Source organism: Oncorhynchus tshawytscha, linkage group LG14, assembly GCF_018296145.1.
Source record: "Oncorhynchus tshawytscha isolate Ot180627B linkage group LG14, Otsh_v2.0, whole genome shotgun sequence".
NCBI lineage: Eukaryota > Metazoa > Chordata > Actinopteri > Salmoniformes > Salmonidae > Oncorhynchus > Oncorhynchus tshawytscha.
The window spans coordinates 21,285,103-21,429,281 of record NC_056442.1 but is presented as its reverse complement, the minus strand read 5'-3'; the positions used below and the strand labels follow the sequence as shown (position 1 = coordinate 21,429,281).

Genomic DNA, 144,179 nt, shown 5'->3' with positions numbered 1-144,179 from the left:
TGAGCAATTTGAATGAATGTTCCAAAATGTTATGGTGAAACTTTGTGTAAAGGATTACTGTGTCTTTTTAGTGTAAATAGTCAAACTGGAAAAAGACTTAGCTATACCTAAATATAGTAGAAAGTCTACATGGCCACTTGATTATTTTCAGAGGTAGTTTAGACCCGAAACAGACACTTATGTTCATTGCGCACTACCTTCTCAGACTGTTAACTAATGTTAGCGAACGGTCACGGCTAACACAAAACAAATGGAGTATATTATCAAACGTTAGCGAGCGTTCACAAACAATTTCCCTTGTTGAACGCACCTCTGGTGCACCTCTTAGTGTCTGAGGACTGAAGGGAGGGTCCTTCAGCTGTTAACGGCACAATTGGCCGTCTAGTTTACTCATTATAGAAGTTCCACCTGACCTCCTATGAGAAGTGGCTGATAAAGACATGGTCAGTGGGAGTGTGAACTTCAATTGTAGTACCAGCATCCATTCTGAACATGCCAACCGAAGAGGGAGAATTGAATGAGGTCAACCTTGAGCACGCTTTCAGCAATCCTGCTACCCTTTCTGCAAACTTTCTGCAAACAAGCTGAAAATAATCTTAGACCAAATATTTTGGAAGAACTTTCCAATATCATGCAGGATAAACTTTGTGGTCATGATGCACATTAAAGCAATCAGACAATGAGAGACTGTAAAATATCCCTACACCATTATGGTCCATCAATTTCAACTGAACCTATTAGCTGTAACATGGTAGATTTAAGTGTCAAAGCTATTGGCATCCCTAAAGATTCTTACAAAAAAAAACAAATCTGCATTCAAATTCAACTTTTTAAAGTTCCTCTCAGTTTAAGGAACTGTATTGTGGCCTTCAATTGCTTCCTGTTTCATCGGGGTATAAAAATGAGGTAACACACGTAAAGTCCATTTGTCATCCATCGCCATGGGGAATGGCAAAGAATAACAGCCATTGTTCAGGGAGGTTGATGATGAATTTTCCCTGAGAGTCGGAGGGAAACATTTTAGGAACTACGGTATGATTTATCTGCAGTGTCTGTGTGATTTGAATGTTTAATTAAACATGTTCCTTTCAAATTACAGTCTGGATTAACAATAACATGTTTCTAACTAGCTAACCAGGTTCCATTGTATCCGTCGCTCCTATGGGATTCAATGAATGAATGGCTTTATCACAGACACATCTATAATTAAGTAGAGGTGTGTGCTATGCATTGATATGACAGACACTTTATATTCTGTGTGGATATATTGCGGACAGTATGAACTCCTTAATACCTTATCACCTGTGGTTTGTGTTGGTGACCTGCTTCATGACACAAGAACATTAATCTATGACCTCTTTTTGAGCGTCTTCAATAAGGGTTTGGGGCCAGTCACAGCACGGAAACGGCTCTGGTCAAAGTCGTCAATGATCTCCTACTAGCGAATGGAGAGGACAATGGGAATCACCTGAACAGCCCAGGCCTGGTTCAGGTCCTACCCGTCGGACAGGCATCAGTTTGTGACCCTGGGGGCACTTCCAATCCTGAAGCTGTGCATCAGAAGAGAAAATAACTCATCCCGGCCATGAAAGCTGCAAGAGGGCGTGGAGACATTGCTTACATCCGCTTCGACAGGCTCATTGTCCACCCTCCCTCCCCAAACCGTAGAAAGGATTAAAGAGCCAAGTCTATGGGTTCATAGCTTCAACCTCGCAGCAGACACACACACTTACACACACCCATTTATTAATAGACTGCTGAATGGTTCTTTTCTTCTTCTAGCTTTATTATTTCAAAAAATAATATATTATGTTTATCTTTGAGACGCTACCCAGGAAACGGCTGAAAATAGCCCATCAGATAACATTCATGATAGAGACATACCCCAAGCGACTTACAGCTGTAATCGCAGCAAAAGGTGGCGCTACAAAGTATTAACTTAAGGGGGCTGAATAATTTTGCACGCCCAATTTTTCAGTTTTTGATTTGTTAAAAAAGTTTGAAATATCCAATAAATGTCGTTCCACTTCATGATTGTGTCCCCACTTGTTGTTGATTCTTCACAAAAAAAATACAGTTTTATATCTTTATGTTTGAAGCCTGAAATGTGGCAAAAGGTCGCAAAGTTCAAGGGGGCCGAATACTTTCGCAAGGCACTGTATATTTATATCCCTGTAATTGTTTTTGAGAATATATAATGTTAAGTGTTATTGAAGTGCTGTGGTTCATCTAAAGCCTATTATTTTGGGGTGTTGCTATAGACCACCAAGTGCTAACAGTCAGTATCAGAATAATGTGTGTGAAATGCCTGATAGTGTACATTATGTGATGTAAACAGATAGATCTACTTGGGGACCTGAATATTGACTGGTTTGCATCAAGCTGTCCAGTCAAGAGGAAGCTTCTCACTGTAATCCAGTTTGGGTTATTAATCCACCTACCGGGGTGTTTGCAAACTACAAGAACAAGAGAATCCGCATGTATTGATCACATTTTTACTAATACTTTTAAACTGTGTTCTGAAGCTGTATGCATAACCATTGGATGCAGTGATCACAATATAGTGGCTCTATCCAGGAAAGACAAAGTTGCAAAACGGGTTCATAAAATAGTGGATAAGAGATCATACTAAAGGTTTTGCTGGGACTCTAATGTGGATGAGGTTAAACATGTTTTTTTAATCTGATGAGATTAATAAAGAGCATCCAGATGCTGCACAGACATTGCTAGTTCCAATAATTGATCAACATTCACCTGTTCATAAACTGACTGCTAGAACTATTAAAGCTCCATGGATTTATGAGGAATTGAAAAACTGTATGGTTGAAAGAGATGGGGCGAAAGGAGTGGCTAATAAGTCTGGCTGCACATCTGACTGGCTGACTTATTGCAAATTGAGGAATGACGTGAGTAAATCCCACAGAAATAATAAGACACAGTGTTATGAAGCCAAGATCAATGACATAAAGAATGATGTACGGGCAGAAAGACAAATTCGTTGAATTTGGTGGCTATCACAAAACCATTTGATGTTGCCAATTATTTGAATGATTACTTCATTGGTAAAGTGGGCAAAATTAGGCAGGAAATGCCAACAACGAACAGTGAGGCATTGAAAAAAAATTACGTGTAATTTGGAATTATTGTTATGCTCAATAATGACAATTCTCCTGGCACTGACAACTTAGATGGAAAGCTATTGAGGATGGTAGCTGATTCTATGACCACTCTAATCTGTCATATCTTTAATCTGAGTCTAGAGGAAGGTGTTTGTCCTCAGGCCTGGAGGGAATCCAAAGTAATTCCGCTACCCAAGAGTGATAAAGCGGCCTTTACTGGTTCTAACAGCAGACCTATCAGCTTGCTGCCAGCTCTTAGCAAACTGTTGGGAAAAATTGTGTTTGACCAAGTACAATGCAGTTTATCTGTAAACAAATTGACAACAGGCTTTCAGAATGCTTATAGAGAAGGGCACTCAACATGTACTGCCATGACAAAAATGACTGATGATTGGTTGAAATACATTGATCATAAGAAGATTGTGGGATCTGTTCTGTTCGATTTCAGCTCGGCCTTTCAGTGCATGCAAGGCGCTGATACGCGCACCTTTGGACCATCTACATTTTTTTTTAAAGTCTAATAAATACATTTAATTTACACCATCACAATGAATCCATTATTTATTTTAGTCAGGTATGAAGAAGATATGTTTCAGAAGAACAGAATAGGAGTTGGCCTACATTGTCTGACTACGCTCCATGCCATAGGCTGTAGGCTTGTTCATTTAGTTGACAAGATATGCGTATAAATCCTGTGCCATTATTTATAGTAAGAAGAATATAATGAATGAAATAGAAAGGATATTTTTTCCCATTACAGAGCGACTGCGCATATGAAGTGGCTATGTTGAGCATAAAAGGGATCATTTTAAATAGGTCCTGTGCTAAATGTTGGAATGTCTTAGAAATCAAAACATGTATGGAATGCATGAGGCAACTATACGGTCTGTTGAGGAGTTGAGAAAGTAGAAGGTAAAAAAATGCCTGCGCTCTGTTCCTTCCCTCAGGCTGCACAGCTGTTCTCTCATCAAGTGATCATGTTTTCACCCATCAGACAATTCTCAACTTAATCTCGACTTTACTAATATTTCGATTTAGAATGGCCAGTTATCGAATCGGCAGGAACAGGGACACGGGAAGAGATACATGTCAACTGTATGTACTCGAACAGCGAATGGAAGCCACGTGCTTTCCCACTGGTCCAATTTGTAGGCCACCGCGGATTTATAGCGGAGGAGCATGTGCTTAATATGAGTAGATGAGAAATAAATATAAGAAAACTTATTTCACTCCACTCGTCAACCACCGTTTGAGGAGCATGCTCTCGCTGCCCCCGACAGGTGATATTCCGCCCAAACTCCGTATGCCATGGCCTCTCCAACCTTGTTCCTGCTGCTACCCAGGGATTATTTGGGGAAACCAAGTAAAGTGTGTTCGGAAACATCGCCAGTAACATGTTTTTGCAACAAAACATATTTCACTGTTGAAAGGAATAGGAGAGGAGAGAGAGGAGGAGATGGAAACGCAGTCCACACTCAAAGGCGATTACTCAAATTTGTTTAATTTTGGAGTACAGACTAGACCAATTATGTACCAAAACATCTTAAATCAGTTTTGGTGTATGATTTATGCCATGCGGTAAGCTATGTATTGTATAATGTATACTTCTCTTGTTTTTTTCAGGTTTTGGGCTCATAAACCTATGCATATGCATAAGGTCTAATATCCATCTGGTGTTTCTAATTAATCATCACCTTTGAAAGCGATGTCCATTTCATTGTGTTAGGCTTTGAAACATCATCCTCAACAACCATGTTTTACACTGTTTCATCCTGCTGCTGAACTTCTTTCTTCAAGTAGATCAGCACAGCGAGGTGAGTTTTAAAAGTACTATAGGCCTACAGATTTGATGATACTGAATATGTTTGATGTGATTTTGAAAGTGTTTGCATTGACGTCAGTGGGACAATAGAGCCCCAAATTCCAGGTCTTTAGGACCTGATGGTCGTTAGTAAGTTGGGTACTACCAAAGCACGTCCAGAGTGCATAAAAGGAGATTTCTGTGACTCGACGGTCATGTGGAAGATTGCTGCTGTCATGACTCATGATTGCCAGTGTGGTGGTAACACAGTCACTGCAAAAGCTCTAATCATAACCTGTTGTTGAGAAAACATATGTTTTATGGTTTTTCAACCTCTGCAAAATTGGGGATTCAGAGCTGTTTATATAATAGAACTGAGTTTTTTTTTTATATGGAAGTCACTCTAATGTCAAACATGTAGGGTGTGGTGTACCGCATGACATCTCTCTAGGCTCTCTTTTCTATTTTTACCAATGACCTGTCACTGGCATTAAACAACGCCTGTGCGTCTATGACTCAACCATATACAGTGGGGAAAACAAGTATTTGATTACACTGCCGATTTTGCAGGTTTTCCTACTTACAAAGCATGTAGAGGTCTGTAATTTGTATCTTAGGTACACTTCAACTGTGAGAGACGGAATCTAAAACAAAAATCCAGAAAATCACATTGTATGATTTTTAAGTAATTAGAGAGAGGGGAGAGGTATATCCATAAAAAAAGAGATGCTCTGCTTTTTTGACACCACAATCCAAAAAGCAGGTTCTGCAAGCTATAGTTTTGTCTTGTATAGATTATTGTCCCGCCATTTGGTCAAGTGCTGCAAAGAACGTCCTTGTTCAGCTTTACCTGGCTCAGAACAGAGCGGCACATCTTGCTCTTCATTGTAATCAGAGAGCCAATATAAATACTATTCATGCCAGTCTCTCTTGGCTAAGAGTTGAGGAGAGACTGACTGCATCACTTCTTGTTTTTATAAGAAACATTGTGTTGAAAATTCCAAATTATTTGCATAATCAATTTACACACACACTTGCTTCACCAAGCATGCCACCAGGGGTCTTTTTACAGTCTCAAAATCCAGTACAAAACCATGAAGCGTACAATATTACATAGAGCCGTTATTGCGTGGAACTCCCTTTCATCTCATATTGCTCAAATTAACAGCAGACCCGGTTTCAAAAAAGCAGATAAAGCAACATCTCATGGCACAATGCTTCTCCCATATTTGACCTAGATAGTTTGTATGTGTGTATTGATATGTAGTCAATGTGTGCCGTTTTTAAATGTATGTAGTTCTGTCCTTGAGCTGTTCTTGTTTAGTCATGTTTTATGTTTTGTGTGGACCACATGAAGAGCAGCTGTTGCTTTCGAAACAGTTAATGGGGATCCTAATGAATACCAAAATACAAAATCCGCCCATGCTCCTGTCCGCCAGGGGGTCCCCCGAGGCTCAGTCCTAGTGCCTCTCCTTTTCATTATCTATAATCCGACCCCTCGGTCAAATCATCCATCAAAACAGTCTCCAATTCCACTGTTACACTGATGAAACACAAATCTATGTTCACCCCTAACCATCTCTGAGACACTTGAACAACAATAAACTCTCTAAAATAAATACAATCATGGATGAGCTCAAACTTTCTGAAGCGCAACGGCTATAAAACAGAGGCCATGTCGATGGCCCCTAGATCGCTCCTGAAGAAGGTGGAGGAGTTTGGCCTTAACATTGACGGCTCCTCTATCAGTCATCCTGCCCCTCAGGGGAAGAACCTGGGGGTCATCCTTGATTCCACATTCTCCTTTGATGTCCACATCAAAGCCATCACAAAATCTGCCTTCTTCCGTCTTAAGAACATCGCCAGTCTCCGCCCCTCACTCAGCGACTCAGCTGCTGAAACCCTTACACATGCCTTCATTTCATTATGCCTGGTCTGTTGCTCTCCTGTATGGACTCCCTGCCAGCTCCCTCATCAAACTTCAATATATTCAAAACTCAGCCATGAGACTCCTCACCCACACCAAACCCTGGGAACACACCACACCCTTCACTGGCTTCCAATAAAGCTCCTAACCTACAAATCGCTGCATAGCTTGTCTCCCTCCTATCTCTCCAACATGCTACACATCTACACCCACAGTCTTCTGACTCTGGCATACTGGTCACCCCCCTCACCAAAATCCACCTTTTCAGACTAGCATTCAACCTCTGTGGGACAACAAATCCAAGTCAGCCCGTGCTAATGGTTCTCACAGGGGAAGTGAAATGATAGGCTACAATGACTTTGCTCATGATGCATGTCGCAAATGACATGTAACAAGACCCTGAGCGCATCGGACACAAAACACTGATACAAATGTAACAACAGTACAACAAAATAGGTACCTGTTAATTACAGGATAGACACTTGTGGTTTAGCTGCACCAATCCAAGCAGCGAAACATGCAGTGAATCAAGGCTTAAATGGTCAAAACCATTCATCTTGAGGCTTTGGGGGGGGGGGCTCAAAATAAGTGAAAATGTACAAATTATCCAATGGATTATGTTCATAAGCATAAGTTTAAACAACCTATTTCAATTTGCTCCATGGCTCAGGTAGCCAAGTCTAGGCTATGGAAAAATTTTATTTGACTCAGCTCATTCGTGACTCGCGAAGAGGAAAAACTTGCAGGTGATTCTGATTAATTAATCAAAAATGCCATGCTGGTGGGTGGCAACATTCAAATAGAATTAATGTTAACTGAAAAGTATTGGCACGTGATGTCATTGGGGAAACACACGGCACGGATTCCCCCCAAAAAATGTTAAGTCCCCACTTCAGATTTCCCACTTCAAGCACAAATACATTTACACGTTTGTCATTCATCAGACACTCTTGTCCAGAGCGACTCACGGTAGTGAGTTCATACTTTTTTTCATAATTGTCCCCCATGGGAATCGAACCCTGGCGTTGGACGCGCCGCGACGCGCCGCGCCGTTACCAACTGAGCCCCAAGGGAGACCATATATATCAGACTTTGACTAAAACGATATGAATTCAACTGTTGTACAACATCAGGGGGTAAGCTCTAGGCATCGTATTTCACCTGAGAACAAGTGCATTTCCATTTACTTTAAAGTAGCCTCAGAATTTGAACTGCCTTGATAACCTCTCCTCTGTTGTTGTTGTTTTTCCCCCAGGTATTATTGATATTTTTGGTGCCATGTGCCTTTTTTTGTAATGCACTTTGCTTTTGGTATTGTCATGTTTATATTAGCCATTTTCAGTTTTACTCTGTAAGTGTCCTTGGGTACCTTGAAAGGTGCACATAAAATGTATTAGTATTTTACTGTTATTATTTTGTATTACTATTACTTTCATTATTATTATTGTCTCATCTCTGGATGCGTTGGCTGATACTGTATCCCCCACTAAGAATGTTATAACACAATACTCAAATGTAATCCACATGAGTGATTTTCATTTCAAGAGGTGTAATCCTTTTCCTCCACCTCTCTGTTGATTTCAACAGGCACAGTCAATCCCTCCCAGGTGGTGAAGACAAAGTTAAACATCCATAAATCACAATGCTTTGGGGGGGGGTCAGCATTTTTTTTTTATTGGAGAGGATGGCTTGTCGTCAGTGTTATGATGAATTTGGAAATGTGGGGGATTTAAAAACGAGGGTTTGAATCCGTCTTTGGGAGACTTGTGTAACCGATTTCCGCACAGCTCTGTAATTTAGAATTGCCCGTTTGTATTAATGTAATAGCTTTCTTCTTGTCTTTCTTACCCTCTCCTGACCCTCCTCCCTCATCGACCTGTGTCCCCCCTGGCCTGCGCGACAACCTTTTGCCATAGCTTTTGATCCGAGAGTGACGGGCCGTGAAATTAAGAGTCACAGTAATGTAGCTGAAAGGTGCCCTGCTCTGAAATGTCTAAAAGAGATGAGTGTTGGACGATTCATAATTCATAGCATTCCTTTGTGTCTGTCCTCTTTTATAATGGGTCTTTAAACAATGTTTATGGCTTTGAGTGAACACAACAGGAATATCAGAATGCTTATAGAAAAGTGACAAAAACAGAGCAGGATTGACATACTGCCAGTTTCCTCAGCCGGTCAGAAACACGGTTAAGGAGTAATCTGGCATGGGTCATTGACGCAATGATTGATTGTGTTCAGTTCTAATTGTTTTGTCATATGGATAATGGAAGACATTTTTTATTTAGTAAACATTGAATAATGTTCGACACATAGAAATAGAATGACCCTCCTCCTATGCTGCTTGGTGATGCCGATGCCGATTCTCACCCTTCTCTGCATTTGCTGAATTTGCATGTCCCCAGCACTAACCCAGACTCTGTCAGAGCTGATAAATCACAAAAAAGGTCAGCATAGGGAATCTCCCTGGGCACAGCAGTAAGTGCCCGCTGACTTTCCCTGGAATGCAAAACACTGCCAACAATAACCCAGGAAGCCTGAGAGTTACACTAAGACTGCCTTTCTCTGCCATCTAGGCTGCTGACAGCATCGCGACATTGCCCTGCAGGCCCCGAAGGAGACGACTCAGGGAATCCCATTATAAACGTAAATAAAAACAACTCGGGTCCTGATTCAGTTAACCCCTGTGACAGATTCAAATGTTCCTCATGAACCTTCCCTGCATGACTGGTTTTTACCATCTGTGGCATTATTCTAAATACTATTTGGGATAAGAGATCATTTCAGATGTGCAGTCAAAGTTGCATTGCTAGGCCTTTGTTCATTTTCTCTGCTCTTACCTCCTATTTGGGAGCCAGTCTTTTGTTTTAGGTGATAGCACTGACTTACCCCAACAGACACTAAACCGTAATTACAAATTCCTCCATTTGTTATGGGATTAGGTGTTTGAGCAGTGCAGTTCTCAATTAGCTGGAGTAGAGGTGTAGATGAAGCTAAGACAAAGTGTAATCCACTATGGCTGTGTGCATCCCACGTTTGCCTCAGTCTCCTAACTTCCACCCAGGATTCTTCAAGTTCAACTCATTTCAAATGTGAACCACGGCGTCACATACCAATGACTGGATGGGAATACTCCTACAGGTAACAGAACGTTTTAGAACTGACATGGCTAAAGATTGCACTGGAGTAAATAGAGAATAGGCTACTGTATGAAGTCCAACGTCACAATTTTCAGAACCTACTGAATTGTAAATAAAGTGATGTGTGTGTGTGTGTGTGTGTGTGTGTGTGTGTTGTCCTCTCACAGCAGAGTAAACAAGACAAAGGCCTTCAGAAGTCCGACCGGAGCAGTATGCATAACTGAACAGGCTCCCAAAGCACTCAAAGGGGCACTCAACAAAGCTTTCCTTATTTGGTCTTAGCATAACAAACATTTTATGTGTACATACAGTAGTTCATATGTAAATTAACTGCATTCATATGGAAATGTATGAGCTGTTATCAAAGAATATGTTTCAAATGTGATCCTAGTTTGAGATTACGTAGTATGCTGTTGACGATGGCACGTTGACTAATTAGCATGGTTAAAGCCATAACACATACACATTGTCACGTTAACACAACACATACGGGGAGGGTTTAAGGTAAACCTTTGGGTATACCTTGAACCCTCCCCGTGACAGAACTCCCTCGGGTCTTCCTGTTAGAGAAATTATTTAGCCTAATATACCCAACCCCTATTTACCTACATTAACTTCGCTAACCAGCCTATGGTTATTCCTCAACGTGGCCCATGAAGTACAACAGTCATATATATATATATATATATATATATATATTTTTATATATTTTAGGGCTTTTGCATCTTGTGCTCACGCACAATAAATCACCAGGGAGGTAGACGACCCTTAAATAGTAATTCCCACGATCATATTACTGTGAAGCCCCAAGGGATTGATCTGGTACAATGTTCCTGCTTACATTTCCTGAGATCTTGTCAGCTGTGAGTCGTCTGTGAACAAAATTGGTATGATGCTATGTCTGGGAGTGGATATGATCACTGGATTTGTTTTTCCATACTAGCTGATACCCATAACCATTGATTGTGGTGATGCAACCTCCAATAATGATACCTACTGGAAGAGAAAGTACATTTAGCCAGTGCTACCCCTTTGTCTCTTGCTTCAACCTTTAGTCTGAACCTTTGAGATTCCCACATTGAACCATATGGAGGCCAGTGTGGCCAGCAGATATTTTTGGTATCAGAATGTTCTGGCATTTCCACAATAGAAACTTCAGGAGGATGTTTGATATGTTTTTTTATTTTATTTTTTTACATTTGTACGGTATCACAAACCATTTGTGAAGAAAAAATATAAACGTGACTGTTTTAAGCTCCTTTTAGACCTGTACATGCCTCCTGTAAGACCCCATGATCCGTGAACCTTTGATCTTAGCGCATTGATCTTTTGATAGCTAGGTGGGACAACCACATATCACAGGCATAGCAAGTACATTTTTCCTCAATAATGTAGCTATCAGTAGAGTCAGAGCTAGAAGGGGGGGGGGTCAAGTGCTGCTTAATTCATTTGTATTATTTTTGGAGGGGGAGAGGCGGATTATTTAAGATACTGTTTGATACTGGTTTCAGATGTTTTCGGAAGATGGGCAGGGACGCGTCTGTCCCAGCTTCAGGGGGAAGCTGGTTCCACCATTCGGGTGCCAGGACAGAGAAGAGCTTGGACTGGGCTGAGCTGCACTCCCATAGGGGTAGGAGGGCCATGAGACCTTAGGTTGCAGAATGGAGTGCTCAGGTTTGAGCATAGCCTTAAGGTAGGTAGGGGCAGTACCTCTTGCCGCTCCGTAATGTAGGCACCATGGTCATGTAGTGGCTGCGAGCTTCAACTGGAAGCCAGTGGAGTGTGGGGAGGAGTGGGGGGACATGAGAGAACTTGGGAAGGTGGAAAACCAGGTGGGCTGCTGCATTCTGGATCATTTGCAGGGGTTTGATGGCACAAGCGGGGAGCACAACCAACAGAGAGTTGCAGATGTCCAGATAAGAGAAGACAAGTGCCTGAATGAAATAGTACATACACAATTTTGGTATCATTATACTCCATAGTCTGCTCTAAAATATGGAGTAGATTCTGAAGTAAGTAACGTCGCGAACCAGCTTGAAGTTTGTAACAAAAAGGGAGACAACGTGGAGATAAATATATTTTGTTTTTCCTTAACTAAAAGTACAAATACGACTAACAATGGTGTGTAGTCAGTGGTTGCGCGCATAAATGTGATAATGAGGGGTGTTGAAAGGTGCCAACGCAAACAAACAAAACAGCCACAAAAACGACAACCAAAATCTATCGGTGTGTCTGCATGGAGAGAGTCTCCTCAATGAACGGCGAAGACGTTTATTTATCCTTGAACACACCCGGGCCCAGGTGTGTCCCATGTCGCTGACAACCCTCCCAATTCCTCCCGCAGATATCCTAATAAGGAAAACAAGAGCACAGAGAAAGAATACAGCAGACAGAGTGGAAGGGTCGCCACGTAATGGTCAGTCACGTAAACATTCAGAAACGGGGCACATGTTAGCTACAAGCACCAACAAAAAGAACTCAGGGTCTTTCTCATTAAATGTTGGCCACATCAACAAAATACTTAAAAAAACAAACATTTATCACTAATTTCAAACTTAACGTTCAGCAATCTTCAACAGCTGTTCTTTAGTACATAATTCTAACAGTTCCTCGGATGGTAAACAAATTAACTGGTCGACGTAAGACACCATAGTCAGAAGTAGATACTAAAAAAAGAATCTCGCCCTTCCCCTCTAATGAGCACACCAGACCACAACAAGATAAATGACATTCACACTGGGCACCACAGAGAGATATATATGGAGCTTCCCCGAAACCTACAATACCTCAATGCTAGTCTTCGTGCGGATTTGCGGTGGGTAATTACGCACCGTAGCCCGCTGGCAAGGAAATAAACCATCCATCACGCTGGCAGATTCCCCCAAGCCATGGATGTGCCCCCAAGACAACTGCTCAGTCCACAGACACCACACAAAAATAACAAACAAAATAATCATGCCCAACGTATTCCAAATTGAAACACGTCACTAAGCCTAACATGGGAAAAAGGCTATAGCTCCGGGTAGTAAGTATCACTACCCTACCCAAATCTCCCACTGAGGTACACAGCCAATTCTACTCACCTCAGACCAATGTCCCAACAGCAAGTAGAGCAAGAGTCTCCAGCCTGGGCAGGGGCCTGGAAACTAACCAATATACTCTCTCCAATGCAGCACACAACCAACTATCCACCGCAGTGGAAAGTTTACCAAAGAAAGGCAACCAAAACTGGGCACCAAACATTACAACTCAAAACAAAGCACCGACAGAGTTTTCAAACATTAACTCCACGTTTTCTCCCAAACACAATACATTCAAGATCCCGGACGAGCCCCCACTTGTCACGAACCGGCTCAAAGTTTGTAACAAAAAGGGAGACAACGAATAACATAATATATTAATTAACTAAAGTAAACTAAATACAATTAACAATGGTGTGTGTAGTCAGTAATCAGTAGTGTAAGTGAGTGGTTGCGTGCAGAAATGTGATAATGAGGGGTGTTGAAAGGTGCCAACGCAAATGAACAAAACAGCCACAAAAAATTGCCACAACCAAAACCTATCAGCGTGTCTGCATGGAGAGAGTCTCCTCAATGAATGGGGAAGAGGTGTATTCATCCCGGGACAAACCCGGGCCCAGGTATGTCCCAAGTCGCTGACGACCCTCCCGGCTCCGCCCACCGACATCCTAATAAGGAAAGCAAGAGCAAAGAGAGAGAATACGGCAGACAGAGTGGGAGGGTCGTCACAGCGATGTCTAGATTCTGAAATACACATTCTGACGTTAATTTATTCAACATTACAAATATTACAATTATCTCAAAAGTACCATTTTCGATATTACACATATTGTTTTAAACAAAAGTATATCGCATTTCCAGAGGGAGTACTCTGCTACTTTTGAAGTAAATATCAATGATATGAGCACCACCAACACAGTGAAAGGTAAAATGGATTTGCTGAATGTGCAATCCTAAAGGAGGGATGTGATTGGTTAATGACCTATAATGTCAATTTTTATGTATAAAATGTCTCCATATTTTAAAAAGTACCAGCTCTGGAAATGTGATGTGTTTGAGGAGTATATTGTTCCAAACACTAATGTCTAAAAACAGAATCACTTTGAGATACGCATAGTAATATGTTTAATGTTGGATAAATGTTCGTATTTACAGATGTTGTCTGTATGAAGTACGGTTTACGGGTAATAGGTTCTTAAATGATGCATGTATAGGTCTAAAAAGAAATTGTGATACGAATGTAAAAAGCATGTCAAACATCTTTCATCACAATGAAGTTTACTATGTGAGAATTGCCAGAACGATCTGAGATACCAAAAATATTTCAGGGCCACGCTGGTATGGAATCGCCCATACATACGCCCATCATGCTCAAGCAGATGTTTGGCGACAATACAGTACATTGTAGTTTTCCACGTGTACATGGTGAATGACTTGACTTATAGATTGCAATTTGGCTTTCAAACCTTTACGCTCACTAGTTAGCTTTCTGGTGCTGAACCATAAAAGGTATTTCTTCTCTGTACTTTGTCCTTAAGTTTTTTCCTCCTCAGACTGTTGCTGTGACACAAGCTTGGGAAAGGGAAAGGTTTCACACCTCAGGCTATGTCCTCTTATTGTGAGCTTCAAACATCACCAAGTATACAAACACTCTCTTTTAAAGGCTTTAGGACATTCTCACTTAACATGTATATTTAATTGTTTCAGAATTGTTTTAGCTTAGCTCTTGAGCAGAACATATGGTGCTTGCCAGTTTATTGTTTCATTAGAGTATACTTGTTGGCAAACCAAGACATTATACTAGTGTTATTCTATAGTCATTCCTGGAATGTCTTTCTGTACCTCAGTCAATGTGGCCTTTTACTTTGGGATCATAGTTTGTTCAATTATACAAATGTACAACTATCATTGTACATGACCAGAAGCACTGCAGCACTTGCAGCTACCCAGAGAATATGAACCGTATTTTCAGGAAAAACAACACAGATGGTACTTGACAGGGATTGTGGCACTTTCTTAGCATGCCTGACAAGTGTTATGGACATTGCTGTAATCAGGCGGCAAACCTTGTGCAGGATACAAAAAGGCAAGCACGCTAATTATTGACGCAGATCCTGTTGGACTTGGGCAACTGCGATATGACTTGAGAACGTTGGCATCGAGAGAAAGCAAGGCAACAAGCCTCCACAAACTTGTTCCGTTTAATGCATTTGTCCTTCTGGCTCAAATCAAACACTCATCCCCCATGTCTCTAAACAATTGTTTGGAGCCTATGCACCCTTTCCGCAAAGTTCTGCCCTCAGGAAATCTTCTCTGGATGCCTCGATAGCTGCGAAAGTGCCTCTCTATAAATTGAGTAAATTGGCAAAGCTGGGAGATAAGATCAACAATGCCGCTTGCCTTTAAATTGCTCAGTTGAAAAATCAAGAGCCTTGAGCTGAAAAACAACGACGAAAATCTACTTTGAAGCTAAAGTCTAACACCGGATGAGACTGAAAGGCCAATGCTGTGAAGACATTACACTTGTGCACAATTACATTTGGTTAACCAGATATCAACTAACTGGCGCCAGGGTTGGTGCTTTACCTGTCTTATATCAGCTCGCTTGTGCTGAGGTGGGAGGGGTGGAAGTATTTGAGGTGTGTCCTTAAAAACGCGTGCCAATGTGCCAATTTCATGCAGCGCTACTGGTGACTCACCAAAAGCTGGTCTTAGCAGTAGCGCAAATGGTTTTGGCATCGATTTTCCCAGCAGAGGGGCACAGTAGCGTATAACCAATGTTTTATGAATATATCAAGAGCAGCATTTGATAGGAGTGTGAAGGTGAACGGAAAGGCACTGGAGCAACGAACCACCCTTGCTGTCTCTGTCTGGCCGGATCCCCTCTCTCCACTGGGATCCTCTGCCTCTAACCCTGTTACAGGGGCTGAGTCACTGGCTTACTGGTGCTCTTCCATGCCGTTCCTAGGAGGGGTGCGTCACTTGAGTGGGTTGAGTCACTGACGTGGTCTTCCTGCCTGGGTTGGCGCCTCCCCCCCCTGGTTTGTGCTGTGTCTGAGATATTTGTGGGCTATACTCGGCCTTGTCTCAGGATGGTAAGTTGGAGGTTGAAGGTATCCTTCTAGTGGCGTGGGGGCTGTGCTTTGGCGAAGTGGGTGGGGTTATATCCTGCCTGTTTGGCCCTGTCCGGGGGTATCATCGGATGGGGCCACAGTGTCTCCTGACCCCTCCTGTCTCAGCCTCCAGTATTTATGCTGCAGTAGTTTGTGTCGGGGGTCTAGGGTCAGTCTGTTAAACCTGGAGTATTTCTCCTGTCTTATCTGGTGTCCTGTGTGACTTTAAGGATGCTCTCTCTAATTCTCTCTTTCTCTCTTTCTTTCTTTCTCTCTTTCGGAGGACCTGAGCCCTAGGACCATGCCCCAGCACTACCTGGCATGATGACTCCTTGCTGTCCCCAGTCCACCTGGCCGTGCTGCTGCTCCAATTTCAACTGTCCTGCCTGCAGCTATGGAACCCTGACCTGTTCACCGGACATGCTACCTTTCCCAGACCTGCTGTTTTCCACTCTCTAGAGACAGCAGGAGAGGTAGAGATTCTCTCAATGATCGGCTATGAAAAGCCAACTGACATTTACTCCTGAGGTGCTGACCTGTTGCACCCTCGACAACTACTGTGATTATTATTACTTGACCATGCTGGTCATTTATGAACATTTGAACATCTTGGCCATGTTCTGTTATAATCTCCACCCGGCACAGCCAGAAGAGGACTGGCCACCCCTCATAAACCTGGTTCCTCTTCAGGTTTCTTCATAGGTTTTGGCCTTTCTAGGGAGTTTTTCTTAGCCACGGTGCTTCTACACCTGCATTGCTTGCTGTTTGGGGTTTTAGGCTGGGCTTCTGTACAGCACTTTGAGATATCAGTTGATTTAAGAAGGGCTATATAAATGCATTTGATTTGATTCGATTTTTGTCGATGCAGCTTCTAGGAAGAGTTTGGACTCATTATGCCCACTGTGCATTCAGAAAGTATACAGACCCCTTCCCTTTTCCCACATTTTGTTACGTTCCAGCCTTATTCTACAATGGATTAAATGAATGTTTTTCCTCATCAATCTACACACAATACCCCATAATTAAAAAGTGAAAAGAGAAATGTTTGCACCTTTATTAAAAATTAAAAAACAGAAATACCTTATTTACATAAGTATTCAGACCCTTTGCTATGACACTGGAAATTGAGCTCAGGTATATCCTGTTCCCATTGATAATCCTTCAGATGTTTCTAAAACTTCACTAGAGTCCACATGTGGTAAATTCAATTGATTGGACATGATTTGGAAAGGCATACACATATGTACAGTGGCTTGCAAAAGTATTCACCCCCTTGGCATTTTTCCTATTTTGTTGCCTCACAACCTGGAATTAAAATGGATTCTTTGGGGAGTTTGTATCATTTGATTTTACACAACATGCCTTCCACTTTGAAGATGCAAAATATATTTTTTTTGTGAAACAAACAAGAAGTAAGACCAAAAAAAAGAACTTGAGAGTGCAGGACTAAGATTCTCTGGTCTGATGAAACCAAGATTGAACTCTTTGACCTGAATGCCAAGAATCATGTCTGGAGGAAACCTGGCACCATCCCTACGATGAAGCATGGTGATGGTAGCATGTTTTTCAGCATCAGGGACTGGGAGACTAGTCGGGATAGAGGGAAAGATGAACAGAGCAAAGTACACAGAGATCATTGATGAAACCCTGCTCCAAAACGCTCAGAACCTCAGACTAGGGCAAAGGTTCACCTTCCAACGGGACAACGACCCTAAGCACACAGCCAAGACAACGCAGGAGTGAATGTCCTTGCGTGGCCCAGCCAGAGCACAGACTTGAACCCAATCAAACATCTCTGGAGAGATCTGAAAATAGCTATGCAGCAACACTCCCCATCCAACCTGACAGAGCTTGAAATGATCTGCAGAGAAGAATGGGAGAAACTTCCCAAATACAGGTATGCCAAGCGTGTAGCATCTTACCCAAGAAGACTCAGGGCTGTAATCGCTGCCAAAAGTGAGTCAACAAAGTACTGAGTAAAGGGTCTGAATGTTATGTAAATGTAATATTGACGTTTTCTATTTTTTAATACATTTGCAATAATGTCGTTGTCATTATGGGGTATTGTTTGTAGATTCATGAGGGGATTTTTTTTTTTTAGAATGAGGCTGTAACTTAACAAAATGTGACTTTAGGAAGTCTATTTAGGAAGATCAAGTTATTACAATATACTACTTATTGTTTTTCCTTTCTCGTTTTGTAAAAAAAAATGCATCTTTCGGCTTTAATTTGTGGGACCTAACTGTCAAATTGCAGTAATTCCAATCTCTGAACTTGTACCCTAGGCTATTTGCCTATTTGTTTGTTTACCTTTCACGTGGCAAAGTCACTAACAGGCCATATCAACGGCGATGGAAGGCTAATCTTATTATAACGTTAGGTCAATGTCAAATTTTATGATTTTTTGTTTGAACCTTTTTATTTAACCCGGATGGGATAATTCAGATTTGAAATACATTTTTCAAGAGCACCCTGGCCAGGATAGGCAGCACCTAGTCATTACATGAAAAACTACAAGTAATAGACATCAACACAGGAGTATAACGGTGCTTTACTGTTGCATTAGGGTTGTTTAATATAGAGCACGCCATATTTTGGTAATGAAAGCAATAATTGCAGTTGGTGAAACGCCCCATTCACAATAGCTAGAACTTGCTTGCTATTTATTCATGTGGGTAATCTGCCTTGGAACAGGTCCCTAAATATATGTAATCTAGCCCCTAACCAGAGATTCAGCCAGTCCTCTAACAATATCTGAATGCAGATCCTTCCAGGCATTCAATTAAAAGCAGCTGATGATTTGAAGAGTGTTGTCTGTTGGTCTCATGAGGAAACCAAAAGAAACAGAAAACAGGCCAAAGGGCTGATGGTGTTACAACTGATGAATAACACTGCAATGAGCCTCTCCAACACACCTGCCCCTCCCTGCCTAGCTGCTGACTCAATAGTAATCTAGTCTGTCTCTGCCCTAAGGCTCCTCTCATGACCGATGATCGTCATATAACAGACTCTTTCTCAGTGACCATTCCGGGTCCCTGTCTTGATTTTAATCAAGGAATCAACCCAGGAGAAAAAAACTATTGCTGGTCTCCTAGACATTGTCTGAATTTTATGCAAGGTAAACATGGCAAATTCTCGGAATGAAGCTCCCAAGACGCTCGGAAGATATTAGCATAATGTTCTTTATGAAAAACTCTTTCTGGACAAAAAAACAAACATTTACCAAGCGCAGCATTGTATTGCTGTTGTGCACTGTAATGTAGTAAGCACAGAAATCGCTGCAACTTACAAGCTTCACATTTGTACTATGCATATAATGAAGTTAGGTTTGACTGTTACCCTTTAACAAAATCACCTGAGCTCTGTAAAGGCACAATTCCTGTGCAACATTAGCACCACTGTTTGTCTTGCTCATAGAGTTTATATGCTCTGCGTAGTTATTGATGGACTGTAGGCTGTGAAGCTGGTTTGATTACCACTGGTGCAAACTTCAGCACGTTGCCATTCTGGAAAGCCAATTTCAGCGTGCTGTGGATGATTAGTATTTCACTGCAGCGAGTTCATCATTAACTATGATCCATTCCTCAGTTCCTCTCCAGCATGGAAACGCAGGCCGTAGCTCTCACAGAAGAGATGCATCTAGATGTGTGTGTGTGTGTGTCTATGTAATTATGTACGGGCTGCATCCATGTTCATCACTCAGCCTACACTGCATGTAAGGGGAGTTCACCTGGTACCTCACGGCCGGGTATGCATTGAGGTAGCTGTTAACGCACCTTGCCTTGCACTCTGCACGCATACGTTCATGAATCTAAATCAATTTCCGCTCCCCGGAATCTGTTGCATGATCAACATAAACATAGTAATATTAATTTTGCTGCGAGTAATATTTGAAAAACAGCACTGTACTATACAGTAGCCATTCATCACTGAAGTGTAATTAGGCTATTGGCTTGGCTTAGGCTTTCCTGGCTGGCACACACCCTAGAGCTCAGAGCATGCAGGGCATCGCAATGGATTATGCGTCAAACGCGGACAAAATCCACCATTAACTGGCATGAATTGAAAAGAATAAATGGATATATGAAAAAGCACCTATGAAAGGCACCTGATCCATGGAATGACCACATTCTCCTAACCCTGTGAGTGTTTCAATTATCAATTTGCCAGGAGGTAGCCATCAATCATCTATTACACTATGGATTAGCTAACACGTCTGGCACAACTGATTGACACAATTATATTTTCAGTTTTTAGACATGGCACACCCATTACATTGAACAACATTTACAATTATAACCTTCCCTTGACTTGATCAAACAGCAGCTGCACCTACAAGACTGTATGATACAGCACATTTGTGTAAGTATCACATTAGACATGCCAACATATAACGAAAATATGTACAGTGTATACAATGAATTCTACAATGATGTCAATGTTTTCTTTCGTATTGAAAAATAATAGTTGATCTTCTTTTTCCCCTCATACAAAATGCATTATCAATCACCCCACTTCGTTTAAAGTCTGTTCCTTCCTTCTGTCTGTGACGTTCACCGGAGTGAAAAGCCCTTTGCGTCTTTTGGAGCTGAGGACTAGGTTGAGAAAATGTTTCGAGACCAGGTTGGAAAATGTTCCACAGCCTGTTCTGTTGTGTGAGTTAGTGTTAGTTTACCTTCACAATCTAACTACTAACACAAATATATGACACGGGTATATCTGAAGGAGACTTTCCCAATGCTGATTTGGTAGCTTCAATTTGATAAACTCAGGTAACCTTTAGAGAACTGTTCTCACTCCTCAGTATCTGCACTTGAAACAAATATGTTGTGACTTTTGATGTGCTTTACCTTATCAGGTACAGTACTCTACTACACACAACCTTGTCTGGTTCTTGGGAATGTTTCACCGTTATCTTTGTAATTCCAGGTTTCACCGTATCTTCCATGTTCTCCTGGGACAGTACATACTTCAGTTAGTCTACTCTTCCTTTATCTTACTCTGGTACAGAAACAATAGTGCAGTTTATTTTTGCCCTTGTCCTGACTCTGTCAGGGGAAACCTTAAAACCTTGTTCCAACTTCCTGATCTCAAATCCAGTATTGACTTTTCCTCACCTCCTTATCTTCAATCAATCACTCTTTCATTGCCCTCTCTGAGATAGACATCCGCTGGCAGAATATCTCTTCCATCTCTTCGTCTTCCATTTTCGGATCTCGATTTTTCACTCTGTCTCTGTTCCTCTCCATCGGACTCATTCCCAGTTTCCCAGGGGTAGAATGAATGACCTACCTGGTGAGATATCGAAAGGTCTGCTGAGTTCAATCTATGTGTCACTGAAGGACACCTTTAAAACAGCTATTGGCTTTCCAAAGTTGTCTGATATTCTCAACATGCCCGAAGAACAAAGTTGAACATTATGGTCAAGGTATTTTACTCACCACAGACAATTCCTTAAAATGTGTTTGTATAAACAAATCAGCTAGTAATTCAGGAAATTGGCATCCATTCGGAAGGATGTCGGCCTCAACAACTGTGTTGACGCTACAGTATTTTGTTGGAATCTATTTGGGTATGTTGCTTTCACTCCATACCATCCACCGACTAGGCAGAAACTCTCTGAAACTCATGCAGACTCCTGTGGAAATCAACGTGGTTAAAACTAAACAAGGCTAATAATAAATTGAGGGCTTGAGAAGGGATTGATTGATTTATGGCTCAATTGATTGGCATAGAACCTGATGGAGTATGCCAGAGACAATATGCCTGCTACTAGAGACAGATAGTTTAGAGTTAAGTATTTTTTCCCCCATAAGTCCAACTGGGACTCGAACCCATGCCCCTCTGGTTTTTCCCATAAGTCCAACTGGGACTCGAACCCATGTCCCTCTGGTTTTTCCCATAAGTCCAACTGGGACTCGAACCCATGTCCCTCTGGTTTTCCCCATAAGTCCAACTGGGACTCGAACCCATGCCCCTCTGGTTTTTCCCATACGTCCAACTGGGACTCGAACCCATGCCCCTCTGGTTTTTCCCAAGCAGACATGTTCTCCACAAGAGTGGACTCCCTTGGGGAAGCTGGTAATGCACTTATAGAGGATGTCTATATTATTAATCCCTCTTTCTGTTACTCACTCATATCTTCCCACAAGTCACATGTCCTGATAGCCTCATGCCACTTTTGACACCAATGTAGCAAATCCAGGGAAAACCAGATAGGGACTCAAGCCCAGTCAAGGACACTAATCATAAGCTGAAGAAAGTGAATTCCATTGGAGGATATTGGAGCTCACCAATAACGGAGTGATTGTATGCTTTAGCTATAGCTTATGCTATAGCCACGCTTCAAACTACACTACACGTGAACATATTTATGTCTTGTGACCAACAATTTAGTCAAATTTCCTAAACAAAACAATCTGATTAATTATACAGTCCTTATGAACTTTGGTCCTTGCTCTGACTCAGTGGGTGAAGTTATCGTCGTATCTCCCACTGACGGTGGTTCAATTTCTGAATCATCATTGTATCAGTGTCTGGCGCAGAGTACCTAAAAGCAGTCTTCCCTAAAATGAGATCAAAATGGAGAAGAGCCGCTCTGTCACAGAGGTAGCAGAGGAGAAACGTGTCTGAGTGAGTGAGAGACGTGACCTGATCAGAAAAGATTTTCAGACCTAAATCGTGCTGCTGTCCATGCTACTTTGTGAGAAAACGGTGCTGAATTTCTATGCATGCTCGGCGCTGTCCATGGTGCTGAACTGACTAACGATACAGCGCTTCTGGACCCTGAAATCATGTTTTTTTACCGGTGTGGTATACTTTCTTAATCAATACTAACTTAACCCTCCTGCTGTGTTCCGGTCAAATTGGACCGAATTACAAGTTTACTTTGAAAAATGTTGGTAGTTTAATCTAATTGTCATGAGATTCCATGATTTTGTCCACACAGGGCATCTGAACCCACAAAACACATTTTGATGATTTTCATAACATTTGGGTGTTTTATTTAAGTTTTGTACACCTGTCGTATTCCCGGTCAAAAAGTTGTTAGAAATGAGTGGGTGAGACTACAATTAGTGTATAAAATGTAGTTCAGGCACATGCCCATTCATCAGATGGACACACTTCCTCTCCCAAACCTCCCACATGCATGTGTGTTTGAGCACACACACACAAACCTCACTCCCCTTTTTGGCTTCCATAGCAACCCCCTCAGGAACCTTTCCCCAATAGAATCTTTCTCCCAAATTAACCACACCTGTTGGCATTCTCACAAAAAAACGCAACATTGTTTCAATAATATATAGATCTTTTCTCTGAGCTCTGGTATATCAAGCTTTTTTGAGGCCTTGCTCACAATCCATTCTGTGGCAGAACAATGACCAAACAACATACTGTATGTGAGGCTCATGATCATAACTGTGATCATGACACTGATGAGGAGGAGAAAGTCCTTGTTAAACTTTGACTCAAAGTAGTCTGTGATAAATAGCACAATACGTTTCCTCTGATTATTGTTATAGTCATAATAAGCCATACATTACACTTTTGTTTACTTAAAAAACGAGTTTTATGAGCTCAGGACACTGAGACCTACAGTCCATAAATAACAACTAGAAGTTAAAAACTTGTAATATTCACAAGAACTTAAGTTGATAAAAAAAGATCTAACACAACATTAGGTGATAATACTTGTATTATTATGGATTTATAATCGGCTATAATGGGGTGGTCATTTTGGACCAGGAACACAGAATTAATTAACATGAAACGAACACAACAGGGGGGATAAATATATTAGGCTATATTACATTTAAAATCTACATGTGTCAGAAAGGATACACATTCCGACCACACATTTTAGCTAATTTCTGAAACATCGCCTACATATGGCTCTTATAGCGGTTTGCATGTAGAACATTTCCTCAGATTAATCCTATAATTGCGCACATTCAAATAATCCTATAAAACATGTAAATTGAGCACAGTAATCCACTCCCTGCTGTGGGTTGGTTAAAGTAGACGCTTCGTCAAAGCGCACGCATCATCATCATCATAAATGTTGTGCTGTTTTTTTTTTGTATTTGAGGAGTCCTCTGTTTCGTGATCAAGGCTTCACTGTCAGTACAACGTGATCTTTGACAGCAGTCAATACACTGTCTCTTAAAGCAAATCACCACGCTCGATGGCATGATTTGAATGACCGATTTGTAATCCCATAAAGGCAGTACCATTTTGACAATAGAAGTCGGAGCTGTACAGAGTTTGTTTGCCGGCTGCGGCATGTAGCTGTGGAGAGAATTTGCCTGGCTATCCAGACTCTTAGCTCCGGCCAAAAGGTACGCCACGCCCACGGACGTTAGTTTCTTCTCCGCGAACTACAGAGCAGCGGAATGTAGTGTGAGTCGTCCGGTTAGCACCAGACACTATCGACTGAACTTCCAGGTCTTCGCTCAAAGGATGTATACCTGATACGGATATTCCTGCCTCAACAAGGCTACTAACGATCGAAGTCGGGGCTCGGATAGGATGGACTCAGCAGATTAATTTACAATCACTGCCACTATTTAGAATGTCCGTTGTGTTCTGCAGAAAGCATTGGGAAACAGGGCTATTCCGTCTGGGTCGGCTCATTTGAAGCTAAAAAAGTAAGACATGTCAGACTTGGAAATCGCACGCACAGATGCTACTCATTTGGGTGATAATATATGTGGGAACTAATTGCAACGCAACTGCCCTCCTCGGTGCAAGTGAGTGTTCTTTGCGCACCAAGTCCAGAAATCTTGGCTGGTTGTGTTGCTTCTTCACTCTGTTACTGGGGAAGCAGACCGGCGGCAAATCGATGCATTTATTGTTAAAATCTACTCGGGCTATTTACCTCGTGGCATAGCCTCCTGGAGATTGACATATAACGGAGAGGCAACATCAGGAATATCGGGAATAGAGGTAACCATCTATCATCATGATTTCATTGTTTTCTCATATGCATGATTTTCAATCCGGACAAAACATAGTAAGAAAAAAAGTGAGAATTGTTTCTACATATTGTCACATTGAGCTGTTACGTTATAGTAGAGTTCCCTGTGTAATTTCCTTTTTCATGGTAGGCTATTACGAGGTGTGGATCAGGTGTGGTTTGTTTGACTTGGTGGGAGTCTAAAACAGAATGCGGCGTAATAGTCTATGGATAGGCAATTGCGCCATTCGTTGGGAGAAAGGTGACTATTCTAGTCTTCTTTGACTGTCTCACGACACAAACAACCACAGGAAATGTAGATATGGTCATTATCAAGTTTGTTCCCCTATCCAGATATTTACCACTTACATTCTTTCATCCAATCATCATCCTTCTCTGTGTTGATTTGTGACAAATACAAAATACGTGACAAATACGACATGCACTCTTACAGCACACCAAACTGCTTGGCGACTTTGTGAAATAAGCTTCTTACGATTCGTTATAGCCATTGCATTTTCTAAATCGATTCGATTGTGTGTCAAGTCCACTGTGGCCAATTGAGATGGTAGCCTAGAATGTGAAGAAAGTGTTAATTATGACGAATGCATTGGAAGTTATTTTAAACAACGTTGACTGAACGGAACCTAGCCAACGTCTTTATTTGTGTTGATCCATTTAAAAAAGACAGAAAAAGGGCGAGACCGTGTCTGTAAAATCGATCTCCAATCACCTTGCAATTCCACAAGGCTACACAACATTTATGCTGGGACACTGATGTTCCCCACAACGTCAAGGAGGAAGTTTAAGAAATGCCTCTGCGTATGAGTAATGTGATGACTAATGTGATGAGCAGTAACACAATTTCGTCTCGTCTACTCACAACGTCTGGTCTAGCCTTTTTTTTTTGTATTGCACCGTGGTGGATCTATGTTTCTTCAATAATTCAAAATGACTTTTAATCATTCGCCTCCCTTGGCATTACATAACACAGGACCACTTTTAATGAATATGTTCCACCTGAGCTACTTGGCTGTTAGCCTAATGCACGTCGTTGAGCTTGTGCAATTCGGCTTTTGGCCGCCGCCCGAGGTCTCTCCTCTTGCCCACTCATGGCTGTGCATTTTTTTTCTCCCACTGATGCAGCACCTAGCTGTATATCCTTTCTACACCTAGCTGTATATCCTTTCTACCGTAAATCCAGCGAGGAGTGTTCTGAATGTCAAGCTGCAGTGCCAGATAATGTCTTATTTTATACTGCAGGTAGGGGGCCACGGAGCACCAGCGCTTTGCAGCTCCCTCCTCACATGAGCTAAAGTCAGTTATGCTTCACATGGCAATGTCCTTATGTCTGTGGAAACAAAGTGAATATGCTACTAAACCATCCAGGTCAGATAGCACGTGCATGTTTGTCTGGTTAGATACAGGTAACTGCCAAAAATAATGGAAACACTTGAACAAATGAAGGATGCAAAGTGTGTTGAGAAGCAGGGGTGTAAGGCCCTGCTACACTACAGCCACCGCACCGGGCATCCGGCGTTGCCACCGGGCATCCGGCGTTGCCACCGGGCATCCGGCGTTGCCACCGGGCATCCGGCGTTGCCATCAGCCGTCAGCAATTGAGGGAATGCCTTCCTTTGAAGTCAATCGAAGCTGCTGTACTGCCCATGTTGCGCTCGCGTTGCAGCGTCCAAGCTCAAGAATGGCCAAGGTTCAATTCTCGATGGCTGAAGCGACAGCTCATCCTGTCATTGCTTAAAGAAATAAGGAGAAATAAAGTTGATTATTGCATGGCCTCGAGTAGGCGCCACTGGTTGTTTTTACTAAGATTTATGAAGTCAAGCCACCTTGACTATGTTCACAATGTAAACAAAATCAACTTGTGTAATTAGAAGATAATTTAGTACAACCATTAGCAACAACTGAATTAAAACTTGCGAATAACTGGACAAAAGCTATTGCACTTATACATAACGGAACAGTACAATAGGGGAAATAGAATATAGTCGCTCTTTGTTTCTGCTCCTCTTCTCTCTCAAAACAACGCATTCCGGTGTAGCAGGCAGAACGTCACATTGTCCTGACGCTGATGGCAAGGCAACGCAATGCGTATAGTGGAGCTGAGGTGTTAGGGTCATGCATAAACAAGCAGGGCAGGCCATTATTTTAGCGACCATGGCTAGGCCCCTATGCACAGGGTTACGTGTGGTCACTGAATGGTTTGATGAGCATGAAAACAATGTAAACCATATACCATGGTCATCGGAGTCGCCAGATCTCAACCCAGTTGAACACTTATTGAGGTTCTCAAGTTTCAAGTTTTACGAGTCATATGTGCTGCGTGGTATACACTGTCCAATGAAATGCTAAGTTGCAGGTTACTTCTCAATGCAACAACAATAAGAAAACATATTAGCATAATTATAATACAGGAAGCCACCATTTATAGTCCAAAATGTACATGTGTTTCAGGGAAGGGGGGATTGGGGCGCAAGTGTTTAAATGATGCAGTATTTAGGCAATCATTATAAGTCTGGTAGCAGCAGTTGTATGTGTACAATTGATTCAGTTAAATATCGGGATATTATTTTGGACGAATATCGTATTGTTTTGACTATATCGCAATATCATTGCTCCGCTAGTTGCCTGTACCTTCACTGAACCACAGATTGTTCTCCATCTTCTTTTAAAATAAGGAGCTAGTATCTTTTCAGCACTTATATTTCCAGGACTGATCAAGACTCGTTATGTCGTGGCTCTCTCTTGTCCCTCTGCGGCAGACAATATGGTGAGAAATATGTTTTTAACATGGAATCGCAATAAAATTACAGTATCAAATAGTAATACATATTGTATCGACAACTAAGTGTTGTGATAATCGTATTGTAAGGTCCCTGGCAATTCCCAGCTCTATGTCGCATGAATATATACAGTGGGGCAAAAAAGTATTTAGTCAGCCACCAATTGTGCAAGTTCTCCCACTTAAAAATATGAGAGAAGCCTGTCATTTTCATCATAGGTACACTTCAACTATGACAGACAAAATGAGAAAAAAAATCCTGAAAATCACATTGTAGGATTTTTAATTAATATTTGCAAAATATGGTGGAAAATAAGTAATTGGTCAATAACAAAAGTTTCTCAATACTTTGTTATATACACTTTGTTGGCAATGACAGAGGTCAAACGTTTTCTGTGAGGTTTTCACACACTGTTGCTGGTATTTTGGCCCATTCCTCCATGCAGATCTCCTCTAGAGCAGTGATGTTTTGGGGCTGTTGCTGGGCAACACAGACTTTCAACTCCCTCCAAAGATTTTCTATGGGGTTGAGATCTGGAGACTGGCTAGGCCACTCCAGGACCTTGAAATGCTTCTTACGAAGCCACTCCTTCGTTGCCCGGGCGGTGTGTTTGGGATCATTGTCATGCTGAAAGACCCAGCCACGTTTCATCTTCAATGCCCTTGTTGATGGAAGGAGGTTTTCACTCAAAATCTCATGATACATGGCCCCATTCATTCTTTCCTTTACACGGATTAGTCGTCCTGGTCCCTTTGCAGAAAAACAGCCCCAAAGCATGATGTTTCCACCCCCATGCTTCACAGTAGGTATGGTGTTCTTTGGATGCAACTCAGCATTCTTTGTCCTCCAAACACGACGAGTTGAGTTTTTACCAAAAAGTTATATTTTGGTTTCATCTGACCATATGACATTCTCCAAATCTTCTTCTGGATCATCCAAATGCTCTCTAGCAAACTTCAGACGGGCCTGGACATGTACCGCCTTGATCAGAAATACAGTGTAGACATTGTTAGTGTTAATGACTATTGTAGCTAGAATTGGCAGATTTTTTATGGAATATCTACAGAGGCACATTAACAGCAACCATCACTCCTGTGTTTCAATGGCACGTTGTGTTAGCTAATCCAAGTTTATCATTTTAAAAGGCTAAATGATCATTAGAAACCATTTTGCAATTATGTTAGTACAACTGAAAACTGTTGCTGATTTAAAGAAGCAATAAAACTTGCCTTCTTTAGACGAGTTGAGTATCTGGAGCATCAGCATTTGTGGGTTCGATTACAGGCTCAAAATGGCCAGAAACAAAGAACTTTCTTCTGAAATTCATCAGTCTATTCTTGTTCTGAGAAATGAAGGCTATTCCATGCGAGAAACTTGAACTGAAGATCTCGTACAACGCTGTGTACTACTCCCTTCACAGAACAGCCAAACTGACTCTAACCAGAATAGAAAGAGGAGTGGGAGGCCCCAGTGCACAACTGAGCAAGAGGACAAGTACATTAGAGTGTCTAATTTGAGAAACAGACGACTCACAAGTCTTCAACCGGCAGCTTCATTAAATAGTACCAGCAAAACACCAATCTCAACGTCAACAGTGAAGAGGCGACTCCGGGATGCTGGCCTTCTAGGGAGAGTTCCTCTGTCCAGTGTCTGTGTTCTTTTGCCCATCTTCATCTTTTCTTTTTATTGGCCAGTCTGAGATATGGCTTTTTCTTTGCAACTCTGCCTAGAAGGCCAGCATCCTGAGGGTTGCCTCTTCATTGTTGACGTTGAGACCGGTGTTTTGTGGGTACTATTTAATGAAGCTGCCAGTTGAGGCCTTGTGAGGTGTCTGTTTATAAGTGACCCCAACCTTTTGAACGGTAGCATATATACAGTGCATTCAGAAAGTATTCAGACCCCTTGACTTCTTCCACATTTTGTTACGTTACAGCCTTATTCTAAAATCGATTACATTTCATTTTTCCTCATCAATCTACACACAATACCCCATAATGACAAAGTGAAAACAGTTTTTTTTAAACATTTTTGCAAATGTATAAAAAATTTTTTTTTTTAAATACCTTAAGTATTCAGACCCTTTGCTATGAGACTCGAAATTGAGCTCAGGTGCACCCTTGAGATGTTTCTACAACTTGACTGCGGTATATTCAATTGATTGGACATGATTTGGAAAGGCACACACCTGTCTTTATAAGGTCCCACAGTTGACAGTGCATATCAGAGCAAAAACCAAGCCATGATGTTGAAGGAATTGTCGTAGAGCTCCGAGACATGATTGTGTCGAGGCACAGATCTGGGGAAGGGTACCAAAACATTTCTGCAGCATTGAAGGTCCCCAAGAACACATCGGCCTCCATCACTCTTAAATGGAAGAAGTTTGGAACCACCAATTCTCTTCCTAGAGCTGGCCACCCGGCCAAACTAAGAAATCAGAGGAAAAGGGCCCTGGTCAGGGAGGTGACCAAGAACTTGATGGTCACTCTGACAGAGCTCCAGAGTTCCTCTGTGGAGATGGGGGGACCATCTCTGCAGCACTCCACCAATCAGGTGTTTCTGGTAGAGTGGTCAGACGGAAGCCACTCCTCAGTAAAAGGCATATGACAGCCCACTTGGAGTTTGCCAAAAGGCACGTAAAGACTCTCAGATCATGAGAAACAAGATTCTCTGGTCTGATGAAGCCAAGCATCACATCTGGAATCATCCCTATGGTGAAGCATTTTTATTTACCTTTATTGAACTAGGCAAGTCAGTTGAGAAGAAATTCTTATTTTCAATGACAGCCTTGGAACAGTGGGTTAACTGGTCTAGGAACAGGGGGTTAAGTGGCTGTTCAGGGGCAGAACGACAGATTTGTACTTTGTCAGCTTGGGGATTATGAACTTTCAACCTTCTGTTTACTAGTCCAACGCTCTAACCACTAGGCTACTCTGCCGCCCCAAAAGCATGGTGGTGGCAGCATAATGCTGTTGAGATGTTTATCAGCGGCAAGGACTGGAAGACTAGTTATGATCAAGGGAAAGATGAATGGAGCAGAGAGATCCTTGATGAACACCTGCTCCAGAGCACTCAGGACCTTGACCCTAAGCCAAAACAACACCGGACTGGCTTCGGGGCAAGTCTCTGAATATCCTCGAGTGTCCCAGCCAGAGCCCGGACTTGAACACGATTGAACATCTCTGGAGAGACCTGAAAATAGCTGTGCAGCGAAGCTCCCCATCCAACCTAACAGAGCTTGAGAGGATCTGCTGAGAAGAATGAATGAAACTCCCCAAATACACTTGTGCCAAGCTTGTAGTGTCATACCCAAGAAGACAAGGCTGTAATCGCTGCCAAAGGTGCTTTAAAAAAGTTCTATGTAAATGGTCTGAATGTAACACTTCAGTTTTTAAATGTAATACATTTGCAAAAAATTCGAATGAACTGTTTTTGGTTTGCCATTATAGGGTATTGTGTGTAGATTGATGATGAACAAAAGGATTTATTCAATTCAGAATAACGCTGTAAAGTAACAAAAGTTGGTAAAAATCAAGGGTTGTGAATACTTTCCGATTGCACTGTGTGTGTGTGTGTGTGTTTTTCTGTGTATGTGTGTGTCTGTATATATATACACACAGTTGAAGTCAGAAGTTTACAGACACCTTAGCCAAATACATTTTCCCTCAGTTTTTCACAATCCTTCTCATGATGCCATCTATTTTGTGAAGTGCACCAGTCCCTCCTGCAGCAAAGCACCCCCTCAACATGATGCTGTCACCCCCACAACATGATGCTGTCACCCCCATGCTTCACGGTTGGTGATGGTGTTCTTCGGCTTGTAAGCCTCCCCCTCCACCTTCCAAACATAACGATGGTCATTATGCCCAAACACTTCTATTTTTGTTTCATCAGACCAGAGGACATTTCTCCAAAAAGTACGATCTTTGTCCCCATGTGCAGTTGCAAACCATACTTTTTTATGGTGGTTTCGGAGCAGTGGCTTCTTCCTTGCTGAGTGGCCTTTCAGGTTATGTTGATGTAGGACTTGTTTTACTGTGGATATAGATACTTTTGAACCTGTTTCCTCCAGCATCTTCACAAGGTCCTTTGCTGTTGTTCTGGGATTGATTTGCACTTTTCACACCAAAGTATGTTAATCTCTAGGAGACAGAACGTGTCTCCTTCCTGAGCGGAATGACGGCTGCGTGGTCCCATGGCGTTTATACTTCCATACTATTGTTTGTACAGATGAACGTGGTACCTTTGGGCGTTTGGAAATTGGTCCCAAGGATCAACCAGACTTGTGGTCTACAAGTTATTTTCTGAGGTATTGGCTGATTTCTTTTGATTTCCCCATGATGTCAAGCAAAGAGGCACTGAGTTTGAATGTAGGCCTTGAAATACATCCACAGTTACACCTCCAATTGACTCAAATGATGTCAATTAGCCAATCAGAAGCTTTTAAAGCCATGACATCATTTTATGGAATTCTCCAAGCTGTTTAAAGGCACAGTCAATTTAGTGTATGTAAACTTCTGACCCACTGGAATTGTGATGCAGTGAAATAATCTGTCTCCAAACAATTGTTGGAAAAATTAATGGTGTCATGCACAGAGTAGATGTCCTAACCGACTTGCCAAAACCATAGTTTGTTAACAAGAAATTTGTTGAGTGTTTGAAAAACAAGTTTTAATGACTCCAACCTAAGTGTATGTAAACGTCCGACTTCAACTGTATAAATATATATGTGTGTGTGTGTGTGTGTGTGTGTGTGCGCTAGGGTGCAGAGAGTCAGTGAAGGTGGTCACTCCAGTTCAAGTGTTCAGCAGTCTGATGGCTTGTAGATCGAGACGGTCTCTGATCCTGTTGTTATCAGACCTCGTGCTCCGATTATCGTCTGCCTGACGGTGAGGGAATGAGCAGCTCATGCCTGGTGTGTGTGGGGTCCTTGATGAGGATGCTTCAGGCCTTCCTCAGGCACTGTTTCGAATAGATGTCCTTGATGGGTGGGAGCACGGTCCCAGTGGTAGTTCTGGAGCGGCGCCTGAGACTGTGTTTTACACCACTATCAACAAAACACCAAACGATGGAATTTCTTGCGGGAGAAGGTTGTCACATTCCTCCAACATTCCTCCAGACACTTGTACAATCTATGCCAACTTGCATTGAAGCTGTTCTGGCTCACGGTGGCTCGACGCCCTTTTACGACACTTTATGTTGGTGTGTTCTTTATTTTGGCAGTAACCTGTTGCCCTCTGCATTCTTGCATTGATCCACTCCCTGTGTGTGTTAATGGGTAGGCTGACGTTGGCTCTGTTGTTCAACAGCTGCCAAGGATCTGTGTGCATGTCTGGACTGTTATCTCCCTCCTTTTATCATTCTGCTTTGTGCCCGGAGGTGACAAAAAAACACATGAAATCTTGAGATACACTCTTTGTTAATTTGAGGACAGCGTATGTGCTCCCGAGGTATTGTATCTCGAGATCTATTAGTGCTGTCTAGCGTTCTTTGTCCCGCGATGATGAATGCCAGATTCTCCCCCCCCCCATCCCTTCTCCCACCCTCTACCCTTCTGTCTCAATGACAGGCGACACATGAAATGACAGTGCCCTCCGCCCATGTAGTTTCCATGCTGCGGGTGAGGACATCATACCTCCAGCCTGTGGCTGTCAGTGCCAGCATGACTCTATAATACGGCACATGGCTGCCCCATCTGCTCCTGGGTTCACCATTTAAATGTGAGAATAGGCCTGGTGGAGCATCCTGGACTCGGAAGGGTTTGTAAGGATTTTCCGGAAATCAGTTGGATCTTCCAGAAATATGATTTACAGCTAAAACTGTATTTTCTACTCGGAGACCGTAAAACATGTAGCGCAAAGCATGGCAAGTCGAAAAGGAACTGTTGGATTTAGTTCCTGAAATGTTCCTCCCAAAATGGAGGAGTTCCTCCCAAAATGGAGGAGTTCCTCCCGGAATGAATGTGTCTAAAATGAACACAGTTGGAACAACATTTCACCATGATCGCAGATCAACTTAACGGCGAGAGGTGCATGCGTATTACATGGTGCGTTTTGAAATGAATGGTAAAGCGCGATATCGCTTCTGGCGTGTTGTGTTGAAAATGAGCTCCGTCGCCATTAGTAATCGCCTGTCGGAGGGTCTCGTTAACGGTTTTGGGGAAATAATGGTCAGAGTTGTTCTCGGTTGAGCAGTGTCTGTAGGCTACAGTAACCACGTCCACCAAATCACCTGATCTGTTGATAATGCAAGTGTCGGTTCCCGCTTAGTAAGCACTTATTAAACGGGTGTTCTTCCATCCAGTCCTTCAGGCCACGAATCCTTTCAAGTCTAGCTCGTAGGCCTGGGCTTATCAACCAGGATGGTGTGTTAGCCGAACACTTCAGCGGGGTAATTAAGTCTCTTCACCCCCAAGGATCCCGGTGTCAGGAAAAACCCAACAATGCTCCAAGATAGAGAAGGGGGGAGACAGAACTTCAGGAATAGCTGTATACCAATGTGAAAACTTGGTGAAGTGATGTGATCCTCAAAATGTGCGAGGTGTTTTCATCACACGTGAAAGCGTGCTGAGATGGATGTGTCAGACACGTATTGATACCCTTTTCCTGTGTTCCTGTTTTTGTACCTTGATGTAGCTGGCGTCTTTGACGAGGCTTCCTGCCAGCTACGCCAGGAAGCCTGGCCTCCATTAGCCGCTCTCATGTTGATCGTTTCACAATGGCTACGCGCTTACTTGCGTCGACAGTCAATAATGTGTTGTTGATTCTGTCCCTGCATCGGTTAAATGAGTCTTTTGGACAAGGCTTTTCCAAATGTGTGTTAGGGTTGGGCCTTCTCCAAAAGAAGAGGGCACAGCACCAAATGTGTTTCTTTGATGACATTTTTTGATGCATTTCTCCCTGGGATTGAGGCAGATATTTCTGCACCGGAGTAGGCCTTGTCGTGAGCGCGGTGCTGCATGATGACGACAGGAAGTCCTAATCCCCGGCGAGCATAGGGAGCGGGATTTACAGGAAGTGTGTTTTATGCATGTATAATTATGTTCTACAAAGACTAACATCACAGCCAGCTACCAGATCCCTTACTTAATGACACCGCTTTCCCTGCTCATCAGGTATGTCAGCTCCACAGTGCTCATAACCCCACTCCCATCACTAGTGCCACCCCTTAACCCCTCAACCCCCTACCCCCCACCCCCCGCCCCATCCACTCCGTCCAGTACTTAACACCACTAAGTGTAGCTCTATTGCATCACAATGGTCCTTTTTAGCTATGGGTCCACAATTAGCCCAGCATGTCATTTACTAATTGATCCTTATCAAATCACAAGTCATATTATTATTATTAGTCATTATTAGACATCAGCCCCCCTGTTACCACCCACTGTGATGGAACAGATTTGCATACCAGGCTTATGACTAAAGTGGGGGTCCATCGCTCCCCCATCTCACGCCAGAAGCCATTCTTCAAGATGGAACCTTGGGCTCTATGGCTATTGTTGGACCTGGGGACTGTAGCCTTCTGCATCTCATGTTGGTTGTTACTGTGGCTATGCAAGAAAAAGAGGGAGACTGTGGCATCTGACAATGTATAATTTTCAAATTTCCCCAAAACTTTTCTATTAGCAAATTCGTATTCCGTCTATTGTACAACTATTATTATCTCGCAAATTACGCCAGTTGTCGATTTGACCTTTCTTATTCGTTTGGGTGACATCAAAGCGAGAGGATGACACATCGATGGCACCTCACTGTTAAAATGTAAGATTGTAATTGCAATAATTTGCTTGCAACGTTTAGGAAGGATCTCATTTGAATTCCGAATTACTAGGTCGGCAAACGAGGGTCTTTCAGTTCCTTTGTGTTTGCCATTTTACACTAAGGTAGAGGTTAAGTATGGGATAATGGGTTAGGGGTTAGGGTTACCCTAACCCTATCTTATCTGACTAGGTTGGCTACAGAAGATTCAACGCCATTCGCTGATGGATTATGGGGGTTCAAAAAGTCCCACGGCCTGTTATTACACAAGTCAACCTTAAATTCCTACGCCTCGTTTATTTTATCTCAACAGTTGGCCTTCCTTTGACTTCATATCCTGGCCTGTATTCTGTGCTCTATATGCTCTATTCTGTGCCCCACCACCTGTCCCCCCTCTCTCTCTGCTGTAACCACTGCCACAGACTGAACTAATCCCTTTCCGAATCCCCTCTGGGGAACAGATCTGGCTCTGTGGGGCTGTTCCTCCTCCTCCCCGGCTGCCGCATTCCGAGGTGACTCAATCCCACTGCATCCTGCCTAGTGAGCGGCCAGAATCTCAATCAGCCTGCTTCTGACCTCTGCTGCCAAGCAGCTGGATTGGTGCCACTCACTGCCTGATTAGATGGGGGGGTATTAATGGATAGCTACTGCACTGTGCCCGGGGCTGGGACAGGCCTCACTGCCAGGTCAGCTCCTGTGTTGTACACGTCCAAAGTCACATATTTCTGTCTGGACTTTTTATATTAGCCCTAGTGGGCGCAGCACATGGCCAGCAACTCAAACATGACACACAGCAATGCCCTGCGAATATCAGTGTCCTCCCAGTCCCCCTCCCAGCCTAGTGCAGCCTGCCGGGCGGATGATATAAATAACAATGTTCTCTGTCACCATCTGCATCCTCTCCTATCAGACGGTGGGATCTATGCAGACCTATCCCGCTCAGTGTCACCAGGCCATGACGCCACATCTGGGCCTGCGTACATCCATCCATCCACATTAGCGTTAGTGTGCCGGTCGAGAGGATTCCTGAGCTAAGACTTTACTGACACACATCAGGTTGGGATAAGGGGCGGAAAAAGCAGACGGGGGGGGGGTTTATGATCAGAATTATGCAGGGAGAATCACATTCCCCGAACTCATTCACCTCAAAGATCCTCAAGTAGATTGGTCCAGATCTAAATATAACACATATAAATAACCCAAAAAGCAGAGGATCTATTCATGAGATGAGGGATGGGCAGAAACAGGGAGAGAGGGAGGAATATAGTAAACATGTGAGACAGAGATTGAGAGAGAGTTATAGAGGCCAGAGAGAGAGAGTTATAGAGGCCAGAGAGAGAGAGTTATAGAGGACAGAGAGAGAGAGAGAGAGAGAGTTATAGAGGACAGAGAGAGAGAGTTATAGAGGCCAGAGAGAGAGAGACTTATAGAGGACAGAGAGAGAGTTATAGAGGACAGAGAGAGAGTTATAGAGGCAAGAGAGACAGAGTTATAGAGGAGAGAGAGAGAGAGTTATAGAGGACAGAGAGAGAGAGAGTTATAGAGGACAGAGAGAGAGAGAGAGTTATAGAGGACAGAGAGAGAGAGAGAGTTATAGAGGACAGAGAGAGAGAGACTTATAGAGGACAGAGAGAGAGAGAGAGGTATAGAGGACAGAGAGAGAGAGAGTTATAGAGGACAGAGAGAGAGAGAGAGTTATAGAGGCAAGAGAGAGAGAGTTATAGAGGCCAGAGAGAGAGTTATAGAGGACAGAGAGAGAGTTATAGAGGACAGAGAGAGGGAGAGAGTTATAGAGGACAGAGAGAGAGAGTTATAGAGGACAGAGAGAGAGAGAGTTATAGAGGACAGAGAGAGAGAGAGTTATAGAGGACAGAGAGAGAGAGTTATAGAGGACAGAGAGAGAGAGAGTTATAGAGGACAGAGAGATAGAGAGCGTTATAGAGGACAGAGAGAGAGAGAGAGTTATAGAGGACAGAGAGAGAGAGAGTTATAGAGGAAAGAGTTATAGAGGACAGAGAGAGAGAGAGGACAGAGAGAGAGAGAGGACAGAGAGATAGAGAGCGTTATAGAGGACAGAGAGAGAGAGGAGGACAGAGAGAGAGAGAGCATTATAGAGGACAGAGAGAGAGAGTTATAGAGGACACAGATAGAGAGAGAGTTATAGAGGACAGAGAGAGAGGACAGAGAGAGAGAGTTATTGAGGACAGAGAGAGAGAGGACAGAGGAGAGAGTTATAGGACAGAGACAGAGAGAGAGAGTTATAGAGGACAGAGAGAGAGAGAGAGTTATAGAGGACAGAGAGAGAGAGACAGAGAGAGAGAGAGTTATAGAGGACAGAGAGAGATATAGTTATAGAGGACAGAGGGAGAGATATAGTTATAGAGGACAGAGAGAGAGAGTTAGATGACAGAGAGAGAGAGCGTTAGAGGACAGGAGAAGAGTTATAGAGGACAGAGAGAAAGAGTTATAGAGGACAGAGAGAGAGAGAGTTATAGAGGTCAGAGAGAGATAGAGGACAGAGAGAGAGAGAGTTATAGAGGACAGAGAGAGGAGAGAGAGAGTATAGAGGACAGAGAGAGGGAGTTATAGAAGACACAGAGAGAGAGAGAGTTATAGAGGACAGAGAGAGAGAGATTTATAGAGGACAGAGAGAGAGAGATTTATAGAGGACAGAGAGAGAGAGAGTTATAGAAGACACAGAGAGAGAGAGAGATAGAGGACAGAGAGAGAGAGAGATTTATAGAGGACAGAGAGAGAGAGATTTATAGAGGACAGAGAGAGAGAGAGTTATAGAGGACAGAGAGAGAGAGAGAGTTATAGAGTCAGAGAGAGAGAGCGTTATAGAGGACAGAGAGAGAGTTATAGAGGACAGAGAGAGAGAGAGAGTTTATAGAGGACAGAGAGAGAGAGAGAGTTATAGAAGACACAGAGAGAGATAGTTATAGAGGACAGAGAGATAGAGAGCGTTATAGAGGACAGAGAGAGAGAGAGAGTTATAGAGGACAGAGAGAGAGAGAGTTATAGAGGAAAGAGTTATAGAGGACAGAGAGAGAGAGAGGACAGATAGAGAGACAGACAGAGAGAGAGAGCGTTATAGAGGACAGAGAGGACAGAGAGAGAGAGAGCATTATAGAGGACAGAGAGAGAGAGAGCATTATAGAGGACAGAGAGAGAGAGAGTTATAGAGGACACAGATAGAGAGATATAGTTATAGAGGACAGAGAGAGAGAGGACAGAGAGAGAGTTATTGAGGACAGAGAGAGAGAGGACAGAGAGAGAGTTATTGAGGACAGAGAGAGAGAGAGAGAGTTATAGAGGACAGAGAGAGAGAGAGAGTTATAGAGGACAGAGAGAGAGAGAGAGAGAGAGTTATAGAGGACAGAGAGAGAGATATAGTTATAGAGGACAGAGAGAGAGATATAGTTATAGAGGACAGAGAGAGAGAGTTAGATGACAGAGAGAGAGAGAGTTAGAGGACAGAGAGAGAGAGTTATAGAGGACAGAGAGAAAGAGTTATAGAGGACAGAGAGAGAGAGAGTTATAGAGGTCAGAGAGAGAGTTATAGAGGACAGAGAGAGTTATAGAGGACAGAGAGAGAGGACAGAGAGAGAGAGTTATAGAGGACAGAGAGAGGGAGTTATAGAAGACACAGAGAGAGAGAGAGTTATAGAGGACAGAGAGAGAGAGATTTATAGAGGACAGAGAGAGAGAGAGATTTATAGAGGACACAGAGAGAGAGAGTTATAGAAGACACAGAGAGAGAGAGAGTTATAGAGGACAGAGAGAGAGAGAGATTTATAGAGGACAGAGAGAGAGAGAGATTTATAGAGGACAGAGAGAGAGAGAGTTATAGAGGACAGAGAGAGAGAGAGAGTTATAGAGTCCAGAGAGAGAGAGCGTTATAGAGGTCAGAGAGAGAGTTATAGAGGACAGAGAGAGTTATAGAGGACAGAGAGAGAGAGATTTAGAGGACAGAGAGAGAGAGAGAGAGAGGCCGGACAGAGAGAGTTATAGAGGTCAGAGAGAGAGAGAGTTATAGAGGTCAGAGAGAGAGTTATAGAGGACAGAGAGAGTTATAGAGGACAGAGAGAGAGGACAGAGAGAGAGAGTTATAGAGGACAGAGAGAGGGAGTTATAGAAGACAGAGAGAGAGAGAGAGTTATAGAGGACAGAGAGAGAGAGATTTATAGAGGACAGAGAGAGAGAGAGTTATAGAAGACACAGAGAGAGAGAGAGTTATAGAGGACATAGAGAGAGAGAGATTTATAGAGGACAGAGAGAGAGTTTATAGAGGACAGAGAGAGAGAGAGTTATAGAGGACAGAGAGAGAGAGAGAGTTATAGAGTCCAGAGAGAGAGAGCGTTAGAGGCCAGAGAGAGAGAGAGTTATAGAGGCCAGCGAGAGAGCGTTATAGAGGCCAGAGAGAGAGCGTTATAGGAGGCCAGAGAGAGAGCGTTATAGGAGGCCAGAGAGAGAGCGTTATAGGAGGCCAGAGAGAGAGCGTTATAGGAGGCCAGAGAGAGAGAGTTATAGAGGCCAGAGAGAGAGATGGGGTAGGGGAGGGGACTGTTGCCAGCTGCTCCTCTATCATATCCTTTCTGGCCTTGTCACTTGATAACTTGTTCAATTATTTAGTGCTCGACTAAGAATGAGAGCTGCTGCTGTGGAAACTTCCCCTCAAATCAAATTGTATTGGTCACATACACATGGTTAGCAGTTGGTATTGCGAGTGTAGCGAAATGCTTGTGCTTCTAGTTCCGACAGTGCAGCAACATCTAACATCCAGTAGCTAAGTAATATCTAACAATTCCACAACAAATGCCTAACAAGCACAAATCTAAGTAAAGTAATGGAATAAGAATAAATACATACAGTGGCAAGAAAAAGTATGTGAACCCTTTGGATTTACCTGGATTTCTGCATAAATTGGTAGTAAAATTTAATCTGATCTTCATCTAAATCACAACAATAGACAAACACAGTGTGCTTAAACTAATAACACAGGCAATTATACGTTTGAATGTCTTTATTTAACACACCATGCACTCATTCACAGTGCAGGGTGGGAAAAGTATGTGAACCCTTGGATTTAGTAACTGGTTGACCATCCTTTGGCAGCAATAACCTCAACCAAACTTTTTCTGTAGTTGCGGATCAGACCTGCACAAAGGTCAGGAGGGATTTTGGACCATTCCTCTTTAGAAAACTGTTTCAGTTCAGCAATTTTCTTGGGATGTCTGGTGTGAACTGTTCTCTTGAGGTCATGCCACAGCATCTCAGTCGGGTTGAGGTCAGGACTCTGACTGGGCCACTCCAGAAGGCGTATTTTCTTCTGTTGAAGCCATTCTGTTGTTGATTTACTTCTGTGTTTTGGGTCGTTGTCCTGTTGGATCACCCAATTTCTGATGAGCTTCAATTCTTCTGAACCTCATTGAGCATTCTGCGCTGTGCTCTTGGGCCACTCCTAGGGAGAGTAGCAACAGTGCTGAACTTTCTCCATTTATAGACATTTTGTCTTACCGTGGACTGATGAACATCAATGCTTTTAGAGATACCTTTGTAACCTTTTCCAGCTTTATGCAAGTCAACAATTCTTAATGTTAGGTCTTCTGAGATCTCTTTTGTTCGAGGCATGGTTCAAATCAGGCAATACTTCTTGTGAATAGCAAACTCAAATTTTGTGAGTGTTTTTTATTGGGCAAGGCAGCGCTAACTGACATCTCCAATCTCGTCTCATTGATTAGACTCCAGGTTAGCTGACTCCTGACTCCAATTAGCTTTTGGAGAAGTCATTAGCCTAGGGGTTCACATACTTTTCCCAACCTACAATGTGAATGTTTAAATGATCTATTCAACATGGACAAGAAAAATACAATAATTTGTGTGTTTTTAGTTTAAGCACACTATGTTTGTCTATTGTTGTGACTTAGATGAAGATAAGACAAATTTATGCAGAAATCCAGGTAATTCCAAAGGCTTCACATACTTTTTCTTTCCATTGTATAATATAGGGATGAGCAATGACAGAGCGGCATAGGCTAAGATATTATAGATAGTATAGAATACAGTATATACATATGAGATGAGTAATGCAAGATATGTAAACGTTATTAAAGTGACATTATTAAAGTGACTAGTGTTCTATTTATTAAGGTGACCAATGATTTCAAGTCTGTATGTAGGCAGCAGCCTCTCTGTGTTAGTGACGGCTGTTTAACAGTCGGATGGCCTTGAGATAGAAGCTGTTTTTCAGTCTCTCGGTCCCAGCTTTGATGCACCTGTACTGACCTCGCCTTCTGGATGGTAGTGGGGTGAACAGGCCGTGCCTCGGGTGGTTGTTGTCGGCCTTCCTGTGACATCCGGTGCTATAGGTTTCCTGGAGGGCAGGTAGTTTGCCCCTGGGGATGCATTGTGCAGACCGCACCACTCTCTGGAGAACACTGCGGTCGTGGGTAGTTTTGAGGGTTTTAGGTGACAAGCAACATTTCTTTAGCCTCCTGAGGTTGAAGAGGCACTTTTGCGCCTTCTTCACCACACTGTCTGTGTGGGTGGACCATTTCAGTTTGTCAGTGATGTGTACGCCGAGGAACTTAAAACGTTCCACCTTCTCCACTGTGGTCCCATCGTTGTGGATAGGGGGGTGTGCCCTCTGCTGTTTCCTGGAGTCCACGATCATCTCCCTGTTTTGTTGACGTTGAGTGAGAGGCTATTTCCCTGACACCACACTCCGAGAGCCCTCACCTCCTCCCTGTAGGCTGTCTCGTCGTTGTTGTTAATCAAGCCTACAACTGTTGTGTCGTCTGTAAACTTGGTGATTGAGTTGGAGGCGTGCATTGCCATGCAGGGAGTACAGGAGGGGGCTGAGCACTCACCTTTGTGGGGCCCCAGTCTTGAGGATCAGCAAAGTGAGGTGGTGTTTCCTGCCTTCACCACCTGGGGGCGGCCCGTCAGGAAGTCTAGGACGCATAGGGCGGGGTTCAGAACCAGGTCCTCAAGCTTCATGATGAGCTTGGAGGGTACTATGGTGTTGAATGCTGAGCTATCGTCAACGAGCAGCATTCAATGAGCAGCAAACAGTCTACCCGACCACTCGGAAGCCTCGGCATGGTCCTAAAGCACACGACGCCTCGTTCTGTATCACATTCCAATGATAAAACTGGGGGGGGACAAACTCAGCTTACCCCCGGCCCCAGTGAAAGTTGTGCACGTGGTACTCTCTGTATCCCGCTTAACCCCTCCCCCCACAGTGCAACGCTCCAGGACGCGCCACTCTCTCTTTGTTCTACCCCCGGCTTTACATCCAAACAGCTGCTACATAAACAAAGCGCCTCCTGATTGACAGAGTATTTATGGAACAAGATGCTGCTTGCTGAGAGGCTCTTATCATGACAGTCTTTTAACCCTGGCCCCAGTGAGAAATTACGCATGCTGTGTTAGCACACAAGCTTGCACACTCGTACAACAGGTTAAACAATTACACAACCCGCTCCTCAAGCAGCGGCATTGTCTTTGTTGCCCGTTTTCTGTCTGTTTATGCAGATCTATGTGAGGAGGTGGATGCTGCGCTGGCACATTTCCCTGAGTCAGCGGTTCAATGTTCTCCATAGTGTCTCTGCCCCATCATCACGTTGCCCAAGCGTCCTGCATATGATCCCTGCAACAGCTGTGTGGCTCGGCGTGTGTGTGGGCAGAGGGTGGGTAGACGCTAGCCAGAGGTCAACCTGAGTGCTGCACATATTGAGGACAACTGCTGTGAGTTATTCCGAGCTGATCCATTATACAGTAGCTGACGTGGAGTGTGGTGATTCTACTGGGTGCTGTAAATTGCATGTCTGTAATTAGGTCCCTTATGGGCCTTGACTATCAGGCAGCAGAGGAGATTACTTGCTTGGGGCCACTGTGTCTAGCTAGTTGGAGAAATTCTTTGTCAGCATCTTTTCGTAATTCAAGTCAGTTGAAATCAATAGCATTCTCTTGTTTTTCTTCTTACAATTTGGAAATTAGAGAAAAGATCCAGTCCAGAGCCCTGAGTTGAGTTAGGATAGTATAGGTTAGGCCAGGGCAACAGAGGTAAGGAGGTTAGTAGTGTTCTTGATGGCTTTCACGGAGAGTTGTGAGGTCATGCTGATCCAGAGTATGAGCATAACTAAGTTGTACTATATATAGTACTGAATATATAGAGCATTTCTATCCATAGTTGTACCATTAGACATTCAGAGTACATTACAGTCAATCACAGATAGTGTCTGCTAGCCAAGCATAATTCTAGGTTTCCCCCTGCAAGCAAAGGTGTGAAGTTTGGAGACACCCAGTTGTGGAAAAAGTACTCATTTCTCATACTTGAGTAAAAGTAAAAGTGAAAGTCACCCAGTAAAAGACGACCTGAGTAAAAGTCTAAATGTATTTGGTTTTAAATATGCTTAAGTATCAAAGTAAATGTAGTTGCCAAAATATACTTAAGTATCAAAGTAAATGTAGTTGCCAAAATATACTTAAGTATCAAAGTAAATGTAGTTGCCAAATTATACTTAAGTATCAAAGTAATTGTAGTTGCCAAAATATGCTTAAGTATCAAAGTAAATGTAGTTGCCAAAATATACTTAAGTATCAAAGTAAATGTAGTTGCCAAAATATACTTAAGTATCAAAGTAAATGTAGTTGCCAAATTATACTTAAGTATCAAAGTAAAAGTACAAATGATTAAACATTCCTTATATTAAGCAAACTAGACGGCACAAATTATTATAATATTTTTTTTTTGTTGTTGCCGACAGCCAGGGTCACACTCCAACAGACACAATTTAAAAACAAAGAATTTGTGTTTAGTGAGTCCCCCTGATCAGGGGCAGTAGGGATGACCAGTGATGTTCTCTTGAGAAGTGTGCGAATTGAACCATTTCCTGTCCTGTTAAGCATTGAAAATGTAACGAGTACTTTTGGGTGCCAGGGAAAATGTATGGAGTCAATTTTCTTTAGGAATGTAGTGAAGTAAAAATAAAAGTAGTCAAAAATATATAAATAGTCAAGTAACAGAGACCCCCAAAAAACGACTTAAGTCGTACTTTCAAGTATTTTTTACTTAAGTACTTTACACCACTGGAGTTACCAGCTCCAGGACACATCACTTCTCTATAGTGGCATTGGCATTTACAGCTCCCATTGAGTTAGTGTACTGTCAAAGTGACAAAGATCTGTTGGTAGATATCGCTCCGCACATCGATATGGGTAATGGGGGCGCATGGTTAAACAGGCTGATTTTCATACGACTTTCATGGCCAGCCTGAATGGAGAAGCCACATTCCTTCTCCTCTTGATGTGTGACAGGATGTCACATTTCATACCAGTTCTCTTATTTATGTGCCCACGGATGCTCGTGTTCTTGTTGCAGTGTGAGATGTGTTTAAAATAACATTAGCATTTAACAGACTGAAAGCAAATACATCTTTTTTTACACTTTAGTCTTATAAGCCCTATTTTTTGTAAGGCAAAATGTTATTTCACTGGGACCGTATTTCACACGTTCAGTTTTTATTATGGTTCCCTCGGCTCAAGTTCGCTATGATAATGTTGATGCTTCGTTTAAACCGGTTCGCCAAGTGCACCCTATCAGGTCTCATAGAGTGGAGGCTGGAATGGCGTCAGACACACGGAAGCCACGTTTGATACCATTCCACTGATTCCGCTCCAGCCGTTACCACGAGCCCGCTTTCCCCCCCAATTAAGGTGCCACCGACCTCCTGCGGAGTCATACAATTTGAAACTCAACACCTTCACATCTCCACTGTAAAAGATTCCCGCTAACTCTGGGTGGTTGTCTACCGAGGGTAATGTATGTTCATGGGAACGTGTTGCATATTTAACAAGGGCCGTGATTTATTTATAGGGCCCTTAGATATGCATGGTTCCTGAGCGATAGGAGTTCACTTCCCCACTTGTTCTTCCTAACCCATACGTACACCCTTAGAAATAATTGTTTTTTTTTTGCTTGTCTTGTCTAACTAAAAAATGATAAAAACTTTAAATAGTAGGTGCTATCTAGAACCTGAACGGGTTCTTCAGCTGTCCCCATAACCATTTGAATAACCCTTAATGTTTCTAAGTATAACCTTTCCACGGACAGGTCTACATCAAAATCAAATCAAACGTCATTTGTCACCTGCCCCGAATACAACAAGTGTAGACTTTACCCTGAAATGCTTACGTACAAGCCCTTTAACCGACAGTGCAGTTCAAAGAAGAAGAACATATTTACCAAGTGGAACCCAAAAAGGGGTTCACCTGGAACCTAAAAGGGTTCTCCTTTGGGGGAAAGCTGAAGAACCCCTTTGGAACCCTTTTTTTCTTAGAGTGTATAGTTTGTTTGCTTGGACCTAAAGTAGTTTAACCAACAACATCCGCTCCACTCTCGCTGGCTTAACTCGGCTTAGACACAGGTCTAATGCTGTTAACACCGTGGATATCCAGGATTCCCTATGTTGGCCTCACTTCCCTTCTGAAATGGCTCTCACAAACAAACTGAAATGATACACCTAAATACGTCATAAATAGTGTCACCTGATCATATAGCCAATGCAGCCAAAGACCAAAGCCATTTCCTGCACTGCACTCCCATTACATGTGACCTGTAGATCACATTGCATCACTCCTCATGTCACGCCCAAACCACATACTTGTTTTTCTCTTCATTTCATCTGACGTCTACTGTTTCATGGCCATAAGTGGTTGGGCTGTCACTGGATCTGTCTGAGCCTTTTCACCTTTTGAACTCTACCCTAAGTGCATGGCAACGTAAGGTCTATAAAATGCGTTTGTGAGTGTGATCCAATGGGTCCTAACGGCTGTTATGTAAGAGTGTGTGTGTGTGTGTGTGTGTGTGTGTGTGTGTGTGTGTGTGTGTGTGTGTGTGTGTGTGTGTGTGTGTACATGACAGGCTCGCACCTTGATGTATTCTGTTGCCTGGCTCCCAGTCCTGCTTTCCGATGGGCTTGGCACTAACTCAACTGACCTGAGTCTGTGTGTAGCGGTCACATGACAGGTCTAGTTGTGCTGCTAGACTAGCAGAGATGTGATTCGTTCAGAGGGTGACATCTGTCTGCTTTGCTCCCCAGTGGGAGAGAGGGAGAGGCCGTGGTGAGCGATGAGAAGAGATGAGAAATTTACACTGTGATTTATTTCTGTTTGGCGATATCGCACAGGTTGTATTATTCTGTTTAATGCCCTGCCCTTTTTTTCACAGAAGTAAAGCTTGAGAAAGGGTTGTTGGAATGTATGTGTTCATGGGTAGATGAATAGGCGGTGTTGAGACCCTCCACTGAGTTGTCAGATGACTGTTTGATCATTGTCTCCAATGCAGTGGCCTAGAAATGCTTTACTACCGTCAAATGTATAATTTAAGGAGTTTGAGCATAACAAAGGTTGTGATTAGTGGTAGCAATTCCCATACCAAAAATACAATAATTACCAATGCATGTAGATACATTGAGTGTGCCAAACGTTATGAAAACATGCTCTTTCCATAGCATAGACTGACCAGGTGAATCTAGGTGAAAGCTATGATCCCTTATTGATCTCACTTGCTATATTCAATCAGAGACAATTGAGACATGGATTGTACTATATGGGTGCAACTGAATATTAGGAAGGTGTTCTTAATGTTTTGTACACTCAGTGGATTTGCAAATATGAAATATGCAAACGTGCACCAGAATTGGTTTAATTCCGTGTGTGCTTTGTGGATTATACTTTTGAAACGATTAGTCAGTTTCGCATATGGCTCTATTTTTATACTTATTTTACTATTCGTATTATAAATCAAGGTTCTTTTTTTTTGCATTGGATATTTTCACGTTATCCGCTCACTAACCCATGATATTAGTGAATGACATCAACGCGAGGTCCATTATTAAATGGTGGAGCCTTCTCACTTGTTTTGTTTTCAGACGCCATTATGGTTTGGTCAGACATTCATTAGCTGGCTCAATGTCACCGTTGAGGGACTGGGAGACGGCTCTAAGGCAGAGACAGCACAATGTTGTTATCCCTGTAAAATCTGAAGAATACACAAATGGGCACATCGTGTGATATGATATTCAGAGGAGGTTATTGCTGTTGCATCTGAAATTGCATCTGTCGCATCTGAAATTGCTCCTAAACAATAGACATAAAACAACGTATCTTGTATCGTGAGCTATTTTCCCCTTTAATAGAATAAGTGTTTGTCTTTGAAACTAACCGGTGGGTTGAGGAAGGTTCGTATCCACATCAATGGGTTTATTGAAGGACTAGCGAACACTACATAATTCATTGTCACGTTGAAATTACACCTCTTAGTACAGTATTTCTATTAGAAGGAGGGCCACATTTGGATTTTGGATATCCCTCAATTTTATCCCTCATTTATATTGACTTTGTGAGATCCATTTCGTCTGACATGTAAGTCATCTATTTTTGGGGGGAGGAAGGATGGTTCACATATATTTGAAATGTGTATCTGAAAGCATCTTGATCAATAATTGATTGAAGTTGGCATATTTCCCCAGGCCTCCTTTAAGACTCAATAACGGTTCATCTGTAGGTGCTACAAAGACAATGTTTATTTGAAATATATAAAGCTCTACTGCTTGCTCTGTAATATATATGAGTGGTATTTAGATTTTAAAAAATATATATATCAACTTATGAATATTTAACATTGTAAATATGAAAATATCTATTTTTAAAATGTCAATATATTGTTGAACATAATATGGCCATGTATACTTTCCAGAGTAGGATCTCTCATACTTTTAGGGTTATGATGGAATTTGTAAGCATCACCAACAAGAGTGAATGTGAAAATGGATTCACAATGGTCTCCCTCTGCTGGTGATATGCAGGATTGGTTACATTGCCACCTATGCCAATTTCTCTGTACAAAATGTGATATAACTTTAAAACTAGCAGATTGCACTCTGGAACGTTGAGAGGCCTGTAGAGTAGATTATATTTAACAATATATTTAGAAAATGCCAAATATACAGTACTAGTCAAAAGTTTGAACACAACTACTCATTCAAGGGTTTTTCTTAATGTTTTACTATTTTTCGCATTGCAGAATAATAGTGAAGACATCACAACTGTGAAATATGACATATTGAATCATGTTGAAACCAAAAAAGTGTTTAAACAAATCAAAATATATTTTATATTCTTCAAAGTAGCCACTATTTGCTTTGATGTCAGTTTTGCACACGCTTGGCATTCTCTCAACCAGCTTCATGAGGTAGTCACTTGGAATGCTTTTCCAACAGTGTTGAAGGAGTTCCCACATATGCTGAGCACTTGTTGGCTGCTTTTCCTTCACTCTGCGGTCCAACTCATCCCAAACCATCTCAATTCAGTCATCTGATGCAGCAGTCCATCCCTCTCCTTCTTGGTCAAATAGCCCTTGCACAGCCTGGAGGTGTGTTGGGTCATTTTTCTGTTGAAAAACAAACGATAACAAACTAAGCACAAACCAGATGGCATGGCGTATCTGATATAGAAATGTTTATGATGTATATGTTTAAGGTAATGACTAAGCACATTCCACCCTGTTACTGTATAATGGAGAGAAATGTATTTGAATCATAGGACAAGATAAGGCTTTACTATTTAGCAATATAGGCGAGACAGTATGTGCATAGCAAAATATGAACTGTCAACAGACAGCTTGTGACAGACAACTTGTGACCACTGTGAAACTGATAACAGTAAGGAGGGTTCCCCACCCAGGAAGGGGGGAAACTGTTCGATTTGCAGTAGATTGTGTAAGATATTGCAGTATATGATAAGCAATGTGTGTGTGTCGGAGAAGACTGGTAAATAGTATTGACAATGTTAGGAGAAGAGGAGGGGCATTTATGACCAAATGTGAGGTATATAACCCAATGTGCATTGTATGATTGTTAGAGCTCTCGTGAATACACTTTTTGGCTATTGTCTGTTATATTCAACCAGAATCTTACAACCTCTGGGTTGCAGACTGAGTAGTTTAATTGAAGTTCAGTTTTAGAACCTTGAGAACAAAATTCTTATAATAGTATCGCTGCAGAATACTATGGTAGCCATGCTGGTTAAGTATGCCTTGAATTCTATACTTATCACTGGCAGTGTCACCAGCGAAGCACCCCCACACCATCACACCTCATCCTCCATGCTTCACGGTGGGAACCACACATGCAGAGATCATCCGTTCACCTACTTTGCTTCTCACAAAGACACGGCGGTTGGAACCAAAAATCCTAAATATGGACTCATCTGACCAAAGGACAGATTTCCACCGGTCTAATGTCAATTTCTTGTATTTCTTGGCCTAAGCTAGTCTCTTCTTATTATTGGTGTCCTTTAGTAGTGGTTTCTTTGCAGCAATTCAACCATGAATGCCTGATTCATGCAGTATCCTCTGAACAGTTGAGGTTTTCTGAGGCTGGTAATTCTAATGAACTTATCATCTGCAGCAGAGGTAACTCTGGGTCTTCCTTTCCTGTGGCGGTCCTCATGGGAGCCAGTTTCATCATAGCGCTTGATGGTTTTTGAGACTGCACTTGAAGAAACTTTCAAAATTATTGACATTTTCCACATTGACTATCATTCATGTCTTAAAGTAATGATGGACTGTCATTTCTCTTTGCTTATTTGAGCTGTTCTTGCCATAATATGGACTTGGTATTTTACCAAATAGGGGTGGTATACAGAAGATAGCCCTATCTTGTCACAACACAACTGATTAGCTCAAAAGCATTAAGCTGGTTGAGAGAATGTATACAGTAAACAGTGTACAAAGCTGTCATCAAGGCAAAGGGTGGCTGATTTGAGGAACACTTTTTTGACTGGTATAATATGTATGTGTGTGTGTGTATATATATATATATATATATATATATATATATATATATATATATATATTCAGTTGAAGTCGGAAGTTTACATACACCTTACCCAAATACATTTAAACTCAGTTTTTCACAATTCCTGATATTTAATCCTAGTAAAAATTCCCTGTCTTAGGTCAGTTAGGATCACCACTTTTTTTAAGAATGTGAAATGTCAGAATAATAGCAGAGAGAATTATTTATTTCAGCTTTTATTTATTTCATCACATTCCCAGTGGGTCAGAAGTTTACATACACTCAAATAGTATTTGGTAGCATTGCCTTTAAATTGTTTCACTTGGGTCAAACTTTTGGGTAGCCTTCCACAAGCTTCTGACAATAAGTTGGGTGAATTTTGTCCCAATCCTCCTGACAGACCTGGTGTAACTGAGTCAGGCCTCCTTGCTCACACACAGTTTTTCAGTTCTGCTCACAAGTTTTCCATAGGATTGAGGTCAGTGCTTTGTGATTGCCACTCCAATACCTTGACTTTGTAGTCCTTAAGCCATTTTGCCACAACTTTGGAAGTACAGTGCCTTGCGAAAGTATTCGGCCCCCTTGAACTTTGCGACCTTTTGCCACATTTCAGGCTTCAAACATAAAGATATAAAACTGTATTTTTTTGTGAAGAATCAACAACAAGTGGGACACAATCATGAAGTGGAACGACATTTTTTGGATATTTCAAACTTTTTTAACAAATCAAAAACTGAAAAATTGGGCGTGCACAATTATTCAGCCCCTTTACTTTCAGTGCAAGACATCATCATTGTGAGATTTTGCTTTAATATATCCACATAATTTTCCTACCTCATGATGGCATCTATTTTCTGAAGTTTCACCAGTCCCTCCTGCAGCAAAGCACCCCCACAACATGATGCTGCCACCCCCGTGTTTCACTTTTGGGATGGTGTTCGTCGGCTTGCAGGCCTCCCCCTTTTTCCTCCAAACATAACAATGGTCATAATGACCAAACAGTTCTATTTTTGTAGGTAGGCCTTGAAATACATTCACAGGTACACCTCCAATTGACTGAAATGATGTCAATTAGACTATCAGAAGCTTCTAAAGCCATGACATCATTTATGGAATTTTCCAAGCTGTTTAAAGGCACAGTCAACTTAGTGTATGTAAACTTCTGACCCACTGGAATTGTGATACAGTGAATTATAAGTGAAATAATCTGTCTGTAAACAATTGTTGGAAAAATTACTTGTGTCACGCACAAAGTAGATGTCCTATCTGACTTGACAAAACTATAGTTTGTTAACAAGAAATGTGTGGAGTGGTTTAAAAACTAGTTTAATGCCTCCAACCTAAGTGTATGTAAACTTCCGACTCCAACTGTATACATATATATATTATTATTTAAAAAATGTTTCAATATTCATGTAGATTTTTTTCAATATTAATCAATTAACCTTTTCACGTGTGAGTTCCAAATATCTCTAACGGTCTCCCCGGTGTGAGGTTTTTTTATGCACGTGATGTCAGAATTCACTCACTGTTCCAAAATGTGATTGTTACGCAACAGGACAGTTACCCATGCTGCACTCAAACCAAGGCATGCTCCCTGCAAATTATCTATAGGCTGTGTTTCAACGTGTCAATTTCTAATTATTTTTAACAAGATTGGTTTTCTAACAAGAATTTGAATTGAGGTGTGTTTTGCCTCCTCATTAATTCACATAGACATTTCACTTTTGCGGACAATTTATGTTTGAGTCTTCACTGAGCTGGACAAACTTCTCTCTTCAACAGGAGCCCAAGCACTTCCCCATTGTTTCCCCAGATCAAGTATGCAGACATTTGTGCATCCTGAGTCAGAACAGGCCTTGCTCAAACTTTTCCCCCTGGCACATTTTCTGGCTGGCACCCGCATTGCCTTCATTATTGTATACCTTAAAAAAATAACTTTGGACATGTGTGCGTAGTCATAGTGCCTTGTTTTCTGTATATTGTTTTGTCATTTCTACTTTAGCATACTGTATGTATGTAGCTTAATGTATGTACTGTTTTATTCATATGTTTTCAAGTACTGGTGACAAATCATCATGTATTGCAATTCTTGCATAGATTGTAATGGACACATATAATGTTTTTTTGATGGTTGTACCGATTTTGATGAGCTAATGCTCAGCTATTTGCCAGCGGCGTGTGGCGGCATGTTTGTTGACATCAAACAATGCATTCTGGTTGTCATGTAAGCTTCTGTCAGACCAAAGATGTTATAACAAAGCAAGGTGAAGGGATAGTTCCCTCGACTGACTTATGGTACTTTCAAGACAACTGGGAACTCGGAGCAATATGAGGTAAAATAATGCCGTCACTTCCGGTCATGACGTCACTTCCGGTCGGAAAGTCGTAGCTCTAGAAAGAGGCCAGAGTTCCCAAGTTGGAAATCAGTTGGATGACCGCTCAAAACTATTTTTCCCAGTCGTGGGCTAGTTTTTTTTTACGAGGTCCCAGTTGTCTTGAACGCGGTATCAGATTGTAAGTATGGTACCTCAGGGTTGCCAGCTCAGACCACCTTTCCAGCTGTTTTATTTTCATTTAGCTTTTAAACTTCTCCTGTGTTTGCCTTATTTGTTGTTAAATTCCCCATCATGCTAATATTTCCTGCGTCATATCCCCCCATGTTATCTTCTCCCATTTCTACCCCCCATGGACTTGAGAACTCACCACAAATTAAATGACCCACCCCCCCTAAAATTGTTTCATCCATATCTGGCAACCCTGTTTAACTTTCAAACTACGTTTAGGCTAGGCAGTAGGCTTGTACTTCGGGTGATGTGATAACATTTGATTTGCTTTGTGATTTGTCAAAACTGTAAACGACTTGTCAAGTGATGTGCTCCGGTTCTTGTATATACTGTGACAAGTACCCGGAACATTTGTAATATGCTGAAAAGTGGCCAAAGTAAGTTCATATTTTTCAGGCAATGGGCGTAGCCATCTTTGACTTTTTTATTTGCATCTTATAATGAATGGCATTCTGGGATTGGGGAGTTTTCGCTTGTCAAACGTAAACAAACATGGCTGCCATCATAAGCAATTTAGCTGTTGTTAGCTTAGCTGACACGCATCTCTTTTCTAAACAATATTACATTTTTCCCTTGTGCTCACCAGAGATGTGGTACATTGTAAACAAGTCTAGCTGTTAGGTCTCTAACTTATGTTTTGTTTTTTGTCAGAGCATCCTGTTATTTAGACTGGTTAATGGAATGGGCTGTGGATGTGTTCCGTGTGATGCATGGATGATGAAATCCGCATGTATCTTTTAAAATAAAAGGTGAAATTGAGGAATAAAGTTGTGAAGTCCTTTATTTCCCATCAGTACAAAACATTGTTTTGAGGCTTTCTCAGACAACAATGCTGTTTAGATGCATTTGTTGTATCATACGTTCTGTTTCTACTGTTCCAATCACATATTTGCGATGGCAAGCTGCAGGGACCATTCAACAATGATCATAAATATGTGATTGTACACGTCAAAGGGTATACTCTTTTTGTATTTTTATTTATTTTCACAAAATACTACTCATATTACAGAGCAAGCGGCTAAGCTTCACACGAAACAAATGTTTGCTTTGTAGCACCTACAGCAACATTATGGAGTCTTAAATGAGGCCTGAGTAAGGCCAACATGTCATAAATAAGCACACTTTAATTCAGTATTTCTCAATGCTACTTTTAGATGCAAATGTCAAACGTATGTCAACAATCCTTCCTCCAAAGGACTATTCTATGGATTATATTTCGTGAAAATCATGTTGTCCTGGTTTCATGATGAATCACTCACGTATAAAGCTTCATCTGTCTGATTCAACCTTTTTATGTGGACATTTAAAGGAGGAACTCTGAAAAAAGGGGAGCTTTGTAACTTCTGTAGCCTCTACTAATTTACTCCAGATGCATGTCTAGCAATGGATGCTGACACGGAAGTTTGATGTGCCAATTTACGTGGCCTTTTTAAAAAAGAAAACAAATAATGATGCACTTGATGTGGATTTAGGGTTTAGGCTGTACTTATGATTCTGAGAAACAGAATAAGCTCTGGCTATCTCTAGTTCTGTGATGGTGTGAGAAAATTCACATGAAAAGGACAACTCTGGTATCATCTAGATGCTGAGGTTGACAGACAGGTCCGAAGCCTGTGGCAGTCATCCGATGTTTTCTTTTGCTAGGGCTGACCCCATTTTGTTGACTAGTCGATTGTTTGGTCGATAGGCGGTTGGTCGAAAGAGATTTTTTTTCGAAAGAGATTTTTTTGTTGTTGAGCAGTGGCAAATATGTAACAAAAAATGTATGGCACACGAGACACCTGTAGGATTGTTTTATGAGAGTTATTTTCTGTTTCACTGTTGGTTTGTTAAGAATAATGTGGAATCAGTTATTTGGAATGGTAATTTATTATTGAGTTATTGAGTGTTTACCTCAGTAAAAAAAAAGAAAAAAAAGGAGAGAACAGGAAGTACTTGATGGTTTTTGTGACTGCACTTGAAGAAACGTTCAAAGTTCTTGAAATTGTCCGGATTGACTGACCTTCATGTCTTGATGTAATGATGGACAGTCGTTTCCCTTTGGACTTTCATGTCTCGATGTAATGACGGACAGTCGTTTTCCTTTGCTTATTTGAGCTGTTCTTGGCATGATATGGATTTGGTCTTTTACCAAATAGGGCTATCTTCTGTTTACCACCCCTACCTTATCTCAACACAACCGATTGGCTCAAACACATTAAGGTAAGAAATTCCACAAATGAACTTTTAACAAGGCACACCTGTTAATTGAAATGCATTCCAGGTGACTACCTCATGAAGCTGGTTGAGAGAATGCCAAGAGTGGACAAAGCTGTCATCAAGGCAAAGGGTGGCTACTTTGAAGAACCTCAAATATAAAATGTATTATGTTATTTCATAGTTTTGATGTCTTTGCTATTATTCTACAATGTAGAAAATAGTAAAAAATAAAGGAAAAACCCTTGAATGGAGTAGGTGTGTCCAAACTTTTGACTGGAACTGTATATATTTAAGTCCTAGCCTGTATTGCCCTACAGTTGGTTCTGCAATGTGGACTAACATTCAGCCTGAGGCCGAGCAGAGCCAAGCAGTCTCTTTCTATTAGTGACAGGAAACTAGCTCTGCACATTGACACGACTTCTCTGGTGACTTCATCACACTTCTGTACTGTACTAAAACTGAGTAAAACTGGTCTCGAAACTACTCTCTTTTCTGGGTTTTTTCCTCTCGAATTAATGGGCATCACCCAGTGACAGGTGAAAGAGACTAAGAAAAGCATCAAATGAAAATCGTTCAGCTACAAAGTCTACACACTGCAAACAAAGTGTTTGACGTGTTTGTTTTCTAGGTTATTTTCACACGGCAAACTTTGCAGAGTTCTTACGTTTTCTCGCTGTCACAGCCTTAGTCATTGATTTCATGTGATTTCAAAGGGTCCCGGGCGTTGGTGGTTGGGTGGGGGATGGGTGGAGAATGCTTCCACAGGCTGATCAAAGGGGAGGTGTGTCGTGACGGGGCGTCTGTTAGGAACCTGATCTGTTCCTGGATCATAGGGCTAGGAACGGGCTCTGCCTCCCCAGGAGCCACACGTGTGATGGGGCTAGCGGCTTACATTGCCGTGACAGCAGCGTCTGACTTGAGGCTCCCAGGGAAGGGGTCCGTGTTTTTTCTCATACCCCCTCCGCAGCCTGAAAATCTCTGCATTTTAGTGGTTTACTACTCCGAGAAGCGGCCTGGGAAAGTGAATAACTGTCACTCGCTTTCATGCTGCTTTGCAAAGCATCAGGGGCGCACGTGCCTTGGTCCATATAACATGTTAATAACAGTGTTGTGTGTTGATATTGTATGTGGCTTTACCTTTAGCCTATCTTCTCATTTTATCTAGCTCAACCAAGAAAAATGAAAAACTGTGGACTGTCCTCGTTCCTTCCCTCTCCCCGTCTCCAGCCGAGTGGAATTTGATTGACGATTCAGATGCTTTTCCTCTGTCTAGTTCTTCTCCTTACTACTTCCAGCCTAAACCACTCACGGTTATCTACCAATGGCCCCTTTTAGAGTAGTACGGTTGGAGGAGAGGAGAGCCTACAATAGCAGTAGATATGGAAGCTATTCTCTGGTAATATTACCATTATGAGGCTTTAGCTTTATTGCTAAAGCTTGTATGAAGACAGCCTGGCTGTGTCAAAATGACGGGCAGTGCTGAGCCGAGGAGATGTCGAGATGCCCGGTTCGATTTTTCACCAATACACAATTACACCGAAAAGAAAAACATTTGTGGCCTTGGAAATGTGTGAACCGAGCATCATGGCGCAAACGTACCGAATCCTCTGTTGGGCATGTCACAATGAAGCCAATAAGTAGAGGAGCGATTGTTGATATAAGAAATGAAAAAGTGTGTTCTCTCTGACTTGACAGTCTGATGACAGAGTCCTTAGGGACAACTGGGAATGAAAGGCCCACGTCCCTTTGGAAAGGAGAGATACTGGGATGTGTTGCGTGCCTCAACTCACTCATTACCCCCGGCAGCCCTTTGAGGCATGGCAGAGAGAGGTTGCAATACAGTACGAATGCAGTGTGTGATACGAAATGATAAGGAGAGGAACAACAATGAAATGACATGACTTCATCCCCTAGTGGGCCTATGAAGCAGGACATGGAAGAAGGGCCTTCTGGTGTCTTCCTGTATCATTATTGCCATCAGGAGAACCTACAAGAGCTTGAACACAAAGGCAATGAGAAACCAATGTTTTTTTTTTTTTTTTCATGAACCACTGACAGGGTAGCAGATTGCTCAGCAGATTGCTCAGAATGGCCGAGATGGTATTTCAAGCACATTCTCCAATTCAAACAAACTCAAAGGCCGCATCTAACATTTCTGACTCTTTGGACTGTCATGCTTATGTCTGTGTTGTCCGATGGAGCCTGTGCATACGTAGCCTTGTGTGGTGTGTGGACTAGAGGTCGGTATGGGAACAGGACTCTCGCAGGTTCTTGCCGGTCCCTTGTGATTCCATCAGGAAAGGGAGTCAAGTTTGGGATAGGACTAGACAGTCCACAGAAACGGAGGGGGAAGGGGGGGGGGAATAAATGGTCATTCTTCCCTTCCCTTTCCGTCAGCTCACTCGAGTTGTAGACACTGCCGGTGCCTACTTTACCTCAGATGCCAACATGCGGTCAGTGAATTATAAAACTTTCAACATAAGAATTGCGACGTCTCATTGCAGCCGAGGACCCATCACTAACATTAGAGCCATTAAAAGGACAGAAATAGTTGTCTTTTAAAGTGCAGCGGTACATGGCTTGTAAAACAAAATGCAGCAGTTTAATCAAATACCAACCGGAGAGCAGGACAAGCGGCCTGAAGCAGCATAGCTGCTCTACTACCAACAACAATACCAGTCAAGACCAATTTGTGTATTTAACTGCCATCTAAGGTGAAGAGTAGGGTGGCAGATGCAGTGCATTTGGAAAGTATTCAGACCCCTTCACTTTATCCACATTGTGTTACGTTACAGCCTTATTCTAAAATGGATTAAATTAATTGTTTTCCTCATCAATCTACACACAATACCCCATAATGACAAAGTGAAATAAGAATTTTTAGATTTTTGTTCAAATTGATAAAAAAGAAACAAATACCTTATTTATAAGCATTCCGACCGTTCGATGCTATGAGACGTGACATTGAGCTCAGGTGCATTCTGTTTACATTGGTCATCCTTGAGATGTTTCAACAACTTGATTGGAGTCCACCTGTGGTGTATTAAATTGATTGGACATGATTTGGAAAGGTACACACCTGTTTATATAAGGTCCCACAGTTGACAATGCATATAAGATCAAATTCAAAGCCACGAGCTCAAAGGAATTGTCCGTAGAGCTCCGAGACAGGATTGTGTCGAGGCACAGATCTGGGGAAGGGTACCAAACTGAGCAATCGGGGGAGAAGGGCCTTGGTCAGGGAGGTGACCAAGAAACCGATGGTCACGCTGACAGAGCTCTAGAATTCCTCTGTGGAGATGGGGGAACCTTCCAGAAGGACAAACATATCTGCATCACTCCACCAATCAGGCCTTTATAGTAGAGTGGACAGATGGAAACCAATCCTCAGTAAAAGGCACATGACAGCCCGCTTGGAGTTTGCCAAAAGTCACTTAAAGACTCTCAGACCATGTGAAACAAGATTATCTGGTCTGATGGAACCAAGATTGAACTCTTTGGCCATCTGGAGGAAACCTGGCACTCTCCCTACAGTGAAGCATGGTGGTGGCAGCATCATGCTGTGGGGATGTTTTTCAGCGGCAGGGACTGGGAGACTTGTCAGGATCGAGGGAAAGATGAACGGAGCAAAGTACAGAGAGACCTTCGATGAAAACCTGCTCCAGTGCTCGCAGGACCTCATTTGGGGAGAAGATTCACCTTACAACAGGGAAATTACCCTCAGCACACAGCCAAGACAAATGAGGAGTGGCTTCGTGACAAGTCTCTGAATTTCCTTGAGCGGTCCAGCCAGAGCCCGGACTTGAACCCGATCGAACATCTCTGGAGAGACCTGAAAATAGCTGTGCAGTGACTCTCACCATCCAATGTGACAGAGCTTGATAGGACATACAGAGAAGGATGGGTTAAATTCTCTAAATACAGGTGTGCCAAGCTTGTAGTGTCATACCCAAGAATACTCGAGGCTGTAATCGCTGCCAAAGGTGCTTCAACAAAGTACTGAGTAAAGGGTCTGAATACTTATGTAAATGTGATATTTGATTATTTATTTTTATACATTTGCCAACATTTCTAAAAACCTGTTTTTGCTTTGTCATCATGTGGTATTGTGTGTAGATTGATGATGGGGGGAAAAAAACAATTCAATCCATTTCAGAATAAGGCTATAATGTAACAAAAGTGGAAAAATTCAAGGGGTCTGAATACTTTCCGAATGCACTGTATGAGTGCCAAATACTGTGGAGGAATGGTATGAACTATGAATGTTTGTTTTTAGCCTATCCTAGTGTGTTTGTTTAGTTTTTATGCTAAACATGTCCTCCATGTTGTTGAATAATAACTATATGCATCGATTGGACATATTTGGCATATGTTAGGTCATTAGGGATAGTGCAGGATTTTGTCAATGATGCCCTTTCAATGATGCCCTTATCCAGAGTCAGATGAACTCACATATACCATTTTTATTTCTCAGTTTGGAGGAAGCTGCTAACTAGCGTCAGCGCAATAACTAGAAGCCTATAGGATCAGCTAGCATGCTAGCTCATCTCGAAGGTCTCCAGTCATTGAGCTAACGCTAGTTAGCAAACACTCACGAAACTACGCTAAATTTCCCTCCAAAATGTACACTGAGACATACACAATTACACATCTCCATATCTATGAGTTTATCCGACTTTGGGTAAGTAGGTAGTAGGTCATTGACAAAATCTCCTAATGTGTGTGCAGGCAATTTGTCTCATGAGCTCTGAGCAGCAGGCAAACGGAGCAGTTGCTATGGCTACTCACACGCAAAGCGGATGACAGGCAGATGAGTGTCTTACTGAGGAAGTTATTTCTGGTATCTGCGTGTAAAAATGAGTACAGGATGGGACTGCAGGTAGCTTAGCATTGGGTCAGTGACCGAAAGGTTGCTGGTTCGAATCCCCAAGCCAACTAGGTGAAAAGTAATCTGTTGATGTGCCCTTGAGCAAGGCACTTAACCCTAATTGCTTATGTATAATGAAAAAAATATATAAATGCAACATGCAACAATTTCAACTATTTTACTGAGTTACAGTTAATATAAGGAAAATCAGTCAATTGAAATCCATTCATTAGGCCCTAATTTATGGATTTCACATGACTGGGCAGGGGCTTAGCTATGGGTGGGCCTGGGAGGGCATAGGCCCACCAACTGGGGAGCCAATCTTAGTCAATCAGAATGAGTTTTCCCCCACAAGAGGGCTTCATTACAGACATAAATACTCCTCAGTGTCATGTAAAGTAGCTGGAAGTGGAGGTCCTGGGCTGGCGTGGTTACACTTGATCTACGGTTGTGAGGCTGGTTGGACGTACTGCTAAATTTTCTAAAATGACGTTGGAAGTGGCATATGGTAGAGAAATTAACATAAAATGGTGGACTTTCCTGCAGTCAGCATGCCAATTGCACGCTCCCTCAAAACTTGAGACATCTATGGTGTTGTGTTGTGTGACAAAACTGCACATTTTAGAGAGGCCATTTATTACACCAAGCACAAGGTGCACCTGTGTAATGATCATGCTGTTTAATCTGCTTCTTGATATGCCACACCTGTACGGTGGATGCATTATCTTTGCAAAGGACAAATGCTCACTAACAGGGATGTAATCAAATTTATGCACAAAATATGAGCGAAATGAGCTTTTTTTTTATGGAACATTTCTGGGATCTTTTATTTCAGCTCATGAAACATGGGACCAACACTTTACTAGTTGCATTTATATTTTTGTTCAGTGTAAGTCATTCTGGATAAGAATGTCTGCTAAGTTACTAAAATGCAAAATGACTGGAGTGTTTTTTATAGGGACAGGAAAGTTCCAGGGTTATATCAGTGTTGGTGATCAGGACACTACGGGAAAACAGGAGAAAACGGAACAGGAATTCATTTTCACATAGAAAAGGGGGGGGGGGAGTGGTTCGGCTGTCCCCGTAGGAGAGGTCTTTTTTGGTTCCATTTAGAACTATTTTCGGATCAATGTAGAACCCTCTGTGTAAAGGGCTCTACATGGAACTAAACAGGGTTCTACCTGGAACCAAAAAGGTCAACCAAAGGGTTATCTTGTGGGGACAGGCCGAAGAACCCTTTTCGGTTTAAGATAGCACCTTTTTTTCTAATACTGTAGTGTGAACTAAATCCACCTGTACTGATGGCAATCAGCTCAGTGGGGTTTTGTATGTTTGCAATGGGTAGCTACTATTAGCCTCATTTGTCAAAGCATTATGTTGTTTGCCGAGACAACATGTCTTCCATGCTGCCTCACCAGCCTATAGCTGTCCCTTCGTGGCAATGCGTTAATCCATGTCAACATCATCTATGTACATCCTTCCATCACCAAACACACAAGCCTGCACACACATTCCCATGCTATTATATACACACGTACACACACATGCAGGCACAGTGTATGCACACATACACACTGACACTGAGTGTACAAAACATTAGGAGCATTCTTTCTATGACAGATTGACAAGGTGAATCCATATTGCTGTCACCTGTTAAATCCACTTTCAATCAGTGTAGATGAAGGGGAGGAAACAGGTTAAAGAAGGATTTTTAAGCCTCGAGACAATTGAGACATGGATTATACTATATGGGTGCAACTCAATATTAGGAAAGTGGTCTTAATTTTTTTTACACTCAGTGTCTATGCATTTATGAAATATGCAAACATTCATAAGAAATTGTTAAATTCACTGTGTACTTTGGGATTATACTTTTGAAGCAATTAGTCAGTTTCACATAATAGGGTTCTATTTTATACTGCTCCTGGGTTTTTCCACGCTCAACAGTTTCCTGTGGATATCAAGAATGGTCCACCACTCAAGGAACACCCAGCTAGCTTGACAAAACAGTGGGATTGGAGTCAACATGGGCCAGCATCGCTGTGGATTGCTTATAGAGTCTATACCCTGACGAATTGTGGCTGTTTTGAGGGGAAAGGGGGTTAGTAGGAAGGTTTTCCTAATGTTTTGTACACTCAGTGTATTTACGGAAGCAGACTTGCAGAGAAGACCTGCCATCAACACAAGAGAATTGTCATCTGCTCATGCTAACACCCCAGTCGTATCAAGGTGGTTGTTACTCCCTCAGTACCACAGAGACAAGCAACAAAAGCTTAAATAAATAGCTAGCTAGAGGCTATAACTTGTTGTCGAAGACTCAAATTATGTCAAAGCGTTCCTGTTGGACACAGCATCAACCTAACAGGTAGAATGGTAGAACACATAGCCTAGTACGGTCGGATTTTCACTATCTACCCTATTTTTCTATGACCCGTTTCTCTCTCTTCCCAACCATTCACACCTCTGTAGCAGAGCATGCCTAGTAGGACGAGAGGGGACGGCTGGTCGGAGGCAAGGGGGATCGAGGAGGGACATAGATGGAGCAGGAACACTGCTGTTGTCTCGAAAACATTGTATAATGTCCAAGGCCCTTGTCGCCTACCGGCACTTTGTGTACATCGATCTGTCATGCGTCCCTTTAATCCTTGCGTCTCCTCATCTCCCCTCCCTCCCCTCTCTGTCCCCCCTTCTCCCCACTGTCTCAGAGCCAGAATACCATTAACCTTTCACTAATAGTGCTCCTCCAGAACCTGGAACACATGGTCAATCCACAGTTCTTGTGTCTGAAGCACATTTCCACAGCACTCTGTTGTCGGGCGGTGGAGTGAACCTTGGGACCTCGCTAAAACACTGTAGCACGCCGCTTCTCCTGTGGGAGAGCACGCCATGGCAAATTTAGCGAGTGGAACTTGCACGTGTGTGGACACGGAGCGTTGAAGTCTTATTTTCAGGGCTTATGTTGCTCATGTTGCACATGCACACTACGTGTGTGTGTGTGTATGTGCGTGCGTGTGTGCGTGCGTGCGTGTGCGAGTGTGTGTGTGTGCAAGGAGGGAGATGATAATCTTTGAAATCAGAATGCATGCAATATCTAATGAGCAGGGAATTTGCATGAAGCTGGCAGAAAAGAGGAATACATCACCTCGACAGGCTTTAGTATCCCCAACATGTTTCTGATGAGATATTTATTTTTCTATGAGAAAGATAAACACATTATATCAAGGGTTTGATTCGAATCTTACATTTTGCCTGCAGTTTAGATAGCACCACGGATGGTTTTCATGACAGCTAGACACAGAGACCTCTGGATTGCATCCCTTTTGTAGGAGTTGGAGTGCCTCACCTTTCCCCTTTCTTCTGAGTCAGACACAAAGAAACAAAAGCCAGGGGTCCAATTAATCAATCATAGAGGACAAGAGATTGCTAGTATTGTTGTTTTGCCGTGGTCTTGCCGCGGTTGCTCTCTGCATCACCACACCTTTGGTAGCAATCAAACACTTCAAATGTGATTGATCACACCTTCTCCCACAAGCCCAGAGCTGGAGCCGGAAATATCAAAGAGAAGGAGCTCTCTGCTTCACACCACATGGTCTCCTCCTTTCTTTGTTCAAGGGCATCTGTTGGACATGTGGTTTTTGAAGTATCTTGTGTGAATTTAGAGCAAAAACAAAGGTGATTAAACATGCAACACTTATTTGGGGACAATGAAGAGGTCTTTCTATTCGAAAGTAAACGTTAGAAAATGAAAACCAAAGGGAGATATTTATTCCGGCTTAACCTGCACTCAGTTTTTCAACTCCCAAATAATGGTAATTATCAGCCTATTATATACACCTAGGGAAATGTTAGAGTAGTATTTCACCATGGTCGCTTTTTAATACTTAAAAGGTACATTTAATATGTTTAAAAAAAATGTAAACGCTCTACGGTTTGGAGTGCAGAATCTAGCTTCAAAGAAGAAGACCTTCCATCTTCCAGAGGTGTAAAAGATGGTGGCAGTAATAACACTGCAGTTCCTCCTAGATTACCTGTCACCTCACTGATCAGTCCCAGCGATCCGATTGGCTGGAAGAAGAGCAGGTGAGAACTCTCATTTCCACGAGGCTCCTGTGGCTGACAGATGGGGGGGAGGAAGAGAGTAGGTAAGAGCTCGCAAACACAGTGTAGGTGTTAACAACAGGAGTCCACTGCTTCATGGATGGGAGAGACAGCCTCTTAATATCTCCTATGGAAAACATCCTTCACAGGAGGGTATCCCTTAAACAGTAAGCTTGCTCTGAATCATATCAAACTACCAGCTCAGTTCCTACGAAAGGCAGACGATGGACGACTGATCAAGATTCCATACGACGCGCATCGACGTACGCGCTCAGTTTTGCATTTTACATGTCAAGAAGTTGTGCTCAAGGAGAGTTTGAAGCGGCCCGGCCGATATCGAGTGTGAAGTGTTATTTCTCTTCAGAGGTCACATCGTACATGCTGTTGGTAATTTTGGTGGTAGGAGGTGGCGATAGGGTATCCACAGGAAAGTGTTGTTTACCCAACTTTTTGTGGGTCCGGTTGGTTCTGTCAATATGTACAGTGGGGCAAAAAAGTATTTAGTCAGCCACCAGTTGTGCAAGTTCTCCCACTTAAAACGATGAGAGAGGCCTGTAATTTTCATCATAGGTACACTTCAACTATGACAGACAAAATGAGGGGGAAAAAATCCAGAAAATCACATTGTAGGATTTTTAATGAATTTATTTGCAAATTATGGTGGAAAATAAGTATTTGGTCACCTACAAACAAGCAAGATTTCTGGCTCTCACAGACCTGTAACTTCTTCTTTAAGAGGCACCTCTGTCCTCCACTCGTTACCTGTATTAATGGCACCTGTTTGAACTTGTTATCAGTATAAAAGACACCTGTCCACAACCTCAAACAGTCACACTCCAAACTCCATTATGGCCAAGACCAAAGAGCTGTCAAAGGACACCAGAAACAAAATTGTAGACCTGCACCAGGCTGGGAAGACTGAAGTTGCAATAGGTAAGCAGCTTGGTTTGAAGCAATCAACTGTGGGAGAAGTTATTAGGAAATGGAAGACATACAAGACCACTGATAATCTCCCTCGATCTGGGGCTCCACGCAAGATCTCACCCCGTGGGGTCAAAATGATCACAAGAACGGTGAGAAAAAATCCCAGAACCACACGGGGGGACCTAGTGAATGACCTGCAGAGAGCTGGGACCAAAGTAACAAAGCCTACCATCAGTAACACACTATGCTGCCAGGGACTCAAATCCTGCAGTGCCAGATGTGTCCCCCTGCTTAAGGAGGCTGCGAATTTTCGCAGCTTTTTGTTAAAAATCGCGCAACATTTCAGCGCCCTGCTACTCATGTCAGGAATATAGTATATGCATATGATTAGTATGTGTGGATAGAAAACACTCAGACGTTTCTAAAACTGGTTAAATCACAGCTGTGACTATAACAGAACGTCTGTTTCATCGAAAAGCGCAGGAAAATCTGATCACTGAAAGTGGAAATAAATATCCATGCGCCACTTCCATGAATTGTTAAAGGTGAACCGTATTAAATGAGGCCCGAGCTTGCAGTACCTACAGCTTCCACAGGATGTATAGAGTCTCCTCATTTGATTCGGATTTGATTCTTGGTCGAACCAACCCAAGGGAACCGATTCCCTCCGACCTGAAACAGGATGTTTTGGTCGAGGTTTTTCCGGTCATTTTTTCCAGACGATTGCCTATAGCATTTACATCGCCTCCTGATGAATTTTATCGCTTATTAACGTGTACTAATACCTAAAGTTGCATTACAAAAGTATTTTGAAGTGTTTTGTGAAAGTTTATCGTCGACTTTTTAACTTTTAAAAAATGACGTTACGTTATGAAACGCTATTTTTTCCCCGTTTATCACACAGTCTTCATAGATCGATATCTAGGCTATATATGGACCGATTTAATCGAAAAAAAAGACCCAATATTGATTATGGGACATCAAGGAGTGCCAACAAAGAAGATGGTCAAAGGTAATGAATGTTTTATATTTTATTTATGCGTTTTGGGTAGCGCCGTCTACCGCAAAATCTGTCTGTTTAGGTGACGTTGTATTTTGGGGGTACATGCTATCAGATAATAGCTTCTCATGCTTTCGCCGAAAAGCATTTTCCAAATCTGACTTGGTGGCTAGATTCACAACGAGTGTAGCTTTAATTCACTACCTTGAATGTGTATTTTAATGAAAGTTTCGTGAAATTATGAGTTTTATCAAAAACTATAGGTGGCGCTCTGAAATCCGCTGAGTGCTGTTCCTTCGTGGGAACAGTATTTTGCATAATCCTTAAGAAGTTAAGCCAGTACATGTCCAGGCCCGTCTGAAGTTTGCTAGAGAGCATTTGGATGATCCAGAAGAAGATTGGGAGAATGTCATATGGTCAGATGAAACCAAAATACAACTTTTTGGTAAAAACTCAACTCGTCGTGTTTGGAGGACAAAGAATGCTGAGTTGCATCCAAAGAACACCATATCTACTGTGAAGCATGGGGGTGGAAACATCATGCTTTCAGACTGTTTTTCTGCAAAGGGACCAGGATGACTGATCCGTGTAAAGTAAAGAATGAATGGGGCCATGTATCGTGAGATTTTGAGTGAAAACCTTCCATCAGCAAGGGCATTGAAGATAAAACGTGGCTGGGTCTTTCAGCATGACAATGATCCCAAACACACCGCCCGGGCAATGGAGGAATGGCTTCGTAAGAAGCATTTCAAGGTCCTGGAGTGGCCTAGCCAGTCTTCAGATCTCAACCCCATAGAAAATCTTTGGAGGGAGTTGAAAGTCCGTGTTGCCCAGTAACCGCCACAAAACATCACTGCTCCAGAGGAGATCTGCATGGAGGAATGGTCCAAAATACCAGCAACAGTGTGTGAAAACCTTGTGAAGACTTACAGAAAACATTTGACCTCTGTCATTGCCAACAAAGTGTATATAACAAAGTATTGAGATAAACTTTTGTTATTGACCAAATACTTATTTTCCACCATATTTTGCAAATAAATTCATAAAAAATCCTACAATGTGATTTTCTGGATTTTTTAAAATCATTTTGTTTGTCATAGTTGAAGTGTACCTATGATGAAAATTACAGGCCTCTTTCATATTTTTAAGTGGGAGAACTTGCACAATTGGTGGCTGACTAAATACTTTTTTGCCCCACTGTATGTTCAATCTGTTGAATCATTGCACGTGGTGCACAATATGTCAACACTAACCGAATTTAACCAAATGTAGTCGACCGAATCCCATTTCCTCGCAGTCAGCTGGAGCTGTTTGCCTTTCGGTTAGGCTCGGCCATATTGTGCAAGTGTTTGTCACGTGCGAATTGCATCAGTATTGGGAAAGAAAAAACGGAAATACAAAACGATATACAGACCGGCCCACTGAAGGTTGAGCTGATGACACAACTCTGTGGATATTTTGTCTCACATTCCTACCTGCAAAGGACCGACCACATGGACAACTGGCAAAGTGTAATTTTATTCAGCATTCTGCCTGGTTGAGGTTGTGAGAGCAAACTTTCCTGATCCAAATGCTTATTTTTTGCCCGACGTAGAATTCTATGCAATTCAATGTCAGGTCTTCGGGCTAGAGGATCAAGGTGTGGATTGTACTGTTATGAAGGTGATGCTCGGTAGGTGCGGTTGGTGTAGTGTGCAACGGTGAGAGAGAGGAGGATTTTTGTGGTGTGAAGGGGAGAGTGCTCGTCAGTGTATGGAGTGTGAAGGTGAGACCGAACTGGTGACTTAACTTGGAATGCATAATGTGAGGGCTGCTATAAGCCAGGAGGAGGGTCGATTGGGTGAGGGAGAGGAGTCTGAGAAATACTGTGAAGCTATAGGGCAGGGGTGACATGTATGAGAGGAGCGGGGGGGTTGTTGCATGTGTGAGGTGAGGGAGAGGAGCTTGGGCAAGGATATGTGCTGCATTGCAGTGAGGACACACATGAAGGAAGACAAACACACACACACACACATAGGCAGAGGAGAGGCTCACTCTCTGACTAATGATTCTCAAATCACATGTGAATCCAGCCCGTTTGAAAGGAGCTCCTCTCCCCTTCCCCCATCTCTCTCTCTCTCTCTCTCTCTCTCTCTCAATTCAATAAAATGTATATTTAAGGGCTTTGTTGGCATGGGAAACATTATGTTAACATTGCCAAAGCAAGTGAAGTAGATAATAAGCAAAAGTTAAATAAACTATAAAAATGTGCAGTAAACATTACACTCACAAAAGTTCCAAAATAATAAAGACATTTCAAATGTCATATGTGCAAATAGTTAAAGTACAAAAGGGAAAATAAATATGGGCTGTATTTACAATGCTGTTTGTTCTTCACTGGTTGCCCTTTTCTTGTGGGAACAGCTCACACATCTTGCTGCTGTGATGGCACACTGTGGTATTTCACCCAGTAGATATGGGAGTTTATATAAAGTGGGTTTGTTTTCGAATTCATTGTGGGTCTGTGTAATCTGATGGAAATTTGTGTCTCTTATATGGTCTCTCTCTCTCTCACTCACGCTCATGCTCTGCTCCTCTATCATTGTGCCATAGAGGCATGCTGTGCAAACTGGTCTAGATGAGCATTTATGACATCTCCCAAAAGAGATTGCCACTTTAGTGATTTTGAATAATTGATCCATTGGTGATTACCATAATCACATATCAGTGACATTGACATTGCTTGGTATCAATAGACGGGACCAGAGTAAAAGAGGATAAGATCAGACTGATTAACTACTGACATATCCACTAATAGATTACGGATCAGTCATTTACTGTACAGACCTGATGGTATTGCAGGGGCCAAATTCCGATGTACAAATTAAGTGTTTGGAAGACATTGTGAGGCAGGAAATTGAAGTGCTTGGAAGACATTGTGAGGCAGGAAATTGAAGTGTTTGGAAGACATTGTGAGGCAGGAAATTGAAGTGCTTGGAAGACATTGTGAGGCAGGAAATTGAAGTGCTTGGAAGACATTGTGAGGCAGGAAATTGAAGTGCTTGGAAGACATTGTGAGGCAGGAAATTGACGTGCTTGGAAGACATGCGGAGCAGCGGATTAGGTAAGCATATTGAAAGTTCTAGTTGGACTTCAGTCAGTAGACAGACCCAAATCTGCCTCGCCTGCCACAAATGTCATGTCTGCCAAACTGTTGACAAGTGGTCCAAGGATTAGCTCAGCAAGCTGAAGTCCCGGAGCAGCAAATCATTTAGAGGAGAAAACAGAAACAAACCCAGTGTTTTTTTTCTTGTTTTGATCCATTTTGTCCTCCTCTCAGGGGGAAGACAACCTGTCTGGAAGTAGCCTATAGCATCAATTGACCACGGAGATGTTTTACTTCCTGACAGTCAAAATACTCATCTTTACAACGCACAGTTGGGCCTTGGAAGTATACACATAATGCACCCAGGTGTGAGTCATGTCATAGATCCACAACTCATAGTCATGACCGCAGGTGCCACTGTGTAAGTTGCCACAGGCTATGTGCCAGATACACGTGCCTGAGTGATTGATTGCTTCATTACATGTCATGGATGGATTGGCCCAGGAAAACCCATTGTGCACATGTCGTTATTGGTCATATTGCAGTAAAGGAGTTGCTGGATCGTAGCAGGTACCTAATGCTAGCTAGTGAGTCAGGCAGGGGATAACTGCTAATCAATGGCCTAAATTAAAACATCTGTGCCTGCAGCCATCTGTATCTTTAAAGGGAAAATGGTTAACCAATTAGCTCATGGGGATTACACTGCAACTCTTTTTAAAAATGGCTCACAGGGTGAAGCTGCAGTCAGAAACCAATCATGTACAGTCAATTCACACAGGGATGGATGGTATGGGAATGGGGTGGTGAGTCAGATGACTCAAAAGATAAACTGCGGCCAATGAGCAATGAGGGATGGATGGTATGGGAATGGGGTGGTGAGTCAGATGACTCAAAAGATAAACTGCGGCCAATGAGCAATGAGGGATGGATGGTATGGGAATGGGGTGGTGAGTCAGATGACTCAAAAGATAAACTGCGGCCAATGAGCAATGAGGGATGGATGGTATGGGAATGGGGTGGTGAGTCAGATGACTCAAAAGATAAACTTCGGCCAATGAGCAATGAGGGATGGATGGTATGGGAATGGGGTGGTGAGTCAGATGACTCAAAAGATAAACTGCGGCCAATGAGCAATGAGGGATGGATGGTATGGGAATGGGGTGGTGAGTCAGATGACTCAAAAGATAAACTGCGGCCAATGAGCAATGAGGGATGGATGGTGTGGGAATGGGGTGGTGAGTCAGATGACTCAAAAGATAAACTGCGGCCAATGAGCAATGAGGGATGCAGCGTGCCATATGAACTCCTGTATTCCCTTCGGAATTGCTCTGTCATCGATGTCTATTGATTCGTGTGGTGTCGACTCCCAGCAGGGTTTATATCTGTAGTGCAGCAATGCCCCAAGGACTGCATTGAGGAAGCTGGTGTGAAGGGAAAGGAGGCAGATGTTTGTTTCGTTTATAACAGTCCATTGGAGGCTGGAGTGCTGCTGTTCTGGTTTCAGGCATGAATAAAAGAACATGGAGTCGTTTTACAGTAACTTGTCTGTCTTTCCATGTTTTTCCATGTGTTTTTTTTCTTCTACAATAATCTGGTGGAAATTCGATCATCAGTGAAGGATGATGTCGTCTTCAACATGCGAGCCTGAGTGCACAAGACATGACTGTAATTATCGTGTTAATTACGTAAATGATTGTGCTAATCATCTATCACAGTCGACCAATGTTTACTTAATATGATGTGACCGTATACTGTGGGGTCCGAAGTTATTGACACCCTTGATAAAGATGAGCAGAAATTACTGTATGAAATAAATCATTCAAATACTGAGCTATATTGTATGCTCCTAAAAAGAAAATGGGGAAATGATATGATTTTACACTAATACATTTGCTCAGAGAAAGATTTTCTTCTCAAAAAAGTTTTTTTTTTTTTTCTCAAAAAAGATAGGGGTCAAAATGATTGACACCCCTGTTTACAATACCCATCAATACTTCACACTGCGAGGATTACGGCACTGAGCCTTTTTCTAAAGTGTTTTATGAGTTGAGGAACCCATTGGGAGGGATCTTAGCCGTTACTTCAATACAGAATCGGAGAGATGGAGATTTTTTGTTTTTAAATTCCAATGAACCATTTCTTTGTGGATTATTGATGTGTGCTTGGGGTTATTGTCATGCTGGAAGCAACCAGGCGTTTGACTAAATCCTGGTACTGGGTGAAGTTCATAATGCCGTTGACCTTAAACAAGGGCCTCAGGAAGTGATCAGGAAAAAGCAAAAGCCCCCGTAACATCAAGGATCCGCCACCATACTACAGTAGGTGTGGGGTTATCTTCTTCTCATTGGTGTGCGTGGTTGAAACAACTCTGTTTTTATGTCATCGGACCAAAGCACCGGTTCCAATCCAAGTCCCCGATGCCTTTCCGCAAAATCTAAGTGTTTACATTTCTTGGATAACATGGAAATAGAGCTCTTTGGCCAGGCACACCAGTGGGAGAATGCATGAGCAGAAAATAACCACTTTCCTACTATAATATATGGTGGTGGACCGTTGATATTACGGGGCTATTTTTATGCTATGGGGCAACATCTACAAAAGAAATGTATAAGCATGCGGGTGTCATCTCCAAATGTCAGTGAGAGGAAAGCCATGCAAACACATCTTTCCTCTCCCTGAAAAGTTCCACTGTCATGCAAATGAAGTGGTGAAAGGCGGATACATATCATATCAGCCAGAGGCCAGTCCCACAGAGGCGCCACTCATCCTGGAAGCATGCGTTCCTTTGCCCAAGCATTCCCTCCCTCCTTCCCCCTCCGCTCTCACTGTCACTCGTTTGGAAGTGAGTAGCAGAGTTGCAGACTGTCACGGGGATGGGTAGTCTCCATTGGGAGCGATCACTCGAGTGGAACACGTTCCCACTACATCTGATTTATCTCTATATTCACCCTCCACCCTCCCCTCCCAACCTCTCCTTGTACTTCTTCACCTCCCCAGAAGAAAAAGAGGAGTAAAAAAAAAAAAAAAACGTTATTAGTTCCGTGGCAGGAAGCTAACGGGAAGAATACATAATGCAGCAAGCCCGGAGTTTGCCAGAGAGCATAACAAGGCGAGACGGCCAGGGCTGCAGTCAGACTAATGACATTTTAAACTAGCTGGCTGCTGAGAGAGATAGAGAGAGAAAGCGAGAGCCTGGCTGCTGACAGATGAAACCTTAACTTGGCCCTTCAGATGCTCTGCATGGGCCTCAGAGCACCTACTGTTAGCGATGGGGACCAGCAGTTTTTTTCGTTTTTGAGCTTTTGACCGAGCTGTATATGAAATTATAAAAGTTGCAAGGGAATAACTATTTCTTCCCAGTGAAAGGTTTGAAACACCACAGGTGGATAACGTCGATGCTCAGAGGTTTTAGTTTTGCCCCATCTGATGCAGTTGCATGTACTGTGTAATGTCTGTCTTCCGAGGAAGCCTGACCACGAGTTGAAGGTTGAACACACCAGCTACGATCTAGCACAAGACTCACACAGCCTCGACCCCCCCCCAAGCCATCCCAGCTGATATGCGAATACGTCCTTCCAGAATGGTAGAACGCTTCAGTCCGTTCAAAGTGAACTTGCAGCCTGCAGCCTAGCTGTCTGTGATGTGCAAGCCTGCAGTCATAATCAAAGTCCAGGGGGGGTGGTTTCTGGTTGTGGATTGTTTCAATCTCCGTCGGGGTCCCTTGGAGAAACAGGTGGTTCTATCTCTGTCTGCTTCACCAATCCCACGGAGAGGAATAGTCTGTCACCCCAGTCATTTTCACACACAATATTGACTTTTTTGTCATTGGAGCATTTCCTTTGTCCCCGACAGCAGACAATTCTGTGATATATATATATATACAGTGGGGGAAAAAGTATTTAGTCAGCCACCAATTGTGCAAGTTCTCCCACTTAAAAAGATGAGAGAGGCCTGTAATTTTCATCATAGGTACACTTCAACTATGACAGACAATGAATATTTTACAATAGTGATCTTTTGTTTGTTTTTAGTGCCATCCTTCAGCTCCACTCAACCCCTCCCATCCAGTTTTGATTTCTATTTGCCAATATATTTCTATGTGCTGTTTCACAAAAGCTCTGAACCTTTCTATTCTTGTAAATGCTACATATTGTAAATACAAAATATACAGTTTTGCTAAGAGTATTATTATATTATTGATCAATTGACTGACTTTATTTTATTAGACAGAAGGGATATTTGCAGTTCTTCAGCCAATCCTGAACCTCCTGCAAAAAATAAAAGCTACAGTAATAAAATACATGATCTAATGATTGTCTCTTCGCAGCAAAATCTACAGAGCTGGCATGGTTGTATCCCCCTTATATATATTTTTTTTAAATCAATTAGTGTATTTGAGTTTAACCATAATATTTGTTGGTGGATTAAACTGAAATTCAAACCAACTTTCTTTGGCTTGTTTTGAAAATAGTGATATCTTGGAGATTATTTCATTTTCAAATAACCAAAAGTGAGAGGTTGAAATCTGAAAAGGGGAAAAGGCCATTCTTGAACATGGGGTGAGGATTCTTACTAATTTATTAGAGAACCAGTTTGGATTTAAGTTTAAGATTTAACTTTTGTATGACTGAAGTCTTTAGTGAGAGGTCTAATGCTATTTTTTGCCCTCTGAATTTATATGAATTATATAAATAGGCCCATTTAATTTTGGGTGGCTTGCCCTTTCAAATAAAATGTAATATTTTTTGCTCATATAATTTCAAAACAAGTCGCTAGATATAGGCAAGGCCATAAGCAAATAGATCAACTGCGATATGACTAAATTGTTAATCAGATTTTTCCCACAAATAGGCATGTACCATTCCATGGTAGCAAGATCTTATCTATTTTTGCTAACTTTCTATTCAAATGTATTGTAATGAGATCATTTCTTTCTTTCGGTATATGAATACAGAGTATGTCCAGTTCACCGTCAGATCATTTTATTGGTAAACTACACAGTAATGTAAAAGTATTTTTATTTTGTGATCCAATACGCAATATAGTACACTTATCATAGTTTGCTTTTAATCCAGAGAGGATAGAAAAATATTTCTAGATCCTCAAGAAAACATGAATCATCAGTGTACAATGACACATCTGTTTGTCTGTTTTTAAGCTCTGGATTTCTTGGCACTTGATATTATTGTTGGATAGTTTGCTCCACTTGACAGCTTAAGGCTTTCTGAGAAGTGGCCATTATTTACTATTTTACACCTATGGTTATTGTATACAACTTAACCCATTGTATAAAAGATTGATTTTAATTCTAAGTGCTATGCACTTTGCAAAATGTTTTGCATCACAACACTGAAGTGTAAGGGGCCTCCATTTTTTTTTCGTGGACTTTATATTTACCACTTGGTTCCTGTTTCAGTAATACTTCAATCGGACCTTCTTGTTGAGTATCTGTTAATCTACCATTTTTATCGGAGTGGTTATAACATGCCAGTAACGGTCCTCTGAGTACATCAGTAACGTTTTGGTTTACTTCCACTGGTATGCCATTCAGCCCTGGAGTTTTCCCAGACGTAAAGCTTTAATTGCATCAAGCAGTTCCTCCTCTGTAATTTGGCCTTCACATGAGACTTTCTACACAGCTGTTAATTTGACTTTATTAATAAGGGAAAAAAATCCTTACAATTAACTTTGGTTAGTGGAGATGGAGGAGACTGATACGAAAACATGTGCTTAAAGTACTTTGCTTCCTCTTTCAACATATTGTTTGGTGAATCATGGGTGACTCATTCATTTGTAACAAGTTTCTGTAAATAATGTTTTGGTAGCATTGAATATAAAATAAAAAAACACGGCACATTTTTCCCCATATTCCATCCAGTTTGCATTCTTTTTAAAAATAATTTATTACACTGAGCAAAGCTTGTCGTTTTCTAGACATCAGTGTAAAACTGCCACTGTCACTTGTGGGCAACAAGAGCAGACGACCAGCGCAGACCTCATTGCACCTATACACATTTTTGCGTCTTTAAAAATGTCTATATTTTCCACCTCTTAAACGTATTCTTGGGCAGTCTGCTAGATTTTGCTGGGCCAACAGTGCCATTGGGCGTGTTGTTGTGATCTGTTCAAATAGTGGTTGTATGTGGGGGTCGTAAGCAGATCTTTATTTTTGCTTGATTGCAGGTAGGTGGGGTTATAAAAAAAAAAAAGACCCTCCTGTAACTGCTTCCCATTACTCTACTGTTGGATGAGATGTCGTAGTTTTCATGGGTGTTATTGACATAGCTTGTGGGCATAAAAACTGCCTAAATTGTGTGTGATCCCTTACAGACATTTTCTTAGGTGGTGGTGCTCGTGTCAACTAGGTCCCCTGAACTCGCCTGAAGTGTCATCCCCAAGGAGGTGGAGTATAAGCTGTGTGTGTATAAGGTAATTGGCCATCTTGCAGCGATACTGGATGTAGACACTTAAAAAAAAAAAAGTTTTTCTTTTATCTTTATTTAACCAGGCAAGTCAGTTAAGAACAAATTCTTATTTTCAATGACGGCCTAGGAACAGTGGGTTAACTGCCTGTTCAGGGGCAGAACGACAGATTTGTACTTTGTCAGCTCAGGGGTTTGAACTTGCAACCTTCTGGTTACTAGTCCAACGCTCTAACCACTAGGCTACCCTGCCGCCCCACTTTAGTGGTTGGCATGTTGATAAAGGGCTTTTAAGATGTGACATGGTTGGAGGGCTTTGGAAGACTGTGCAATGTTGAACGGCATGTCCTGTAATGGAGGTTTCAGAGAATGTAAATAGCATGTGCTCTAATGCCTGTTTTTATGTCTGTTCCAACACCGCAGCCCATTGGCGTGTCTGCTCACGTTGCCGGTCAGTAATGATAGGGGTGCTCACCAGGGTTCCCTGTCCTCTGCCCGTCAAAGTCCCTATTAGTGGAGCTGATTCTGACGTACGTGAGGCAGAGGACACAGCGCCAGGAGTTAGAGGCGTAGGGGTGTTCGTCAAGCAACCACTCACGTTACATCACGATGGCCATTCAGGCGGAGAGGATAGCCGGTTGTCACAAAATAAAGAAATGGATAAATTAATGAGTACAAGATGCAGCCGGAGGGGAGGGGAGGCTGAGGCGAGGGATGGAGCGGGGGAGGGAGGGCCAGGACATCTCAAGGTCAAGCCGTTTGCTGAAGTGAGAGACTGGGGCCCAGGAGGAGAGTGAGACAGACAAATAGATATAGAGAGATGGGGGACATGGTAAAAGCAGGAACAACATTGTTGTGTTGTGCCAACATTGAGATGAAGGGGTTTCAGTCCCAATCAGCCTGAGGATCCCGGCTAGCTTAACTCTTCCACCCTGGTGCACTCAGTCTTGGAGGGAGAGAGTGAGGCTAAGTGGCTGGCATCCAGCGGACACAGAGCTCCCAAAAGGTCATGAGGATTTGCTCTTAAATATAGCCCACGCTGGAGGACCTTGTGCCGAGCCTGATCGAATTAAGTCAATTTAGTGGAAAAATATCACAACACGATGGCAAAGCACCTCCACAATTTCAGGGCAGAGGGAGTCAATGAAGAAAAATAGTCCTACTTTCAAGTGCCCGAACAATACATCAGATAAAGGGTTTCAAGAAGTAAAAGGAAGCTAGAATTGTTTACAATCTCTGGGCTGTATTGTACAGATCGACTGAGGTCCATGTGCCTGGTCAAAGTAAAACCTTAATTTGAGACGACCCTGAAGGATATAGTCATTTATCAGTATATTAACAGGGGTGTTAATACACACACACACACACACACACACACACACACACACTCAAACACCTGTCAACGACACAACTGTTCAACTGTTCACACACCTCTTGTTGGCAGAGAGGCAGTGTTGCAGTTTTAATGCTTATTTCCTGCAATTCTACATTTTTTTGCCATGTCTTTTGTGCATTCTAATGATGTCTGCACGACTCAAACATTACAACAAAATCAAATGGGGGGACCCCCTCGGAAGTCTAGGCCGCTTGACACGTAATCTTGCCATCATAACTACAAGGTTTAGATAGCTGGATAGCCTCACTTAACTACTTAGCTAAATCTATTTAGCTGACATGGGCTAGTTGATTTTGAAATTGGGACCTGGTTCATTCTACTATTGCAACCACTGGAGGTTGGTGGCACCTTAATTGGGGAGGACGGGCTCGTGGCAATGGCTGGAGTGGATTGAGTGGAATGGTATCAAACACATCATATACACATGGTTTGATGCCCTTCCATTCAGCAGCCTCCACTGATTACGACCTAGGCTAGTCTCAACAGTAGGTTGAAAGAAAACGACGGGAACAGAGACCGTCTATTTACCATGGCAGCCTTAAAAAAAATCTGGAGTTAAAGAGGGACTGCCTTTACAAAGCAACACCTCCCTTACAAAACGGCCAATGTGGCATCGATATTACTCAGAAACAGTTCATCGAGTGGCACAATTGACTGCAAAGTGTGAAAGGATCATTTAGGCCATAAAGTCAGTCTCGTCTAAAACAGAGTTTGGAAAATCCCTGTGTCACATTAAGGGTAAGGGTAAATGAAGGTTGAGTTTTGATTTGACAATGTCCTTTTGCCCACTAACATGGGGTGAACAGCTGCAGTGATTGCTCTCGATCCAATCGCATAGACAGTCAAATCAAATCAAATTGTATTGGTCACATACACATGGTTAGCAGATGTTAATATGACTGTTTATGTAGCGATCACCGTATGTTGTGGAATTTCAGCCCGCTAGCGGGTTCCGTGCGCAGAGAGGTTAATGCGAGTGTAGCGAAATGCTTGTGCTTCTAGTTCCGACTATTCAGTAATATCTAACAAGTAATATAAGAAATTCACAACAACTACCTTATACACCCAAATGCACACAAATGTAAAGGGATGAATAGAATATGTACATGTGAATATATGGATGAGCGATGGCCGTGCGGCATAGGCAAGATGCAGTAGATGGTATAGAATACAGTACATACATATGAGATGCGTAATGTAGGATATGTAAACATTATTAAAGTGGCATTATTTAAGGTGACTGATGATCCCTTTATTAAGTCCATTTATTCAAGTGGCCAGAGATTTGAGTCTGTATGTTGGCAGTGATGGCTGTTTAACAGTCTGATGGCCTTGAGATAGAAGTTGTTTTTCAGTCTCTCGGGTCCCAGCTTTGTCGCCTTCTGGATGATAGCGGGGTGAATAGGCAGTGGCTCGGATGGTTGTTGTCCTTGATGATCTTTTTGGCCTTCCTGTGACATCGGGAGCTGTAGGTGTCCAGGAGGGCAGGTAATTTGTCCCCAGTGAGACAGACCTGCCCAGCAGAGCCAACTGTTTACATAGAACGACACCTCACACATTTTTTTTACTTGAGAAACACTGCACTAAACACCTTAGTTAGATGTAAAATTTAGCAACTGAAACATCATCGACCAACACGTCAACGTTTATTACAGATTTCTTGAGTTATCTTATCATTCTGGGGATTTTGAGGAAATGAAAGAGGCTTTCCCCATCCACAGTGTCTCATGGGGGACAAATCCAGAATCGGTCAGGAAACACACCTCAAAGACTGAAATCTTGTTTTGATAATGAGGAACAGAAAATAACGTGTGCGTTTTCAGTGGTTCTTTAAGGCTGGTTTATACTTGGTCTAACAACATGTCCGTAGGCAATTAGAATACGACAAGTGCCGCTGGTCAAAACAACATTTAATTTAATTCCACGGTGGAATGTCTGTAGACCGCCCTGCGACTGTTGGTTTTCCATGTCTCAAATGAAAAAGTCTGACCCTGTAGCAGCGTCCGTTGTCATGGTTACCAGCAACGAGACAGTGCACACCCATAGAGAACGATAGAGGCCTCTAGTTACCAGAAGGCTGTTTTAGCATTGACAGCGCCATTGAGGGCTTCCGCCATTTTAAAGTAGTCAACTGGGTGAAGATTCCTAAGGATTGTAGCCTAAATGCTTGTATTTTTTAGCTCCAACAGTGCAGTAATACCTACCAATAATAATAAGTTATTAAGGATGAGCCATGACCAGAATACAGTATATACTGTACCTATAAAGTGGGTAAAACAGTATGTAAACACTATTAAAGTGACCAGTGTTCAATGAATCTATGCAATTAGGGCAGCAGGGTAGAGTACCGAATGGTAGTGGGTTAGAACATTGACTAAGGTTCATGGCAAGGTACTGGGTGGAGACTGGCTAGTGGTGACTGTTTGATTGATAGTCTTTCGCTCCTAGCTTTGATGCACCTCCACCGTCTTCGTCTTCTAGATGGTAGCGCGGTGAACAGGCCGTGGCTCGGGTGGTTGAGGTACTTGATGATCTTCTTGACCTTCCTGTGACACCGGGTGCTGTAGATGTCCTGGAGGGCAGGCAGGGCGCCACCAGTATTGCGTTGGGCTGACCGCACCACCCTCTGGAAAGCCCTGCGGTTGCTAACAGTGCAATTACCGTACCAGGCAGTGAAACCGCCCGGCAGGATGCTCTCAATGATGCATCTGAGATTTTTGTGAGGGTCTTAGGGGCCAAGCCGAATTTCTTCAGCCTCCTGAGGTTCAATATGTGCTGTTGCGACGTCTTCACCACACTGTCTGTGTGAAGAGACCATTTCAGGTCATTATCTATCATTATCATTCTGCTAAATATGTGTTTGCAATCAATAACATTTGATTTTATTTGATTATCTATCATTACCTTGTAAATAATGACCTTGTTCTGATTTATCTTCCTGTAATAATGAACACAAATTGGCTAAAGTTAAGATGTTGTCAGCTATGCTTTGGTCATTATTTGAACTGGCTAACAGGAGATTCCCTAAAAACACGCCACTTCAAAACAGCTACGAATGGAAGGGATTATTTTTAGCAGGTTAGGAGAACTTAGGTTAAGTTTAGGAAAAGGGTTGGGGTTAGGGTTAGCAAAAACGCTTTCCTAACCTGCTACCCTAACCTGCTACGAAAAACCACTTCCGGTCGTAGCTGCATGGAAGTGGCAAACGGACCAAAAAAAGAAAGTTGCTTTTAGTTGCCTGGCTTGCTACACTGACATATACCAAATGACATATTTAAACAGATGTGTTTATCGGTGTTAAAATACAGCAGTTGTGTTATTTGGGCCACCATGCCGTTGATGTCATTTTGTCTTTATACTTTTACATAACGGCAATGACACGTTTGATGTTGGAAGGCAATCGAATGTTCACGATGTCACTGCGCCGAGGACTGTCTACAAGCCGAGATGGGAACGGCGTTGACGTGAACACGCTGGTGTTCAGAAGATTACATCCGTCTCCGCCAGACATTCTGGATTGACTGCAGTAAGACACAGAGCCCTCGGCGCTATCTGGCAGAAGAACAGGCATGTCTCTCTCTCTCCCCCTCGTTCACCGCACCTCATGTGCTCACATTTGCCGTTTTCTTCTTTCATCTTTGCCACAACCGTCAGAAACTAGCAACCAGCAAATATTGAGCCTTTCACTCAAACTGTGCCGTTCTTTATCCACACCAACGGGAGCTGTTGTGGTACCCGCTGTGGAGTTTTAATGGAAATGGGGTTTAGATGCATGGGTCTGGTGCAAGGCTAGAGCATGAGATGAGAAAAGGAGGGAAACGCAAACAGATGGGGGGGTTATATATAGACTAAATCGTTAGCGGTTGCAGTCAGAGAGAGAGAGGGGAGGCGAGCTGGGCCTTGCTACAGCCGCTGTCGAGACAGACAGAGGATAGGCTGAGGAGAGAGACGCTCGACTGCATCGTCTGCAAACAGGCCCGTACCCCAGAGGTGTCAGAAACACATCCACACCAGCATTTGGCAAATGACAGCCACAAGGAGGGAGGACATTAACTTGGGAGATAATCAGACCAATTATAGAGGCCAATAAGCCTAACACTAGGTCCACTGGACGCTTGGATTCTGGGGAGTGAGGGTGTGTCGAGATTCGTTTGCGTACTCGTAATGAGGAGCAAATGTGATGCCTTTGCTAAAAACCTAGTTGAATTGTCCCCCTGCTTGCAAAGCAGATTAGTATCTGTTGGCAGTAATGCAGAGAAATGTTCCCTTGGGATTTCGCTAGGCTCACATCTGCCGGTCAGTTATCAGTAGTCTTGCATCTGTCGCCTTGGTACCAAAGCTGGAGAGAAGAAGATAAGATTGGACCATTTGCATCGCATGCGTTCAGAGACTTTTTAAGCGTGATTTATTGTAATGTATCGTGGTGAGCGCTAACCCATCAGTTTCACACGAGGTGCCGCACTCCTTCGGTTGGTTTTGCAGTAGAGGCGACAGGGGTGTGTGACTGCTGCTGTATTACGAGTGACTGGATTCAAACCACGCCGAGGCCGTCGCTCTCCACCCTGCAGATCGCGAGAGTGGGCTCCAATTATAAAGCGTTCGCTCTGCTCAATGCAAAGTGACATCTCGGCATCTATCCACCCACAGTGCTTCACAGTGCTTCGCAGTGCTTCGCCCACTGTTCTGGAATAAGCCACTGGACTGGCTAGAGCCCTCTCCAATCTCCAGACACGGTGACGCACTCAGAATCACAAGCGTCTCACTGACTGCCAATATGAGTACCGACGTGGTTTATCTTTGATGTATTTAAGTGTGTACTATGCATGGACACCGGGAATGACTTTCCAGTAGTATTTATGTGGCTGACCGATTCCTTTGTATGTTTTTTATTTTTTTAATATTTTTTTTTTACCTTTATTTAACCAGGCAAGTCAGTTAAGAACACATTCTTATTTTCGATGACGGCCTGGGAACAGTGGGTTAACTGCCTGTTCAGGGGCAGAACGACAGATTTGTACCTTGCCAGCTCGGAGGTTTGAACTCACAACCTTCCGGTTACTAGTCCAATGCTCTAACCACTAGGCTACCCTGCCGCCCCAGGCTACCCTGCCGTGTAATCCTCTCCTCGTGAACAGCTGTGCGAGGTCAGACATCGCTGCATGTCCCCTATGGACAGATTGGTTATTCACGGCTAGGAGACGTGTCAGTGAGATGCGCACACGTATGTGTACTTTGTACACATTCCCCAGTCATGCACTCACACACACATGCACTCACACATCAGTTTTCACACACAAACACACACTTAAAAAAAATAATAATAATAATCTTAATGCATTCTCTATTTATTCAGGGTTCTTGTGCCTAAGTGGATATTTCAGACTGTCTCGCAGACACAACAGGCACGTTTACCCGACACTATGCACACACGCCCCTCATCCACATACAGCAGCTGCCAGTGTTTCCTGTCTGATGTTTGTGTTGTGGTTTGGAAAATGAACGTCTTTTCCGTCTGATCAAAGTAACCCACTGGTGTTGTTTTTCTGCTGGTTGACAGGGTTGTTGAGCTGACGGTTACATCTGATCACTCAGCTCCCCCATATTGTTTTGTTTGTTGTTGTATTTATTTAACCTTTACTTGACTAGGCAAGACATGACGCTGTGCTCATCTGGGTCAGGTGAACGGTCAGAGATTCCTGTGTGTGACGCGTCCCAGAGTTGGGTTCAGGTCTGTTCAAACACACAGAGCATGTGGGTACTGAGGGCACACGCCACAGACAAAGGGCCAGCCTGTGCATTTCAGTTCAGGTGACACATCGAGCGGTTTTCAACTCCAACTTTCAGCTCAGTACATGGAGGATCAAAAATGCAGGAAATGGTAGATCAGGGAAACGTGAGCTACCCCTTTACACATGACTACACTGATGAATTGTTATCAATAATACCATAGGTAGTGTCTTCTCCCTTCCTCTCCTAATTTGAATGTATTTCTGTAAATGATGGCAATGCTTTTTCGTGGCAACACTATGCCACCACCAAGCCTCTCGCTAGATCATGAAACCAATGGGAGCATATGGGGTTTCGTTATGCAGGCGCTAATGAGGGGTTGTCCAATTACGATCATATTGCTGAGCGAGGGAGAGAGGAGAGAAGAAAGATGGATGGGAAGGCGGGAATGTGTTTGTAGGTAAATACATGAATACATGGATGAAATAAAAACCCAATTCCTTCCCGCCTAGTTTGAAAGCAGGTCAACAATGTACATAACCCCAGAGTTAACCATCAGTCTCTTTGTTTGGGTTGTGTGTGAGCGAGTCTGTTATTTTCCTCTCCCTTTGTTAGGAAGGACTTGACAGTGCATCAGTGTGTTGTTATCATGCACTGTTTTTCCTCTCTGCAAAATGCAAATATGCTCTGCTACTCTGGGGGCATATTTCCCGACAGCGTGTGCACAAAGTTCTAAGCCGGAGTGTGAGGCGGCGAGTTGGGCTGATTTGGAGTCGCTGCAGAGTTTAACTCGGCTCTCCCACTGAGAGGTCACCCGGAGAAGGGACCGTTTTTAGAGGGGAATAGATCTGTCACGAACTCTCAGATTAGAACACATAGAATAGAATCATGATGAGGATATTATAGTTAAGTTGAGCAGCGCATATATCAGTTGATAGAATAAATCTTGGATCGAATCCAGTCAGGAATGGGGTAGAATCAATTGTGGAATGTGTTTCGTCGTACCACATAACTGCTCTCTGATTTTGATTTCGTTGTTGGTAGATTGTTCTACAACCTACCCGATGTTAGTGCATCCCACAATTGTTTCTTCTTCAAACACATCAAGCATGTACACTGAGTGTACAAAACGTTACGCCTGCTCTTTCCGTGACAAAGACTGACCGGGTGAATCCATGTGAAAGCTATGATACCTTATGGATGTCACTTGTTAAATCAACTTCAATCAGTGTGGATGAAGGGGAGGATACAGGTTAAAGAAGGATTTTTAAGCTTTGAGACAATTGAGACATGAATTGTATGTATGTGTGCCATTCAGAGGGTGAATGGGCAAGGCAAAAGACTGAAGTGCCCTTGAACGGGGTATGGTAGTAAGTGCCCGGCGCACCGGTTTGTGTCCTGAACTGCTGCAATGCTGCTGGGTTTTTCACGCTCAACAGTTTCCCTTGTGTATCAAGAATGGTCCACCACCCAAAGGACATCCAGCCAACTTGACACAACTGTGGGGACTGTGGAGTCAACATCAAATCAAATCCAATTTTATTTGTCTCATACACATGGTTAGCAGATGTTAATGCGAGTGTAGCGAAATGCTTGTGCTTCTAGTTCCGACAATGCAGATATAACCAACGAGTAGTCTAACCTAACAATTTCACAACAGCTACCTTATACAGACAAGTGTAAAGGGATGAAGAATATGTACATAAAGATATATGAATGAGTGATGATGCAGTAGATGGTATGGAGTACAGTATATACATATGAGATGAGTAATGTAGGGTATGTAAACATTATATGAAGTGGCATTGTTTACAGTGGCTAGTGATACATGTATTACATAAAGATGGCAAGATGCAGTAGGTAGTATAGAGTACAGTATATACATATGAGATGAGTAATGTAGGGTATGTAAACATTATATGAAGTGGCATTGTGGAGCGCTGCCATGCCCTGACGAATTTCAACTCAATATTGGTAAGGTGTTCTTAATGTTTTGTACAGTCAGTGTATATCATGTTGTGTGTCTCTCTCTCTCTCACCCACAGGTCAATGGATATCCTCCACAAGGGACCCAGTTGTTTCCTTTAGTTCCCAGTACCGACACCCAGATGCTGCTTGGGTAGTCAACCTTACCGCCTGCTCGCCGGCACCCTGACCACATAGCTGCCCATGTCTGCCCTCCTCTGCTAGGCCAACACAGCCCACACAGTCTTCATGAGGATCACGACCCTGCCAGACCACACCAGATAGAGGTATGTATGTCAGTGCGGCGTGCCTCGATACATCTCGTATTGAGCAGCACTGTGTGCATAATGGACAGACTCTCCATTGAATATTATAATGAGGCAGCAGTGGCTTGATGGCGGACAGCTGTCTTGGACTTGCTCTTGATTTCAGAGGCACGAAGGGGGAACGTTGACATATCCAAGACGAGAGACAGCTCCCGCACAATTTCCAATCTGCTGGCCATCTGGCCCATCAATAATGGTGATTTTGATGAGTCCAAATCCCAACCCTAAACCACCAGTTGGGTTTGTGGGATCTCATTTCCAAGAACTGAATTGACAGAATTTAAAGGAAGCCTTTCCCATTCCTATTCGTCTTGGCTGAGGTTTAAGGGCCGGTTTAACTTTTCACAACCGGTTGCCATGGCGTCACCTGCTACAACGTCCCTCTGGGAGAGCTGCCCTTAGTGTGTGGAGGTTTAAGGTCAAAGGTCAGTGTCACAGTGTCCCCTGAGGCAGCGGCCCCTGTCTGGCCTGGGGTCACAAGTAAACTGTACCTTAACACAAAGTGACTGGCCCCTTAATGGGGCAGAACCTACCACAACATTATACATAAGTCAAATCTGCTTGTACATTAGCACAAACTCAACTACTACTTGTGAAGTTGAAAAGAATACTGTAGCTGTGCCTATGTGCACGCAGGGTTGTCTTGTGTGCCAGTCTTAATTTATTCAGGCACTTTCGATGTTGCTTTAAAAGCCAGTAACATTGATGTGCATCCTACATTTAGCGGTGAATTGATCACTGAACGAGCTGTAACAGAAAAGAGAAATGGGGATAATGCTTGAAGATAACACAGCGTGCAGTCTGAGTGAGTCATTTTGTCATTTGCCTGGATAGGTCTTGCAGTATTTCTCAGCTATTCTGAGACCTTGACATTTCCGTAGAAACACGTAACGGACCCTAAAGTGCCCTTTTTCTATTTGCATGTTGTTAAGATTTTTTATTTAAGGAAAACACTGCGCTAGAAATGCCAACAGGTCATTTTGGGGCAGGTGGTGGTGTTAAATGTGCATAAATTGATATTTCTACATCTTTGAGTTAATGGAGAAAAACAGAGAAGAATTCCCTTGGAATGATTTGTACATTTTGGAGCCATCTTGAATATTGACTTTACCGAGGGGTGGCTGGTTGAATGGCTGGGTGGGTTTGAGGGTGGATGGATACATGGGTGGATGCATAGGTGGATTGGTAGAATGTTGGATTGGTTGATGGATAGTCTATAGGGTAGGGGATGAAGAGCAGATCAGAGAGGACATGATAGCAGGATCCCATATGGAAAAGCTATAGAAGAATTGAACAAGATTCCTGTATTTTTTTACCTGGAACTTGTCAGTAATACATATGGCAGCAAATACACTTAGAAGATTCTCGTAATATCTGACTTATACGGGTGGTTAACATTTAGACATAACAGAAATGCGTTATATAAAACGCATACCGTCTGAAGTCTCACGTACAGGGGACATACCCATTTCAAAGCACTTGCATACCACTGTCTGACATCATTGACGGCATGCAATGTGACACTTTTTGGAAAAAAGAAGCAGTCTGCAGCGAGCAGGAGGAGGAAGAGCAGGAGGAGGAGAGTTGGAGGAGGACAGGAGGATGAGCAGAAGAAGAAGAGGAGGAGAGGAGGAAGAGAAGGAGTGAGGAGATGAGGAGGAATGACTTTGATAGCAGCAGTGAATCTATTTGGTTATTGAGTGGAGATCTCTCAACAGACATTCTCACGGTAGCACACTGGGAGTAGTCGGTGATAGATATCAAACCTAAGCAGGAATGGGCTTGATTAAAACCCTGGATGGGAGACCAAAGGCATAGCTGTAGATAAAGCAACAGTCCAGTGCTGCCCAACCTTCACCATGGAAACTCATACATGAAAATGTATATTACAAATATTGTATTTTTGTTATAGAAATTGTCTTTTTTTTTTTTTTTTTTTTTTTTTGACTTTCAAAAAAACTATGTGAAACCTATTAAGGAAATCCTTTATTTTTGTAGAGGTTACATTCTCAGAAGATACTTTTCATAAAATATTTATAGGTGACTCATATAATTCGTATACGGTATTTTGTCTTAAATATGTCATACCATATCTTCGTTGGCATCATTTCATTTATTCAATTGTGTATGACATATAAAGGCATATAAGGCAACACATATACAAATACACCACTGTCATATAAGGCAACACATACAAAATCTTACCAGATTCTTATTAGATTGTTGTACAAATAATCCTCTTCTGCCATATCAGATTATTTCATTCTCATGATTCTTTTCCATATGTTGGAGATTACGATGGATGGATACGGGAGCTGAAGCAAAGGTGAAAGAGGAGAGAGAGAGATGAAGGGATGTAGATGCGGGACATGTATGGATGGGTTCGGTGGGGGGCAGTGGGAGACAGGGATGAGTCGAGGCAGATATATCCAGGGAGGGAGTGTGTCTTCTCCCAGGGTAATTCACTGGGAGTCGCTGTGAAATGGAGCAAGTCTGCTGAAGCTGCTAGAGATTATTCAAACCCTTTTTCCGGGGAGATGTGACAGAAGAGAGTGGCTCTGAAATCGGACTCAATCAAACTGTACTGGGTCCCATCACAGACTGCAGAGTTCCTTTCCCCTTGGGTACCCTTGCAGCACAACTATAATCACATGAAACATAGGCAAAAACCGAAGGACATTTTCTACTGCGGGACAGGGGAGAATTCATATATTCTCTATGCATTTTGTAGTTTTAGTAATACTAGGCAAACAGTGTAGATTCACATTACGGTATGGCCATGGAATACTTGATTTCAGCTAGTTTTGCATAGGAAAGGTTGATGAAGCATACTCGAGTGGATTTTATAATGCTCTGAGGCTGAGGGACGGCTCTTTTTCACATGATGGAGGAATAAGAAGTAGGCAAACGGACAGAAATGCAACTTTTTTTTATCCCAGCATCACACGTGGATAAAATCACTTGATTTCCGTGTATGGTAGTTATAATACCATCGATGGTTTAGAGCATGGTTCAGGCAGCAGCGGGGTTGTGTGTTTCATTCCCACATGGGCCACATACTGTGTATTGCGTATGTCTTACTGTTGACAGCTTTGGATAAAAGTCTGTTAAATGACCATATTTTGGGTATAGCACAGCATCATATACCACCTTTATTCATTGTTATTTTAAAAAATAACTTTACTTTATGGGAAGCTACGTTATTTTATCTGGGTGAACCACACAGTAATGCAGTGATGTGACAGTCAGACAAAGTCTTCACAGACTTGTCTATGAAGGAACTGTGAGACTTGAGGAACGATCTGACAATTCTAAAACCATTGAATATGTCTCACTGCCTTTCATCCAAAGTAATAGCAGCCGGGGTGTAGCAGAAGAAACTGGCACACGGATTTAAATAGGAACCTACTCAGCAGTCTGAAAAGTATGCCAGTCGTGCAAAAATCGGGCAGATTGTGATGCGCAAATCTAACCGTGTCTGATTCAATGTAAAACAAAAACAATATTCTATATGCTTCAATTGCACTATTTTCCTCTAATTTGTCACTATTTTCCTCAATTTCTTTCACCGCAAAGTAAGATGCCAAGAGGGGGATAAAGAAACGGAATATTCAAATGAAATAAAAAGAGCATGGTAGCCCCACTTCCGACACCACAAGCAGTGTACACCTTTAAAACAGTTTGTCTCATCTCTTCGAACGGACGAGCCCCTAGAGGAACAGCTGCATGTGGCGATCCTGAATGGAGCTCAGTTAGCACGGCTGACTACCAAGTAGGTCCCCCGCCTAGCCTCTTTCAGCTAAAAATGGGGCTTTCAAAGGGAACCTGGCTTGCCAGTGTCACCACGTAAAGTCCACCGCCGACCGAGTATTTTCTTGGCGCTTTGATTCCCACGCTCGTTTGAGGCCCTGCCGTGACTCTGCGGGAAATGTACACACCCCATACATTCTGACCAGTCGCGTTCGATTAGTGTTGCGGTATGCGTCATGGTCGCGGTATGCTGCGGGGCCTATTGCGGGCGGATCATTCAATCGCAGTGCTATGTGTTAGCGGTGGTATCCCCATGACGTGCACTGTATTCCCTGCGCGGCTTAGATCTCAGTAGCTTGTCGCGGCCAATGTGGGGGACGTGTGGCGAGGGGTCCGTCGACTTCGAGGTATAAACGCCCATCGTAGGGTTTCACAGCTAAATGGTTGATCTCTAAAGGATCCAGTCAAAGCAGGTTCTTTTTTTTAAGGCTCACTGGGTTTATGGTACGGTGGGTTATACTAAACCCTGAGGTTATTTGCCTTGCAATAATCACACAATGTCGTACTGTCGTACTGTAACTGGAGCACATTGAATATGGCTCCAAAATACCCTGGAGGAAAAGTCTTCTCGGTGTCGGGCATCAAACGGAACCCAGTTACTGTAATGTGCGGTGGGTGCGTTATCCATTTTATTTGACCAGCACAGACGGCAAGAAGCTCCTTTTTACCCTGTTTCCCCATTAATACTGCATAGTTGATGTCACTCAGCGGAGTTAATGATTCAAAGGATACTTTGGGATTTTGAGGCCCTTCGTCTACTTCTCCAGAGTCAGATGAACTCATTGGGTACCATTTCTGTGTCTGTATCCAGTATGAAGGAGGCTAGAGGTAGTTTTGCGAGCCAATGCTAACTAGCATTAGCGCAATTGCTGGAACTCTGTGGGTATCTACTAGCAATACCGTAAATGTACTATATTGGATATGCTGGTATGTTGCCCCTCAGTGTTTGTGTCTCTTGAAATAACTCAGTGGCTGAGACAGTGTGTCAAATGATTGACTCTCTTGCGGTCTCCCTCCTTCTGAGCACCGCCGCAGTCCATCTCAATCCTACACAGGCCCAAGCACAAACAAACACAAGTTTCCAAACATACAATTTACGGGGTTTTTGAAACCCAATCTCCTTCTCCTAGACCCCTAGTATGCCTGTTCGTCTGCGGTTGCTATGAGACCGAACACCTCGGAGCACACTCTGAGGGTCACCCCGACCAATAGCAGAGCTGCAAGGCACAGCGTCTTGCTGAAGCACTTTGTTTTCTCTCTTTCCAGTCCATCCCTTCATCTGAGGAGGAGAGTGGCGGTGGTGTGTAATGGGATGTGAGAGAGATAGGCCTTTGGTCCGTGGGCTAATGGATGAGCTCCAGACCAGAGCAGCGTTCTGAACAAACACACAAACCAGAATCGTCTACTTATCCCCCCAAAAATATTTGTGGAACTCTTCTGTTTGAATATCGGCTTCATGCCATCAAGTAGGGGGAAAAAACACCGCTGTGATATTTGTAGCTCATTTACGTACCACAGAAAACAATGACATGAGCGCATATCTGTCAAAACATGTCAGCGAGACACACAGGAGGTGGTGCCACATTGCTGTGATAAACGAACACTTCATGCGAAGTGACTAAATATCGCGCACCGATGCGATTGTCCTCGCAATGAAGTTCTTGCTCTAAAGGCAGATGGGTAAGCTGAGACAACAAAACGTTTGCGTGTGCCAGATCTCCTCTGTCCATTTATGTGGGTAGGCCCTTCTGAGAAGACTAATTCATCTCCCTTGAAATATATTCCCGTAGTCGTCCTCTATGTGAGGTCATTGGTGTACTACTGACATCACGTTCCTCCAGGCTCTTTTCATCTTGCCTCATGTTTCAATGTATACTGTAGGAACTTGGTCATTCATATGATTAAAAAACGAACGATGCTCATGTTCTAACAACTTAGTATTTGCACACGCTTGTAGCCTGTCTTGTACGAGCAAGACCATAATACATTAGTGCTCCTGTACAACTCTTCAGCATTAAAACATACTGACAGTAAGCAGAAGCTCGACTCGTTGAATAACAGAGGGACAAGCGATCCCGTGTTCTGTTTGTCTCAAGAGTGGAGGAAACGGCAGCCATCAAGTGTCGCCCTGGCTGTGTTTACTCCATGCGTAGTGAACCGCTCTGGGTCTTGCTCCTATTCTCTTCTCCCTTCTCATCGACTGGGCCCTTCCTGGGGCACTGCAGACCGTTCCACTCCACAGCCCGACAGCCTAATCCATCTCCATTGTGGGGTGGCACGGGGGTCAGAGAATTCTGTCAGAGCAGAGCAGAGTGGAGGCTCATCCCGTAAATAAGCTCTGGGGTGTCAACTGTCTCCAGTCTCCACACCAAGATTCACCAGAGAGCTGACGGTTAGCTGCTTGGCATTTTAAGCCCTGTACCTTGGGAGATTTCTGCCCACATAATGATGTTTCCCCAGCTGACGGGGCTGTGGCTTCAGTATATGTGATATGAGAGGAGTTGGAAATCAGGCCCTCATTCTTAGAGCAGATTGTTGACCTTTTAGATGATGGTGTTGTCTTACAACAGCTTAGCCTGAGAGAGATGATTAACAGAGGGAAATTTAACAGCGCCATGTTGTTTTGCCATTTACCCGCATCTCCCCTTATCGAGTTGAACGCAACCTGACCCGCCATGTGTTCAACAACGGAGCTACACATCTGTATGTTTATTGTTCGTCTTTATTTTTATTCACTGCAAAACCGCAATTTACAGTTGCTAATAGCGGTTGACATGTCGTTTTTAAAAGGACGGGATTGCTACAGGATAAGCACTTGACGGAAGCTAAGTTGGATTTTGTGTTGGCTGGCAGTACAGTTAATTCCTTTTTAATTATGAAGGACCAGGAGGTAAACGTTTGTCAGAGCATCCTTCCCCATTGGATCTACTTACGCTATGTGGGCTATTACGGTATGTATGGCAGCTTAAATGTCTCACACAGTGATTTGACCTTGAGACTAACTGCATCAGTGTCTACCGCACCTCTATTCACTAGATCAAATTGAATGTATGTACAAAAAAAAAAGAAGATTTCAAGTGGTTCAACGTGGTTTCCATGGCTTTACGTCTGTTTTGGTATTCACCATAGCATCAGCCCCGTAATCCAAGGTGCAGCTGTGAAATGGGTGGGTGAAATGAGATGCATATGGGCAGCTGCTATGTTTCTGCTGATGCTGTATGGCGGATGGCCACTTGGTCACACGCGAGAAGCTATTCAATGGCATCCTACATCTCCATTCCAATTCCATTCACTGGTTTCATTCAATTCACAGAGAAGAACATAAGGCCTTTTTAATGGCCGATGACAAAATCCCATTGCATGTCCTGGTGCATTGAGTTGTAATGCTGAGAACTGTAGCTGCAGAAAGGCTGTTGTAAATACAGATAGTGTGTGTGTGTGTGTGTGTGTGTGTGTTTAGGGTACTTTGCCATGAGCAAGGAATTACCACGATAAATACATTCAAGTGCCATTTTACGACGAGAGAGATGGGAACATCTCGGCCATCGGCAGTTCGCAGCACTTCAAATCTGTCTCGCTACCTCATTTCAGGAAGATCTTTTCCATTTGTAATAGGACTACCAATCGTTTTTTTTTTCAAAGTGTGTGTGTGTGTGTTACGCATGCACTCGTGCTGTGTGTTGTGTGTGCATTGCTGTTTTGTGTATTTGCGTGTGTATTCGTATAAAATGAGTTTGTAAGTGTGTGGGTGGATGACTGCGTGCTTTTGCTACAACTGTATATGCATTCCCAGTTGTCTTGTATACAGATATATTCGTGTTTTCACTCATGTTGGAGATGGAGGGAGCTATGTAAGAAAAAAGAAAAGTGGCTTTTAGATAATACACAGAAGTTAGACCCGCTGTGGTAAATCCTTAAACTGTGATATGGCAGCCAGCTAACGTTGTCCAGGGATTGCATGTTGAGTTAAATGATTTGCTAAGCTATAATTACACGCACCTATTCTTTGTCCTTATCTCTTCATTGAACAAATTGGCATGCCATGTGTATGATTCCCGAAAATCTTCAAGAAGTATCTATGAGGAGGAAAATAAGAAACAAGCCGTGAATAAAATTGGCTCGCTTGTAACGTCACCTCTGCCTTATGCTTCAGTGTGTGCTAAACATTTAATTGAGGGCATTGCCCTATTCGTTGAAATGTATTCGCATACGTTTACTGGCTTTGATCATCTGAATGCAGGGTGAACACTGCTGTTTTACATTCCGATCATGGCTGATAGAGATATTTAATCTCAGTTTGACCACTGTAATAGCTCAACGTAGATATAAAATCTTGTTTCACCTAGTCAATTCCCCGCTTGGAGTACCACATCCTGACATGTCCTGACCAGTGCCTGTCTCCTTTGCATTGCAGTTTCCCCAGAACGCCCGAGGGAGGATGGACCGGCTGATCTTCTCCCTGTTGGTGCTGGCCGTCTCCACCAGGGGGCAGTTGTGCCCCAAGCGCTGCATGTGCCAGAACCTGTCCCCCTCGCTGGCCATCCTCTGTGCCAAGACGGGCCTACTCTTCGTGCCCACCGTCATCGACCGGCGCACCGTGGAGCTGCGTCTCACTGAGAACTTTATCACAGCCATAAGGAGGCGGGACTTTGCCAACATGACTAGTTTGATCCATCTGACGTTGTCCCGCAACACCATAAGCCAGATCATGCCTTACACCTTCGAGGACCTCAAGCGGCTGCGAGCGCTGCACCTGGACAGCAACCGGCTGAGTGTGATCAGGGATGACCACTTTCGGGGGCTCACCAACCTTAGGCACCTGATCTTGGCCAACAACCAGCTGCACGATATCTCTCCCCACGCCTTTGACGACTTCACAGGAACCCTGGAAGACCTGGACCTGTCCTACAACAACCTGGTTGACATCCCCTGGGAGACGATAGGCCGTCTAACCAACGTCAACACCCTTAACATGGACCATAACCTTATAGAGCACGTGCCCCAAGGGATCTTCACCAACCTGCACAAGCTGGCGCGTCTAGACATGACTTCCAACAAGCTGAAGAAGATCCCTCCGGATCCACTTTTTCTGCGCATCCCCGTCTACGCGAAAGCCAAAGGATCCCCTCAGTCGTCATTGGTGATGAGTTTTGGTGGAAACCCGCTCCACTGTAACTGTGAGCTGCTGTGGCTGAGGAGGCTGACCAGGGAAGATGACCTGGAGACTTGTGCCTCTCCTCCAGACCTCACAGCCAAGTACTTCTGGACCATCCCCGAGGAGGAGTTCATCTGTGACCCTCCGGTCATGACCAGGAAGTCTGCCAAGACCTTCACCATGGAGGGCCAGCCGACCAGTCTGAAGTGCAAGGCCAACGGAGACCCGGACCCAGAGATTCACTGGATTTCCCCCGAGGGCCGTCTGATCTCCAACACATCAAGGACTGTCACCTTCAGCAATGGCAGCCTGGACATCAACATCACCTCCATGAAGGACTCTGGAACATTCACCTGCATTGCCTCCAACGCGGCGGGGGAGTCCACGGGCCAGGTGGAGCTGGTGGTCAACCTCCTCCCCCACCTGGCCAACAGCACCAACCGACTACGGGAGCCCGACCCTGGCCCTTCAGACATCCTCACTTCGGCCAAGTCCACCACGACCATGGGCAACGACACACGGAGGAACCAGGAGGGAAGGGTGCTGATGGCGGAGCTGACAGCTAGCTCAGTGCTGATCAAATGGCCATATCAGAACCACGTCCCTGGGATCAGGATGTACCAGGTCCAGTACAACAGTTCCCTGGATGACACGCTCATCTACAGGTGAGGAGGGATAGGGATCTGAACAGGGCTGATGGGGTCTCTTGGTTAGAATGAGTTTAAAAACTTTCAAAATGTTTTGTTTTTTTGTCCGTTAATGAGTTACTCAAGGTTTTATGATGAAATTACATTTTGACTCACAGACATACAATTACAAGATGTCTATCAGCTAAACAGTAGCAATCATAAGAACACCAGAAACATTTCATGTTGTATACATGTATGTAATTATAATGAGTTAATAAATTAGGTTGGTAGTTACTAATCGTTATTTGCAAGAGATAAAAAAAGGAACATTTTTCATTTGCTTTGAGAAGACATGTTTCTTCTCTTCTCTCCTTGTTTATTATTTCGCTCCTTCGTCCTTGTTCCAAGGTTTATTCTGATTTATTTTCTGTTTTGATGCCTCTCTCATTGCATATTCCAGGTCCAACATCAATTTATATCAATTATTTTGAGTTTGTAGCACTCTGATAGATGCTGATGGACCGTTCTGTAATTTGTGAATTATTTTGGTCATCAAAAAGTGTTTCTTTCACGTCGTCTTACAGGGCCTGGCCCAGGGCTCCTCGCGTCGTCTTACAGGGCCTGGCCCAGGCCTCCTCACGTTGTCTTACAGGACCTGGCCCAGGGCTCCTCAGATCGTCTTACAGGGCCTGGCCCAGGGCTCCTCGCGTCTTCTTACAGGGCCTGCCCCAGGGCTTCTCACGTCGTCTTACAGGGCCTGGCCCAGGCCTCCTCGCGTCGTCTTACAGGGCCTGGCCCAGGGCTCCTCAGATCGTCTTACAGGGCCTGGCCCAGGGCTCCTCACGTTGTCTTACAGGGCCTGGCCCAGGCCTCCTCACGTTGTCTTACAGGGCCTGGCCCAGGCCTCCTCACGTTGTCTTACAGGGCCTGGCCCAGGCCTCCTCACGTTGTCTTACAGGACCTGGCCCAGGGCTCCTCGCGTCGTCTTACAGGACCTGGCCCAGGGCTCCTCGCGTCGTCTTACAGGGCCTGGCCCAGGGCTCCTCGCGTCTTCTTACAGGGCCTGCCCCAGGGCTTCTCACGTCGTCTTACAGGGCCTGCCCCAGGGCTTCTCACGTCGTCTTACAGGGCCTGGCCTAGGGATCCTCACGTCGTCTTACAGGGCCTGGCCCAGGGCTTCTCACGTCGTCTTACAGGACCTGGCCCAAGCCTGTATGCAGGCGGCTTGTTTAGTTTTTCTGCTCTGATCAATGGCAGCTGTCACTAAGGGGGCATATTGATTTGGGATCTCATTTAGGGTATCCAAAATCAAATGTTATTTGTCACATACACATGATTAGCAGATGTTAATGCGAGTGTAGCGAAATGCTTGTGCTTCTAGTTCCGACAATGCAGTAATAACCAACGAGTAATCTAACCTAACAAAGTGAACATAGAAGCTCATTTGCAACGGGCCAAATCAGCAAAAGGGTCAAGATCCTGGAGGCAAATCCTAGTGACTGAAGATAGGCGGTTCTGTCCCACGGTGGGAAAAAGCACAGCCAGAGTGAGAGGGAACTTCACTCTCTTTGGTGTTTTCAGGGGAAACCTATTCCCCAAGCGGTTCCTGTTACCACGGAGTTGGAGGGATGATTTTGAATGCCGAACACGTAGAGGAACGTTGTGCACGGAGGGAGACACAGTTTGGATTGTGGCTGGTTTCAGGGCAGGTACACAGTCTCTATAGACTGATGTGTCTGTGCTCTGATAAACACTCTCTCTCAGCAGATATTGTGGGGAGCTTAAACTAATGAACACGGCAGCCAATTAACTGACTGGGACAGAAGAGGTGAATTCCTATAGGTGAATTTATCTAGGACTAAGTACTTAAACATTGCTCCCTGTTCCTCATTGACTAGTTGTCTGATTTTATTTACTTGGTCCGGGAAAGCCGTGAGCACACGCACGGATGCTCGCAGACACACGAACATATGCACGCTCGCACACATACACCTATGTTATGTAAACATAGCATATTATGTATCTTGCACTTCTCTACACACCCACTGAAGGGTTATGAGCACATAGTACACTCAAAGATTTTCAATACACTAATACAAACACACACCCACACAAAAAAAAAACGCAAGCACAGTACATTTCTCAAACAGCTCATCATAAAATAAAAAAACATCTTTTTTTTGTTTTGGACGAATCAGAGGTTTTGTTTCGACTCTTGGGCAGCCACGCTTGCTTAAACTCTGCCACTTGTCTTCCATATTGATTTGGATTCCAGAAGATAGGAATGTGCATAAAGGACACGTTTCGGAGACGAAGAGCTCAGGGGAACAACAAACACCTTGAAGCTGTAATTTCTAGACAATTTTCGAACGCTGTGCAGAGGAATGGCGTAACAGCCACTTTCAGGTCCCAGTACGCGACACGCTGCAGCCCAAAGATTATTAAGAGCGAATCAGTATCATGCCCACAGGAAGTGGGTCGACCGAACGAACGGTCTGTCCTGCCAGCTCGCTACGCATTAGGGCTATTGAAATGTCTGTCGGTACCCTTCTGCTGATTTGGCCCGTTGCAAATGAGCTTCTATGTTCGCTTTGGTTTGGTCCAGCTCCTACTCAAAATGTGTTCTTGATCATTTTAGGCATTTCTGTACAAGAGTAAAATAAATTAAAAAACAGGTTCCATCCAAATGTTTCTAGCAAATGTTCATTTTGGCCCAATTAGGGCCTGATAGTCCTTTCCTTCCAGACCACCGATCTAAAATGACTTGACAGATGTATGTGATACGGTGTAAATCAAATCAAACTTTATTTGTCCCATGCGCCAAATACAACAAGTGTAGACCTTACCGCGAAACACTTACTTACAAGCCCTTAACCGACAGTGCAGTTCAAGGAAGAGTTAAAAAAAAAATATTTACCAAATTAACTCAAGTAAAAAAGTGTCAAATAAAAATAACGATGCTAAATACAGGGGTTACCAGTACCGAGTCAATGTGCGGGGGTACAGGTTAGTTAAGGTCATTTGTACATGTTGGTAGGGGTGAAGTGACTATGCATAGATAATAAACAGTGAGTAGCAGCAGTGTAAAAAACAGGGGGGGGTGTCAATGTAAATAATCCGGTGGCCATTTGATTAATGCCCTCCTCTCACATGTCAATGGCCAAAAAATAAAATGAGACTATGAAAGGAAGGCGCTTGACAGTATTGGGACACGGCCCCCGCCATTCCTCTGATGGTCGGAGAGTGATTGACAGTTTATATCAGACGGATGAGGCTTGAAGCACACGGGACCAGCTGCGAGGTCCGTCAAGGGCCCGCTGTATATTTGCTGGCACAGTCACTCGGGCGGTGCCCATCGATACCATTGATGGCGTCTCCATGCGGGGTGTCACCAGGAATCAATTGGACCCAGCTGGACATTGGCAATAGTCACTCCTCCTCAATTCCCCTTAACGCCTCTACTTTACAGGACTGTGGGACGCGCCGACTCCTCCGAGCTCCTCTCAGTCCCGCTCTGTGGTGCGGCCCCCCCCCGGTGAGTAAAGGCCCCACCGCAATAGAATGGCACCGTTGCACATGCACATTCATGCTCTACTTTTTAAGTCCCCTCTGCTTGATGTTCTATTAGGGATGGGTGGAAGAGTACTGTAGGGGGAGACGGTGAAAGAAGGAAAGAAGGGAAGAAGAAGAAGAGAACGATTTGAGGGAGCAGACATTTTGTCGCTGAGTTTGAGCTCGCTGTAATGAGCTCGCCAATCCACTCACTTGACGGACTTGGTTCCGTTTTATACCGGAGTGGTTCATCAGTATACATGCAACATGCATCGCCTGTTTAATTTGGGGGCTTTTCATTGGCCCCTCTGAGCTGACATTTCTGGGTTGCGACAAAGCCAATCCCACTGGGCACACGCTGGTTGAATCAACGTTGTTTCCACGTCATTTCAATGAAACGACATTGAACCGACGCTGAATGGACGTTTGGGCGCAGTGGGATCATTTGTTATGCAAACACGTGTCTACTTGAAGTGTACCTGCGATGTCTCTCAGACAGTCCTCATAAGGACTATAATATAGTCGAAACAAATAAAAACACGAAATCATAGGGATTCTTCTAAACAAAGGCTTGGCAAAGTAGGATGCGTGGCGCGGAACAGAGCGTGGTATAAGTGAATTCCCCGAATCATGGTTTTGATAAGACTCTGTTGCCAACACCCGATTTTCGAACGTGACATGTAAGTTCCTTTTGGTGTTGTACATGACATGTTCACGGCATTGCCTCGTGAGAAATCAAAATAGAATCAAACCGAAGAGCATTACGTTGCTGTACACAGCCTCTCCCGAGCAACGGGTTATACCATCAACGTGGCTGTCTCACTGTGCACGATGGTGCAGCATAACACCTGTACAGAGAATGATAAAGGTTAACTAGTTCCCTCGGTTTTGGCTGAGGGAACGAGCCGGCCTACCTTGTTCTTTTGTCAACGACTCTGTACATTACAGTGCTCGGTGTTATGCTTCATTGGAACTAACCTCCAAACTGGCATGGGCTGCAAAGCTTAAAGGATGACTCATCAGGTTCACATAGTATTGGCTCTCGCATGGAGATCTCGAATAGAGATCCATGAAAGAGAATGTTGTGGCCTGCCTTTCGATAGCATATTTCAACAAAGAATGGAAACATAACACAAAATGTTTTTTTCTGTCATCAGATGCCAATAACCGTAACATGAACCGTTGTGTAAGATGTCGATGGGAAAACACGCCTTTGTCTAAATCGACCCTCGAAGATTTGAGTCAAAACACACCAATGTGTTTAAGAGCAAAAGGGACCATATGTCCGCATCAGTCGATTGGACTGATGAAATGAAATGAACAAAAAGGCTATGAAGTCTCTATTAGACAATAGCTGTCGGTCGTAAGGCCTGCCAATCCAAAATGAAACCAGGTGTCTGTGTTGAGCATGTTGAGGTGCGACAGATGGTTATCCCAACCTGCTCTTCCTCGTCCGCCTACCAACCGGAAACGCTTTATTCAAGGTTACACCCCATGGTGGCATTTTTAAGTTATTTTACAGCCTGGGAAAGATGTTGGGGATTCTGATAGGCTGCCATCACGTGCGATATCTCATTTGGATGCGTCCACCGTGCTGAAGCTTTCAGCTAGTGTTTGTGAGATCACACATAATATGCTCATCTGCACGTAACCATGTGCACTACACTTATGCTCCTTGTGCAAGCCAATTCAGAGACGCACACATACACGTGTGCATACTCTATCTCTCTCTCACATACACACACACACTTCTCTTCAAAGTACCATACCACGTCTGACTCTAAATCTATAAGCTTAGCCTTAGAAGTGTTCCTTCTTCCTCTGTGTTGCTCACATTTTCTATGACTGGCCTCTTAGAATCCGGTGATGTTCCCCCTTTTTCCAGGTTTATACATCTTAGTGTATTCTCCTCACGTATGTCTCTGTTGGAAAGGGCAGCAAGGGGACGATTGGCTTTATCCCCTACCAGAAGACCCAGACATGAACCAATCTGGGTGTCTCATCTCCGCCCCCCCAAAAAAACTCAACTCCCTAAATGTACACAGGCCTGGTTCTCTGCATGCTACCATGGCTGCATATCAATTACGCGACGATCACGTTGCTGGGAAATAAATAATAGATGACTCTCTGACAAGAGATTGTAACGAGGTTTATGACGAGACTGCAAAGGGATCAAGTGTTTTAGCTCAACACGAAATGAGCTGGAAATGTGGACCGATTCCTTTGACTTCTCATGTGGGCGATAGAGGATATTTTCAATTTGAAGCCAGACCTTTTATCTCACGTGATACTATGAGCTTAACCAAGGCCACGCATGGAGATGAGGAAGTGCAGCATGTCATTAGGCTCCAAGTAATAGTTCTGGAAGCTGCACTTCCTCAGAGGTGATTGGCAGACGGTTAATGTGCGAACTGGGAGATAACGTGGAGAAGAGACTCTCCCCTCCAAAACCCTAACGTGTAGCAGAAAATAGCCTAGATATATAGTCTTCCCCTCCAAGCCAGTAACTCCCCCATCGTAAATGATTGATGGGATGATTAGCATGACTCTCCTTGCCGGAAGGCTGCAGGGAGTGTACTATGTGGTAAGATGACCCATAACCCTAAGAACCACACACTGGTATCCCTGTTTCAACTCTGGAATGATCCAATTATATCCTGAACTTAAGTTAAAAAAATTAAAAAGGAATGTTGTGTCATGGTTTGGGTTACAAAGGCAGGGCATATTACTGGAAACCTTCGAGGTTTTACCAGTAAACTACCAGCATTTTGGTATCTTTCATGGATTCTACGTAATCTATCACAAAATATCAGAAGTGTGTGTAATTATCCCTGGCTCCCTGTGCGGCCTTATCACATGAGATGATTTAATAAGATGATTTTCAAAGAAAAAATAGGACAAAGCTGTAAAACATTATCCTAAATACAAACCATCAATTTAATTCATACCCGTTGGGGTTTAATATGAGGGCTGCAGCATTAAATAGCCTTCATATGATTTTTTTTTTACTATGCCAATATGTATTTGTTGTCAATGTTTTGGCGTCAAACTGGTAACAGCTGTGAAAAGAATTCAATATTTGTGCGAGTTACAGAAGGAATTGAAAATAATGCCATTTGTTGATTCTTTCTTCATTAATTAGGCTATTTGCAAGTATACATTACCGAACTTACAATAGATTCCCATGGATTTCTGTTAATTACCAAAATCACTCAAGATTCTGGTAACTTTGGTAAATTACGGGTAGCTTTGTAACCCCAGTCATGGTATGTTTTTATCAATCAATGGGAGAATGTGTGAGCAGTGTGTTTCTCCCTAATTCTTCGACTGAGTCTTGCCTGTAGTTAGTTCACCCACAACTCATGCCTTCCTTATTTCATTTGTTTGTAATTCTCTACTAATATGTGTGCACACACACACACATGGCATTACGCACTTACTTAACCATTAGGCTATTGTCTCTTAATTAAATGATTCACTTAGTATTAACTAATTGGATAACACCCCCTAGCATCAACTGGGCATTCACACAAGTACCAAAAACCTGCTTCAATGACTGCCAATTGTACTCAAGCAATGAAAAATAATGAATGAATTCAAGGGCGACAGTTCAAAGACGCCACTTGGCTCTAGCTAGTTACATGGGCTTGAGTGAGGTCCTTTTTTATACTGCACAGTCACCGCAGCACTTTTCCCTTTGTCCTCCTCTGGTCCGAATCCAGCCGAGCTCAGCGAAAGGCCCTGTCACCTCCCCAGGCCCATAATCATGTGCTAATCCCCGGCGTCTTGCTGCCCCAGATCAATTTTGAATCATGGGCGTTGACACGCCACCTCCTCCATCCCTGAGAGTGTGTCGATTAATTAAGCAGACAGACATGCGACAGCCGTAGCGATAACGAGGGAGGGAGGGAGGCGCTGGCCCCAGTTAGTGGGGTTTTTTTAACGGCCCGCCGCCGACGGGCCACTCCTGTTGTGAAGGAGTTAATGCAGCGGGAATGTGAGAGAGACGCTGGTCGAGTTACCTATTGGTGGATGTCATAACGGAGGTCTACACCATTGAATGAGGAGGATGGGTCGAGGTGTATTGATGCACCGGAAATTATGGGCGATAGGCCATGCCTTTTTCATTACCCTTTAGTAATATGAACACTCACCCTGTTTTGGCGTCTTCATGAACGTCCACCCACGCGTGTGTGAATGCATGCCCGCCCGCACGCACGCACACACACACACACACACACACACACAGTCGCATGCGCTCTCTTTCTCATGAGCACGCGCACAGTCACATGCGCTCTCTCTCTTTCTCGCTCACACGCTCTCTCACAAGCGCACACACAAACACAAGCCATCCAATTATCCTCCTTGGGATTTTAAAACTATTTGCATTGTATCGTAGGTCAATGCTATTACGTTTTGGATGCTGTTGTGGTGAATCGAATAGACGATCTAATTTGTTTTGGGGGAAAACTCTGCAGGACTCATTTGACTACTTCGACCAAACGAAGCATTACACTAATTTGGTTAGCGGGAATGTTATACGAAGTACGCACCTGCTCTTTTAAGTTACAATCCAGCGCAGAAACAGTTTGATGCAAATACGTAGGAAGCACACAGGCCGCCTGCACTGTGAAGTCATACAAAAACAAATGAACTTTTTAAGCTGACTTTGTCCACTTGTCCTCTCCCAGAAAGTGTCCCACAATGATTTTCAGGGAGTTTTCCAAGCAGATTTCATTCGTGAAATACTCAATTTAACTAAGCCAATGTACCATCACGCTTGTGAGAGGACCGCTGATAGTAAATCCATTATATGCTCTTGGGGTGTTTCTTCTCAAAGTCTGTGGCTAAGCCCCTTAGTGATTGTGGATGACTGGGATTTCTCTGCAAGGCATTAAGGTGTTCTGAGCCCCACACTCCCTACACCCTCTTTCAGCTCAAAGCCACTTCATGTAATCGGGCAGATTTGAGGAAGCCACTTGCAGTGCCATATTTATCCCCCAATTCATCAAATCTATCGATTCGCAACTCGTCCATAGAGAGATGTGTACTGTCGTTGTGTTTTATGTGTCTGTGCAGCTCCTACTGTAGCTCTGCTGTTGTACAGTTACGTCTCATTGTCAGGAAACAACGAGAGATAAATAGTCTCCATCTTGGGGCTCTGCTAAAATGTATGGGCAGTTTGAGATGGCTGGAAGGATTTGGTTTTGGGACACTAGGTTTTGTCTGGTGAACATGCACATCATAAGACTCTTGAGTGGTGGCAGGAGTGTGTACCATGGGTTGAGGGCAGCCTAGCAGGGAGTCTCTCTGCCAAGTGTAAACTGATGGGCCACTTATATAGCCCAAGCCAGATGGCCATCAGTGTAAGTGGGCTGAACTAGCCCTGTGTGCCACCTGAGGACACAACAGAGGGAAGCAGATGCTCCGGACGATTGTGTGTGTGCGTCGGTGTGTGAGTGGATGTGCGTGTGTGTGTGGCACATACAAAAAATACCTTCTCTGACTCTCTCTCACATTCTCACACACACACACACACACATAAAACATTGGGGAAGAGTAGAAATGTAGTAACTGCAAGTGCTACTGGACCCAGTGTGACTCAGGTGCTGCAAAGACCATGTCCTGACTTCAACCAAGGGTGGTCACATGGCCACTGTCATGTTTCTGTGGCTTCTTGCCAACTACTGGTCAAATATTTGCCTTTTATTTGCCATGACTCATGTCATGTGACAAGGTTAGAGGCCTTTTGGAGGGAGTGTGATGTTTTTCTCCGGAGCAGGACGCCTCTCAAAGGAATGATCAGTGGGGTAGCGTAGAGTGTAGAGGCGGATCAAATTAAATAGAATATTCCTAGTGTTTGTAACGCCCGCCGTTTGGTGAGACGTAGACCCGACGGCGATAAGGTCAGGTTGGGTTATATTTGCTATTCTGTGAGGGCCTATGTTCCGAACCCCCTACGGTGCTTTAGGTGCCAAGAATTCTGACATGTTGCAGCAGTGCGTAGACTGATCCCAAGACGTGAGAAATGTGCAAGAGGGCATAGTCAGAGGGAGTGTACAGTCGGGATGGAGAATCTACTGTGTGGGTGCCCATGCAGCTGGGGACCCAAAGTACCCTGTGAGAGAGAGAGAGAGACAGGTTGAGATTGCCCGAGTTCGAGTGGGGCAGAAAATGTCCTATGCTGAGGCAATGAAGAGAGTAGAGAATGTCCCAAGGGTGAGTGAGTGGACTGGGAGCCTCCCAGTGAGTAGGCCTGAAGAGAGAGATCCAGAGAGGATGAGTTTTAGTATGGTTGGATTTGTTGCGTTTATAGCCATGGTGAACAATTGCACTGCACTGAAATGGAGCTGAAATCAGAGAACATAGATGTGGTAGTTGCAGATGCGGAGAAATATTTGGGTGTGAGAGATTTTAGTGCAGAAGATTCTACAGGAAGTTTCTTGTCATGCAGAATATTCTACAGGAAGTTCTTCCCATGTTGACGGTCTGGTGTATGATTGTTAAGGGACACAGTAGCAGGAAGGAGTGGTGGGTTTTGGGGGATAGGGTGCAGGGTTAGACGGTGGTGCAATTTAAGTTTTCCCCAAATTGTGCAACACAGCATTTAGTCTGCCAGAAAGCCACAAGAAGAAGAAGAAGATCACAGGTTAGAGGTCATTCAAGTACAAGATGGCGCAAGAAGATGCACATTAAACTCCTCCCTCCAATATCTACTGCCACCCTTTATGGTTTATCCTACAGTTGCATTGTCTGTAAGAAATTGTTACTTAAGAGGTTTTTGTTGTTTCATAACCAGATGTGCTAAGTTGTTACATTTTGTGAAATTCTATGGTAGCTACAGTGGGGAGAACAAGTATTTGATACACTGCCGATTTTGCAGGTTTTCCTACTTACAAAGCATGTAGAGGTCTGTAATTTGTATCATAGGTACACTTCAACTGCGAGAGACGGAATCTAAAACAAAAATCCAGTAATTAATATGCATTTTATTTATTTATTATTTTTATTATTTATTTTATGGCATGACATAAGCATTTGATCACCTACTAAGCAGTAATAATTCCGGCTCTCACAGACCTGTTAGTTTTTCTTTAAGAAGCCCTCCTGTTCTCCACTCATTACCTGTATTAACTGCACCTGTTTGAACTCGTTACCTGTCTAAAAGACACCTGTCCACACACTCAATCAAACAGACTCCAACCTCTCCACAATGGCCAAGACCAGAGAGCTGTGTAAGGACATCAGGGATAAAATTGTAGACCTGCACAAGGCTGGGATGGGCTACAGGACAACAGGCAAGCAGCTTGGTGAAAAGGCAACAACTGTTGGTGCAATTATTAGAAAATGGAAGAAGTTCAAGATGACGATCAATCACCCTCTGTCTGGGGCTCCATGCAAGATCTCACCTCGTGGGGCATCAATGATCATGAGGAAGGTGAGGGATCAGCCCAGAACTACACGGCAGGACCTGGTCAATGACCTGAAGAGAGCTGGGACCACAGTCTCAAAGAAAACCATTGGTGTAACACTACGCCGTCATGGATTAAAATCCTGCAGTGCACGCAAGGTCCCCCTGCTCAAGCCAGCGCATGTCCAGGCCCGTCTGAAGTTTGCCAATGACCATCTGGATGATCCAGAGGAGGAATGGGAGAAGGTCATGTGGTCATCTCTAGGAGACAGAACGCGTCTCCTTCCTGAGCGTTATGACGGCTGCGTGGTCCCATGGTGTTTATACTTGCGTACTATTGTTTGTACAGATGAACGTGGTACCTTCAGGCGTTTGTAAAGTTCTTGAGTTCTTGACTGATTCTTTTGATTTTCCCATGATGTCATGCAAAGAGGCACTGAGTTTGAAGGTAGGGCTTGAAATATTGACTCCAATAAGAGGTGGAGACATGGCATAAAGGCATGACATAATTTTCTGGAATTTTCCAAGCTGTTTAATAAAGGCACAGTCAACTTCATATATGTAAACTTCTGACCTACTGGAATTGTGATACATTCAATTATAAGTGAAATAATCTGCCTGTAAACAATTGTTGGGAAAATGACTTGTGTCACGCACCAAGTAGACGTCCTAACTGACTGCAAGTCACTTTTGTGAAGACCCCTGGCGCTGGGTCAGAACATTAACATGCATCGCTTGCTGTACGGATTTGGAGATAGACCTTCTCTTTCATATCAGCCAGAAATAATGTTTTTTTTTAAACTAAAGGTTAAATGAATACACACCTTTTTATATGGTTAATGTTCCCACACGACAATATCTCCCATGTTGCAGCGTGAGTTTACGGACGAGAGACGGGAGACAGAGGGACCAGCTGTGCTAATTTGCTATCTCGCATGCGCCGAACACCTGTGTGCAACTGAAGGCCATCAGAAGCGTGTTTTCACTGAACAATACTGTCGGCTGCAACCGTGATAAAGCCGATTTTAAAACAGTGTACAGTAAGTCTATATATTTGTGAAATTATTTTATGTTTCTAGAACCGTATCAAAATTGAGAATCGATTTTCTTTCGTACGGTTTGGTAATGTCCAGAGGTTTTACGTTTCTGGGGCTGTTTCATCCTGTCTCTCTGATATAATGTGTAGAAGTGTACCACGTTCACCATCTGTTTTATTGTTAAATGATGACACTACTTTAGACCAATCTGCCAGACAGCGACGTATTTGTCTGGCTGGATTAACAGCAGTCAAGAAGACGACAGCCTCACGTTGGCAGGCTCCGCATTCGTTAAACAGACAACAGTGGGTGCTATCATTCATTTACATTATAAACATGGAAATATCTGTAGCACGAATACATTGGCCGGGTGAGAGAAACAGATCTGCTCTTGCATCAGCATATGACTGTAAAAAAAGACTGCTATCATGAACCGCTAATGTAACTTTGGGTTGGGGGGGGGATGGGTCCTGTGGGATGGGAACTGTATGTTTTCTTCGATCTTGTCACTTGCTTCTTTGTCTATGTGTTCCTGTCTTGTGTACCTTACTAGAAACAATGGGGAAAAAAACATTCAATCACAAAAAGAACAGACACATTAGTCGTGTATGTTAGTTACATATTAAAGAGATTGTTTTAATGGCGTTGTTCATCACATAATTCAGGGTCTGATGTGTTTACCCAGCCTAATGGCATGTACATAAAGCTTCCTCACTCACTCGCGAAGCAAGGATAGCCAAATGCATTGTCAGCAGGGTCTCTTGCATGCGGTATGGCACACACAGACTTTAATTGCATAAATGTGCCCTCTTAGCATGACCGCCTACAGCGATTGCAGAGAGGAAAGATACATTACTTTTATTCCCTCTGTTGTTCTTAATCTCTCATCCCGCCGGTACGTACTGAATTCTCCATTTTTATCAGCTACCGCACACTTAGCACTAACACAAATGTCCTCCTCTTCCAGTGGAATAAAATCCAGAGATAAGTGTTTTTCTTTTACTCTACCTGCCGGGTGCATATATATTATGCGATATCGACGGCGCACAGATGACAATGGATCTGATCAACTTTATTCAGGGAGTTTTCATATGGTGGTAAGGTGATGTGCAGGTGATGGTTCGGCTGTTGATGGTTTCCCCGTTGATGGTTCAGCCGTTGATGGTGACAACCAGAAGCATGAAATAGATGACGGGCTTGAAAGTAATGACTGACGTCAGTGATGACATTGTTGGCTTCTATAATTAGGATGATGGCCATTACAATTACAGGAACCTATCCCAAAGCAATACCAGCCAGCTCTGACTCGCTCTGACTTGCTCAGAGTCTGGCAAACTATCCTGCGATTCTCCCCTCCGTATCGGTAACCTGTCTGTCTGTGGCAGGTGACGACTCTCCGTCCTCTGCACCATTCCACATTAGCGGGGGGAGTTAACTCCTATCAGCGTGGGCCGAGCCCGCAGGACCACAGCAATCTCAGGCCACAGATGATTCACATGGAGGGAGGGGAGGAGTGACACTGGCAGATGGGCAGCAACACACATCCAGCCACACATCTCACCCAGATCCCCCCCAATCTTAAAATTGGCACAAGCACCACCCTTGCCTCTGCCAAAGTCTCTTACTGAAACCAATGTACGCTTTTGTCTTTCACTTTGTGTGCCATTGTCATCGCAATCCAATCCATGTAGCCATTTCTCATGGTCTACTGTGCCAGTCTGCTCTATGGCCGTGGGTTCCATGTGTTTGTCACTGAGGGGGTTTCTTTAATTCCCTCAAATTAGTCTGGCTGCCCCTGTGAAGATACGAGGCCACACTGTTTACCTGAAGCTCAAATGATCTCACATCCTCCACATGGGGATTTGTTATCTCTTCCTCTTCCATAAAGACAATGAATTATCCCATCCCTACACTATGGCGGTTGAAGGCGGCGTTGCGCTGGGAATATGAATAACTCCTAATGTTGGGGCACTGATACGCCATCAAAAATCTATTCATCCTGCCTGTGATTCTCACCCAGTTCATTTTAGCGAGACTGACTGTTGTCGGCTCTATAGACTGTCGGTTGTTTTGTTTTTTGTTTTTTTGTGGGTGATGGCGACTGACAGTCTCTCATCTGGGGATAAATGCTGAATGGCATCGTCTCGCTGTTAATTTGGGTAGATTGTGGGATCTCAAGGCTGTTACAGTGGTTTCATGGGTCTCTGATGTTTATCATTGGCTGGCTGGTTGGTTGGTTGCATTGCAGCGTCGTGACAATGGTTGAGTTCGTATTGTGTGCCCCGGGTAGGGAGAGTTTGCTCATTATAGACCATTCCATTGGTCCTTAATTGAAATCTTCACCCACCCGAAACACCGAGCCATGCAAAACGAACTCCGCCACTGATTCATCGAAGGCTACATGGGGAATAGGCATTCCATTGGATCACTATACAGTATCTCTGGTGCTTTTATCTTCTGGTACACACTAAATTAATTTATAATAGATGCGTAATCTGCACTGGGAAAAGGACACATGACGATTATGAGGGTAGTACAGATGCCACATTAAAATTCGGTAATACCTTGGATAGCTATTTACTGCAGTTTGCCGATTTGAGAGTGTGTGTTTAAGACGTACGCGGTATCTGTGTGTTTTACAGATTAGGGGAATGCTGGAGAGTCGTAGATGAGATCTCGTTAGAAATTATAGCATGTGTGGATAGAAATGTTAGCATGCTGAATAGCCGGTAGAGAGAATTACAAAATAACTGTTTAGGCTCATATACAATAACATAGCATTCGCACACCTACCATCTGCATGGCCAGGGGACTCTGACACCCCAATCTGAGCCAGACCTTCAGAACCAGGTTGCAGGGCAAAGGTCAACATACAGCCATTTTGTGCTGAGTGCTTAGGGAAATTAATTATTCAGACAAGTACATTTTCTAACCATTCATATTTATTCCTATTTACCTAAAGTGCATGGTGTAGAGCTTGAAGAGCCCTGTTGTTGACCCCTGTTGAGCATTGCTCATCATATGATGCAGAGCTGAAGTGCTCAATCTGATTAGCATGGTGGGGAAACCTAGCATGGTTTACAGTGCTTCCTCTCCACCAGGTAGAGGGCACCGAGGTTAGACCATGAATAAATGATGAAATAATTGCTGTCTGTTTTGAGAGTCTGGTCATGCCTGTCCTGCGCGCTGGCTCAGGCAGGCAGGCCTTAGGTGTGTTCTGTATTGGCTAATCTTTCGTGGACAGATTCACACGTGAACAGCGAGAATTCATCAAGACTCATGTCACGTCATGTGAAATCTCATGTTTCACATTATAATATGTAGTGCAGATATGTATCAATGTGATATGTCACTTTTTTTATTTGACGTTGGGAAATCGGAGATAACATCGATGCCGCTGAGCCAGTGACCAGCTCTGGAACACTGAGCCATTGACTGCACCAGGCGGCAGTATAATGAGTGGGTTGCTTTTTGACAATAAGACACCGGACTGTCTACATCCATAACGTTTTGAACCTAGAAGAAGACTGAGAGACAGGAGTAGGCAAGAAGGAGTCGAAGGGATTGGCAAGAAGAATGTTGAGTTGTCCTGAAAAGCATGGTAAGCTAACGTTAAGGAGTGAGTGTCAAGCCAGCTACAGTAGCTAGCTAGCTTGTTGGTTATCTAGTTAGCTAGCTAGCTTGTTGCGTTTTACAGCCAGAGTCTTTCAGTTTTACACATAGCTGGTTGCAGTAGATGATAAACTAAACTGCCATTATCATAAACGATTTATCTAATATTGTCTAGCTACCGACGGTAAGACGTAAAGCAAGAATCGTGGCATGTGTCAAAAGAAATGCATGTTGACAAACTAATTTCTCCCAACATCACCATCTTTGAGGCAGTTTGGCTGCCAAATTGGGTCTCAACAGTCACAGGCATCTAAGTTAACTAACTACAGTAAAATAAGGAGGAGCATGATGTTGTGATGGAATAAGTTGAGGTAGCAATTGTTCGTGAGCTGGACCTTGTGCCATAATATAATTTGATTGGATGGCATGCCATATATATTTTTTAATCAGCTCTATTGTTGTCATTTACAGACATGAATCATGAAATAGGCAAACTAATACATGAACCCTAAATGCAGGCACCTTTTTCTTTTGTTAATCTCTTCAGGTTTGTCATCTGATTTTCTTTGAGCCTGGTGGAGATAAAATGCCCTGCCTTGTAGAATGGTGGCATCTATCTGCATCCAGGTTGAGGTTTGCTACCAGCAGGAACATAGAACAAACACTCTGTCAGTAAGTCATAATATTGTTTTTCTTTAAATTGGATGATGCTGTTTATGAGTATCAAGAGTACTAATACTCAACTCATATAAGTGGAGAAGCCCTGTACACCATACACCTGTATAATCCTGGAGTAACTCCCTGTCAGAGAGACTGTGATTCCAGGGTTTAGGAAGAACGCCCTGGGCCAGTGGGAGGTCAGGGGTGAGGACTGTATTTCAAGCACACTCACTACCTCCGTCTCTCTCCAGTTACCATAGCGACAGAATGGTCCAAGGACCTCCAGAGCCCACTGACCAACTACCTGAGATCTCTCCAAAGCACATAGAAGTAAGCTCCACTCATAACAGTATACTTGATTCACTCTGCAAATCTCCTTCACTGTGGCAGTATAGCATATTGTCCTGGACCACTGGTTGGGATTGGATTTAATGTACTCACTCAAACGCATGCTCTCTCCTCCCTGTAAAAGTTTCCCAGACTTTTATTTTTAAAAACTAACATGTGTCCATCCCTCTGTCCCCAGGTGAGTCTTCTGGGCTATGGAACTCTAGAGCAGCACGTCTATAGACCTGCCACCCTGTTGTCAGCTATCCACAAACAGTTCCCTGAGGAAGGATGCAACTAAGTAACTAACCATTTAATGGCCTAATTTTGGGGGTGACCAAATGCAATAAAGTTTTGTATAAACAACTAATTTTCATTTTTCAATTGATAGATTGCAAACTTTTTCAGAGCATGTTTGGCATATATGGTCTTTATTAAATTGTTTTACTTCTGTGGTAAGAGCAAAGAGCTTATGATTCAAAAGAGAGAATACATGTTTATTCATGTATTTCAGACACATCACACAGGCATGTCAACTAAAATATACTTTATATCCCAGTCAAGGTCAAATCAACTAAGTCAGTGCTATTGCCCATAGTTCTTCCCATACATTTGAGTGGTTACATACGATACATGGTGATGGAATAGCTGTGAGAGAGAGACTGTTGCTGTGCACACAGCATATTTTCTAGAAGCCTAGCTCCAGTCCACTTAGCTAGGCTAAGGTGAAATCAAACTCAAACTGATGATGGGAATTAACATATGTTATACAGTTGAAGACTTAGGTTGGAGTCATTAACTTGTTTTTCAACCACTCCACAAATGTCTTGTTAGTCGTTTAGGACATCTACTTGGTGCATGACACAAGTAATATTTCCAACAATTGTTTACAGACAGATTGTTTCACTTATAATTCCCTTTATCACAATTCCAGTGGGGCAGAAGTTTACATACACAAAGCTGGCTGTGCCTTTAAACAGCTTGGAAAAATCCATACAATGATGTCATGGCTTTAGAAGCTTCTGATAGGCTAATTGACATCATTTGAGTCAATTGGTGGTGTACCTGCGGATGTATTTCAAGGCCTACCTTCAAACTCAGTGCCTCTTTGCTTGACATCATGGGGGGGGAAAAAAAATCAGCCAAGACCTCAGAAAAAACTTGTAGACCTCCACAAGTCTGGTTCATCCTTGGTAGCAATTTCCAAATGCCTGAAGGTACCACGTTCATCTGTAAAAAAAAAAAAAAAAAAATAAATAAATAAAAATACGCAAGGAAAACACCATGGGACCATACAGCCGTCATGGTCCCATGGTTCTATATCCACAGTAAAACTAATCCTATATCGACATAACCTGAAAGGCCGCTCAGCAACGACGAAGCCACTGCTCCAAAACCACCATAAAAAAAGCCAGACTATGGTTTGCAACTGCACATGGGGACAAAGATCGTACTTTTTGGAGAAATGTCCTCTGGTCTGATGAAACAATAATATAACTGTTTGCTCATAATGACCATCATTATGTTTGGAGGGAAAAGGGGGAGGGGGCCGAATAACATCATCCCAACCGTGAAGCACGGGGGTGGCAGCATCATGTTGTGGGGGTGCTTTGCTGCAGGAGGGACTGGTGCACTTCACAAAATAGATGGCATCATGAGGTGGAAAATGATGTGGATATATTGAAGCAACATCTCAAGACATCAGTCAGGAAGTTAAAGCTTGGTCGCAAATGGGTCTTCCAAATGGACAATATCCCCAAGCATACTTCCAAAGTTGTGGCAAAATGGCTTGAGGACAGCAAAGTCAAGGCATTCCATCCCAAAGCCCGGACCTCAACCCTATAGAAAATTTGTGGGCAGAACTGAAAAAGCGCGAGCAAGGAGGCCTACAAATCTGACTCAGTTACACCAGCTCTGTCAGGAGGAATGGGCCAAAATTTACCCAACTGTCGGAAGCTTGTGGAAGGCTACCCAAAACGTTTGACCCAAGTTGAACTATTTAAAGGCAATGCTACCAAAAACTAATTGAGTGTATGTAAACTTCTGACACACTGGGAATCTGATGAAAGAAATAAAAGCTGAAATAAATCATTCTCTCTACTATTATTCTGACATTTCACATTCTTAAAATAAAGTGGTGATCCTAACTGGCCTAAAACAGGGAATATTCCCTGGGATTAAATGTCAGGAATTGTGAAAAACTGAGTTTAAATGTATTTGGCTAAGGTGTATGTAAACATCCGACTTCATCTGTATATTTATATATATATACATGTAAATATAATTTGTATATTTGAGTGTAATCATATTTGTCTGTATATATATATATATATATATATATATATATAAAAATGACAAATATTATGATTACACTCAAATATACTAATTGAGAAACTACATATTTTGAAACAATATGTATAATCTGTGTTAATGATATCATAAATAGGACTGGTGGAGTTGTCAAACTTGCTGTTAACAAAAATATTTGGAAATGTCTGCTCTACTCAAAATTACGACCAACTAATTGCAGAATTACCACAAATGGAAGGGGAGAAAGTTGTCTTGTCTGTCGGCCCTGCATTAAAGACCAAAATTGTGATAAATAAAAAAGTATACCAGTTCCATTTAAGGACAAAAAATTGACAGCTGTGCCAAATCGATCGCAAAATAGTTGTGGCAAATGGTTTATGAACTGATACACAAAACAGTGCCAGATTCAAACTTAAGAGTTTTTCTATTTAAATTATTATAAAAAATTCTTGCAAGCAATAGAATGTTATATACAGTAAATGGGGGAGACAACAATCCCAGCTCTGCAGCTTTTCCTGCGAAGAGATCACTTGTTTTGGTACTGTCCATACATATGTAGCTTGTTCACAGGTACAGAAAAGGCTAAAGAATTGCAACATTTACCTGGAGCTAACGCTAGCAATGCCAGGTGAATTAAAAAGGCATAGTCAATCAATTAATAACACAATAATACACTTACCAAAAAAAAAATATATATATATATATATATATATATATATATATATTTAATTTACAATATGTAGTATCTGTCAGAATAGGAAGGTTCACAGTTGAAAAATATGCCTAAATAGATTTAAAAACTGGATAGTGTTCAGAAATAGATGGGAGGGGTTGAGTGGAGCTGAAGGATGGCACTAAAAACAAGCAAAAGATACAAATGTAAACTATAATGTGTCCTTAAATGTATAAGATGGAAGTAGAAGCCTAAGAGTTGTTGTCCATTAGTTTACTCCATTTAAGGGAGGGATGGTAGGGTTAGGGGAAAATAATATAGGAAAATATAAAGTACCAGTCAAAAGTTTGGACACTTTTGACTGGTCCTCTTTCAATGGTTTTTCTTTATTTTTACTATTTTCTACATTGTAGAATAATAGTGAAGACATCAAAACTATGAAATAACACACATGGAATCATGTATTAACCAAAAAAGTGTTTAAACAAATGAAAATATATTTTATATTTGAGATTCTTCAAAGTAGCCACCCTTTGCCTTGATGACAGCTTTGCACACTCTTGGCATTCTCTCAACCTGCTTCACCTGGAATTCTTTTCCAGCAGTCTTGAAGAAGTTCCCACATATGCTGAGCACTTGTTGGCTGCTTCTCCTTAACTCTGCAGTCCAACTCATCTCAAACCATCTCAATTGGGTTGAGTTTGGGTGATTGTGGAAGCCAGGTCATCTGATGCAGCACTCCATCGCTCTCCTTGGTGAAATAGCCTTTAGTCAGCCTGGAGGTGTGTTTTGGGTCATTGTACTGTTGGAAATAATGATAATCCCACTAAGCGCAAAGCAGATGGGATGGCATGTGGGCCTTGAATTCTACATGAATCACTGACATTGTTACAAGCAGTGCAGAGCAGTACAATGCAGAGATCTTCCCTTCACCTACTCTGTGTCACACAAAAGACAGCTGTTGGAACCAATAATCTCAACTTTGGACTCATCAGACAGAAGGACAGATTTCTACTGGTCTAATGTCCATTGCTCGTGTTTCGTGGCCCAAGCAAGTGTCTTCTTATTGGTTTCCTTTAGTAGTGGTTTCTTTGCAGCAATTCGACCATGAAGGCCTGATTCATACGGTGTCCTCTGAGCAGTTTATGTTGAGATGTGTGTATTACTTGAACTCTCTGAAACATTTATTTGGGCTGCAATTTCTGAGGCTGATAGCTCTAATGAACTTATCCTCTGCAGCAGAGGTAACTCTGGGTCTTCCTTTCCTGTGGTAGTCCTCATGAGAGCCAGTTTCATCATAGCGCTTGATGGTTTTTGCGACTGCACTTGAAGGAACTTTTAAAGTTCTTGAAATGTTCCGGGTTGACTGACCTTCATGTCGGACTGTCATTTCTCTTTGCTTATTTGAGCTGTTCTTACCATAATATGGACATGGTCTTTTACCAAACCGGGCTGTCTTCTGTATACCACCCCTACCCTACCAGAATACAGTATATACATACAGTGGGCCAAAAAAGTATTTAGTCAGCCACCAATTGTGCAAGTTCTCCCACTTAAAAAGATGAGAGGCCTGTAATTTTCATCATAGGTACCCTTCAACTATGACAGACAAAATGAGGGGAAAAAATTCAGAAAATCACATTGTAGGATTTTTAATGAATTTATTTGCAAATTATGGTGGAAAATAAGTATTTGGTCACCTTCAAACAAGCAAGATTTCTGGCTCACACAGACCTGTAACTTCTTCTTTAAGAGGCTCCTCTGTCCTCCACTCGTTACCTGTATTAATGGCACCTGATTGAACTTGTTATCAGTATAAAATACACCTGTCCACAACCTCAAACAGTCACACTCCAAACTCCACTATGGCTAAGACCAAAGAGCTGTCAAAGGACACCAGAAACAAAATTATAGACCTGCACCAGGCTGGGAAAACTGAATCTGCAATAGGTAAGCAGCTTGGTTTGAAGAAATCAACTGTGGGATCAATTATTAGGAAATGGAAGACATACAAGACCACTGATAATCTCCCTCGATCTAGGGCTCCATGCAAGATCTCACCCCGTGGGGTCAAAATGATCACAAGAACGGTGAGCAAAAATCCCAGAACCACACGGGGGGACCTAGTGAATGACCTGCAGAGAGCTGGGACCAAAGTAACAAAGCCTACCATCAGTAACACACTACGCCGCCAGGGACTCAAATCCTGCAGTGCCAGACATGTCCTTAAGCCAGTACATGTCCCGTTCCGTCTGAAGTTTGCTAGAGAGCATTTGGATGATCCAGAAGAAGATTGGGAGAATGTCATATGGTCAGATGAAACCAAAATATAACTTTTTGGTAAAAACTCAACTGGTCGGTTTTGGAAGACAAAGAATGCTGAGTTGCATCCAAAGAACACCATACCTACTGTGAAGCATGGGGGTGGAATCATCATGCTTTGGGGCTGTTTTTCTGCAAAGGGACCAGGACGACTGATCCGTGTAAAAGAAAGAATGAATGGGGCCATGTATCGTGAGATTTTGAGTGAAAACCTCCTTCCATCAGCAAGGGCATTGAAGATGAAACGTGGCTGGGTCTTTCAGCATGACAATGATCCCAAACACACCGCCCGGGCAATGAAGGAGTGGCTTCGTAAGAAGCATTTCAAGGTCCTGGAGTGGCCTAGCCAGTCTCCAGATCTCAACCCCATAGAAAACCTTTGGAGGGAGTTGAAAGTCCGTGTTGCCCAGCAACAGCCCCAAAACATCACTGCTCTAGAGGAGATCTGCATGGAGGAATGGGCCAAAATACCAGCAACAGTGTGTGGAAACCTTGTGAAGACTTACAGAAAACGTTTGACCTCTGTCATTGCCAACAAAGGGTATATAACAAAGTATTGCGATAAACTTTTGTTATTGACCAAATACTTATTTTCCACCATAATTTGCAAATAAATTCATAGAAAATCCTACAATGTGATTTTCTGGATTTTTTTTCTCATTTTGTCTGTCATAGTTGAAGTGTACATATGATGAAAATTACAGGCCTCTCTCATCTTTTTAAGTGGGAGAACTTGCACAATTGGTGGCTGACTAAATACTTTTTTGCCCCACTGTGTGTGTGTGTGTGTGTGTGTGTGTGTGTGTGTGTATATGTATATATATATATATATATATATATGTGTATGGGGGATTGGAAGTGATGCAGACAATTACATTGAGGTCACAATCTATCTGCAATATTAAAGCTGAACTACCCCCTAAAAAAACTGTTAGCCAGCTTTCCGTCCAGCAGTTTCAATCTAGCAAACTAGTTAATGCCATTTTCTCAACTTCATCAATCAAATGGATAGTTAGCAAATGTTTTGGCTGCCTGATTCAGCTGGCCAGTTGATAGTAATGTAGGATAAATGATACAGCTGGCAAGCCGCGAGTTCATCTGAAATGTATACTCACCGGTACGCACTTTGTCCACTGCCAGTCCGATCAACCGCTTGCTGAACATGCTTGCTTGTAGAAATGTTCTCCAAACATCGCTTGGTGTGTGTTTCCAGTTGGCAAGCATGCGAAATCGTCCCCTTTGCTAGTCAAACATTTTAATCATAACTGTTGCTGTGGCTTAAACAACGGGATAGAATGGACACTGCTGAAATTGAAATAGCTGGGTTGAAACATCCTCACTCACTTCTTCCATGTTTACTGCTTCGCTTGTGTCCACCCGGATCATAAACACGGTTGAAATTAGCGCAAGGGAGGGGGTTGGCCCGAGAGTTTACTTTTGCGAGGGAGGAGACTTCCCTTTCTTCCTTTACATAACAGAAATCACAATTTCACAAAACATTCCTCCCAGAACTCTTAAGGATCTGCCCCTTTTTTTCAATTTTCGCCTAAAATGATATTCCCAAATCTAACTTCCTGTAACTCAGGCATTGAAGCAAGGATATGCATATTCTTGATACCATTTGAAAGGAAACACTTTGAAGTTTCTGGAAATGTGAAATGAATGTAGGAGAATATAACACATTCGATCTGGTAAAAGAGAATACAAAGAAAAAAACAACAGTTTAAAAAAAATGTTTACCATCGTCTTTGAAATGCAAGAGAAAGACCATATGTCTTATTCCAACCCAGGCACAATTTAGATTTTGGCAACTAGATGGCAGCAGTGTATGTGCAACATTTTAGACTGATCCAACGAACCATTGCATTTCAAAATGTTGTATCAAGACTGCCCAAATGTGCCTTTTCAAGTTCATCCCTGTGCACTCTCCTCAAACAATAGCATGGTATTATTTCACAGTCCAGTTAGATTAACAATAATTTAAGCTTTCTGCCAATATCAGATATATGTCAGTATATCAATACTTCCTGGGAAATGTTCTTGTTACTTACAACCTCATGCTAATCGCATAAGCCTACGTTAGCTCAACGGTCCCGTGGGGGACCCACCGATCCTGATTAAACGGGAAGTGACAACTTTCCCCTGCCTGATCCTCACCACAGTGGAGGCCATTCAACATCGATAATGCATCAGACCCCTGCTTACAGGTGAATGGGGAGCTTGGCAGGAAGTGCTGGGCACTGCCTTCTCTGCAGATGTTTTATCTATGACCTGCTTCCTCACCAAACAGGACCTTTTTGTCCTACACACCACATTGTGGGCAGGATTCGATCTATGCTAAGGATCAGGAAGGGAGAGGCCTAGTTCATCAGTGAAATGGATAGAGGCTCTACCACCCACAGACTGATTGTACCTGGCTGTGCTCTTCGTCCTGGGGCCCAGGGGCAGTGTTTCACTGATGCTGTGAGTGGAATGAATAATGGGGCGTGGCACAGAGTCTCTGTGAAAACCAGGCCTGTCGGCACAATACAGTCCCCTTTCATGCTGTTAGAGAAGCTGGCAGGCAGCTGTGTCTAACTATGTGTGTGAGCGTGCGTGTGTTCATGGACGCGTGCGTGCACCTGTGCGTGTTTATGTATGCGCCGGGTATGTACGTACCCTTGAGAGCAGCGGCACCAACAGTATTTCATGCTTCCCTCTTTTATCAAACAACTTCTAATTTAAATCATTGACTCAACTGTATCAAATGGATGTTTGTAACTCAGTGGAAATGCAGCCTGATGCGTTGAGATTTAAGAATACATTTGTGTTTATGTGTTAGTGTTCCTAATCTGTCCCCAAACAGTGCTTCTCGGTGACCCCAGGCTGGCTAAGAAAATACCAGGGAAAAATAAGTTCAGCCCCATGAATCCAACATTTTTATCCTCAAACTGAAACTTTGCCTAACTCAACAATACTTGAGAAGTGTATTTTTTATTGTCACTCTTTAATTGAATTCACCTCTGGCTTGTCTATTATCCCAACCTGGTATGAGTAATCCTGTCAAGCTCATTTATTTAACAAAGAGCATTAAATATTTCCCATCTGAATTTCATTCTGGGGCCGCCTGACGTACCTGATATGAATGGGACAGCACAAGAGAGTCAGAGAAATGAAATTGACTGTCACTTATCCTCAACCTTGCTTTTGGAAAAGCCCATTTGGGGAATTATTAAAAAAAACTGGTTGCACAGCTTTGGGGGAGAGAGAGAGAGAGAGAGAGAGAGTGTGTGCGCACACCCAACGATCTGTGCGCGCGCAATGATTCGAAGTTCCATGCTCCACTCACCATCACCCCCCACCCCCTTCCCCCTCAGTCAATGGGGGTTCATTAGTAACCTAGTCGTCAGGTGTGCCTGAGACTAGAGCTAGCTCTGATAATTGTATAAATAAATAAATAAATTAGGCATACACACCTCACTAGTGATACGCCTTAGATCTCCGCTACATCCCCGATACACCATCATCCACATAGCAAAATCCCCCACTGCATTTAAAAATGTTTAGGTCAGTGTTTTCTCCGCCAGACTGCACGCCAATCATTCAGGAAATGATACAGTGCATCCGTACAGATGGGATTATGTGGGAAGGACATTTTGTGTTCCTACTTGTTCCTCTTGAGGAAACAGAGATTTTAGTAAGAGCTACTACCAATATTATGACATTTTGAACAATAGTGTATGTTACTGATAGAAAGACGGCACCTGTAGCACGCATAAACTATCACCCCTCTAAAGAGTCCAGACAAAGTACAGTATATAGATATTATTTCATTACCTCCTGTCTATGCAATCAAGACTTCTCTTACTACGGGTCGATGTTTGATGCCATATGTTGTTGAGAGGATGCATGTGTGGTGCATTTGAAATCAGCGTATTAGGAAATTGTGTTTGAACGCCTGCTAAATAAAACAGATGTATCAATATTAGTGATCCGCGTGTGCGTTTTGAGATCAACAAGCGGATTGTCGTAGTTATTTACCAAAAAAAGCAGCGTTCCATTTCAAGCTCCACTCATCTCATCAGGCTCTTCATTTAGAGGTGTCAATCAGTCTCGTGACGAATGGAAAAAGCAAAAACAACTAGCAGTTTCATTTCTCTGCCCTAAAATTCCCCACAGAGAGAATAATTTCCTCCCCTATTCACAATTGGCACCCGGCTTTCATTGCGGAGTCATTTCATTTTGGGGGTATCTGCCGCAAGGGTGTTTCAGGAATCAGGAATCAGTCTCCCTGCATCGCTCCAATACCTCCTTTTTCAATTGATTTTTGTAACTGTTTTGTTATGTTGTCCTTGCCCCCAACACATAAAGTGTCTCATGTCCGATAGCCTATTCCAGAGCCACCACGTCCATGATAAGTCCTGTAATAAACCAAAGCACAGAAACACCAGATAAAGGTCCTCTGCACAGCCCAGATCAAGGCGACTTTGTTCGGCATTGTGCTATAATGAATCTCCGTAAAGGCAGTCTGGATGTCATCCCTATTCACAGAGAGAGAGAGAGAGAGACTCTGGGCTTCCAGTCAAATTAACAGGCAAAGGTGAGGCAAATGAGAGGACTTCAAAGCACCTTTAAAGTGGTTAGACGGAGAGAACCTCCCTCTCCCCTGCCACGCTTTTAATAGGATCAAGAATTGAGATCCCGCCAGCTACTCTCTTCTGCACGGTCATCTTCTTTTTTTCCCCTGCAGACCATAAAATGAACTATTAAAGGAGAGAGAGGAAGAGAAAGAGAGACACAGAGAGAGTGAGGGAGAGAGTGGGACACAGAGCCCGAGATGGAGAGAGAGAGGGAAAAAAAGAGTGCAGACTCGTGGGCCAATTTTCCATGAACCTAGTTGGATTAGGATAATGCTTCCTCTTAACAGGTGCTCTCTTTTTAGTAGTCAATAGGTTGGAGGAGTTATCCAAGCCAAACGGCCACCTCAGGGGACCCGCAATTAATAAACACTGTCTTTCACCTTTCAACAGGAATACACTCAACCAATTCCCTGCCAACGTAAGTGCGATATTGAGAACGTTGACCAAGATAAATGGAAGCATGCTAAGGGAGCTGAACCCTATTTATGTTCTTCTATTGTTCAATCCCCATTGAGGTGATGTGTTGTATTGTCATGAAAACCCATAAGGCCTTTGTACTACATGTGAACGAGGAAATCCCTTGGACTCAGATTTCATTGTAGCCAAGAGCATCTGTAAGAGCATTAGCTACAATGACTCTTGGGAGAAAAAAAAAAAGAGGGGGTCAAGACCAAGCCTGAGGTGAACCTTTCATAACCTTGTGATTGGCATGTCACTTCTCTAGCTGGTGCTGGATTGGAAAAGACCCTAGAAAAAGATGCAAAGATAATCAGGGTGAATAAAGATTAGGAAGGGGTTGCAGTGGCAGTAATAACATTTCCGGTCGTATGCCGGGGTTACGATTATTGTTATTTCCCCCCGTGTAATTCATTTTGTCAATTCACATCAATTCATTCATTTTCTTGTCTGCACTAGATTATTCGGAAGTCGGCGCAAACTACTCCTGAGAATACTTCCTATTTAATTACTGTGTCAATATGTCTGGTTTGCATAACAGATTTCTCCGCTAAATAGAAAATGTATTTGACCAATGAAAATGACATTTCCATTATTATATTTACAATTTATTGTTAAACTTTCCAACCAGAAAAGTTTGAATATTTCTTGGTTTATAATGAAAAGAGGTGCTAATGATCCCAAGCACCTTGTGATTTAACACTGTACAGAGCCATGCACATTCTCAGTCACTGTGTCCCGGGGAAGGACTTTCCGGGACGGACAGCTCAGTACTGTAGTCACTTGAGTCAATTGAGGGTGAGGTCCTAGCCTAAATCATCCATTCTCTCAGCACTGTCAACAATATATGTCTTCAAAATAATGGTGAACATTCAATTATTGTCATTTCTTTTGCCATGTCCAGGAGAGTTTTCTTAATTTATATTAAGGGTTCTACTGTGTTCTACCTCAAGCAAGGCGGCTTAATGAGATGACACTGGGCGTTGTTTACAAACTCAGCGTTTTCAACTGTTGATGTGAATTTAAATGTCAAGACTTGTCAGCCAGTTAATGATACACACACAATGAAAATGGAAGATTTGGAAGCTTTTGGGACTTATGCAAAATGGGGACTGACATTAAATCACAGCTCAAGATGTCGCTGGCATCCCTTTGTGTACAGATGATCCACTGCTCACTTACACTGTCAGAACTCACACACATGACCACACACTGTCACAGTGCCTTTCAAGGGTCGACACTACTGTACAGTGTTGCCAAGTTTGTAGATTCTGTCACAACAGTCTGCATATTGTTGTCATTGCAAAGGTCTGATTCGCCAGACTATTATGACAGGGAACGGTGTCGGGCCAATGACTGCGTAGTTTTATTTCCTCTTCATAGTTTTTCTGACCCTGCTGTACAGCTGTGTGAATGGGACACGGAAGTGGACATAATCTGGAAAAGTGGAGCGTTCCGGAAAAATTCAGTCCAATCATATCAAATCCTTTCAGTTTCGTGCTGAAAGGGGTGATTGTAAGAATGAAAAGATACGGTACCAAAAGGAAAAGAGGAAATTGCTCGTGTTGGAGGAGCATACAGTATCTCCTGATGCTGATAGGTTCTACAGTGCTTCTGAAGCCTACATGCACCATATGATCTGGTAGTATTGGCACCTATTGGACACGTGCTTTACTCCTTGGATGGACATTGATCTCAATATGATCACTCTCTACAAACTCATTGGACCAGGGTTAGATGGTTGACTGTGGATGTAGCTCACAAGCTCTCTGCAGAGGCAAAGCTTCAGAGAATCCACAAGGGACCTTTACACAGATTACTTTCACCCACAATACATTCCATGTTATACATTTCTGGTAAATCCATTGTTATCGACCTTTTAAGATAGATTTTTAGGTTAGTCATTTTTGACGGTCCCACTAGTAAGCCCAATAGGCTGTAACAGTTCGGTCGCACCTCAAAACAAGGGGTGTACCATAACGCTATTATAATACTGTGGGAAAATGTCTTAAGATTTTTTTTAAAGTATGTCTTAGCGGTCTATTTGAACCATCCATATCCATTCTCATAGCCCTATAGACAAGTCTACTTTTTAACACAACCTTTCTTTACCCAGAATGAATCATCTTTTCAAAATATTCCCCATCCACAGATTATTAGTTCCTTGTATATACCATGTTCATCATCAATCCTAAGACATGTTTCTCTCTCTTAATCAATAGAATGATCCCGTCCACCAGTCAGGACTTCCTGGTGCGTGACCTGGTGTCAGGGCGCGAGTACGACCTGTGTGTCCTGGCGGTCTACGACGACGGCATCACCTCGTTGACGGCCACGCGGCAGGTGGGCTGCGTCCAGTTCATCACTGAGACCGAGTACAGCCAGTGCCAGGCCCTCCACAGCCAGTTCCTGGGTGGCACCATGATCATCATTATCGGTGGCATTATCGTGGCCTCCGTGCTCGTCTTCATCATCATCCTCATGATCCGCTACAAGGTCTACAGCCACCAGGGCATGGACACAGGCAAGGTGGGCACCCTGGCCAACATCCGTGCCCAGACCAACGGAGGACAGGCTGGGGGACAGGTGTCCCACTCTGGGTCTAAAGTTACAGAGAGTCAGGAGGAGCAGCAGGATCATGCCTTTGCTGGGGTGGGAGTGGGACCAGGGACAGGGTTAGGGGGGTGTGTGAGTGGAGTGGCATCGCCTAATGCCACCCTAAAGAACTCTAACACCATGGCGCTGGTGGTTGACTGTGAGAAGGCGGTGCAGATCTCAGACATGACTGCTGAGGACCTGCTGTCGCCAAGTAAGAGGCGTCACTCCAGGACTGCCTTTGAGATGAAGAGGAGAGCCTCCCTCACACCCAGAGAGGCCACCATCGTCGATGTGGGGGGAAGTAAGTACTTGAGAGAGTGAGACAGATACAGATAGAGAGGCAGATAAAATGGTTGTGATTGGGGTGAATGAGAGAGTGACCCAATTTTTCATCATTTTCAATGTGGTATCTCTATGGCATGTCTGAAACAACTGGCATGTAATTCATTTGTGTTCCTTCTGTGACCTACAGTAGGTATCGGCAGCTAGAGCCCTGCCACTGAACATGAACCCATAGCATAGCCCAACCCAGCACACCTCATTGCATCACATAAATGCCAGTTTAGAGACATGTAATTGCTAAGAACAGGGCCATTCAACTGATTCAATGGGCCACAGCCAGATATATTTTAAAGAACCTCGCCAGAGTGAGAAACGTGGATACATTGTTCCAATTGGATAATTGCACTTTCTGAATGAATGGCCATGGATTTCCAGAGCCATGGCCTTGTAAATCACTAAATCAATATGGTGAATTAAATCAGGGTCAGAGAGAGACAAGGCCCTCTCTTTCAATTCCGTCAATCACCCATGTCAGCTACAACATTGATTTTAGTGGAAAGTAAGGAGCATAATGAACCAAAATGATCCATTTAGGCTGAGGATAATTTTGTCAATGAAAACGATTGAATTTGGCTGCCCTTGAACCTGACCAAAACCTTTGCAGTGGGCAACCACATTCTCAAAGTCATTGCTGTGTAAATGCACACTTTGCACTGCAACGCACATATATTCATTCGGTGCTACAGTGAACAATCACTCTATACACTTACATTCTGTAATCATTCGGTAAAATCACAATTTACTTCCACCAGTAGAATCCTATCGGACACACAACCAGTAAGTGCAAGGCTACCATGTGATCGGAGTCACTTTGCCCGGATTCCATATCAGATCTGTGCCAAAAACCTGTGGAGCTGCCCTGTGTGAAACAAAATGGTGCCAATTTGGTACAGTTGACACTGGGCCATGAATCACATTCCCGCAGCCATGTCTGCAGGCTCCCTGCTGTGTCCCTGAGACGAGGGGTGATGAACGCACCGCACCGCGTCCAGCCTGGCTGTCACTAACTCTAGCCGCCTCATCCCTCACCTCTATTTGTCTCTCCCACCAGACACGCCAGCGCCCGTGGCCGCCGACGACGACAAGAGGGCTCACCGAGACTGGAGTGACTTTAAAATTTGATGACTCCTTCTGCTTCTTCGGGCGAGAAGCAGCCATCAACCTCCAAGAGTAATGGTTCCCTTCTTTCCCTGTTCCTCTCCATTCATCTAATTGAGAGAAGAATATGAGAGGGGGGGGGGGCTTTAGTGTAAGAGATGGAGAGATGGCCGTGTCGGAGAGAAAATGTCACTTAGTCAGAGCTAACATATTGCTAGCCACGTTACTGCCAGAGACCTCCCTCAGGATTTGGTTCCTATACATATGGCATATTCAGCGAGACTAATTGCAGAGCCCACCCCCTTAACACTCAGTGTTGCCCCTTTGAAAGCAGCAGACATCCAAACAACATAATGCAGGAGCATGACTTACAATTACTTACATTTTCCTCCTATACCAATACACTATAGTAGCAACACAAAACAGATCATAGCACAGTAGCAATTACAAACAAACACATCATCTGATCCACCTTCAAGTATATATCATCATTATAAATCCAATTACCATTCAAACTATTGCACATATCTAGAGAACAGTTGTGATTGATGTCATGCATTCAACTCAGTCACTGATTAGATTGTACATACAGTATTATGCATTCCACTCAATCAGTAACCATTGGTCATGTTTTTGTTTTTCAGAATATTCCCAGGATTCCAGGAATCAAGGAGATTGGATTATAAATCAGGAACATTTGTAGGACTCCTGCCAGACATCCTCCTTGCGTCCTCCATAGTTCACACTGTATTTACAGACCCCCCATGAAAACACCCCAAGATGGATTTAATAAGGACTCAATTCACCATCATAATCTAATGGATTGGAGCTAGACGAGCCAACGGCCTCGCCAGTGGCTTTTGAAACGTATTGCCTTGTAATCCCTCTGTGGCTCAGACTGTCTGTGTGTCCGCTGTTCCTGGCCCTGTACTTGGGACCAGGACTTGCCAATACCTGGACCTGTTCCTGGACCTGCTCATAATGTACCTTACTTTACCTGACTGTCTTCAGACTTAGGATGGGGACCCAGCCAAAGGTGAGTGTACACAGGATTATGTACTCTATGTGGGTTGACCAGGAAACACTCCCTGGTCGGGTCACAAGGTCAGAAAACCGCCCAGGGTCTTCCTCATTATTTAACCAAGTTGACCATATATTTCAAGGATGCATGCCACAGATATCTCTAAATTAGAGGCTGTGTGAGAGAGTGTGTTCTGTGTTGCTTTTAACCAACCATGTTAGAGGCCCCAGACAGGCCCCTTCTGATTAGTTTGTGACTACAAACAGGAGAGGGAGGGTGTTGGAGGGTAAACTTGGGGTACTCTGGAGGCGGACCCAATCTTTCTCCCAGAGACATCTCATGTCTGCCTCCCATCTCCTCCTTGTCCACTCTACTGGTTCCTCTGGCTTAACTAATAACATGGCTAAACGGATGGGAGATAATTATGGGCAGACAGGCAATTGAGTCAAATTTGGTAAGTGATCAGCTCAATTAGGCCCTGAAAACATTGATGGAGGAGCACAGCGGGAGAGGACCCCAGCCGCAACTCAGGGGTGGGCATTACTAGATCTGTCTGGATTAGGCTACTTTCTCTCTTAACTCTCTACTATTCCACGCACTCCATTGACTGTTGTCCCCAATTAGATGTTTTTTTAAATTAATTTGTTAGGAGCCCCGTTAGCCAACGACAATGGCGACAGCTAGTCTTTCTGGGGTCCGACACATAACGAAAATGACACTACAGACATAAGACTTTACAATTGACATACATTTAAAAAAAGTAACCTGTAGTGTGTTTTTGTCCATCTATCAGTTACAGATACATGTCAGTACATACACACAACAAATAGGTCACATGGGGGAGAGGCGGTGTGCCGTGAGGTGTTGCTTTATTTGTTTTTTGAAACCAGGTTTGCTGTTCACTTGCACTTTATAAGATGGAAGGGAGGTTCATGCACTCATGGCTCTGTATAGTACTGTATGTTTCCTTGAATTTCTGGACCTGGAGACTGTGAAAAGACCCCTGGTGGCATGTCTGGTGGGGTAAGTGTGTGTGTCAGTGCTGTGTGAAAGTTGACTATGCAAACAATTTGGAATTTCCAACACATTGTTTCTTATAAAAACAAGAAGTGACGCAGTCAATCTTTCCTCAACCCTTAGCCAAGAGAGACTGGTGTGCATAGTATTAATATTAGCCCTCTGATTACAATGAAGAGCAAGGCGTGTCACACTGTTCTGGACCAGCTGCAGCTTAACTAGGACTTTCTTTGCAGCACTTGACCATATGACAACAATCAAGATAAGCTAAAACTAGAGCCTCCAGGACTTGCTTTGTGTGGTGTCAAGAAAGCAGAGCATCTCTTTATTACGGACAGACCTCTCCCCATCTTTACAACCATTGAATCTATGTTTTGACCATGACGGTTTACAATCAAAGGTAACACCAAGTAATTTAGTCTCCTCAACTTGTTCAATAGCCACACCATTCATTACCAGATTCAGCTGAGGTCTAGAATTTAGGGAGTGATTTGTACCAAATACAATGCTCCTCGTTTTAGAGATGTTCAGGACCAGTTTATTACTGGCCACCCATTCTAAAACAGACTACAACTCTTTGTTAAGGGGTTCACTTCAATGAAGTGCTGATGCATATATGGTTCAATCATCAGCATACATGGACACACATGCTTTGTTTAATGCCAGTGGCAGGCCATTGGAAAAATAGAAAAGAGTAGAGTGCCTAGAGAGCTGCCTTGCGGTACACCACACTTTACATGTTTGACATTGGAGAAGCTGCCATTAAAGAAAACCCTATGAGTTCTACTTCCTATATAGCTCTGAATGCACGATTTGGCAGAGGTTGAAAAGCCATAACATGCATTTTATCAACAGGTTATGGTTAATAATTTCAAACGCTGCACTGAAATCTTTCTACCAATCATCATTCATTTGTGTCTGTGCAGTACATGTTGAGTGCCCTTCTCTATAAGCATGCTGAAAGTAATTTGTTAATGGGTTTACAGAGAGATAGCATTGTATTTGGTCAAACACTATTTTTTTCAGCAGTTTGCTAAGAGCTGGCAGCAAGCTGATAGGTCTGCTGTTAGAACCAGTAAAAGTCACTTCACCACTCTTAGGTAGCGGAATGAGGGTGGCTTCTTTCTAGGCCTGCGGATAAAGACTTTCCACTAGGCTGAGATTAAATATATGACAGATAGGAGTGGCTAGAGAGTCAGCTACCATCCTCAGTAGCTTTCCATCTAAGTTGTCAAAGCCAGGAGGCACCTCTCCCACACTAACTTTACAAAATTCTAACTGCAATGATTTTCTTTCATTACTTGTTTTTGTATGTTACACTTAGGTTGGAGTCATTAAAACTCGTTTTTCAACGACTCCACAATTTCTTGTTAATTAACAAAGTATAGTTTTGGCAAGTCGGTTAGGACATCTACTTTGTGCATGACACACAGACAGATTATTTCACTGTATCACAATTCCAGTGGGTCAGAAGTTTACATGCACTAAGTTGACTGTGCCTTTAATCAGCTTGGGAAATTTCCTGAAAATGGAATTGATTATTCTCCGCACCGCAGCTTTCAAATTAAAATTGGGGAATCGTTGGTTTATTTCGATGTTTCTTTCTATGCTTTCTAGTATTCATGAAGGACTTTGGCAACAGTAGAACATGAAATTACAGTGAACTCTCCATTTGAGCTGCAGTTGGCAGAAGGGCACCGTTCCATTGATTCCCCTCCAGTTCATGGTCTTTGAAAGATCATGGAAGATTATGTGTGCCATGATCCTCCACGCACTCTTTCACATCACAGCCACCTTTCAATCCCAAATAGTCAATCTGTAACCACACAGACAACAGAAAAGGGACCATAAGATATGTATATTGTATGTCAATATTAAGCAATTCACTTCATTTTAATAGCCTGTTGGCTTGCTGAAAAACTAGTAACTAGTTTGTTTTTTACAATATCAAAAACAAACACTATCTTAGTTTTGGATAACTAATGCTCCATTACAGATCTGGACATTGGTTGTCTTCTGCTAATAACTCCACAAACCTATAAGGCATAATTATAATGGCTGACTAGGTCAGGAGACGTAAATGCAAAAAAGAGACCAACAATGTCGCTAAACCTTACAGATAAAAAAAAACACCTCCAACCAAGGCCAAAACAAGCAGCAACACTGGGGACACTTCAATCGCTGTGAGTATTAAAAATTAAAAATCATAAACAGTGCACAAACGCCCCAAGGTTACCTTGCCAGATTACTTTGCCTACACTACATTTTCACAGTCCAATTGCAGTTTCATAAGGAACATATATTATCAACAGCTAGCTAAGCTATATAAAAGGTCAGGTAGGGAAAAATAGCTAACTTACCGATTTCATGAAGTTAGCTAGCTAGCTAACTAGCTAGCTATTGGATGCAACCGATCCAACAACAGTGTTATTGTCGCATGTAGCTAGCTAGCAATGCTGCAAGTTGGTAACTGATCTTGGGTCTCCTCTCGAAATAGGTGGGGTATTGCAGTTTAATTGGTTGTTTATATCATATGACTAGGGGCTGGCGCCAAGAGTTGGAGGTATTCACTTTCAGGTGTCTCTTTGAATAATCTAACAGAGCAAAACATTTGGTACACACACAAAAATAAACATGGTTTTCAATAGTGAAAGTTCTTTGCCTTAAAGATAGTTAAACCCTATTTGATGTTTATTTTATTTGTACTTATATTAAAGCCATGCTTAAGATTAGGAATTGAACCTGTATGGTTCTAAAGAACCATTAAACCAGTAAATAGGTTCAACTTTATATAGCACCAAAATAGGGGGTTAATTTCAATCCATTGTCAAGGCAAGTATGGAAAGTATGTTTCTTGTCATATGAAGAACTAGAGTAATACCTTACAATGAAATGCTTACTCCCATGTAGGCCAACAGTACAAAACATACTGATACAAAATCTAAAAGATGAATAACAATGGATCAAAGGGTACAGAGAATGTGCAAACAGGCAGTTAAAAGAAATTAAATATAACAGTGAAATTGATATGTACATATTATAGGGATAAAATGTTGAGTGCATATTTAATAAAAAGAAAAAAATATATATGTTGCCATTATATCGCAAGCCACATTCGCCCTGCCATAATGAATATGGACTCATTCGCCGTATTTGGCCCACATAGGACTGGCCACTGCCGAGGCAAAGCCAGCAGTGCTAAACAGTTGCCGCAAATGGCCCGGAATCATCTGCCTTCTGGTTTGAAAGAGCAATTACAGTTAAGTGCTTTGCTCAAGGGCACATAGACAAATTTTTCACCTAGTTAGCTTGGGGATTTGATCCAGCAACCTTTTGGTTACTGGCCCAAGACCCTTAACCACTAGGCTACCTGCCACTACCTGCTGCCCTATTTTACGTGCTAACATGAAATGTTTTATTTAAGTCAATTAATATGTTTCTTGGAGGGCATGCAAGTGGGTGGTCATTTCCCGGGAGGCCTATGAGATCATACTTAATTATTCTCACATCAATGAAAGGTGTGTGCTTTCTAGAGATTTATCCAATGACCTTGTCATGGCTTTAGGTCTATGTTATCTTAGATCACTGCAGTGGTCATGGTATACCGTAGTACAGCCAAACACAAATCAATCCCGTGAGCATTTGATCCCACAACTCATTGCAGGTTATTTCTCACCCTCGCCCAGCTTGTGTTCAGACAGGGCTTGGGTGACGGCCATTCTACAATTTGTACGACAAGGTGATTACAAGGTGATCTGGCCCTATCGTGTGGTAGAGAGGAGGGATGTTACAGTGAAAGGGCCTCTGCTATTAAATATCGGCTTTTCTGAAACAAAGCAAGGGAGGTATGCATAATTAATCATTGCAGCTATTTCTCGCCTCAGACGTAAACCTTGCCATCAATTCCCCTGCGAACTCTTTTCTTTTACCTGCTAACATCTGAGAGCACAGAAGCGTGTCGAGAAGGGAGGGGAAATGAAGAGGAGAGTGCAATGTGAACATGCACTGGAGCATCACTTTATGTCTTAACAAATAGGTTCACCCTACTCCCGACTCTGATGGCTTTAGCCTTTGATAGTTGAGAGTAAACTGACCATCAATATATTTTATCAGCAAACTAATTGTGTGCCTGTCAGATTAATAAAATGTCGAGTGGCGGGTGGACAGGTGCTTTTGTTTGTATTTTTCGTTGGATAGTAATGTGGAGAGGGCTGAGGTGTTGTGATGTGTGAAATCAGGGGACTCCATTGTTCTAAGCTCTCACCGTTCCCAGAGAGGACGGGGACAAATGGAAAGGCTCAGCCGGCTGTCAGTACCTAGGCCCGGGCCATGAAATCACTATTGATAAGACATATCTCACCATCAAGCATGAGTTTGAGAAATGAGACGGGTTTAAGGTTAGACTTGAAAGAGATGAGGCCAAGATAGATGCGTGTGTCTATTTCATTCATCTAAAACCGAGTTCAAACAGCCTGGTATCGTCAGCATTCTGTCTCACAAAATAACATGAGGATTGGAAAAAAAGAACCACTTTAAGAGGATCGTAATTCTGCTGCTGGTGTAATTTCCTAATTAGTGTTTTTGTCTTTTCATCGCCCTTGCTTTGATTAGCAATCTGTAGGATACGTGTGCAGGGCGTATGTGTTTTCATACATACGTGTGTGTGTGTGTGTGTGTGTGTGTGTGTGTGTGTGTGTGTGTGTGTGTGTGTGTGTGTGTGTGTGTGTGTGTGTGTGTGTGTGTGTTGTTTGTTGTGAGAACAGAACACCATGCCTCCCATATTTACACAAGATTCCACCCTCAGGACAATTATGGTGCTCCTACAATACATAGACCACACAAACCAAAATCAGATGATGCTTTATATATCACAACCACTGCCAAATGTAATTAATTACTACTGTACCAAGAGGCCGGCAAATGTCAGAGAGGAATTTATATAGCAAATTTTGCAGCTTTCTTTATTGTCATGGCTGCTTTAATCAGGGACGTAGTTTCTGCTCTCTGTGTGTATGAAGCATTGGGCCCCGGAGGCGTGCTGCAGCTCAATTTAAACTTGGCCCTATTTCCAAACAGTTGCAAAGACATGGATTCTGTTTCTTTTTGTCACACAGCCGGTCTGCGCCCAGAAAAATATATTTATACATTCTTGTCTCTTCGCGTTTGTATTGAGCAAGAACAGAATTAAGTTGGGGGCTGACATTTTTAAATCTGTATGTGCTATGATCCTGCTCTGGAGCCCCCCCCCCCCCAAAAAAAATGTTTTTTGCACAAATAACAACAAACACAATTGAGATTGCAGCAGACTTTAGATTGCTATCACCACTTTGCTAAAATAGGCCTGGGAGAAATCAATTATGACGTGTTGTATGGCTTGATGGCAACCATCTTTCCATCCTCCCACACTTAGCATTAAGTTGTGTCAAGTCTCCTGCCTCATTTCTCTGGCAATTAAAGTATCGTGATGTGCCTAATCGTTGCTTCAAGCTTGATGACGCAGTGAAAAGCCTGTTACCCAATGTATCAGCAGCAGCATAGCGCCTGATGATCACAGGTCCCTGGCATCAATAATCAGGTTGTTTAGAGTGAGATCACAGAGGTCTCCCCACTAATAAAAGTCAAGAACAGCAGGCTAAATGGTCTGTGCTGAACTGTCTGAAGTCTCAGATATGGCGTCACTATGCAAACATTATGCAAACAAGCTCTGTTATTATTTTGGAGACAGAATGATGTTCGACTCAGATATCATGGGGCAGAAGCGAGGCGGCAGGGGACATTAGGTTGTAGGCTCTATTTGTTTTCATTTTGTCACTTTATCATGTTCTTCTGATCAGGGCAAATGCAGAGGAGGCTACGGAGCTTCACAATACCACAGTGATGGTTTTATTAAAGAGAATTTGCCAGTTTTGGTGACTAAAAGACACCTAAAACCAAGGGCAAAATACTGTTGTTATCACTCGCCCTCTAGCCAGACAATGTGAAACAGCAACAACAGCAACAACATCCCATGTAAAATGGTGAGATGATGAAAGGTGGTGTGGAGAATAAATTACTGTCTGCCCCCTGAAGAGTGTCTGGGTCGGCAGGCATTGGATGGCATTCGGAGAGAGAGATTTGTGTGGCAGACACACTGAGGTGATTCATTTCAGATGATCACTGGATGATTGCCCCAGTGGGCGGATTGCAATCCATAATACAGCCGGTCCCAAGTTATATCTCCTGTTCAGGCCACAATTAATTGCATAATCAATAGGTACTGATGAGAAGCAAGGTGTGATGATGGGAATCATAATTAGGGTAGTGTAAATATCATGACACAAGGCGAGACCCAGATGCTGACACAAGAGGCAGATGGTTGGAGTCTTACCCTATTGGATTAATAAATATTGTAAGGCAAGATAATGGTCATGGATAGGCAAAAGGATCAAAACCAGTTCAGAGTCCAAAAGGTACCGAAAGGCAGGCAGAATCGAGGTCAGGACAGACAGAGTCAAGGTCAGGGCAGGCAGGATGATCAGGCAGGCTGGAAAGTAGTCCAGAGTCAATCTGGGAAGACTATCAAAAAGAGAAGAGCAAAAGGAGTGCGGGAAAAACACGCTGATTGACCTGACTAACATACAAGACGAACTGGCACAGAGAGACAGGAAACACAGGGATAAATACACTGGGGGGAAATAAGCGACACCTGGAGGGGGTGGAGACAATCACAGGAACAGGTGAAAGCGTGACAGTAAAAGAGTCTGACTATGTGTATCGGACTGACCCCTCCTTGGAACATTTCTAGAGTGGCGGATGCAATGTTGGTCCGGTCCTCATGGAGGTCCAATATCCTTTCTCCCGGATGGTGGTAGAAGATCATAGAAATAGCTCAATGGTGCACGCTCAGTGCAAGGAAACAGGCGTTTGTTTGTAAATGGATGTAAACGAAGCTATTTCGTATACACTCACTAGAAATAGTGTGTGATGCAACACCATGAATGGTTTAGAACAAGTGCCAGGTCTAATGGAAAGCAAGCTACGGTATGATGCTATAATCTAGTGTACAAATAGGTCTCCCTTACTCAGTTTTATACTTACACGTTTAAAGTGGGTAAGGAAATACAGAAATATATTTCTGCACTTTTGCAGAATCCAAGTGCTTCGTAATATCTGGTTGTGCTTCAAGAGAGACTCTCCTGCTGTGTCAATGAGAGAGTAGTAGAGAAGGCAGGTTCTGCTTTTGGTAGATGCTAGCTGACTTTATCAGCGCTCCCACGCTGGGAGGGAGTGGCAGAGAACACCCATGGTCACTAAGGTCCTGAAGCGGAATATGTCACACTTAAAGCCATACATTTTTTCACAGGATAAAGGAAGGTTTAAAAAAACAAAAAAAACAATACAAGTCACTTGTTACAGTACACTTTGTTATTGAAAAGCAAATTGTTTGTTTGAATGTGTTGGGGGTGAAGATGTAATGGCCCCCTATGCTTCGAATGGACAATCTACTTCTGCCTCGTGAAGTCAGCAATAATTGACTGAAAACACTTTCATGCAGTTATGGTTTTTTGACATACTAGTACATATAGCCAACTGAGAAGCTCAAATAAGTACCCTCTGAACTCCCTCCACTTTATAGGCCTCTGTCCACTCAGTGCTTTCAGCATCAAACATGTTAGCCTGATATACAAGGGAACAGCATTTCCAAAATGGCATCCATAATTGTAGCTCTTGCTCTCACACCTGTTCAGCCTCTTCTCTCCAATTCAAACCACCTGCAGTGCCAGCTAGTCAGCTACTTCCAGGTGCCATACACAGTGATACGCCACCAAAGAGCCTATATATAGAGGGTCGTGCGTACGGCCCAGTACATCACCGGGGCCAAGCTTCCTGCCATCCAGGATCTCTATACCAGGGGGTGTCAGAGGAAGGCCCTAACAATTGTCAAAGACTCCAGCCTCCCTAGTCATAGACTGTTCTCTCTGCTACCGCACGGCAAGCGGTGCCAGAGCACAAAGTCTAGTTCCATGAGGCTTCTAAACAGGTTCTACCCCCAAGCCATAAGACTCCTGAACAGCTAATCAAACGCAAACCCAGACTTATTTTTTTTAACCTTTTTTTCCATTTTATTTTTAGGTATTTTCTTAAAACTGCATTGTTGGTTAACGGCTCGTAAGTAAGCGTTTCACTGTAAGGTCCACACCCGTTGTATTCGGCGCATGTGACAAATACAATTTGAATTGATTTATACAGCAGCATTTTTCAAAGTGCCTAGTTCCATGTGTAGACGTAAGCAAAAGTGTTCATTTAAAATGTCTGCCAGGCTCATTTTCAGCTCACCACCAGCCAGGTATCCATGGCCATGATATGTCCAGCCCGATGCGAAGCTTAGTCAGGCTCGGCTGTCTGAGCTGACCAGCTTAACTCCTATCACTGTTCTATGGACAGTGCGTGAGACAGTGAGGATGAGTCTAAGGCCGAGGAGTCCCAAATGTAATCTTGCGTTATACTGAGAAAAGCATCCGGTCACTTCAATGGCTGTTTAATGGCACTGGGTTGTTGTTTTGTCATCCGGTTTTGTTTCATTGCCACAGCATGCATGCCCACCACGGTTTGGCCAGTGCTGTGAGGGAGGCTGCAAGTCATGGCAACCAATCATTTTACATTTGTATCAAACAGCAGTAGAACACAACACTGCGTGGATCCATCCGAATGCATTGTCTAAGCACGGTGTTCGTATGGCTGCCAGTGTTTGTGAAAGCTTCCTGTGTCTGTATTAAACTGATGTAATTGGGTCTATTGTCTTTATGGACATGTTATGAATGTTCTCTGTTTCATTATGTATATATATATATATATATATAAAAAGCCTTAGTATGGCAGGGATTCGATGAATCTAACACTGGTCAAGGGGAACCAGTATCATCACTATACTTCAGGGGCTAAATTGTTGGCTGATCTTTATGAAGCCTTTTCAATTATCAACCTGTATTAAGTGGGGTTGTATGTGTGGTCAACCGTAACCGACGTTAGGCCAGAATAGAACATATTCCTCACTGATTTCCCTGTCTCTCTCCCCTCTCTCTGCAGGTATGTGCTGTGTTTCGTCCATCCAGACTCCGAGGACCCAAGGACATATAGGAGGAAGAACTCCAACCAGAAGGGACTAAGCAAACTGAACCGCATGTCTGTGCATCACCACCACCTCTTCGTCACAATGGTCTTCATCACCCTCTCCTCCTGTGTGTTGCGTTTATTTATTTTATTTTCTCACCTTTGAGCTGAACCCAGGGAGAACTGAATCGAACAGACAGACTTAAAGGGGAATAAACGCTCACTGCTGGGGACTCACCTTCTGTGTTCTCCGTCACTTTTTATTTGGCTTTATCTTTTGTATCTGTACATAAAGCAATTCCAAATCTTATAGTTTTGTACATGTAATTTTCTGGTGTGTGAAATTTTTCTAATAAAATAAAAAAGTGGATTAATTCCCTAGAGACTATTCCCTAGAGACTGATTTACCTTCTTGTTACACCTTCTTCTCTCCTGTTTTATTCTCTCCATCCCCTCCTCATTTATTATCCCTATACAAACCTATTACACCCACACCCTATCCCCACCTCGCCTATTTCTGCCTCATGGCACCATGTAGCCAATAACCTGTGTTACCCGATGGTTGTATCACAATGGCAGACAATCCAAGTTACTTTAGAGGGAAAAAGGGATCCCAGAGGTCAAAAATAAATGAGGTTTGAAAAGTCCAGCTCTCTATATATATTACCCCACCAGTCCTACAACCTTCTCCTAATGGAGTTATTCATCATTAGTATCGGCGTTAGCCTCACTTCCCTACCTAGTAGGCTTTATTTCTGAAAACTAAGTTCCACTGACTTCTTTTTGTGTTTTTCCCCCTGACCCTCAAAGCCGACATGAATACAAACACTGCAATTTGCACAGATTCTCTGGTGGTGTTTTTCACCGTCTGTTGCCTGTGAATATGATCCAAGTCAGGCATTGAACCAACAGAATGCTTCGTGTGAATGGGATATGCTAGACCCTGGTGTTTATGGCTGTTTACAGCTATCCTGAAAGCCCTCCTAAAGGCTTGCTGAGAGATGTGTGCCATGAGAGTAATGACTGTCTGCCATTGTGCTAAATCATCGTAATGCTGTTATTACAAACGTCATAAAATTGAGAAATCATCAGTATTTCCTCTTGACAGGAGATCGAACGATCTGACTGTCATCAACATCGAGGTGCAGAATAGGTGATTGCCAAGCAGAAAATGAATGCTAACCTCAGTCACTTTGAGAGTCAAAGTGCGTTCGATATGCAGTACCAGTCAAAAGTTTGGAATCAAAAGTTTGGACACAGTTTGTTTTTGCTATTTTCAACATTGTAGAATAATAGTGAAGACGTCAGAACTATTAAATGACATATATGGAATCATGTAGTAACCAAAAATAGCGTTAACCTTTTCATGTGTGAGTTCCAAATGTCTCTCATGGTCGCCCCAGCATGAGTTTTTTTATGCACGTGATGTTAGAATGTTCTCTCCTTTCCAGAATGTGATTGTTACGCAGCAGTAGATTTAATCCGCGCTGCCCTCAAGCCATTTATTTATAGGCTTGTTTTCAACTTGTCAATTTCAAATGATTTTCAAACAAGTTTTTATTTTCTAAGAACAGTTTCAATTGAGTTGTGTTCCGCCTCCTCATTCATATACTGTACCTAAAAGTAGTCCTTTTTACTTTTGCGGACAATGAATTCTTTAGACATTTCTGACCCGGACAAAATTCCCCAAGCACTTCCAAATTATTTGTGCAGTTCAAGTCTGCAGACACTTGCGCATCTCTCGTCAGAACAGGATCTGCACACACGTGTTCACATTTTCCGTCTGTTGCCCGCATCGCAGTCATTGTTGTTTTCGTTACCAATAATAACTTTGGAAATGTGTGCGTTTCTATCAAAGTAAGTGCCTTATTACGTTGTAATAGTTTCTGTATGTCGTGTTATGGTGTTTCTACTGCAGCTCACTGTATGTATGGAGCATAATATATTTGTGTATATTCCTTATAACTGCGGACACGCGAGGTAACGTTACTCATTTCATAACCTTTTATGGTGTTATATTCAATCGTGCTTATCGTGCTAGCTACAATCTTCTATTAGCTCTGTAAAACAATGCTAATTGCATCAGAGAAGTTTTAGCTTGTGTTGTATTTTGAAGCTACCCTGGCCTTATGACTCCCAAGTGGTGCAGCGGTCTAGGGCACAGCATCTCAAATCCAGGCTGCGTTTCTATCAAAGTAAGTGCCTTATTACGTTAATAGTGTCTATATGTGATTTGTAACTACGTCCAATTACAAAAAAGACCTTGTTCAGTAATCATCTCACCTGTTACTTGGCGGTGAACTATGTGGCCATTGAGGGCAGTGTCAGTCAGATGGAAAAAATATCTTCTTATACCACTTGGTCGTTTTTCCGAGTGCATTCCACAAAGCTGTTTATCATGTGCGCCTTTTCCACTGCCTCCATTTTGAGGTGATTTTTCTCTCTCCAGTCAGGTGGTCCACCTTCCCTGTGGCCGACATGGTTGCTGTATGGACAGTGGAGAGGACATGGACGTCTCGTTTGTCATGCCACTCTACTGTCAGCTGTTGACCGTTCTCCTTAAACTCCACCTCCTCTCTCCGCATCTTCCTGCATCCGAATACCGCCATCCCCTTCCTGTTTGACCTGACTGTGCCACAGGCCCCTGTGCTGTTGGAGAGCACATGCTGGAAGAATGTGGGACTGCTGTAACAATTGTCCACATACAAAGTGTGTCCCTTGCTGAGATGAAGAGCCAGCATGGTCATCACCATGGACCCGGACACCCCAAGCCCCTCATAATGTTGGTGGACCCTGTGTAAACTATAATTTTATGGACAAATCCTGTCTTCACGTCACACATGACAAAGAACTTGACACCAAACCTGTGCCTTTTGGAGGGAATATATTGTAGGAACTTCAGGGACTCATCAGTGCATAGGTCCTTGTATGGCACAAAGACTCGACCAAATGCTAATGTCATTTCTTATTTTGTATAACGGGTAATTTAGGATGGCAGTAGCATTGTTGTTGAAATAGAACTAGGAAAAGAGGGTGGCAAAGAAGAGTTGCAAACATAGGATCTGTGTTCCAGTATTCTCTTAGGGAGTTCTTCTTTACTATTCCCATGAGAAGGACTGTCACCAGGAAGGTATACATTTCACTAATTGTGGTTGTCACCCATTTAGCGAGTTTCCCACTCACTCCTAGCTCTCTTCTCCTGTAGCTCCAAGGCATAGCAATTGGTCTCCTCTACTATGTCTCCCACCAGCTCCTCTGTCAGAAACAACTTGAAGCACTCTGCCTCAGATGGAAATGGCAAGGGGCATTGCACTCCAGACTGGGACTCATCAAAGCAAACCGCAGGGCCAGGAGGGGTGAAATGGCTGGCGGCCTTCCAGCTACCACAGAACTCCTGTACTTCATCCACTGTCGGTCTGCCTTCATCACCACCAGCATCTTCAAAGGGACCTGGGACTTCGTCAGTGGACAATAAGTCCTCAGATTCAGGGTTTTCAATAGCTACGAGGTTGGTGGGGGGCAGCTCCTCACTGTCAGAATCTGATTCCTGACTTTCACACTCAGACTCATTGTCAGAATTTTAAAAAATCTTCAAAATGTACGCATTTGTGAGTTGTCTCCTTTTGAAAGACGTTGCTAATGCTACTGCTTATCTCACTAGCTACATATAGAAACAACAACACTGAACGGCTCAGAGTGGGAGTGAGAGGTTACGTGATTGACTGCCGGCACGCACCAATTGTATCAGTAAATGACTATCAGAAAATGTTTTGTGTGGTAATTGTTATATATATTTATATATTATATATATATATTTACTGTTTTATTCACGTTTTCAAGTTCTATTGACAAATCAGGCATTCCGATTCTTGCATAGATTGTAATGGGCACAAATGTGTGTAAAATACTTTTTTAAAGGTTGTACTGATTATGATGAGCTAAGCTAATTCCAGCTGTGTGTGGAGCCATGTTTGTTGACATACAATGCATTCTGGGTTTCATGTAATCGTCTGTCGAACCAAATATGTTATAACAAAATGAGGTGAGTAAGGGTTCACACATTTTTTGAGAACTTCCGGAAATGCATGGTGGGTTGTGAATGATGGTAGACGACAACCCCTTCAACATGCATACTATAAACAGACCAAACTCATCTTGTCTTCTTATTTTTGGTTTCTGTGAGAGAGAAAAAATGGCAGCGGGCAGAAATGACCCATTGTCGGATTACTTTCGATTTCCAGAGAGTGTTTTACTCAATTATTTTGATCAATGGTAAGCTCACCCGTGATGTGATTAATTATAAATAGTCATTTCTATTAGTTAATTCATATTGTAGTTCTTGCCATAATATGGACTTGGTCTTTTACCCAATATGGCTATTTTCTGTATACCCCCCCCCCACCTTGTCACAACACAACTGATTGGCTGAAACACATTAAATAAGAAGCAAACAAATTCCACAAATTAACTTTTAACAAGGCCCACTGAAATGCATTCTAGGTGACTACCTCATGGAACTGGTTGAGAGAATGCCAAGAGTGTGCAAAGCTGTCATCAAGTGACTACTTAGAAGAATCTCAAATATAAAATATATTTTGATTTGTTTAACACTTTTTTGGGGTTATTACATGATTCCATATGTGTTATTTCATAGTTTTGATGTCTTCACTATTATTCTACAATGTAGGAAATAGTCCAAATAAAGAAAAACCCTTGAAGAGAGTTGCAAACTTTTGACTGGTACTGTACATATTGGGGGGACATTTTGATTTAGGAAACTGTCTTTTGGACTCTCTCTCACAAATACACCCACATACAGTCCACATTCACCCTACATTTTCCCTTTTCCTTTTTTCCCCACCACAGACAGTACTTGTTTCCAGTTGATGGAATGTGGGACAGAGGTGATGGTTAAAAGCCATGTGTGTAAGGACATTCTTTAAGGACAGAAGCTAGGGGACAAGAAGCAAGTACAGGGAGTGAACATTTAATAAATAACTGACATGAAACAAATAAGGATAGCGTCTGAACAGGGGAAACATCACGACAATAATGCTGACACCGGGAACAAACTGAGGAACAGACAGATGTAGAAGGGGAAAGTCCAGGTGAGTCCAATATTGCGCTGGTGACGTGTGCGTAATGACGGGCAGCCTGTCACCCTCAAGCGCCAGGGAGGGGGAGCAGGCGTGTGAATGTGTATTGGATTTCTTTATTGAGGTATTCATTACTTGTGTAGACAACAGTACTTTTGTAATGCACCATTCTGCAAATATAGGCAACGGTCATAGAGGAAATCGGCACTTATCAGCTGACACGAGAAGTCCGTCTGTGATAGGGTGATTTTAAATCTTGAACATGATGTTACATTCGCTAGCATACCGAGATAGTAATAGACTGGCTCTAACTCATCTTGGGACAATATTGGTACTTACTGCGTGGGCTAGATATTTCTGTTATACTATAAGTTATTGTTTATGCACATTGGGACAACAAATGGTTACTTAATGCTATCTTCAAGTTAAACCTTTCATTGTCTGAAAATGTATTACGGATGATAGAACTCTGTCACATTGAACTTTGTCACCAAATTCACAGCTCGCACAACATCCCTCAAAGCTTTTTCAGAATGAGTTATTTCCTGGATTCTTTCTCAACAAAACTGGGCCTTGAATGCATATTTTCAGCATAGTGTGGATTGGTTGGCATAAAACAGACCATATACTGGGTCATGTAATTTCCACACAGTTTTGGGGCGGCAGGTAGCCTAGTGGTTAGAGCGTAACCGGAAGGTTGATAGATCGAATCCCCGAGCTGACAAGGTTCAGATCTGTAGTTCTGCCTCTGGACAAGGCAGTTAACCGACTGTTCCTAGGCCATCATTGAAAATAAGAATGTGTTCTTAACTGACTTGCCTAGTTAAATAAAGGTAAAAATAAACTATAAACCTCTTTGTTAAGGACCTTGGCAAACCTCTCAAACACTACCCTTCTCTCTCTTGTCCCACTTTAACAGTTGCTGTAACTCCAGAGTTGAAGAATGAGGTTCTTTGTGACATTAACAGATTGTTGAGAAGTTGTCAATGGTGAGAAGGGAATGCTTAGTGTATTGTATTGAAAAAGCAGTGACCACTACATTATTCTGAAGAGCGAAATGAAGAATAGGCATGTTAAAGTCAGGCACCACTGGCTGAAATAAAAATGTTGCATCTACATATAGTGCCTTCAGAAAGTATTCACACCCCTTGATGTTTCTTACAACCTGAATTTCAAATGGATTAAATTGAGATGTTGTGTCACTGGCTGACACGCAATAACAAAAAATGTCAAAGTGGAATTATGCTTTTAGACATTTTTACAAATTAATAAAAAATGAACAGCCAAAATGTTTTGAGTCAATAAGTAGTCAACCCCTTTGTTATGACACGGTGTAACGGTTTTCTAGTGGTGATGAAGGAGAGTCGGACCAAACTGCAGCGTGTCGATTGCGATCCATGTTTAATATAACAAAGAAACACGAACTTACAAAAAACAATAAACGAAACCGAAACAGCCTATCTGGTGCAAACTAACAACGAGTACACATAGGACACTAAGGACAATCACCCACGACAAACTCAAAGAATATGGCTGCCTAAATATGGTTCCCAATCAGAGACAACGATAAGCACCTGCCTCTGATTGAGAACCACTCCAGACAGCCATAGACCTTGCTAGACAACCCACTAAGCTACAATCCCAATACCACCACCAAAACCCCAAGACAAACACACCACAATTACAAAAACCCCATGCCACACCCTGGCCTGACCAAATACATAAAGATAAACACAAAATACTTTGACCAGGGCGTGACAGAACCCCCCTAAGGTGCGGACTCCCGAACGCACCTCAAAACAATAGGGAGGGTCCGGGTGGGCGTCTGTCCATGGTGGCGGCTCCGGCGCGGGACGTGGACCCCACTCCTTTAATGTCTTAGTCCCCTCTCCCTTCGTCCCTGGATAGTCCACCCTCGCCGCCGACCATGGCCTAGTAGTCCTCACCCAGAACCCCACTGGACTGAGGAGCAGATCGGGACTGAAGGACAGCTCGGGACCGAGGCAGCTCGGGACTGAGGGGAAGCTCGGGAGTGAGAGAAAGCTCAGGAGTGAGAGAAAGCTCAGGAGTGAGAGAAAGCTCAGGAGTGAGAGGAAGCTCAGGAGTGAGAGGAAGCTCAGGAGTGAGAGGAAGCTCAGGCAGGTAGATAGATCTACCAGCTCCTGGCTGGCTGGTGGTTTCAGCAGATCCTGGCTGACTGGCAGATCCTGGCTGACTGGCAGATCTGGAAGAGTCTGGTTGACTGGCAGATCTGGAAGAGTCTGGTTGACTGG

At 42.9% G+C, this 144,179-nt stretch overlaps 1 protein-coding gene and 1 long non-coding RNA gene across 3 annotated transcripts; both read left to right on the top strand.

Moving 5' to 3' along the window:
• The first annotated feature begins 24,218 nt into the window (after window positions 1-24,218).
• Window positions 24,219-137,198, top strand: LOC112266756 (leucine-rich repeat and fibronectin type III domain-containing protein 1-like protein). Of its 2 annotated transcripts, none has more exons than XM_024444530.2 (7): window positions 24,219-25,063; window positions 84,826-85,032; window positions 93,296-94,701; window positions 123,867-124,543; window positions 125,636-125,754; window positions 126,327-126,718; window positions 136,787-137,198. In XM_024444530.2, the coding sequence occupies exons 3-5, from the start codon at window positions 93,320-93,322 to the stop codon at window positions 125,704-125,706; spliced, it is 2,130 nt and encodes a 709-aa protein (XP_024300298.2). In that variant the 5' UTR covers window positions 24,219-25,063; window positions 84,826-85,032; window positions 93,296-93,319; the 3' UTR covers window positions 125,707-125,754; window positions 126,327-126,718; window positions 136,787-137,198. The 2 variants fall into 2 exon arrangements, with proteins under 2 accessions (XP_024300298.2, XP_042153073.1); XM_042297139.1 differs by lacking the exon at window positions 24,219-25,063 and adding an exon at window positions 75,564-75,664.
• LOC121839262 lies at window positions 109,072-112,068 on the top strand. Its single transcript, XR_006078793.1, has 4 exons — window positions 109,072-110,266; window positions 110,825-110,949; window positions 111,189-111,267; window positions 111,464-112,068. It is a non-coding gene; the product is annotated as an uncharacterized LOC121839262 (long non-coding RNA).
• Window positions 137,199-144,179: the final 6,981 nt, after the last annotated feature.

Coding starts and splice junctions, on each gene's coding strand:
- LOC112266756 (XM_024444530.2), top strand. CDS start 93,320: ATGGACCGGCTGATCTTCTCCCTGTTGGTGCTGGCCGTCTCCACCAGG. Junction 94,702..123,866: donor GATGACACGCTCATCTACAG/GTGAGGAGGGAT, acceptor CTTAATCAATAG/AATGATCCCGTCCACCAGTC. Junction 124,544..125,635: donor CATCGTCGATGTGGGGGGAA/GTAAGTACTTGA, acceptor CTCTCCCACCAG/ACACGCCAGCGCCCGTGGCC.